The sequence below is a fragment of the Tursiops truncatus genome, chromosome 7 (genome assembly GCF_011762595.2).
Source record: "Tursiops truncatus isolate mTurTru1 chromosome 7, mTurTru1.mat.Y, whole genome shotgun sequence".
NCBI classification, from domain to species: Eukaryota; Metazoa; Chordata; class Mammalia; order Artiodactyla; family Delphinidae; genus Tursiops; species Tursiops truncatus.
The window spans coordinates 30,015,629-30,159,329 of NC_047040.1; the positions used below are offsets into that span (position 1 = coordinate 30,015,629).

The 143,701-nt window shown below is 47.8% G+C and overlaps 1 protein-coding gene and 1 long non-coding RNA gene across 10 annotated transcripts; one reads left to right on the forward strand and one right to left on the reverse strand.

The window, feature by feature from the left end:
- Nucleotides 1–3,396: 3,396 nt before the first annotated feature.
- NRP2 (neuropilin 2) lies at nucleotides 3,397–119,060 on the reverse strand. Of its 9 annotated transcripts, none has more exons than XM_019939069.3 (17): nucleotides 118,116–119,060; nucleotides 104,250–104,427; nucleotides 83,899–84,080; nucleotides 77,866–78,096; nucleotides 76,640–76,795; nucleotides 74,608–74,777; nucleotides 72,596–72,751; nucleotides 58,937–59,081; nucleotides 57,459–57,808; nucleotides 55,217–55,361; nucleotides 51,367–51,483; nucleotides 48,319–48,459; nucleotides 36,729–36,991; nucleotides 35,064–35,160; nucleotides 33,927–33,947; nucleotides 8,933–8,983; nucleotides 3,397–6,918 (listed from the first exon to the last, which is right to left on the reverse strand). In XM_019939069.3, the coding sequence occupies exons 1-17, from the start codon at nucleotides 118,186–118,188 to the stop codon at nucleotides 6,614–6,616; spliced, it is 2,781 nt and encodes a 926-aa protein (XP_019794628.1). In that variant the 5' UTR covers nucleotides 118,189–119,060; the 3' UTR covers nucleotides 3,397–6,613. The 9 variants fall into 9 exon arrangements, with proteins under 9 accessions (XP_019794628.1, XP_019794627.1, XP_019794630.1 ...); XM_019939068.3 differs by having other exon boundaries at nucleotides 33,912–33,947; XM_019939071.3 differs by lacking the exons at nucleotides 3,397–6,918; nucleotides 8,933–8,983 and adding an exon at nucleotides 21,111–24,575.
- Nucleotides 115,522–118,570, forward strand: LOC109550554 (uncharacterized). Its single transcript, XR_002177088.3, has 2 exons — nucleotides 115,522–116,123; nucleotides 117,475–118,570. It is a non-coding gene; the product is annotated as an uncharacterized lncRNA (long non-coding RNA).
- Nucleotides 119,061–143,701: the final 24,641 nt, after the last annotated feature.

Consider the following 143,701-nt stretch of genomic DNA (forward strand, 5'->3'; position numbering starts at 1 on the left):
TCTTGCGTCTCCCTACCACCCTCCCTATCCCACCCCTCTAGGTGGACACAAAGCCCCGAGCTGATCTCCCTGTGCTCTGCAGCAGCTTCCCACTAGCCATCCATTTTACTTTTGATAGTATATATAGGTCATCACACCTGGAAAACGCCAGATGTGCATGACTTTCCCAAGGTCACAGAGCTAGAGGCAGAACTGAGAACCCTGGGTGCCAAGCTCTGGGACCAGTGTTCTCCCACCTCCTCAGCATGTCCAAGTTCAAGGGGCGAGGAGCACCGGTGGATTGCAAAACCCTCTAAAGGTTTCTCTGAACTCCCATAGGTTCTAAAATCAGTTGACTGGAAATAGAAATGTGAATGCTCAAGTAGAGGTGAGATGAGGGAGTGGAGGAGGGAGAAAGGTGAAGAAAAAAGGCAAATCCAGAAAGGCCGCCTGCCAGGGCCCTGGAGTCAAGGCTTGGCAATGCAGCAGGGCTGCCGGGGGGCGCTCGGAAAGGCTGGGCTTCAGCTCCCAGTGGAGGCAGTCAAGGGCTTGGGGATGAAGATTTATTAGCAGAGCTGTGCTCCAAACTACGGCAACCTGGCTTTTGACGGTTCTGAGAGGCCTGGGCAGCCGCGGAGGCTGCAGCCAGCCCTTTGCAAACAGAACTGCCCGGGTTTCCAGGGGAGGTTTGTTTGAATTAGGGTAGAGGAGGGGCCACGCCTGACCACAGCTGCCTGGGCCTGCTGGTTTGGCAAGGGGCCTGGGCTTTACCTCTCTGCTGGTGCAGGACTTTTCCGGGCACCTCTGTGTGCACGTGGGCGAGGCTGACTCGGGCGGTACCTCTGTGGAGAGAGGGGCCCTGCTCACCTGGCACCAGTGTGCAGGAGGAGGGATGCGGAACCGCTCACCTGCGGCCAAGGGTCTCTTTCTCTGGCTGCACTTGGAAGCCGGCTGTGACCGAAACAGCGCTCCCCGCACACAAAATTGCCCTATGGGGTTTTCTGGCTGGGAAGAGAGGGGACACAGGCATCATTCTCTGGATAAACTGCAGAAACATTTCCTTAGGAGTTTTGTTTAGCTCAGCCTGCGACTGGATGCTGAAGCCTGTGAGGACTGGAATGGACTCATCTTTTCATGTCTTCTTCACGCCCCGCTCCCCACCTCCGTCACCACCACTAACGCTGCAGGGGCAAAAGCGCGTCGGCATCCAGATGGGTCCTGTTTCCCTCAAGGATGGGCCTGTTCCAGCTTCATTTCACTGCCTTTCCTGAGGATTCTATAAACATTTCCAGAAGGATGCAGATAAGGGGGGGGGAAAAAAGATCGTATGTAAACCTTAGATGGCTAGAGACCAGGAGATCTTAGATTATGAGGGCTTTAAAAATATCCACAAACTCAACTAAAGGAAAGTAGGAATTTGCTTTCATTTTCACCTCTGTAATTGTCGTGAGGGTCAGTAAAACGATAGAAGCAGGCAACTCAGGAGACACGTGATAGCATAAAGATCACAAGAGGGGCTGAGAGGGAAGCCCCATATGAATGGGGTGACCTTACTGGCCAGTGAGGAATGGGGACGGGGTGCACTTGAGGGCTGCCTTTTCTGTAAATTAAGGAAGGCCAACGAGTGATGCAAGGTAGCACGTCCTCACTGCCTTAGAGAATCTTACCTGCCTCTCCGATCTCGACACCCTTCCCCCACCCCCCGCTGTTGATCATGCTTCCTCTTTCATTGCTCTCCTTTGTGGTCATAGGGACACCGCAGACTCTTTCCCAAAGCGGGATCTCTATATGCTGTCCCTTCAATTGGGAAAAGTTGTCCCAGCTACTTTGCTTAGCTGACTTCCTTATCTTTGCAGGTTTTAGCTTAAACATCACCTACTCAGGGAGGTCTTCCTTGATCAATCGTTTACAGGGAGTGACCCTGGTAATTCTTTTTAAAAAAAAAAATATATATATATCCAAGAGATATATTGTATTGATATTATATCAGATTCATTAGGTTTCATTATGATAAGTGTTGTCGACTATAAAACGGGTAAGTTGTATTTAATTTATTAACCCAAATCCTGTAACATCAGTAATAAATAGCCATGTTTTGCAAATATGAACTCAAGTGACACAAATATTATACCTTTAATATCTAGTAATTCTTTGTCAGAGCTACGTGTTTATTGCCTTCATTGAATTTACCATAAGCAATCCTTACCTTTTGTGCTTGGCTGTCTGCTTTCCGTCCACTTCACTGGAGTATAAGCTCCAAGAGCTTACAAAATCGGGAAGTGCTCAAAAACATTTTTTGAATACACGATTGAACCAAATGTGAACAGAACTTCCGGATGGGGGCGAATTCGGCTCTGGTTCACAGCTTTGAGTCTCCCGTGTGTGGGGTAGTGGGAAGTTCATAGTAAGGCTTTTCCTTCCTCATCCTCTGGAAACTTGTACGACCTAAGAGTGTACTTGACCTCCTTTAGTTTTCTCTGGCCAAAGTCTAGTTTGTTTTGCATTCAACAACCCATAGGTGAGAAGGTCCCTAATCATTTTGTGAAGCCAGGCTACTTCTCCTTTCTCCTAGACCAGAGGTTCTTAAACTTGAAGGTGCATAAGAACCCCCTTGGAGGGCTTGTTAAAATGTAAATGTCTAGGTCCTCCTCCCAGAGTCTTTGATTCAGTAGATGTGGAGTCCGAGAATGTACACCTCTGACAAGTTCCCAAGTGAGGTTGATGCTGCAAGTCCAGGGACCACACTTTGAGAAGCAATGTTATAGACCTTGAAATTACCAGAGATATTGACAAGCAAACGTTTGAGCAGGAAGGCAGCAGGAGAGTCAAAAATTGCAAGGGACTGGCGATGTCTAAGGAGGAGGAATGTTTGTAGGGATCACAGTCTCGGAAACCTACCAGGCAAGGCTTTGAGCTAAAGTAGCCCACCTGGCCAGGTAGTCCGTTACCCATCTACATCATATTTTCACCTTATAAAAAGCCACTAGGGCTTCGCTGGTGGCGCAGTGGTTGAGAGTCCGCCTGCCGATGCAGGGGACACAGGTTCGTGCCCCGGTCCGGGAAGATCCCACATGCCGCGGAGCGGCTGGGCCCGTGAGCCATGGCCGCTGAGCCTGCGCGTCCGGAGCCTGTGCTCCGCAACGGGAGAGGTCACGGCGGTGAGAGGCCCGCGTACCGCAAAAAAAAAAAAAAAAAAAAAAGCCAGCTAGCCAATCTACCTACTAACTTCACATAAAAGTGCTGAGAAACATTGTCCCAAGAGAATGACCAACCATCCTGATATGGCTGGGACTGAGGGGTTTCCCGGGACACGGGACTTTCAGTGCTAAAACCCAGGAACGTCTCAGGCAAACTGGGATGATTTGGTCACCCAGAACCCAAGTCTCTTTGTCTCCAATAAAGAAACAAGCAGAAAAATATCTCTGGTATAATGTTTATTTAAATAGTAATCTTAAAAAGGCTTTATACAAATCATATAAACACAGTTTGACATGGTTGTTTATTTCTTACATTGACGAATCACAGTAGAAGCTCTCAAGTTCCCTTGGTCTGGCTCAGCCAGCGAACGGTCAAATACCTTTAACTGCAGACCTTGGAAAAGTTAACCTTCTGTGTGACAGTTTAACTTTTTCCCTTGTTTTCTTGCCATTCATGCTCATTCCTCGGACTCTCATCCCTGTCAACTCCCCACTTCCACCTAAGAGAGGAAGCAGCCCTGTGGCCCTGCTGACTGCCTAGTCCGGAAGAGCGTGGAGGTAATGTGTCATTCAGTACAAGGCAAAAAAGGAGATCAGTACTGTGAGTAGGTTTCCCAAAGGGAAGGACTCAAGGAGAGGGGTCAGCTAGCCTACTTGCAGATAGAGACAACAAATGCACCGGGGTGTCCCCTGGTCAGGTTATAATCAGGCCCCACTGTCCTTCTGTCTTCCAGCAGACCAGCCTCCAGTGCTGGTGAGGTATCTACACGTAGCCCTGGATGCCCTGCTTTTGTTCAGCATTTAGAGCCCACGCGGGGCCTCAAACCAGCCAATGGTGAGTATGGAGACAGGACTTTAGACGAGTGCAGGTCGAGTTGTACATAACTTACAGGTGAACTGCAGGCCAGAGGCGGGGCTGGTCTTTGGGGAGTTGTACAATGGCCCAAGGGACATGAGAGGGCCAGGACCTCCGGCGTCGGCTTTGTGTGTGTGTATGTGTGTGTGTGTGTGTGCGTGCGTGTGTGTGTGTGTGTGACTGCTCCACGCCACATGTGGGATCTGAGTTCCCCGACCAGGGGTTGAATCCGCGCCCCCTGCTGTGGAAGTGCCGAGTCTTAACCACTGGACCACAAGGGAAGTACCCCTCACCCCACCCCGTGTTAGCTTTTGAACTCTCTTCTTCTGCAGGCTAACTCCGGAACCCCCTGGGCTTGCTAGCTTCCTGAACACTGAGTTACACGGAAAGCCGAAGAGGAAGGTGGGCTAATTAAGAACTTGCTTCTGCCGCACGCCCAGCTCAGGGGGGCCCTGAAGCTAAGTCCTTGGGCTTGACAGCTTTACTTTTCACCTCTAACTACCACTGTGCCAATGAGTGCCGAGATCAGCGGTGACTCTCGGGCCCTAGGTCAATGTCACAACAACATCACTGAGTCCCACGTGACCATTCACATACACAGTAGATACAGAGAACTCAAGGGCTGGCAAAGACACACACACATATGAATAAATAGCTGTCGGCATGAACTCTCCCTCTCTGCATACAGAACACTGTGACATTACCACCTGAACTAGCATTTCCATAAGTTATCATGTAAAGGAACCAGCCAGGTGAACCTTCCCCTTTCACCCGGGTATGAGACAAATGAAATTGTGGGTGACCATAGCAGCAAAAATGGTCCGACAGTTTAACCACTGATAAGCAATAGGCTGGGCACACTGTCTGGGTTTCAAATGTATTTCCAGCACGCAGGCAATCCTTAGGCGTTACTACAAAGTCAAGATTTGGATCCTGACATGGATAATCTTATCCTTCACACGGTTTCATGCAATTCCGGATGCCTCCCCTTCTAGAGCAGTTGAGAGTCATCTAGGGCTATGACTAGCACTCGGGTGGCAGGGCTTACTCCATCAGGAGGATCAGCTATGCGGGGGAAACTGGGCATGGAGCCGCTGGGTCAGGGAGGAGGAACAGAGGAATGCCTTAGCTTGTATGGTATTCACTGATTTCTACGTAGAAGGAAAATACGTTTTCTTCATTTTCTTTCAAGGCACTTAATAAAAAAATACATAAATGTGTGTGTGTGTGTGTGTGTGTGTGTGTGTGTGTGTGTGTGTGTGTAAGAACATAGGTCTCTCTGGGGTTGAAGCAGAATTAGCATTTTGGTCCGTAGTGCTTGCAGACTTCTGGTCACAACCAGCTCACGGACATCCTAGTTCTGATGCTTCTGAAAGGTTGAGGTGGTGGCTGTCATCCCAAGGAGAAGTCAGTGTTTACCAGCCTGTCGGAGAGACGGATTTATCACAACGTCTCTTACGGTCCTCTCAGCCTTTGCATAATCCCAGAGGATGGACTTGTTTTGCTCTTTCCACTGTTCTCCTTTCCGGCCAGTGGTCGCCAGTTACATCTCACTGATGGAGAAACATACTAGTAGCCTATATTTCCCCAGCCCCATCTCAGAGAATATCAGATAATGCTGTTTCCTGGGGCTTAGAGACCTGACACACGAGTGCATGTGTGTATATGTGTGCGTGCTTGTGTGTGTGTGCGTATGGTGCATGTGTGTATGTGTGCATGTGTGTATGTTTAGAAGAACAAGGAGGAAGGAAAAGGAAAAGCAAAACCACCCCCAGAGGCCCCACAAAGTAGCCTCACAGCCACAAATTCTGGGTCTAGATTGAATGAATGGCTCCTATTCACAAAGCACGTTAAGGCTTGTCCGCTTCTAACACAGAGGCGCGTCTATGGATTTTGACGTGTGAAGTTTCCTTTCTGGTTTGTTTTAAATCTCATGTAAGAAAGAGCTGTTCATGCTGACCCTCAAATGGCAATTTTCCCCTGGATAAAAAAAGTTAAAGGCAACAACATCCTACTGAAATGCTAGGACTGGAAACGGCAGCTTGTCAAGTTGGCTGGCAGAAGCTATACCACAGCAAATCCCGGAAGTCATAAGACGATCAGAGGATGGGCTAAACTGAACGGCTTTGTTTTGGAATTTGTTTTTCTAGAGATGGAAAGTCTGAAAAGACCCTTTGCTTTCCAAGTGTTGATTAGAAAGAGAAAGCAGAGACTACTGATCCCTGCTCTGCTCTATACCGGAAAAGTCATTCTCTTCTGCCTCTTGAGTTGCTCATAGACCAAAGAAATATAATAATAACAAACTCACAAACAAAATAGAACTGTGACCCCCAAAGAGATGAGCTCCTGTCTTTATCCCAGCAATGATTCAGCCACGTGGTCCTAGGTGGGTCACAACCCCCTGAAAGGCTGCATCTCCCCTCCTCCCTCGACTTGCCTGTCTGTTCTGTCCACACCTTCAGTATTCTGGATCGGTTGGATCAAGATTATGGCATTCAGTTTCCAAAGGAAAAAAAATTGTCATCTTCACTAGCCCCTCTTGCTGGAATGAGACGTCAGATGCGATTTGGGTGCAAATCCGTCAGGCCTCTGAGCAGCATTTCTGGTGGTTCATCTTGACCTTGTGCTTGAGGCCATCGTAGAGCTCAAAGTTGTAGTTCTCCAGCGTGGTGCAGCTGCGGGAGCTCAGGCCGGAATAGGAACACGTGCAGTAGAGCAGCAGCCCTGCACACGTGGCCCCCAGGAGGACGCCCAGCGAACTCATGGCGATGATGGTAATGAGGATGGGATCCAGGGTGTAGAGCCAGCTCTTTTCTTTGTCAGCCAGAGGAGCCCCAGACCCGGAGGTAGGGGAAGAAGAGTTGCTCCAGTCCACCTCGTACTCATCTAGGACATAAAGGACACGAGAGACTGCATGCACTGCTTCTTTCAGGGTGAAATAACTGAGGCTCCCCCAGCCTGGCTCAGAGGTTCTTCAGAGCCCAGGACTAAGCTGTAGACTCTTGGAGCGACATGGCTTGGCTTCAAAGCCCAGGCCTGCCTCATCCTAGCTCTGTAACCTTGGGCAAGTTATTTAACTTCTCTTTGCCTCAGTTCTCTCGTCTGTGAAATAGCGTTACTAATAACCTCACTGGCTTGTTAGGAGGTTTAAATGAATTAATATTTGCAAAGTGCTCGGTGACCAGCACATAGTAAGTATGGTCTAAGGATTAGATACTTAAAGAATCTGATTCACATTAGGTAAGCTCAGATTTTCACAGAAGCTTCAGGGAGCCTTGGAGCGCCTGGGGCGGCCCTGTGTTCTGGGCACCCTTCTTTCTCTGCCTCCTCGTCCCGACTTCCAACTGCTTCAGTTTAAATCAAAGAACAGGCTGGGGCTATTTTCACACAGTGAGTTTCCCAAGCTAGCATTCCTGGCCATCCAAGCAGCAGATTTTTTTGAGCCACCAGACCTCTCGACCTAAATCTTAACCTTACTGCTATGTACCTACCCCCACCCCAGAATCAGATGTGGAATTCTAACCCCTTACTTCAGAATGTGACCTTATTTGGAGACAGGGGTTTTATGGAAGGAATCAAGTTAAAATGAGATCCTTAGCGTGGGCCCTAATCCAGTATGACTGGTAAAAAAGGGAAATTTGGAGACATAGATTTCTGTTGTTGAAGTCACCCAGTTTGTGGTACTTTGTTATGGCCACCCCAGCAAACTAATATACTTATATTTCTATAGTGTGGCCAAGGCATGACCATATTCATGGAGAATTTTGTGGGATTTCCTAATAATCCCATGAAGAAGGCAGGGTGATATTATAATTTTAAAAAATAGATGAGGAAACAGAGGTTTTAAGAGATGAAGTGAGTAGGTACCACGAGTTCCCAGAGTTAACGAGCAGTTAAACTAGGAGTATAAATCAGGCTTTCTCCATCCACATCCTTCACTCTTTCCACCCCATCTTAGGGCTTCTGCTGCTTGATCTATTGCAGCCTCTCTGTGAAGGCCAGTTGTGCAGTTTTGCCCATAATAGGAACGTTGGACTGGGCTTTGCAGGGAGAGTCTGCAATCAGTTAACAAGGTGCTGTTTGGGTTAGTCACTCTGTTTCTATAGCTACACTTGAAGTGTTTGATTAAGGTCAGGTTTAAAACAGCTGCTCTATAAACTGCCCTTCTTAAAGGCATCAATCTTGGTCTAAAGCTGTTCTTTGAGGGGAACCTTGGTGATCTCTCTTGGGGATCAACTCTGGCACTCAGAGACTCCCAGAGAGACCTGCGTTGCTCTGAGTCGAGGGAAGGTATCACATCTGCGTGTTTGCTCAGTGCCCTTCCAGTCAGGACTCTTGCTTCAGCCTTATGAAGTACGTGTATTTGAAGTAGGAAAATCGAGCTTGGAATAAATATGATAACATGAGACGGGCAGTGTGGACAAGAAACCTAAATCCTGCAACAAGCCCCAACTCGGAGTCATGGAGAGTGTGAGAAGGGTTCCTGAAAGCCATGGAATTGGAAACCACAGCAGGCCTGAGAGAATATTCACAGTGACGCTCATTCACTCGGCCCTTTTTGGAAAGAGGTCAGTGGGTTCAAGCAGAGACATGTGTAGAGAAGCCCGGCTTTCACTTCTAAAGGGCTTATTCAGATTTGAAGCTCATCAGTGTCGAAAGTTGCCCAAAGTAGGAGACCTGTTTCCGATTGGGCAGAGGGAACTCAATAAACTTTCTAAATCGCTAAATTTGACCTTGAGAGAGCAATTGATAGTTTCTTCACTCCTCTCTGGATTCATTTTCACTTATATTCCTGGCTGATAGTTCTAAATTCTGGCCCTCCAATACCCCGGACATTATTTTTGTTTTTATAGCCAAACTTGACTGTCATGATTATCTTCTAAATTACAGCAGTACTCACCATCAATTTCATCCTCATAGCCCTCCCTCCCATGTATTTCCGGGATGTCCACTATAAGAGAAGAGAAAACAAAACAAATCAAGTTATAACAAGTTCTATCGCCGTGGCTAAAAGGCAGAGATGTTACCTTGCTGAGATGACTCCCCAGCACTGCAGGCAGCTAGAGTCACTTTCTGCTTCCAGGTCAGTTATCATGTACATTACTGGATTCTTTCCCCTTCAAATGATTTGTCTTTACTTCCAACGATAACCAGAAGAACAGAAACAGTAAGAAAGGCCTCTAGCGCCAAGTAAATGCTCCCGTGTGTCTTTATAGTGACTGTTGTTTACAACCGACGTAGGTCTGAGTTTTATCTAAGGGACCTTCAGTGGCCTCTCATGTCCGTCATCAGTTGCCATGACTGCGACGTTCATCTGAGAAGCAAACTGCCCCTCCTCATATGCGTGCATCTAAGCGGGCACAAAGTATGAGTCTTTCTCCTCTGGATTTCAAATAAATGTAAAGTAACTTAAGGAAATCACATTTCATCATTACATGCTTTAATGTAGAACTAGAACTGGAAAGAATCTTGTAACGCCTGTCCACCTCCACGTCTGTGCTAATATCCCTTCTCTTTTCTCCCCAGTCTATTTTTCCCATTGGCTTTCTTCACGGTGTAGAATAGATCAAACATGGGCATCCAATCTGACTCGCCCAGGCTTGAACAGAGCTAAGTTAATTTACTCTGAATTTTCTCCAGTATTATCACTGTCTATCTTTTTCTTTTTTTATGATAATCTTTTGGGGAATGGGGAGGATAATTCAGGTCTCTACTCACCATGTTGTCCACCTTACAGAAATCAGAGCCAATGGAAACTACCTGCCTAAAATGGTAAAACACTAAAAAAGAAAATCAAATATGTGGTGAAGAAAAGGGTCTTATCATTTCTTCCTGTCTCACAAGTTAATTATACCTGTGTCTGCTGTCAGGTCAAAATGGCTCCAGTGAATGTATGTGGCCCTTCAGGAGTTTCAACCCCAAGTCAGGTGAACTACCTCAATGTCAGCACTATAAATTTATATTAAAAAAATCAAGGCTTAACACAAACCTCAAATTCCAAACAGCTAGAGTATCAAACAAGAGGAATACAAGAACTTCAGACCAGCCTGAACTTCTCCCTCGTCTGCACAACACCTCGGGGAAGATCTACTTGACTATGACCTGAACTGAGGACCAATCCATCACTGCCATACCTGACATCCAGTCTTGCCCTGCAGACAGTGGTTTTCATCATGTTCGAAGTCTTCTTCATTCCTGGCCAAAGTGCTAAAGCACATTCTCATCCTTTTGGTCGCCAGTAAGGGATGCGGAAAACCACTTGCTAAGACCCTACTTGAAAAGATGGTTGCCACGTGGCACCAATCCTCCAAAAATCCAGCCTGTTCCTGGCATGTTTATAGCACAACAACTGGTACCTGCAGGCCATGACAGCTTCCCCACCTCAATGCCCAGCCCCTGTGTTATTCTCCAGGACTCTACAACGCAGGCTGTGTCCTTGGAATGAAGATGTAAAAATGAATCAAGAGGCAGGTGGTGTCTGTCATAGGGATCAAATCTGGCTTGTGGAAATCAACCTGGAGTTGTTTTTTTTTTTTAACCTTATGACAAAAAAAAAAACACACAGAAGAAAACCATCACATTTCCAACAATTAATCATTTTTATGGGATGCTCATATGTCAACAGCTTCACGGTTAAAAGATGCAGAACATTGGATAAGAATATGTGGATTAGCCCAGGACGAAAACTGCGGGGCTCCTGCCAGTGACTTTTGGGCCTAATCCTGTTCTTGCTTTTAGGGATTCAGTCTTTGCCAAGGATGTGACAAATTCTTGGAGGCTAGAACGCCACCTTGCTCCATCTCACACCCTCAGGGAAGAACTCTTAAGACACTATTGATCATGGGCTGGAAAGGAGTAGATGTGGCATTGATCTCAGTGGAAAACGGGTAAGAGGATGGTAATGACTATGAGAACATTTTGTCCCAGGAGACCACAGCCTCTTGGCTCTGTGAGCAGAGGACTGGATGAGATGACCTCCCAAGAATAGGTCCATTTTTAAGGTTCTATGAAATTGATGGCCCAGATGTGGCTGAGATTTCTGCCCCTGGAGGATCAAAGCCTACTTCAGGTGAAGAACACTTTAGAGGCTCGACTTGGCTTTTTGCATAATCACTGCTCCCAGGAGTTTGGGTGAGTGGGAAGGGATCAAAAAAAGGATAAGTTAATCAACATTTTCAAAAGAGCATCTGTTCACGAAGCCTTAAAGAAAGAATGACACACTGGGGAAAACCCCAGTAAAGGGAACATTTGTACAAAAAGCAATTTACTTTGATAGCAATTTTCTCTAGTCCCCTTGCTAATATTCTTGATATCTGTGTTTGATTAAGAGCTTTCTTTCTCAGAAGCCTCTTTGCCCTGCACGGGTCACTTTCCTTTTCTGTTGAGCCCAGGAGGTAAGGCTCAGCCTGTTTCCTCAGGATGCTGGCAGGGAGGGTGGATGTCCACCGGGTCCCTGTAGTTCTAGTGAAAAAAAGGCAAGGGCGGGTTGGACGGAGAAGGGGTGACCCAGGAGCTCAAGGCAAAGAGTGAAGGAGGCAGCACCTCCCTGGGAAGGGGACATGACAGCCACAGGATGGAGACCTGGCTGGGGAAGTGAGGTAGATGGCAAAAGACTGTGGAGACCAGGGACGTGGAATTAAATTTTTTTTTTTTAATAAGGAAAAACTTGGAGAGGACCTTCCAGGACTCTGTTTTAGTAGGTGGGTGTGTTTGTGAATGGGAGACGGATGAGGGAGAATGGAAGGAGCCCCACCTTTAAGAGAACACAGATCAGGAACATGGATCTTCCCACCCACACAGACTTCCACTTTCAACCTTTGTCCTCACATGACCCTGTTTCCTTCTGGGCACCTGTTCGGATTTAAACTCAGATCAGTCTGACTCCAAAATCTGAATTCCGACACTCAGTATTGTATTAGGGCCAGAGGACACCCTCTCCCCTCCGACTCCCGCAGGTGTGCACTCAGGCAAACCCCCATTATCATCCCTAACCCACCCCAAGGGTGCGCCCTGTCTCCATCCTAGTGGGCTGGATACACAGCCCCTGGCTGTTTGCCTGCGTTGCTGGCTCACCACTTGGATGGGAACTCACGGAGACTTCTCATGAACGTGAGGATGCCGTGATCTGAAATTTGGGACTTCACATTTTCCCATGGTCCCCAGACAGGGAAGGCTGATTTACATTGTTCTCCAAACGGCAGTTTTCACTTACTGACTAACCAACCGATCAACCAACCCTCACTTATTAAGAGGGTTGACTACGTGCCCGGGAACCACACGGAGGAGTTTGGGAAAGGAAGATGTACGGGACCCGGTGTCTACGATCGAGGCCCTTCAGTGTGATTGGGAAGCAAGGACTCACCCGTGCCAAAATAGCATAAAAGAAAGTGGGGGTGGGGCTTCCCTGGTGGCGCAGTGGTTGAGAGTCCGCCTGCCGATGCAGGGGACACGGGTTCGTGCCCCGGTCCGGGAAGATCCCACATGCCGCGGAGCGGCTGGGCCTGTGAGCCATGGCCGCTGAGCCTGCGTGTCTGGAGCCTGTGCTCCGCAACGGGAGAGGCCACAACAGTGAGAGGCCCGCGTACCGCAAAAAAAAAAAAAAAAAAAAAACAAGCGGGATGCTGTGGAGGGGACTCTAAGTGCTGACGAATCTGGGGCAGGGATTGGGCAGATGAGGCTGTGCCAAGGCAGGGAAAAAATGTGGGAGGGAGGAGGAGGGAATGGAGGCTGCTGCGAGGGATGGCGATGGCCTCAAGCCCGGCACCCGAGCCTGTTTACTCGCACACTGATCTCTTGGTTTGGGGCTTGTATTCATTTTTATCAGATCCACTGAGGCACTCAGAGATTGCCCTGCCCGCTCACAAGTCAAACATTCTCCAGCACCCTTGTCAGTACATTGCAACCCTACAGCACAAATGGGGAACAGCCACACACAGCCGTGAGCTCTGCCTCCTCTACAAAGATGTGATTCTCCCAGAGGGTCTGGAGCACTGCCTGGCACTGTAAGATCACACATGCCATGCAAGACAAATGCCCCAGACACTCCAACCTGTAAACGGAAAATTCCCCCTGAGTGTGGTTGAGGTCTAAAACAAGAATGCCCTCTCTCATTTAGAGTTTCCTTCCCACCCTCTCTCTCTCTTTACACACACACACACACACACACACACACACTTTATCTTTTCTCTCTCCCTTATTTTCTTCTTTTTTTTTCTCTTAAATTAGGGTCCTTTGGGGTTAGTTTGCTTTTCTGCAGTTACAGAAAAATTTCGACCTTCCCTTTCACCACATCTCCTATGCCGTGGCTGCTGTGAGTACATTTTCATTGACATTGTTCTGTTTACTTTCTACATCAAAAAAAAAAAAAAAAGAGCCTCACAAGATAGTTAAGAGAGTGAGGAGTGTACCCCAAACCACTGGCTACTTTTAGATAAATGATTTAAGACCATCCGTCCCTGGATCACTGGCACACCCATCAGGACACCAACGCATGCTGGCTTTCTCTGAAGAGTCCCTTCCAGACCAACTCCGAGCAGTGGCTTAAGAGGCCCGGTGGAAGCTGATGACAGGCTGGCCATCCAGAATGTGTAGCGGACACACTCTAAGGCCAGTACCCGAAGGGGAGCAGCACGGAATATGGAGGCGCGCTAGACTGGGAGCAGGCTTCCTCCTTCTCCCCTGAGCTCTGCCACTTCGCCCAGGTGTGAGAGCCGGGACGAGTCTCTGACCCTCCCTGGGTCTCAGCTTGCTCCTCTGTAAAGTAAGCACTGATGTTCCTTCCTGCTTGAGAACTCATCTTTACAGGAAGAAAATGAGAAAGCTCTGATGGCCTTTCTGCTGAGGCTTCCCTGAAAAGGGCGGCTGGCTGTAGACAAGGCAACTTCAACAGAAAAGGGCTCGCCACCCGTCTTCACCCCGGGTCTGTCCTCTCCTGGAGGTGGTCACACCTGAAGGCATCCACCTTAAGGTGCCCGTGGAAGGAGAAGACCATGCAAAAGACAGGTGAAGGGAAGCCATGAGGTTCCATGTTTTCCATACTTGCTCGTTTAGCTTAGGAACCAGTCCTGCTAAGGGGCAACTGAGGAACTGACAGAGCTAGTAAATGGTTCCCCAAGTTTGAAGCCTCCACCTTAGCTGAGGCAGGGCTGACAAGACCTGGTGAGAAGCCAGTTAACCCACACGTCCACTCAACCCACCAAACTGCAACCAGCCTTTAAAGCAAGGATTGAAGAGATGCCTACAGAGGAAATCACTGAAACCATTCGCTTTCAAGGATACCAGGGGTCATCGCGTCTTCTTCAAGGACGAAGAAATTGAGGAAGGAGGGTAGAAAAATGCAGTAAGTCATTGAAGAGCTCGGCAGTAGAACTGAGAGTCAGCCACCTTTTCGACACCTTGTTCGGGGCTGTGATTTATTTGGGATTAGCTCTTGGCCACTTAGAGCCCTTGTTGAGTTTGATTCCAAGTTCCCGAACCCCCCGAGCCAACTAAATCACACTGGACCTCTCAGAGGGGAGCAGCCTTCAGAAAATTCTCTCAGTCACTTTGTTCTGATCCCAGCAGGAGACACAACACTGTGATCTCAATAAGTGAGAACTCATGAAGGACTAGCAGATATTTCTTGGCCCTTCAACGTGTTTAATTCAGTGTAATATTTAGTATTGGCTGAAGGTTCCTACTCCCTACCACACTTAATTTCCCTAATTCAGTTTGTTCATCCCCTGTTGCTAGAAGGAGCCAAAAGTTCAGATGTAGATCGAACGTTTGCCAAAGTTCCTCCATTAGAGTCAGGCTACATGAGAGCCATTCATCCCGTGCTGGGTTTGGCTTGAGTTTAGAAACACCACCAGAAGATCCTTTATCGTGGGTTTTTAATCTCTTGGGCTATAGCCAAATCTATGCAAAGTCATGGAAAAAAGTATATATTTTTTTAAGTTTTCAAACGGTTTCAAGCTGGAAAAGAAAAGGGGGCTCGGTTTGTGATACCAGAAGACTTTGAACGTGATTTTCTATTATTTTTAGTTGAATAATCACGAGGAAACACTAAAACGAATTGGAAATACTGACTGCAAATGAGAAGGCCGTGAAATGACCTAATAATACTTCCAAGTGCAGAGGCAGATGAGCAGCTGAGGCCAGAATGGCTCCACTGAGCCCCAACGATGGCGTGAAAATAAGAAAAAGGAGACGCCACAGAAGTGTGTAGTTATAAACATAGGCTTCATGATTGTGCAGGCTGGAAAAAACCAGTAAGGCTGAGGGAGGAAAATTCTGGAATCTTTGCTTTGCTCTAGGTCTTTGAGAAATCAGAGATAGTCTCCATTACTGTAAGTGGGTATGTCCACAAGAAAGAGGGCCTTCTTTTGTTGGCTACCTTCTCTGAGGGTATGAAGGTGGGAAAAAGAAAAGTTCGGAGGAAAGTGTCCCCCTTCCACTGCGTTCTTGATGTTTTTCCTGAGATGTTAGGAAAAAAGTCTCCTATCTTCACATTTCAGGGAGTTTGCCAATAGGCGTTCACATTTCTCCTCTCCTCCAGTCCCAAGGTTCAAGAAGTGCATAAATGGAAACACTGCACAGGTGGAGAGGTTTGGTATTACCTGGGACAAGTGAAAGGATGGAGAAGAAACAAAACTGCATGCACTTCCAATGTGAAAAGCAATGTCTTCTTAAAGATTGTCCCTCTCTGTTGTAGGTCTTTGGGAAAAAACTCTCTACACACATGTATCTCACCAAGAGAGTTTGCTTTACTTAAAAGTTGGGCTCTTCTGAACACAAGGATCCATGACCTTGTGATAAGATTTTAGGGCTTCCAAAGAGGTACCTCTCTCTGCCCATTCAAGAGATGATTTCCCCCAAAAGTTTGCTGGTGGCTGAGAACTGCGGTTATAACACAAGAGAGTAATTCCTCCGACCTTAGGTTTGGTCTCCTGTAAAAATGCAGCTACTTGGAGGAAGCAAGCAATGAAGCCTCTGTGTTGGGAATCTGACGGGCTCTTCTGGCAGGAGGCCGTGGTGCAGGGAGGTGGAGAAAGTGCAGGAATGCCAGAGAGAAGAAAAGGAGCCACCGAGAGAGGGGGCAGCTGCAGAAAGGGGAGGGTCGAGGTTGAAGATGAACCACACCCGACCCAGAGGTAGACAGGTAGGTGGAAACAGGTCCTTCTTGGGGAAAGAGGAGGGGACGGTGGCCCTGTGAAGAGTTCAGAGCCCGGAAATGATGACGGCGGTGAGAGCTCAGGGCTTCCCGTGGACGCCATTCCCGAGCTCGCGATCCTGGTGTGCAGTTGGCCGAGGTGATGAGGCACCTTGGGGGCTCCTTTGACGACCCACGTCAGCCCCAGTCTCCGTCCTAGTGACTATCTTCCCACCTCGGTACCAGCTGTCGGAAGTGGCCCAGAGAAGCGATACGGAAGACCACACGGCCCTCGGGGTCCTTGTATCCCTTCTCCCAGCCCCTTGGTGGCAGCAGGGAGATGCAAAGAGAGGAAAAGATTCGTAACAGACTGTGCTGAAAGGAGCCTCAGTAACCAGCAGGCCGACTGAGAATAGGACTTCGGTCAAGGCCACCTCAGGCTCAAAGCGTTCTCCGCATTCCCTTCATTACTGGAGTTGGCTGCTCTCTAGCGAGTTCCGAAATCCAGTCCAGCATCCGGTTAATGAGTCCTGACGCCTGAGAAAGAAACTGCTGCTGCTGAAAGCCAAGACGTGGTCCCTACCATTCCCGTTCTGGATCAGAGCCTTTGCCTTTGGGTGTGTCAGTCAATGATACTAAAAGGGTTCAATTTTGCACAATTACACATAGAAGAAAAAACAAGCTTGTGTGTGTGTGCACGCCCGTGTCTCTCACCCACACCTCACTCTTGTGCTACTTTTTCCCCTGAGCCACCAAGAGTTATACCCAAGTCTCAAGCCCTAGAGGCAGCAGTCCTGGATTTCTGGCAGGTTGGAGAAAGCTGGCAAAGCTCATATATGGCCGTCACACTATCCACTACGCTCAGCGTCAAAGTCACACTACTTTGACCCCTTGGTCTAAACGCACAGTAGAAACAAGGGTAGCAACTCTTAGAAGAAACGGTGTTTTGAACTAATGGCTCCCTTGGCTTCTCTTCTACTTGTCCTTCCTCTCTGGAGCCACTTGGGGCTAGCAGCTTTGCCTGCACATCGAAACCTCCCGCTGGAAAGCCACCGCACTTCCTACTACCCTTCCTCAGGTCGCATTAGCCCTGACCCTCCTCAGAAAGAAGCTGGGTGCCTCCTTTCAGCCAGGAAGGCCTGCTCTTCTCAGGGCCGTTATGGGGCCCTTGGGCACAAGGCCACAGGATTAGGGACTTTCTGTTGGCACGTGGGCCTACTTGCGGCTGTTGGAATATTTTTGTCTGCAGCACAATAACGTGCACTGACCTTAAAGGATGTTTTTGACACGAATTTTTTAGTAGAAAACATAAATAAATAACAGCAAGGCACAGCACAGTCACTCTTTGAAGAAACCAAGTGGAACTCATTAATCATGGAGAACAGGGCTCTGCCTGCTGAACCAGGGATAGAATTAACTCCCGGGCTACGGTGGCCACAGTTCCAGCGAGCTGCATCTTATAGCCAGGCTCACATTCTCCGCAAATCAGCATTAAAAAAATTCCCTGTGATTAAAATTCCCTTCAACTAAAATTGTCCTCAGTCTTCCCTTGCAAGCACTCCGCCCACTTTAGAGAAACAGAGAGAGATAGTCACAGAGATTATGTGGCTTCTGCACATGACAGGGGATATAATGCAGGGTGTCCGCTGGTTTGTTACCCTCTCAAATGGGGGCAGGTTCATTTTAAAGGTAAAACTCAGCCACCTGAAGCATCTATTAAAATGTAAACAGGCACACCATTTTACCCAGATATTCTATCCCAGAGAAACTTGCACAAAGAGGCAACCTCAAGGATGTTCACTGCAGTATTGTTTATCATAGAAAGAAAACCTAGACACAACCTGAATGACCACCAGTAGGGGAGCAGTTAATAAACTGCGGTACAGCGACATGATACGAAATGCTAGACAATATCTGAAAAGGATGGGGTAAACCTGTCGGTGTGCAACAAAGTATCCTCAAGGCTTTATCAAATGGAAAGAAGCAGGTTATCCAGCACGTGAGCAAATGTTGATACTATTTACACAAAACCAAACTAACCCCAACGAAAGCAAACTGCGTAATTAAACATGAACATATACATTTGTAAAGGTATAAAAGAAGGCCTGGAAATACATACCTCGAACAATTTCTCATGGTTCCCTCTGGGGAGGGGGTTGGGACTGGTTAGCAGTGAAATGAGCTTCTTTTTAGAAAAATTATTTGCACTTTTTGAGGATATAGTCACGTATAACTTGTAAGTTAAAAAGAAATGAAAAGAAACCTAACCAGAGACCATCTTAAACTTTTCCCCAACGGCCTTTTTCAGTATCATAATGACTCCAGTCATGAGCCTCCAAGAATAGGTGTTTTCCCCACCCAGGGCCAGTCTTGCCTCCAGCACGTCTGCTGCTGACTCTTCAAATGGCCTTTCCTATTTCTTGGTCCGATGCCGTGGGACTTCAGTTTTATTGGGAGCTTGGAAGTCAGTGACAGCAAAGCCCAAGAACAATTACTTTACTGGAAAGAGAACAGAAGGATTCTGGGGGTCCTGTCCACTGGGTTGGGGCAAGAATGGTTTCTGCTGTCTGCCCTGAAACACCAAGATTCTGCCCTGTGCCATGCAGAAACCATGCTAAAAGGGGGTTTTCTGTTTGGCAAGTCCCCAAATCTTGCACCTCTTCCATGCTTAAGTTTGGGGCCAAAAGGAACTCCTCCACACAGTGCAAATGTCGTCTGGCTGAGGCCTGTGGCCTGACGCTTTCTAAAGGCGCAGGTTTCTGATTATATCGAACCTCGAGACATACTCCAGTGCACCTGATCTGTGTCAGGCTTCATTAAATCCTACACTGTTCCTAGCTGTTAATTTATTTATATAAGCCGATCTTTCCCCTGCTGATTATAAGACCATTGGCTGGTGTTTCCCTCTCCCCTCCTTTTCCTCTGGTTGGATTTCTTTTGTGTTTTCTTTGGGCCGTCATTGAAGTGGATGAAAGGCAAATTACAGCTGCAAGAGCCCCAGCGATGCACACAATCAAAGAGAGAAAACAAGCCGCACCTACAGATCTGCAGTTCGGCTCAGATGTGGAGCCCATAACACGGACAAATTAAAATTTAAAAATGAAGCTTTTTTCATCAGAGATTACAGAAAGGCCAACAATGTTCGTGCAAAACAACTGCAGAGTCAGTGAAGAGAGGTGATGAAAACAAACACAGGGCCACAGCCGATTGGCCAGGCTGCGGGTATCTGGGCTTAGGAGGGCAGAGTCTTGCTTCACCCGCAAGAACGCACATTTAAACTATCATAAGGCCAGGCAGGAGCCAAGACAGACGATCCTGGGCCTTGACATCTGGTGTTTATGACCCATGGAAATACAGTTTCTGTAACATTTATGCTTGGGTTAGGTCTGAAATACCATACTGATAACAGTGCTGTGTTTGACACCTAAGATCAGAATCGTAACAGTCTGCTATTTTGGGGAAGAGAGAGTGCACGTAGAATAAGCCTTGGGACCAGAACCAAGGTGGGAAAAGCATGATGAAATTCTCAAAGGTGGCTCCCAAGGCAGTATTGCTAACGAAGCATAAGCGATGGCTAATCTCATTCACTCGGGCAAGTTTGGTCCCAGGACAGCTCATGAAAATGTTGACTGAGCCTGGCTCTTTGCTGGAAATAAATGCTTCTGAGATGCTTTCATTTCATCTTTTGCTAATGGGAACAAATGGCTTTAAGAATGGCCAAATGTTATGCAGACAAAATGGGTAATGACGCTTGTCATTAGAGGAACAAACAATGCTCTAAACATGGACATTCTGCTCTTTTCTCCTGCAGAGGACAGACAGTGACATCTAGACTGAGCCATCTGTACTTACAACACTTCCTGTAAGATCTGAAAACCCAGAAGCCTGTTTCCTTTACCACCACTTGGGCAGGTTTATAGCTGTAAGAAGTACTCCTTCCTGGATCTAGGTTTAGAAAGGAAGAAAAGCAGGATTCTGACAGAAATAGGATCTCCTGGACAAGCCCTTTTTCTTGGGACCTTTAGGGATGTTCTCAGACTCCGAGGAAGGCTCCTGGGTTGATGGAATGCTTCTAATACACCCCACGAATAGGGAGTGATGGAAAATTCTTCCACCACCTCTTTTGACCACCATCTAGAAACACTGAATAGCTGGGAGGCTGTCTTTCCTAGATTTTTTGCCCCTAATACCCCTCAGAGAGAACTATTTTATATAACTATATCACTAACTACTCAAGAAAGAGACCGAAAAGAAAAATACTCGTCAGTAAGCTCTGGCTTTTGAGTAAGTTTCCCCAAGTCCCCCTCCTCAAAGTTGTCATAGAATTGTTCCTTTTATAAAATGTTCCTCCATGATATTTCCAGGTTCACAGTAATCATATTATTATCTTCCTTACTTGCTCCAAAGTCTGGAATATCTTCGAGCCTGAACATGCTACAAGTTCCCATTTTGTCTGGGAAAGTGCTCATAAATTGGACATCGACGTCCCCGTGGAAGTAATCATCTGGTAGGCAAGGCGTGAGACGTCACTACTTCTTCTCCAAAGGAAGCTATCTGTCTCTGCAGAGATGAGTACATGATTCAGCTTCTCTCATCCCACCTGCCCCCCCGGGGGCCCTTTGAAAGTAGAGTCCAATCTCCGGGGATTTACCATCAAGAGAAATTTTGTGGAATCACATTGAGTAATTTAGCACTTAGCAACTTTTGCAAAATCCCACACCAATCATAAAAATTGGCTCAGCTGCACAAATTGGATAAAACTCCTAACAAGCAGTAATAAAAAATAAAAGAAGGAGAAGCTGGCATTCAGCCTCAAGGAGAACCTACCTCCCATAGAAATGCCCTGTGGCTCAGAAGGCGATGTATAAACTGTGGAAACATCAGTGCTTTCACAGCCTACATTTCAACTTTGTTCTCTCAAGCCAAGGTGAAAAAAAAAACCCAGATGTTTGTATAAAAATATCATCACTTTATTACATTCCACACAATACACATTCAAATAGTTTCCAACGTCCACAAGTTATTTTGACACACAGGCAACTGAGCAATGCAAGAGATGTCACAGTTATAGGGCGAGGGGATAAGAATAGGAAGTAAAAATCTTTAAGTTTTCTTGTTTTGTTGTTGTTCTTTGGTAATTTTCGATTATTCAGGTGTTTACTTGCCTGCTAGTTTCATTTTTAAAGACAGGGTCTTCTTAAAGATGGGGTATCAACCTCAGAAATATTACTGGATTTCCTATCCTATCCTGGCTTTAATCCCAAAAATGTGGGACAAAGGAAAAGACAATTTATTTTCAGCATTCTGTTTTGTCAATGGCAATGCTAAGATCCTTTTTATTCTTTCTTCTGCCTTCACTGGCAATTAGGGGATAGCAATTGCTAGCGTAATACCAAGGAAGGGATTTTTAACCCAGAGGTAAGGGTTTCCCCTCCTGGAGCTGTTAACATGAAAGCTCTACTAAGGCAAATACTGTACCAGCCTGAGCTAGACCTTCAATTCATTCATTCAGTAATTTTTAAATAGTTGCCATCACCTCTTTGTCTTCTGAGAAGCAGCTCTAAACATGCATGCATGCATTCACCTGTCCGGTCTATTTTTCTTGGAAGAGAGGGACCCTTCCCTCCCTCCATGAAATACAGATTTTGCTTTTTAAAGCTGCAAGGCATGACATTTAATAGAAGAGCTTCCCTTTTAGCATAGTACCTGGATAATACTATGAAAGTCACTTGGGCTGCAAGAGCAGAGAGAGGGAGAGACAGAGAGAGAAGTGTAACATCCCCAGCTGAAGTGCATCATGGGAGTCACAGAGATTTGAGCAGTCTCGTATTCTCAACGACAGCATGTACATAAAGATGATGCCACATGGGGCATCAGATAAAGATACAGCAAATTTCACAAAGTTGTTGTCATCTTCTTTTAAAGAAGGGAAATCCTCAAGGGTGTATGGTAACTCAGACAGTTCCTACACTGGCTAGACTTTCCAGGTGTAATTTCGGAATATCCTGACACCACGCCTCCATGGGGTGCCTATAGGGATGTCAATCATTTCAAGGGATGCCTGACCCCAAATGCATCACTGGATACAGATACCTGAGACAAAAAGCCCTTAGTGATTGGCATGGAAGTCATCACAAGGTATCCATGGTATCCTGCCACCCCTCCTCCCTCACTCCGTCTTTCTTTCTCCATCTTCAGCTGGGGTAAGACACTTCTTGAAATCTCAAGGTAGCTCATGCTCTAGCCTTTCATCTTTTTTCCTGGCAGGGCTGCTGTGGTTGAGACAGACCAGCTCTTTGAAATAGAATAAGAGTGGGAGAGCACCATTCTTTCAGGAGGATGAAACAAAGCAGATGCAAAAGTGAGTGTGTGTGTGTTGGAGGGATCTATGTGGATATTCCGAAAGAATGCTAAGAGTCTCTCTCTCCCAAGCAGCCCAAAAAAAAAAAATAATAATCATTAGTATTTTGTTCTCAGAAGGTACCTGGAGGCTTTCAGCCCAGGCAACCATCTTTGGAGAGAATCTTACACTTCCTCAGTGGATTCCTAGCAGGAAGGTGAGAAATAAACACCCCCAAGGCTGAGCCCAGTACACTGAGAATCTCGTTAAAATACGCATTTTCTATCAATGAAATTGACTTCATTATCGAATCTATCCTTCGTAAATATCACTAGGCAATTTATCTCTAATATCCCTCTCCCTGCGCTGTTTAGAGAGGACGAATGGGCAGCAAAGGATTTATCTTCATTATACCTTCTCCTGATGATGCAGCAACATCTGGAAATGCCAGGCCAGCCTCTAAGGGTGTATTTGCCAGATGCCATGAACGCTTTAAGGGGTAGTACACTGGTACATTTTAGAAAACTGATAACTTTTTATTCTCTCATAATATTCAAATAAGTCAGGTGAACAGCCATATATTTTAGTGGCTATACATTCAGGCACCCATTTACACCATGAAAGGAAAGCAAATGACCCCTTTCCCCCCACATTTTACAAACGCTATTACAATGATCAATAAGACACCAAAGAATACGTTTTTTAACCTTCTTACTCTATCCCATCCTAAGCAGGGCACAATGAATGCCCAGGGGTGAGGACGTTTTTTAAAGACAACATTTCATCCTTCCTTCTCCCCCATCTCCTCGTGCTCTCAACAGGCTACTGCTTTTCCTACATCAGCCTCAGATTTGTTATTCTCTATGACTTATTCCAAGATTGGACTTAACCAATAAAAGCTAAACATTCATTATGAGCTTCTCTTTTATAAGGCAACATGAGACAGATTTGCTTCAGTGCTGGAAGTAGAGATGGTTCCACACGCACCCAATGGCTGTTGTCATGTGACTTCAAAGACGCCCGAGACAGGACAAGGGGTCATGTCTGAGTGCAGTGGGGGAACCTTCCTCTTGGGTCAGGTGGGTTGGGCATGGGGATAGGAATGAGAAGGGCCACACTTCTTTTCACATGGCCTCTAGTTTTTTAGGTACCTGGAGATGATAATGGTAGCCAACAGAAACCCAGCCAGAGCTAGATAAGGCAACAAAAAGCTTCAATCTCTTCTCCAAGTAAACAAAACTAGTTCAGTATATTATTTTCTGGAACATGTACCCCCGGAGAAGTAACACAAGAGTTAATGGGGGCCCTCTCTGAACACACCCACACACTCCCCACCTGCAATGAGCCAGTCTCTCTCTCACACCCATGCACACACAGAGCTAGTCACACGCGCAAATGTATACCATGTACAAACACACAGATCCGGGTCTCCCCTCAAGTCTCCTGGCAGACTGACTGCCCACTGAGAGGAGGGATGGGATAAGGCAAGGGGAAGAAACAGGGAACCAGTCTCTGGAAGGAAACCAGCTGAGCCTTGAGTGGTGAAGTGCTTAGGGGTGGATCTCTTCTCGTATTCCAAGATGCAGCATTGGAATCAACAAAAGGAAAACAAACAAACAAAAGAACCCAAGGAGAATGGTCGGGATGGATACGAGCGCACAGGGTTTGGGCCCCGAGAGAGAGATGTCTGAGCGTTCACACAGAGACTAGGCGAGGAGAAAAAAGTGCAAAATCGAGGCAACGTGTTTGCAGTCTTTCTTGTTTGTTTTGGGTGCCGTCCTTGCTTCGGCCCTCAGCAGTGCGAGCTGCGGTCTTGCTCTAGTTTAATGGTTAGGGTGGGCTCCACCGCCAGAGGGGCCCCGTTGGTGTAGTGGGAGGTTTTGTAGGTGATGGAGTGATCGGTCTTCTTGGCCGCATAGCGGAACCGGTGGTAGTGGAGCACCAGGGCCAGCGCGACGGAGACCAGCACCAGCACGGCGCCCCCGGCGGCCATAACGTAATACCAGTAGGCTGGGATGGGCTGCACGGGCACCGTGTCCACTGTGGGCTCGGTCCCCGGTAGGAGGGTGCCCCCTGGTGGAGAGACACAGAGAGTGTTGCTAGGCTGAGAGCATGCAGACTAATCCAAATTTAATTAAAAAAAAGAAAAGAAAAGAAAAGAAACACACACATGCTTTGGAGTGGAGAGGGAAGGGGACAGGGGAATAAGATGGTCCTGAGTAGTGTGTGCCAAGCACTTTTCAATGATTGATATTATTTCCTACTTACAACCCTATGAGGTAGGTACTGTCAGACCCATTTTACAGGTGAGGAAATAGAGGCTCAGAGAGGTTAAATGAATGGTTATACAGCAAGTAAGTGGGAAGTTCGATATTCAACCAAGAGCTGTGTGATTCCAAAACTCTTTTCTTCTTTCTGTTAAACCACAATTACTGTATAATATATAGAAGCATTACGATTCACACACATGCGCGCATGCACGCACACACACACACACGCACACGCACACACACACAGAGGAATACATGCAAGTAAGTGATGCTGATATGACTTCTGGGATTCCATAGCACTGATTCTCCGAATGCACGGAAATACAATATTTGGTCTGGCTGGCCAGCATTCTCAAACAATGTATTAATTAGGCTGGCTAGACTTGAAGGCGAATTCCACTTTGGTTTGCCAAGGCTTCCATGCCCACTGAAAATCAGCCTGGTCTTGTCTAAACAGGTCAATTACCACTGTCAAGCAATGAGTAGTGCATCTTCATTTTTTTAATTGAATGGAGGATTTAAAAAACTGATTGGAAGGAAGTTGCAACGAAGAAATGTGAATGCAAAATGATAGTAGGTATGTGAGAGCGAGAGTAAGTGAGAGCACATTCTAATCACGGAAAAGACAGAAGACGGAAGAGAAGCTAGCCGAGGATTTAGAAGGCAACCACATTCACTGGCTAGCCTCTGGTTGCCATGGAGATGACGTTGTAGATTTAAGCCCAGGGTAACTCTGCGGAACGACTGGCTAGAGTCCCATTTGATGTAAAACGGTGCTACAGCTTGATTCCCCCAACCAGTCACATCAGATGAGAATCTGGCCCAGAGTGGGACCAGGAGATTTTGAGCTTGCCAAAACCAGACATGATCCTTACTTCTGAAAAATGGTGTATGCTTAACCTATGAAACATTCCTCCTAGCTGCCTCCGTCAAGTAGGGGTCCAGAAAGATGTATCGCCTCCATCCCTGTGATACCCCAGGTGGGAGCCACGGGCGGGAGCTGCTGCTGCCCTCTCCGTGCGCCGTTGGTCCTACTCTGTGGGTGGATCTCTGCTCAAGATGCAGACAAGCCTCATTTATATTTTCACGCCCCCCTCACGAGACGCGGAGCTCTCAAGCAGAAGAACTCGCTCTCATCTTGGTTTCTACCTCAGGGTATGCACCAAGAAGGCTCTCTATAACTGCTCGTGAGGAAAAGACTGAACTGAGGTGAAGATTCCTATTTCTCTCTTTTTTTGCGGTACGCGGGCCTCTCACTGTTGTGGCCTCTCCCCTTGCGGAGCACAGGGTCCGGACGCGCAGGCTCAGCGGCCATGGCTCACGGGCCCAGCCGCTCCGCGGCATGTGGGATCTTCCCGGACCGGGACACGAACCTGCGTCCCCTGCATCGGCAGGTGGACTCTCAACCACTGCGCCACCAGGGAAGCCCTCCATCTTTTAATCATTTCATTACTGTAGCTTCGAAAGCTCCCTTCCTCCTTTCCTCCTTCCCTCTCTCTCTGTGACCATATTGAAAATTATGCACAGAAACTGAAAGAGAAAGCAAGGCACTGAAAATGGCTCCTTGAAATGGCCAGCTCGTGAGTCACAAGGAACTGTTGTCAACTCATTATTCAGGTCACCAAGAGTATTTGCTGCCTGGCAACCATCCTGCCATTGGATTTTCACGTGGGCTCAGAAGAATGCACGAGCAACAGCAAAGTGTGCAGGGATGGGCTCCAAGTTCCTCTGTGCCACCGCCTCTCCACGGTGAAACCCATTCTCTAATGAGGCTGCAGCTCACCGTGAGGGGAAAGGAAGGCGGTAAATCCGCAGGGATTAACTTTCCCCTCAGAAGCGCCTGACTAGACCACAAAGCAGGAGCACAAATTTTTGTCAAGCAGAAAACTGTCACAACTGCTCACGTTCCCACCAACACCGCATAGTCTCGGTTCAAAGGTTTGCTTTCCCTCAGCCAAAATGCTGGTTCTCAACATTAAATACATCCCCTAGGGCTCAACGCGCCGGGGCTGGGGCCTTCACGTGACTCCTAAAGTGTGGCTTATGAAGAGACGAAGTTGGGGCACGGTGGGGAGGATCTAGGGGACCCGCTGGAGAAGAAGAAATCGCATTCTGTGGATTACAGATTCAGAATCAGAGATAGACCCCTCGCCTCAAGTTCTGCTCTCCTTTGGAAGACAAACCCCACTTTATTATAAAGCCCTCTTCCCCTTTCCCGCTAACACTCCCCTCCCCAGAAATGATTGCCATGTTGAAAATTTTAGAGACAAAAGCCATTTGGTGGATGTCACATTGGTTCCTTAAACTTTTTCCTTGGACAGTTGTTTGGAGAAATGAGAAAACATACTATATGAATTTGTGCTTTTATTGTTAAAGGAGTCAGAAAAGAGAGGATACACCTAACAGCCCTCCTCTCACCCCCCTCAGGCAATTTTTGATGACCTGCAGTTCGGGGCCAGAGTTTCTTAGGACATTCTCCAGCTAAAGAGACTCAGCTCCCACAGGTTGGTGGTTCGCTGGTTTGGAACCTGGCTCTGTGGCAGTCTTCAGGGGCTGTGTGCTAACGAGGCTGTGGTTTGCTAGCCAGAGAAAAGGAAGGTGATAGATCAATAGGGGTTAAATCCCCTTTCAAAGCACCTTTGCAGATAACAGCAGCAATCCCAGGAATGTCTGATGGGTGGATGGATGGATGGATGGATGGATGGATGGGTGGATGGATGGATGGATGGATGGATGGATGGATGGGTGGATGGGTGGATGGATGGATGGATGGATGGATGGGTGGATGGGTGGATGGGTGGATGGGTGGATGGATGGATGGATGGACGGATGGGTGGATGGGTGGACGGGTGGGTGATTAGATGAATGAGTGGACAGATGAATGGAGGAATGAACTTTGGACCTACATTCAGACTCCCTGGAAAAAATGTTGATGACCTAATGGTACTTCATAGAATAGTTATTCTTGGAAAGTGTTAGATCCTGTTAGTTCATACCATGCCTCTGTGTCAAATTGCAAAAAGGTGCCCCCTTTGGGCAGATGCTGCCTGCACCAGGTACCCAGGTTGGTGAGTGGCTGCATTTTAGCCCCACTTGCCCCCCTCAGCCCTATGGGATGGCTGGGCCTTTGCTTCACAACACAGGAGCCAGGGCCACGTCCCCCAGGATGGCAGAAAGAATGCAGGTGACTTCAACCTTGCCCAGCACTGGTGACGTGTGGAGCTGAACGTCCCCTCTGATTGTTCTAACATCCCCCACTTACTCACATACCTTGTTTTCCCCCCAACTGAAAACTGCTTTCAACGCCTCTTCTATTTTCCATTAATTTCTACCTTCTAATTTTCCATGAAGTTTTCTCATCGTGTGAGATAATGAGAAGCAGAATTTAAATAGTCAGTAACTCCAAGTGTATTTGCAAGGTTGAGCAGGCTTCCACCTGCAAAGTTCTGAGCCACCTGGAGAAAGCGGTAATGTGAAGGTGGAGAATTTGAAGTTTGAGAAACAAATTCTAAGAAGCCATGCATGGAAGGAAAATATGGGGAAAAAATGACACTGTCGGTAGCTTTCTTCCACTCCTATTGTGCAAATAGGGTTACAGAATGAATAAGCAATTGGGAAATGTGACCATAACTACAGCTATAATGAACGGACACTTCCGGGGTGCCGGGCATTGGGCTATACGGTGAATCATCTTTATTCTTCATGACTTTCAGATGGGAGAGCTGAGAACCTGAGAGGATAAGTGATTTTTCTCCCAGTTCTACCTGTAGGAAAACTGAGGGGGGGGGGGGCGGGCAGCACACAGTGAAACCCTAGAGATGGCCCAGAGCCCTCAGAGGAAGCTCACACCGCTAGGAAGTGGCAGGGTCAGGACGGGAAGCACGTGGACCAAATCCTCCGCCCGTGCTGGAGCCCAGAGGTCAGATAACCAAATCTGGCTCACTGCCTATTTCCGCACGTCTTGGAACACGGCCACCCTCATTACATATGGCTTCTGGCTGCTTCTGTGCTACAGTGGCAGCGACTAGTGGTGACACAGAGTGTCATAAAGCCCAACATATTCACGATCTGTCCTTTTACAGAAAAAGTGTGCAGACCCCTGTTCTAACCACGTAGGGATGGAACACGAAGCAGCCCTCCCCCTTTCTGCCTCTTACGTCTGTTGGAAGCTGTCTGAGGACTGTCTCAGTCGAGTTCTCACTGAATCACCGGAAAGAGACAACATCTCCTACAGCTAAGTTTATGACATGTCCTCCGGACCCGGAGGAGTCACCCAAGTTTCCAAAAGAAATGTTTTGAAAGACACCAAAGGTAAATCATCTCTCTCAGAGGGGAACAAACAAAAAGGCTCGTTGCAAATCGGAACTGTTTCAGGCCTGGCCTGTCTGCGGTCTTTTATGCATAGGTTGAAAACGAAGAGCTGGTGAAGGGGCATTTCAGATGAAAGACTTATGTAATTTGTGAGATTAAACAAACAAAAGAGAAGGCTGGCTTCTCTAGAAAAGTTTACAGAAGAGAGTCGAAGAATGTGGTCACGCCCACTGATCTGTTGGCAAGAAGAACGCAGAGTGCAAAATACCCCTGTGAAATGACCCTTCTGGGTTGCCTTGCACTCGGTGTGTGTGGGGATCGCCGGAAGGTTTCCACTCGGTTAGCAGGAGACCTGGTGGTCTCCCACATCTGTCTAACCCCCTGAACTCAGATCCGTGGCTGGCTGAAGTCTCAGACGCTTGTCCTCTCTTTGGTGGCACTTAGGCTACTTCTTTTATTTATTTATTTTTAACATCTTTATTGGAGTAGAATCGCTTTACAATGGTGTGTTAGTTTCTGCTGTATAACGAAGTGAATCAGCTATACGTATACATACGCCCCCATATCCCCTCCCTCTTGCGGCTCCCTCCCACCCTCCCTATCCCACCCTCTAGGTGGTCACAAAGCACCGAGCTGATCTCCCTGCGCTGTGCCTAGGCTACTTCTTTTAAACTAAGGCTTGTCCTTCCGGCTCCTGGAGAGAGGAAAAGCCAGCGAAAAGAAATTCCTTCTCCCCTTAGAGAAACTGACGTTATGGCTGTTTAGATGAATGGTAAACGTGCGGGGGGAGGAAGCGCGTCAGGCCTCTGTGCCTTGAACCTCACAGAGGATGCCTCGGCGTCCCCTCAGGCGGGCAGCCACAGCTAGGCAGTGAGCGGGTCCCACACTTCTCATCTCCAGGCTTCCCGGCTCAGCAATACCCAGCCCTGATCTGGCAGCTGGGCGCATCAGGGGGAGGGGGCCAAGGAGAAGGAGTCACACCCCACAGCTGCCTATCTGGAGCCCTGGCAGGGTTTAGGAATACTCCGCCTCTCATCAGAGGATTACTGCAGGAACGCCATTAACCCTCAATGTGTTTCGCAACTGCTTCTAGTGGAGAGAGCCGTGGGAGGGAGGGACGCCACAGAAAGAGGGAATTTGAGGCCAACCCCACGTCCTGTACCCTGGGATGTGGCTCATCACACTGGGGGACAAAGCCTCGGGAGGCAGCTGACTGGTAGATTGACCGGGGATGAGGGTGGGGACAGAGAGATGGGGGTGGGAAATGGCGGAGATGGGCTGGTTGGTACCAAGTAAACAGAACTGAAAACCTGATGCATAGGGTCAACCCCAAGCCAGCTCTGTCATTAGCTCAAAATGGGCCCCCTCTATGCCCAGGAGATAGCCTGTGCTGTCCACTTTCTCCTGGTTTTATCTGGTTGAAAACTGCCGAGGACTGCACAAGGTGAGACCCAAGAGATGGGCCCGACAGCCCTCAGAGCTGGTCTGAGGCATAAAACCCCTGTTCACAGGCTTGAACAGGAGCTACTGATGTTCCTTTTAGCATCTATCAGTGGTAGACGCAGCACTTCTGAATCCTTCACTCTCACTGCCGCTGCCCCCCCCCCCCCACCCGGGGACTGGGATTTCCATGGGTCTCTGACGGGTAGGGTACCAGGCTCTGTCTCTTTGCTCCTGCTTTGTTCAAAGCCCACAGCCTCTAACATGAATAAGAACTCTTGCTTCCACTGCGACCTGCTAAAAATAACTGGCTAGTTAACAACGACAGAACTCTGATTATGGGCTTTATATATTTTTACTGGCTTCCTCATTACTCTTTTTACTTTTATTGAAAGAAGAAAGTGTTGGTTAAGAAAAAATAATCCATCACCTTAATTACACCCCTTTTTGGTTTTCCCCCATCCCCCGACCCTTACACACAGTTTTTCATTTGTAAAAGCTCAAATTCTAGAACAAGATACATGACGGCACTTTGTCTATAGTCAGAGATTTAAAAGAGGAAAGAAAGAAAAAAGAAAAGCACACCCAGGCTACATTGTTTAGAACAGCAGCAACAAAAACGTCTCTTTAGACATCACATGACAACACAGCTTATTCACTCTCTCCTCCTCGCCCCTTCTCTACATGGCTCTCTTTTTCTCCGTGGCTTGTTTCTCCTCACTACTGACTCATACCTCAGTATGCAATCAAAGTATACACCCCAAGCAGAAGACACAAGGCGATTTGAATTAAAAGAAAATGTTCTATGGCAAGAAATGAGTAAGAGGCAGAAAATGAAAGACACTTCAAGATATAAAAGATTAAGACTATCTAATAAGCCCCGGTCCAGAGGCCACTTTTGTTGCATTTCCTTAAAGATTTACCTGGTACACATAGATCTCTCCTAAAGAATACGATTGCTTCTGTCTCGTGGTTAATATATAATGGAAAAGAAAAACAACTCCAATTCAAAAAAACATACTAACAATGTATACGCCTGTTGATAATATTGTTTCACCATCAACTTTCCATATCCTGCTTGCCCAAACCTGATTTCTCTGTTTCTCTTTTTGAGTGAAAGCCTGGTTTAAGCCCCAAGGAATCCACACCCCCCGCAAGAGAGGGCTGCTGCTGCCCTGACCAGGAGAGGTGAGTAGGTTAGATAGAGCGAATGGTCCGCTTTCCTCGCCCAAATGGAAGGCTTCGCTCAAGTCAAAATCCAGAGGTGTCTGCTGAGGTCAGAGGTGCCTCAACCCAATAGAATCCTCCCTGGCCCTGGGTTCATCTGGCTACCGAGTCAGAGTTCCACGTAAAACTTGCCGATGTAATTGAAACTGTCCATCGTCCACTCCTATCCTGCTCTTGACTCCTTAGCCGAGTCTCTGCTCCCCACAGCTTGGTTTCCTCCTTCCAAAGATGTTCGTTATTTCTCAAGACAACAGCCGTGGGCCAATCCATGCCACTCGTGGGCTGCCTTTGCTTAACCCCCAAAGCAGCCCATCGGGAGTGCACTGGAAATTCTTACCTTCGAGTCCCTAAGCCCTGTGTTTATTTTGGCTAAATGAGCACTGCGGCTCTGAGGCTGTTTTATTTATATATATATATTTTTTACAAGAGAACATGACTGGCCTGTGACGCACATGGTAAACACAGCCTCTGGGACAGCACATGTGCCCTGGTTTGTTTATTCTTTTACAGAAGCAAAGTGCTTAGCCACCGTACGTGTCATTCACGGACCCAGACATGTGTGCTCACACAGCACAGTGTCTGCAGCACGGGCTATAAGTCTGTAACCAGCCTTTCCTGGGAGCTTTGAGTCTCAACAGTCAGTCAAAGTCATGTGAAACAACATAAGCAAGTTTCACTGCCCGAGCGTCCATGTTACCTTGGGTCCCGAAAGTTAGAACTTGAATTCAACTGTACTCCAAGCCGTTCAGTTTTGATCTCAGCTTTCCTTCCAATACTTTTAGATTCACATTAACATAAATCTCACACCCAAGGAGCACCAACAAATGCACATGAATACTCTTAATACTTTAAAATGTGTACCGGGGGGAGTGAGGATGGGGTTTAGGAGGCAAGGGAAGGTGAAAAGGAAAGAAAAGATATTCTACATAGGTAGGTCTGCCGTTCCCCGTGCTGCTGCCCTCTTCCTCAGCTGCTGTCTCAGGGCTGTGGCTGAGGAGTGGCAAACTGGGTGAGATGATCTGGAGTCACAGAGCACATCTAGGTGGCAACCCAGGAAGTCATCTCTCTCCAGCCAGGAGCTGGACAGGTTACTGAGAGTGAAGATAATGAGTCTGGACTTCAGACACGAAAATGACCTCCCTTACCTGTGAAATGCTGTCACCTGTGGGGTTAAGGCCAGCCAATACAAACAGGGCACCGAAACCCTCACAATGATTTGCATAAAACGGGTTCCGTCCTTAGGTGAGGGTGAGTGTCTCTGAGTGCGCTTTCCCCCGCAGCCAACTCAAGGGAAGCATTTATAGAGTGGCTTCTAAATGCTTCGCATTGGAACCCGGGTGGAAACGCTAGCAGTGTCAACCAGGAGGACTGCAAAGAGGGCGAAATGTGAAATGCACTGCAGTAAGCAGCACAGACATTAGCATTCCCAAGTTTGGAGGTCTTTCTTCCCTCCCTGGATAAGGCAAGCATCCCACATTCCTCTTTCTTTGCCCTGCTCTCTATTTACCTTATTAGGGATAAAATGCCCTTTTCTGTTCTTCCGTCTTGTATTTCAAGTGCTCTAACTCCAGTCACCGAATGAGAGTGCTTCTTCCCTTAATCAGACACCAGCTCCTGAGTTTTGCAACTTTCCCTCCTTTGGATTATCATTCCTTGTGTGTTTCCCCTAGCTTTCTTCCCTCACAAAACTGCCCACCAGTGTACCTCACTGAGGGTTAATTGAGACCGCTGCCTTGGTACCCTGTGACTGGAAAGAAACCATCTTCAGGCGAAAATAAATCATGGCCACCTCATTTCACTTTTAATTTACTACTGACTTTTTTTGTTGTTCAGTCTCCCCACAGCCTCTCGTTTCTCACCACTCATGCATGTTCAGCCTCATTGCTCTCTGTTGGACAGTGCAAGGCTGAAAGGTTTATCTGTAACCTATTTGTCTCTATTACAGGTTTCTAAACTTTAATTAAAGAAGAGACAGTGAGGAGCTCAATCCCCCTTTCCCTGCATCTACAGGTGTTGTTGGCGCCACCTAGCGGTGAGAAGGTGTGACATCTATTTTCTCTTGTGAGCGTTGTCAAATTTGGAGGCTTATTGCCTCCACCAAATTCGTATCACATGGGGGGAAGGAAAAGGCATGCAGAAATTTAAAAAGAACTTTTTTTACCTTTAAAATTCTCACCTGCAAAAGCTGAGATGGGTTCTGGAAAAAAAACAGAAAAAAGTTTGAGTTAGATAAGGGGAAGAAATAGGGTGAACAAAGGGTATGATGAAGATGAATTTCATCAAGGTCTTTATACTATCCCACGGAAAGTATCCCATGTCCTCCACATGCTCTAGCCCATGTCTAACACATCATCATCATGGGGGCCGGGTAGGTGGGGAAAAGATTCTCAAAGTTGCTTTGGAACAAAAAGTCCTTTATAGAGTAATGGGTCCCTGAAGCATTGTAATCAGTCACTTACCACAGATTACTTTCTCAGAGCCTGGATTACTTTTAGATGCCTGGGGCCCCGAGAATTGCCTGAAGAGACTAGGGTGGTCCCAGGTGCTCTGACATCATCAGGCACACACACACCTGGGACCCACGTGCCAAGAAAAGCACTTGGTGAGTTATTATATTTACTCTGCAGACCGAAAGTAGGTCTCGTTCCTTGTCAGGATTTCCTCTTGCTTTGGGGAATGTCCATGGCTCTGAGATGCACACATTTTACTAGGTGTGCTCAGCACTTCTGTCCAAGGTGACAGTGTCCTTCCTATGCTGGTCACCTGGCATGCAATGTTTAAACTTACAACTTTGGCATCTTAAGCATTAGAGATATTAGCCTCAAAGCAAAATCTAAACTCTTACTCCACATGCCATACCTTGCCCTGAAATTCATTCATGTAAAAGAGCTACTTGGGTAATTGTGTTATCACTCTGATATAACATATGCACTATTTTCACTCACCAGTGAAGGCTTCCATTAAATCCATCAAACCTTTCCATCATGTAATTCTGACTGACAGTTGCTCTCGCCCTCTAGCATTTTCTTTGCTAAAAGCTGGAGTCTGATGATGGGGTCTTGGCACCCTGAATCTTCATATACTTAGTGCGTGTCTATTTCTGAATGGGAATGGGGATATAAGACTTCACCTCATCTCACCCCTCTCCCGTCCTGAACGCAGCCCAAGCTATAACTGCACTCACACCTCGCCTCCCGCACAGACTGGAGCTGCCCCACCCACTGGGTAAGAGCTGTGTTTGAAAACGATGTGCTGTCTCTTCTTGTACATCCCAGCCCTTGGAAGAGCCACAAAGAGACAGATATTCACGTACCCATACAGTTCTCCAGCGGGACATCGGTGCTTATCCGAATGTCATCAATGGCAATTTCTCCCGAACGTCCTTTTCCTATAACTCCCTCGAACACGATCTAGAAGCCGGAAGAAAAAGAGCCACGGTTAACTGAGCTTCCTTGTCCAAACAGTGCAAAGATTTCCAATTTTCTGTTAACTGCAGCTTAAAATGTATGTGTGTGTGCGTGTGCGTGTGCGTTACTGCACCTGGTACACATCTGTTGACCACATGGCTATGGTGCTTGAAATCTTAATTTAAAAAGAGTTGGTTCAAATCAAATGCATATTTGAGGTGATTAAAGAATACATATATAACAAAGTGATGGATATTGTTGTCCAGTAACCAGAATGTACTGACTAAAAGGACCACAATCAGAGCACGTTTAATGGAGAATCGAACTTTCCCTAGCCATTTTTGATATTTTTTCTCATAAATCTTTCAAATGCCCAATCCAGGTATTTGGAAACTCAGAGGACACGAGCAGGTGGGGGTAAGGTGAGAAATGTAGTATACAGGTTTGTGTCGCCTTGGGGTAACACTGTCATTTGGCTCCATTATTACAAGAGTAGGGAAGTGATTTTCCTTCACCACTAGTTTACTGAGCACCTACTACGTGCCAGGCACCATGACAGTTACAAAGCCTAATAAGAGAAGACCCTCTGATCAGGAAATCTCACCGTTTAGTGGGCGAGACAAAAATGCCAACAGGTACTCGCAACACCGTGCACTGAGGGTTTATAAGTGGGAAGGCAGGTGCGGGGGGGGGGGGGGGCGGGGGGGAGGGACTCAGGCTGCCTAACAAGCTCGAGAGTGACTGCAGGCAGCACACAGGAGCCCCTCTGCTCTGTGGTCTCCATGCCGCCCGCCCTCATTCTCGCCCTCCCCAGGTTCTCTCTGCAAACGAGCACATGTCCTCTGGCAAGCTGAGCGAGCAGTTGGCTGCCTCACCAGCCATCTGTTGCTGTTTCTCGTCTGGGGAGGAGCAGGTTAACGCTATGGCTGGTTCTCAGTCACCTCTTCCACAGTATGCCTACTCCTACCCAAGTTTCAGCCCCAGCTGTGCATACCCATCTGTGCCTCGGCGCTTGCTCTGTGGGGCAGAGATAACAGAACTCAACTCCGGGAGCTGCTGGGAGAGATACCACTCACTTCGGAGTCTCTCTGGTCTGCTGGCCACTAAGCACCAACAGCGACCCTCCCCTTCCCGTGTTCACACTTGCTGGGACAGGGGTGGGAGGCTGTTTCCCTCTCCTCCTCGGAGTCTGAGGGGCTCCACAGGCTTCTTTCCCTTGTGTGTGGAGGGTTTGTTTGTGTTTATTTCCCTGGCTTCTGTGTCCCTTTGTCAGCCTACCTGATAGCAATCTAAAATAAAATGGAGAGAAGAAACATTTGTCGGAGAAGGTTTCAGCAATATAAAAGGCGATAGGAGGAACAAAGAACCAAGTCTGGGTGTAGAGATAGGCACATTCTGAATAACAAATAAGAGTGTCATTTAGTTGCCATGGCAACGTGAGAAACACAATGAAAACAGCGGCGCTTAACCGCGTTCCCTAAAGATGAATGGGCACGGCCCTTTGAAATATTGAAACACAGATCACAACGATTCCCTCGGATCTCCGCAACGGTCTCTCGTCGCCACCCCACCTGGTACTCCATGTCATAGCTGGGCAAGATGATCCGCCCGTGTTTCCACTCGCCGCCCTGGTCCTCGCGGATGACCCAGAGGAGCTTGCTCTCCTGGCTGGCTTCGCGCACTACCTGCAGCGCCACCCCGCGGCCTCCCGTGGCTTGGTACTGGAACTCCATGCACACGGGGCTCCGCGGCAGGTGGACGGGTGGGCTGATGAGCCGCGCGTACTGGCCCTCTCTCCCGCCATCACTCTGCAGCCGCAAGAAACTCCTGTCATCTGGGGGGAAACAAACCCAAACAGGGGTTCCCGGTAAATCATTGGGAAAGACACCAGTTGGCAGTTGTGGTCCCTCCGGGGGGAAGCTGGGGCAGAGTTTGGGTGTCTTTTATTTATGAACTAGTTCTCCAGGCCCTGTGTCCCTTTCTTAGGGCTCTGGAACCCGGACTCAAATGCTGCATCCTCTTGAAGCCCTTTCTTGGGTCTTTCCGTCAAGAAGGTCCCTCCTGCCTATTTCCCTGCATCACTTCTTTTGTGCCTTTTACATACGGCGCCCGGCTCCGCTGGCCGTAGGTCTTGGCTGGTTGTATCTGTACTTGTCTTTCCCCCCCTAGATTCCGAGAGGCCAGACCTACGTTTTACGCATCATCGGCTTACCCAAAGGGCCAGTGCACTCTAATGAACTGGATAATAAAGTGGTGACATGGCTGCTAGACTAGAGGATGTTTCTGGCCAGGTGGTTTATAATTCAAGCCTTTATCATCTTGGCTGGGCACCGTCCAAATGGAAGACATTTAAAAGCTTCTGTCTCCGACGGTGCTACTGGATGGTGCCTGGGCTCTAGTAACTGCAACTCGGAAGACTCACATCCCTGTTTAAGCAGAACAGGAAATGGTGGCAGCACAGGGGTGATTCAGGAGGCCTGAGACCCCGATCCCTTCCCTGACCAGCCTGGGGAGGCCTGAACTTGGCCTTCCTTAGAGAGCCAGGCAAACGCAGCCCCAATGAAAACAAGTGCTGTCATCATCACTAACAAAGGCTAAGTGTTTAGCAGAGAACATACACATATTGGGAAATGAAGGTTTCACCCATCCAAATGTTTGAAGAGCGTGTCTTTTGGCCGATTAGCTTTTAGATACATCAGGCACTGTGTGGGAGGCCGAGTTCCCGTTCCTGCTGGCAGGCCCCATGCCTTGCAGACACAGGTCTGGGGACCCGCACCAGCAAATCCAGCTTGTGGAGGAGCTTTCCGGCCACTTGCACGGAGAACAGGATGGCATCTGAGAAGAAAGCCTCACGGCCTCCTTTGGGCCCTGAAACATCTTATGCTGAACACTTCTGCAAGACGGCGGGGGCACTTTTGCACCACATACCCAGCACATCAGACACCTCAGGATCAGGTTAATCTGAGACTCGGGCACAGAGCTCTCTTACTCAACAGGGACTGTGAACCTCCCGGGCTTATCAGGGGAGGACAGGCGGGCACTCCAGAGCCCTGAATCAACAGGGTGCTCCTGGACCACCGGTTTGCTGTTGCTCTTCCTGCTGACATCATCTTTCTAGTGAGAGCGGAGCCTGTGACAGTCATCAGTGGCCCAGAAACAGCTCTTTCAACTCTCCTCCTCCTGGCCACGTCTCTCCCTCCTCCCTGTCTCCCCTAAGTCCCTTCTGGTTAGATTCTCCAGGGTTATTGCTCTAGAAGCTACCCTCCCCTGAAGTCAAATTAGACCAGCTTAGGATGCAGAGTCGGGATTCCAGTTTGGGACTCCTTAACCATCCAGAACCACGCTGGTCTAATATTCCACAACACGGGACCTCTTCAAGGCCAAAGTCAGCACAGATGAGTAGGCAGCTGTCTGGAGCAGAGCATTTTAATGATGGTGATCTGCTGAGGGAGGAGACACTGGTGCCACAAGCAGACACGCAAAGAACTCCTGAACCTACGCTTCTCCTATCAGATCTCATTACTGCCACTATTAAGGGTAATAATTCTAAGTCCTATCTGCATAATGCTTTACAGGTTACAAAGCACGCTAATATGCATTCATAATTTAATCACTGCTATATGCTTGCGAGCTAGGTCTTACTAATCTTATTTTGCACAAGATGTAGAAACTGAGGCTCAGAAAGGCTCAAGTGACTTTCCAAGGGAGAGAAGCTAGTGAGTAGCACAGCTGGATTGACTCCAGGTTTCCCCACATTCATGCAGTAGGCCCCTCACTTCAGCTGTGACCCCAGTACCTTGTCCCAAGTCCGTGTAATCAATCACATGCTATTCAAGGCAAACTGGCTTCTCTGCTGAGCGCTGTTGCCTTTTCTCCATTTACCTGTAATTCTCTGCTCCCCGACCCCCATCCCACCCCTTTCGCCAGTTCTTCTCCTAACCATTCTGGCACATTTCAACATTAATTCCTCTCTTCTCTCAACAACTCGAGCATCTACTGACCACACCACTGATTTTACCTTGCTTTAAAAAAGACTGGAGACCATTTTTCATGTGTTTCAGCAGGTAAACACCCACTGCCTTGTATGTAATTTAACTGTTTGGTGTGTGTCTTTCCTATCGCCCTGGTTAGATGTAAGGTCCTGGCCTTACCCACAGAAGGGTTAATAATGCTTCTTCTTCCTGCCCCTAGACAGTGACAAATATGTGCCACCACTCAGGAAAATTTTGTTCCCATGAATGAATGAATGACAAACACATGGATTAAGAATGCAGTGAGGCTGCCCATTGGAAACAAGAACAGAGGGGGAACCACCTGGCCTCTGGTAAGCCCTCAGGTTCATATAATCTTCTCTCACAGTTCCCTCCCAGTCTACTGAGCCAACAGCCTTTTTCAAAGGTGAGGGGATGTTTTTTTGAGATGCTCTGCTTCTTATTACGGAACATTTATACTGCAGTATGAGTATGTATAAAGAAAAAGGTACAATAGCTTTTGCAAAGTGAATATACCTACAGTCAATAGGTAGATCCCAAAACAGGGTGACCTGTGGAAGCATCCAGTCCACTGAGCTACCAGCGCGAACCCCCCAAACGCTCCCACGCTCCAGTCATTTCCAAGCCTTTACTGTTTCCACTCGTATATAAAGGAAACCAGATTTCAGAGACTTATCATTCAGCCTTCTTCCTTCACAGTTTCACAAATAAGACCCACTGGCTGCCTGAAAATTGCTTTGGCAGAAATACTGTCACTTGTGTGAATTTACATTCCTAAGCAGCAGGGGAATCATAGCATAATGGTTAGAATTTAGTAAGTAAAATGTGTGTGGAGGTGTAAAGAGCTGGGCTGGCTGGGTTTTATCCGGTCTGTTTTATTTACCCATCCTGTTGCTAAAACTTCAGGCACGATGAGGCCAAAGGTTTCACAGACTGCCTCTCCCGGGGACCTGAGCTGGCCCCCTCCTCTCTCCCTCCCTTTCCTCTCCTCTCTTCTCTCTCTCTCTCACAATAGGATGATAATCACTGTGCATGATTTAAAGGACCACTGGAAGACCAGGGAGTTAATGCTGGTGGCATGCTAAGCACGAGCAGCTGAAGGATCATAATTCAGTGCTGACATCTGAGCTAATCCACTAGTTTGCAGAATCTCAAGACAAGCAGGCCTCTGAATTTCACTTAGTGAAATCATTTGTTCCCCACTTGTCTGTTAAGTGCTATGAGCTCGAGGGAAGAAAGATGATATGTAAATTTAAGGAATTAGCAGCAGACATCAGTCAGAGGGACGCTGAGCTGCAAAACGTCCCTGTCTGTCACTGACAGGGGACTGATTAGAAGCAGGACATCATGAAGGAATGGCTTCGGCCAGGAAAAGCCCAGAGACGGGGAGAGGAAGAGTAGGGGCAAGAGAATTGTTGTGACCTGAGCACCTCTGTGTGCCAGATATCACACGGGTGGCTTTGTTGCCTTCTGTAATCTTCCCTGTGAATTAAGTATTACGTTCTCCATTTTTACCAACAAGGAAACAGAGGCTCAGAGAATTGAAGTCATGTGTCCCAGACCACTGCTAGAGAGTGATGGAAGTAAGATCTGAGCCCTGACTGGACTGAGAAAAATCGCCAGAAACTCGCCTCTCATCTGGGCTGGAATCCTAATGTTCGCTAGTCTTTTAAAGCCTCAGTCTTCCCATCTGTGAAATGGGTATAAGAACAGCAATACTGCATAGGGTCGTGAGGAGGAGGAAATGGAAAGAGCCTTGTAAGGTGCTTTGCACACGAACAACGTTCCATAAATGCTCTGTTCTTCACTTCCACTGCCATCACTAAACCCACTGCCTCCTGTCCTGGCCTTTTTGTTTCTTTTAGAAAGAAAAAGGGTCCAAAGAGCACCCATAACCTGGGAAGACCGATATCCAAGACTCAAAGGAAGTAAGATTTGGCTCAAGGACAGTAAAGATATTCTCTGGAATAAGATGGTTCCCAGATCCATCCTAACTCCAGAAACCAGCCAGCCTCAAGTTGTACATCAGACACTGTTTACCACATGCTTTTGGGTCAATCTACAGTAGATGAAATAAAATAATACATGATTCTGGAATGAGAGTGGGACCTCAAAAGACCATTTAGATGGGGCCAGTCCTGCTGCCCAGAGGAACCATGCTGAAAACATCCACAGAACAGCTGTCCACCCTTCGCTTTAAATTCTCCAGAGGAGGAGTTTCCATAGGCCATGCTGGCAATGTGTCTTCTGGGTCACAGCCCTAACTGTCAGAAACTTCTTAACTTCATTTTTAAGTTTTCCTACTGTCATTTAGACACATGTCCTCCTTCTATTCCCGACGGAGCGCAGCCAATTTCTGTCCTCTGACTTAGAAACATTTTCACTCGCGAAGAATTAAGACCCTGGTCTTCACTTCCTCAGGAAACACAACCCTTGCCTCTTTAAATGGCCGCTATCCAGGGCTTTGGTTGTGGCAGGTCTCCACGTTGACCCTTCGCCAAGCTAAGTGCTTCAGTTCTTTGAAGTTATGGCACCCATATATGTGCTGTGAGCGAAGCACGTGTGCTATCAGTGGAGTTTGTTCTTCTAGAACATTCTAATGTATGGCTTACCACTGCCAAACACAGAGGAAGTTTTAACAGACAGTGGCTGTTGGTGACTTGATAGAGCAAAGGGTTGGCCTGGCATGGGTGGGCTACTTTATTGATTTACTTAGACTTTAGGGGAAAAGCCCTTTGGATTGTTAAGAGGTCCCCAAACATGGCCAGCTAAGAGTCAGCTCTCCCTGCCGGAGGCTGTCTTCTTGTTTCTGTAGCTGATGGCAGTGATGTCGGCAATGGATAGCTTCCAACAGGAAACAATGCAGAGGAGATACATTTAGCAGCAGAAAGAGAATGAAGAAAAAATGTTCCAGAGATACAATCCGTCTCCCCCCCAGACCTGACATGTTTGGGAGGCGTTTTGCTAGGTTCTTGACTCAAAACATCTGTTGTTGTCCATGACGCAGGGAAAACAATCACATGGGAATGAACAACAGTTCAAAAGGGCAGAGAGGAAGTGCAGAGGACAAGGTCATTCAGCGTCTTAACCTGCTGCTGTCTCTAGAAAGGGTCTCCTGACATTTCACCTGGCGATTTATGACCACATCTGGCTTCAGCGGATCACGTGACCACTTCTGGCCCCACAGCCATGGAATCAGTGGTGCCGACACCTTACCAAAGCCTGAGATAAATCACCAGTCTGATCCTCCAGGCTATCGCAAAGCCAAACACACCATCTGTCCAACACACGCATCTCCTGGCTAGCATCTTGCCCTCCTACTAGAACAACCATCTGAAAGAATATTTAGTGCTGCAGGAGATGGAGTCTCTTTGTATAGGTCATGCTTAAGACATGAGTCAGCCCCTCAGCTGGCCTCCCGAGGTCAGACCATCTCTGCTAAGGTCCTCAAATTAACAACCGGCTAAGGGAAACACTGGCTTTGGATGAACTCGGCAGGATGTGCTCAAGGTTTGCGACTGACCATCTTGTGGACATTTGAGGTTTCAGGCCTGGGCTTTGCAGGAGTCTATCTTGAGCTGCTTTTTTGGTATGTCGGCTTTCATGAAGGTTTGCAATCAACTCAGTCTTCTTATCACTCTGCCCCTTCATTATCAATTTTACACACTCAACCAATCATGACTTTCAGAATAAAAGGAAGAGCTTCTCCTCTCTACTGCTGTCTTTTCTACAAAGTCAGAGATGTCTTCCTTCCTATGCTCCTTAAAGAAGGGCCTCTATGCTTTCCTTTTCCAGTTGAAGTTATTCCTTAAATATGGCTTTCTTTTAGCCCAGCTGTTCCTGGTCTTTAATTATCTAGCCTGCTCTAAGCCCGAGAAGTTCCCGTCTCCCTGTCTGTAGTGGCTGTGCCCCAGACACGCCACAGCACCCTCTTTCTGAAGGCAGTTCAAGCTGATGCCAATCCCGTGTCTGGATTGTTTGCTGCCATCGGTCCCACCTATGAGGAAGGTCTTTTGAGTTAAGAGAGTTGCTTTTTAATTCACAGAGTCCCTGCTAACTCACCGCCCAAAATCAAGCCCACTGTAAGCAAGTTGACTCATGAGTCACTTTGACTGATTTCTTTGTGACTGTCTACTGACCATACCCACTCACACTTAATCCTTTTGTGTGTATGTCCCATAGTGAACCACAGTTCTGGCCCTCCACTCTCATGGGGTTTATTCAGTGGCCCAATCTGCATCAAAACAGCCCTACGAAAAGTCAACAGGACTACCACTTACATCTGATGGAAGAGCCGCCATTTGTAAAATTTGAATATTCCAGAACCTTGTATTCTTGACTTACTCTCACTTGTTTTTGAACCCAGAGTAAAGGTTCTGGTCTCTCAATCCAATAAGCATATAAATGCTAGGTAGCCAAAGCTCTGTCCTTTTATAAAGGCATACTATTCCAAATAGCCTTTGCCTGTTTTCTTTATGTCACTTCCATGATTTGAAGTTACTGAAATGAAGTAATATTGTAGTCATACTTCGTTAGGTCAACAAATATATAAAAGAACGCACATTTAGGGTGACCACACACTTGAGGATTCTGAAGCTGACCTGGAACAGTACCCTTTATCCCTAGTCTTGTCTCTTTCCTGAAGATAACAACAACAACAAGAACAACAAAAAGAACAACAATAAAAATAGAACAATTATTACTATTATTGCTATTACTTAGTATTTACTCTTTTTTTTTTTTTTTGAGGTATACAGGCCTCTCACTGCTGTGGCCTCTCCCGTTGCGGAGCACAGGCTCTGGACGCGCAGGCTCAGCGGCCATGGCTCACAGGCCCAGCCGCTCCGCGGCATGTGGGATCTTCCCGGACCGGGGCACGAACCCATGCCCCCTGCATCGGCAGGTGGACTCTCAACCACTGCGCCACCAGGGAAGCCCCGTATTTACTCTTTTTGATTGAATGAAATAGTTCCTATACTGTCTAATAGGATGTTACTTTATGATGTTACTCACTGACGTACAATGACAGTGACAAAAAATGCCAGGCACTGAACACTCCCACCAAGGGATCATGGAGAAGGCACATCTCCCTAATTATTTTCTCTTGGTTTACACCAAACCAAGGAGCAACAGAGTCAGCAAGCACCCTGGAAGTTATTCTTCACGCCAAAAGGTGCTCCAGCTGTGCTGACCAAGACAGCATCCTGTGATGATGGACGTGTTCTCTATCTGCACCGTCCCACACAGAGTGGGTACTGAGCTCTCGAAATGTGGCTGATGTGATGGAGGAACTGAAGTTTTATCTGTATTTAATTTTAATTAAAATTAAAGTAGTCACGTGTGGCTAGCAGCTACCGTATTACACAGGGCAGGTCTAGACACACGGGCTCACCATAGCATCTCAAGGCATTTTTGCCTTGTTCCTTAAAGAGCTGAATCTGATCTTCCTCAAAATTCTGTTTCTGATCAATGCACTTACGAATATCTGTGGGAGATACAGCTGCTTCCACTAGGGGAGACAGTTTCTGTGTCATTGTAGTTACAGTGCAAAGGCAAAGTGCTTTCTCAGAGAACAAGGTACTAGCTCCTCTGCAACCACCAGGGGTCACTGAATTCGGAACAGGGTCCCCAGGGGCTGGTATGAACACACTCCAGGCTTCTAAGCCACAAGCAAAGAGCTAAAAAAAGAAATTCTGAATGTCTTGAAAGACTATCTTGAAAAACAAAAACAGTGGAATAAAACCAGTAGGTGTCTTGTCAGCCTTAAGCAACTATTACCACTAGCCAAAAGAACAGAACTAATTGCTTACTTAAAAGGAAAAGAAACAAAACAAAACAAAACATGAGAAAAGAACTAAATCAGAAAACATCTAAGGAATGTAAGTAGTTTCCACAGACACTTCTAATCAAGTAGTCTGTGTATGATATTTCAACATGGCTGTTGCCTGTTTTCCTCCCTTCTCCCTCTGCACTGGGTGAGGACACCTCCTTTCTTATGTAATTACTTTTGTTTACCTATCTAACAAGGAGATAAAACACATGGCACACTTTTCTTAAAGAGTGGAGTGGTCTCCTCTTTGTGGAGGGGCGAAGTGCGGGTGACACAGCACTTTCAGGCTTGACTTGGAAGGTCCCGGGACTCTGAACCCGTTAGCATTTGCCCTGCCCCTAACCAAGCACAGCTGTTTCCTTTCTCCCAACTGCTCTCCTCGGGGCTCCAATTTTTTTTTGAAGAAGAAAGGACCACCCTGAACAGAAAGGGCTCTCTATCTTCTCCTGCTTAGAGTCCAGTATCATGTTTTGTAAGGGGAAGGACAATGGGAAATACAGCAAATGATTTTTAAATCATCAGAGGATGGACAGAAGGACTCTGAAGACAACATTATGATTCTGTTTTCTGGAGGCAACATCCAAGGGCCACTTTTCCTAACTTCAGGGATTCCTTTGGAACAGGAAAGTAATTATTTTCTTTTTCGATTTCTTAAGGGAGAAACAACATTAGATCTAGCAGTTCCTTATGGCCCTAATTTTCTTTCTGTCCCCAGCCAGCCAGCTAAAGGTTGGACTTCTGCCCGCTCTACAAGATTGCTCTGAAGAGCCTTCCCAAACCGCAGGGTGTAATGAATCAAGTGGAACGCGGGCAGGACGAGGATTCCCAGCCAGTAGCCGGGGTCAACCCACGGGGCATCAGGTGAGGGTGAGGGCTGGGCGAAGAGGGGGCAGAGGGGAACCGCGTCAAATGGAGAGTAGCTTAAGCTCTCCCCGAAGTGTCACTTGCTAACTGGTGGCCTTGGAGTCTGGACAGGGCTGACCTCAGGCATTCTGAGAGAAAATCTGCTCAGAAGAGTGCAAGGGAGGAAGTGGAATAATTAGAAAGAACCTGAGGATGGATGATGAATAAGAGCCAGTAAATCTCCCCTTGCTGTATCACCTGCATCCCTTTATTCAACGTGCCTTTGCCAAGCTGCCCCCTTATACAAACACCTCACACACTCACACACGCATATAAACCACAGACACACTCAAACATAAATGTACAGACACACACATACACGTGCATATAAACCACAGACACACTCAAACATAAACATACAGACACACACACAGATTCATACATGCACACAAACTAAACGCATGCATATACATATTTACAAACACACAAGATCTACACATAAAAACAACATATGCACGTACACACAAAACCCACAAATACCTTGAGAAAGAAAGACATACATACAGCGCACAAATGCACACGCATAAACATCACACGTACACACAGCGCACAAATGCACACGCATAAACATCACACGTACACACACAGCGCACAAATGCACACGTATAAACATCACACGCACACACACAGCACACAAATGCACACGTATAAACATCACACGCACACACACAGCACACAAATGCACACACATAAACATCACACGTACACCACCCCACCCCCACGGCAAATTTTCTTTACGTTTGGATAAAAAGTGGAGGTTGGGAAAACAACCAATTAATTGGGCCAAGTCTCAAAGGAGAGGAAATGAAATGAAAAATCCAGGCTGGGTTATAAAAATAAGTATTTTTTTTCCAACGTGCAGGAGGCTCATTATATTAATTAAACATTATTGCAGTGAGCGAGGGGGGGAGGGTGATTAACGCTGGGATGAGGGTAAGTGTTCTCTCCTGTTGCCTGAGGCCGTGGTGATCTTCAGATATTAATCTCTCTGAGCACTCAAATCCTGAAGAGATAAACACTTGAAATATGAAAATGTTTTTCTCCGGAGCAGATGCTGTGACCCTCCGGGTAAGCAAGCGCAGGAGGCAGCCCGCGGAGAGCGTCCATCCCACTGCCGTCCCTGGAGACAGGGGACACGGCCAGTCCTTGGGGTGAGGGGCAGCAGAGCGGCTCTGGGGGACTCTGAAGAAGGGGAGGTCCCTCCCCCCTTTCATTCTCTAGGCAGGCAACATATGATCTACTAATTTCCAGAATTAAGCCCTTCCCTCTCAAACGCTTACAGGGGGCCCAAGATCCAGGAACACTGAAAGCTAACACGTGACATGCTAGAGCAACGTATGCTACGTACTGGCTTGTGAGAGCCGATTGTGGAGTTTTCTGGAAGTTTGCAAGCCTACTGTGAAATTCAAGCATTGTTAACAATTGAATTCTATAAAGTTGCAATGAAATAAAGTATATTAAAAAAGAAAGGAAATAAATTCTCAAAATGCAATACTTCCTAATTATTTTAATACATTTTACTGGTATGCATGATTCAGAAGTTATTTATATCTCTGTTATCTGTGTGAGGGAAAAAAACTATCTAAGGCTGTGCTGCTGTACTTCTCAACTCCACCTCCGATGATGTCATGTTGGTAGCTTGCATTCAACCACAGTGGGAGGATTTACACCACGGACAGTGGCGAACATTAATTACAAAGCAGATTTTTTTTTTTAAACCTGGAGAGCCGGTCGTGAAACATTTACCAGAACATCACTGTAAAAGCATGCCACAATGGAAAGAGTGGACAACTCCTGCTTAGAAGGGCTAAAGGCAGCCCCTCTCTACCAACAGTGCCAGGAGAGCCTCTGAAATCGGGCTCTCTGACACCAAGAGGGCGGCTTCACAATATTCCAACGACTGGCAGCAACACTCTTCAGGAGGCCAAGTGCCAGGCAGCTCTGCTAGACACCCATGGGTGTGGCAGCATTTCAGGCCCTCGACTTGGTTTTCAACAGAAGTGATGATACCCTCCAGAAAGTATCAGTCAGACTTGGGGCCAGGAGTTTCCCAATGAGCCATTTTAGGAACAGTGTCCGGCTTGGAGTCACAAGGGGCTCTGTGATGGTGGCATCGAGAGCTGGCTACGGCAACAAAGGGACATTGACTCATCCCCTCTCCTAGGACCTCCTAATTGCTCTTTCTTTCCTCTTCTTTGATCTTGGCCTCTCTCGCTCCCTCCCAGCTTCCAGGCTGCTCTGTGATCACAAGAGAGGGCCAGGAACCGCCAGCCAGCTATTCTGTCGGGTGACACTGTCAGTAAAGGCCGGTGGTTTGCAGGCAAAGAGCAGAGGATTGTTCTGTGAAGTTATGAAGCCTGTCAGGGAATGTGGAGCTGAAAAACATGGCGCAGGCTGGCCTTAACTCTCTCATCGCTTAACTCGAGGCTGGCTTACCTGGAAACGTCCGGTCGCTGGGGCCGGAGCTGCCGGTCCAGGTGCTTTGGAGCCACTTGGCACGGTCGTACATCCAACCACAGGGCTCCTCGGGGAAATCAAAGTTGCAGTTGAATCCTGAAGGGAGCTGCAAATCTTTGTCTAAAAGGGAAAACAAAACCCCCGAAACAAGGCAAATGAAATGGGTTCGGAGAACAGCCACCGTGGTGCTATTTAAACGGCTGGCAGGGCCTAAGGGGAGGGCAGAGAAAGAAGAGGCTCCCTTTGCTTATTCATTTAACTCATCTTGGCGATGGCTGGCTTTAGGGTCAGCCTTTGGTCTCATCCTTCCCAGGCATGAAAGCCAAGGCTGCCAGCGGTTCCCATAGTAAGCGATTATAAATGAGGCCACCAAACGGCTTCAGGCTCTAATCGGCCTCTTCTGTCCACTCTGGAGAGCAGACAAATGTGGAAACTGCTGTTCCCTAAAATGCCAGAGAAGAATGTCTCCCCATTGCCTCAGTGGAAGGCAGGATCCTGCCAACCTGGCTGTCAGCAGTGAGGGACAGCCCGTTGGCATCCGGAGAGGCTGAAATTCAACATGCGGGAGGTGCTGGCCAGGGAGGAGAAAGTGATCTTGGAAACAAGGGAGGCTTGTTTGCCCTTCACCTCCCTGTGCCAGGCCTCTTGTTTCAGAAGACCGGGTCAGTTCAGCATCGCCGGGGGAGGCACTGCCAGGCGGGCGATTTGGCATGTTAGGGCAAATTGAGGGCACCAGACCAGCCTGCCGCCCAGCTCAGCGCTGACCAGGAGGAAAAATAATTTTACATGGCTCCGAGTGCCTGAACGCCAGGATTCCAGGGACGGCAGAGAATGGAAATCTAAGAGACCACACAATGGCTCGCCCCCGTCTGCCCGGCTGTTCACCTCTAAGCGAACAGACCGAACCCAAAGTGTTTCTTTGGAGGTTCCACTCAGCTCTACAAATCCAGTCTGAGCTGGTGCCGAACACGTGATTAAGTCGGGGGTGGGGTGGAGGTGGGGAAAGAGAGGAAACGGGAACCCAGATTTGGACTCTTGTCCTCAGTAGCTGCGGAGACAGCGGAAAAGTGTTGGCTAACGCTGGTAGGAGGGAGGAAGTGGGGTCTTTGGCCTTTTCACTTCCCTTCTCAGGGTTCCCAGAGAGGAATTTCCGTGGGGAAGGCAGGTTAGGAAGTCTAAAGGGAACAGTCGACTGGTGGAAACACACTGCTCCCGCCCCGGGGGGCGAGGACGGATCACCTCTGAGGGGAAGGGCACTGCTGGCCGTGGCAGCAGGTTGCCACCGGGTCCTGCTTGTGTCTCCCCTTCCCAAGAAAGAATATTTAATACTTGCCCACCCTTGGCCAAAGTCAGCTTGAGCTGAGAAGAAACACATGGAATCTATTACAGAAGCATCAACCTGTGGCTTGGAAAAGTCAGCCCTTAGCCCTCCCCATCCCCTTTTCCCGACAACTTCTAAGTTTCTATTTTTCCGTTCAAAAATATGGAGTAATTCAATATACCATAATTCCTCTCTAATGTTTATACGCATACTGTATCTCAGGAACCCAATTCCACAAAGAGATCTTTGGCAAAAAAAAAAAAAAAAAAAAAAGCGAGAGGGGAGGAACCACCAAAGAAACCCCAAATGAAACAAACCACTATAGAAGGGAAAATTATATTAAACTTCTGAAAGTCCTTACATTTTCCTTTGGATTGCCATTTAGACAAAACCCCCTCCTTTTGCCCTGCACCGAGCAAACCCTGCTGATCCAACAGCACACAGTAAATGAGAGCGCCCCACTTTTGGCTCTCCAACTCTTTCCAACATGTCTTGGAAGATTCTCCAAGTCTCTTTCTCCTCTTCATAAAACAAAAACAAGTTCATTAAAATGTCAGAATTCTGTATTCAACTATCCCTGACCAAGAGTGTCCCCCGGCCCACGCAATGTACAAGAGCACATTCCTGAGAGCATATGCATTAAATTACCATTTTGCAGTCACACAACTTCAGCATTTACTTTTGGCTCCCCTCCCATTCTTCTTTGTAGCCATGTTGGGGAGACGTCCACTGCATCCTTGCAGTTTCTCATACTGTCAAGTGGCTAAGGGTGCGGACCCACAGATTTCACCATCTACCTACCGACTCGGCGCTACGTCTTTATGTCTCCATCACTTCCCAAGCCTCTTCACCAATCTTCCCTCATTTGGTTTAATGAACGTTTAATAACGATCGGTAATTTACTGTAAATTGAGGCTGTCAAGCATTAAATTCTAGCCCCAAATGCCAGGTGTTACAAACTTTGTAGTTTGTTAAGGAATGTCCTCATATTCTGCGACCTTAGCAGGAAGATTGAAAATGTGATGTCCTTTTGGGCTCTTCCAATTATTATTTTTCTCTAACTTGGATATGCTTAGAAGATAAAATGAAAACGCAGTCGATTTCCCATGTGAAGAGACTAATCGCAAATAGGTGGCCCTGAGTTTTGAGGAAGGGGTGAGGTGCCTTTTCATACTTCTGTCTTTGTCATGACCTGCGCTCGCCTCGTGGAGGAGGCGGTGCCCTATTTTATAATCCTAATTGTCAGGCTTTCTCAACCGGTGGTGGTAAAAGACACAGGGCAACGCAATTAAATCATGGTTAACTGCTGAGTTAACCTATCGCGCTCCACTGACCAAGTCACCCAGATGACGGCCGGATCTTCCCTTGACTGTGCCCCGGAGACAAGCTTAGCAGGAGGGGCGATCACAGTTGTGCATTCTAAAGATACGAAGTGAGGGCTAGGAAAGGAGACTACTCAAGGGAGCCATCCTCTTTGGATGGCCCCTTACCTCAGCTGATGTAGGGCTGTACTGGTTGTGCCAATATCTGAATGCTTCTAGATTGGTTGGAAATAGCCACTGCCCCAAGCCCCTAAGTACCACACTTCCCTGACCTCTGACCTAGGGGACCCCCAGGTCCCGGACCCAGCCATGGGCCAGCCTCCACTGCGACTGGTCGGCACCCATACCATCCTGGATGAAATACGGCTCTGGCCCCATCCTCACCATCCTCAAAGCTGCAGTTCTCCCCGCACTCCGTGGCCTCCTCGTCAATGGGGTACGGGGTGGTGGTCTCTTCGCCCTTCACGGTGGGTCCCAGTGTCTCAACCGTTGGCTTTGAGTCTGCAGAAAGGCAAAGGAAGGGGAGTGAAGACCACATGCAGCAGCCTGTGTCAAAACCCAGCAGGAGGATGCCAAATACTAAGTCTCCTCTCCAAGGGTGGGCCTTTCAAGAAGAAAGAAAAAAGGAAATCCAAGATGGACACACACACACCCATGACGTCACTTCTGTGTGCTGTGATGATGTCAGGACCATGGCCTGTGTTAAGGAGAACGGTCCCAAGCTGTAGAAATAGCCGTAATGGAGGCAAGAACACAAACCCACACTCTACTCCACAGCAGAGGCCCTGAGGCCGGCTCAAAAGGCCATGCGCACCAGGCAGTAATGAATGTGGGCGACACTGACCACAGGCAGGGCTCAACGTGCTCTGGGTGTTCTGTTTCAGACACAGATGTGGGTGACACACACACATAAGCAATGAAGGACACCCATCAAAAATGGTCTGAAAACAATCGGGGTTAATGCAGTGAGCTTCCGTCCTGTGGAAAACACCTGTCTGAGCACAGCCCCTTGGGTGACTGCTGTCGCGTCTCGGGCTCAGCCCTGTTTGTGTGTGGAACGGGCCCTGTTTGCGCGTGGCACGGGCCTTCTCTTTGCCTTCTCTGAGTCAGACGGAACCAAAGCTAACCCGACCTGGGGGCCCACCTATTACAAGATAACCAGAAGCACAACGGCTGAAGTCATGGCCAAGCCAGACAGCCTGGGAGGTGCGACCCCAGACATCGTCGTTCGCGTTTGCCCAAAACCGGATGGAAAAGAATATGGGCTCAAAGTGACTCAGACTCCATTCAGTGGAAATAATTTGGGGCTGTGCCTTTAGGTCAGGGTGTGGCAAATTCAAATGCTTCTAGGAGGCTAACTGCTACTGTAAGGGAGGATGGCCTGCTGGGGGCTGGGAGAGTAAAGGCTGGGACAGGAGATGGCAGAAGGGTCCTGCACACCTGGTTTAAAGGAGGCCACCACGTGACTGGTTCCAGCAGGTTGAGGATCCGAGGCGAGGTGGCCCAGTGTGGCCAGATCTTGCAAAAAGATCTTTTTTTTCCCCTCGCATGAAACAAACAAAGAAACAAAATCTCCAGGGAAAATCTCCAGCCCTGTCAATGTTGGCAACTTATTCAAAATACAAGTAGCAGGTGACCAAACGTGGCTGGGCAAATAACCTCAAAGCGTCCTAACTTGTAAGTTCATATTTGTTACTGTGCCACAGAATCTCAAACTCCGTTGTAAAGCAAACCGTGGTCAGCAAGGCAAGAAGTCATCATTTGAAATCCAAACAAATGAACAGGTGAAGCAGCCCTGTCAAATTATTTAGCTGCAGTAACTCAACCCAGCCCATTATTTTCCCTGTTATCCTTTTGGGGTAGGAATGAAGGGAACAAGGAGGAGTCACAGAAATGAATGGAAATTTGACAAGCAGAAAGCCACGTGGCCTGGGAGAGAGGTTCCTGGAAACGTTAGGTAGCGGAGTGGGTGAGCTGGGTGGCAGAGAGATAACGTTCAATCCAGGGGCACAGGGGGTGGGTGAGGCAATGAGAGGGCAGGCCGTGTGAATGAGTGAGGAAACGGTAGCCGGCCTCTGTGTCCACTGTGTTTGTACTGGACACTTAGAGCTAACTGCCCATCAAACTACGCTCCCTGGCAATTGAAAACAGATGTCAGAGACTTCAAAGGGAAGGAGGCTGGGCGGAGGGTATCGAGCCCCTACTCTGATCTTCCAAGGAACAGCCAGGAGGACTTTGAAATGAGAAACCTGTTGCTGACCATCACCGGTGTAATTTGGGCCAGCTTGGCAGGGGGCAATAGGAGGAAAAGGCCAATAGCAATTGTCCAGCCGGTCATAAAGCAGGGCCAGCCTGGGAAGAGGCGTGGCACAGAGGACCATGGACAGGGGGGAAGTATGAGTCAGTAGCTGGTCAGCCTCCGGCAAGTGGCTGCTCTCTCTGGGACTCAGTTTCCCTCTCTGTGAAGGAGGCATTGGCCTAGATCGGTGATTTTTTTTTCAAACTGTATGTCACCCTTGTCAACAGGTTGTAGATCAATTTCACGAGTCAGGACTAGCGTTTTAAAATAGGGGCTATAATATTTCAGAGTATACTCACGCGGCAAGGATGAGCACCGCTTTGGGAACCTTTTGTTTCAGTCACACTTACTTACTGTAACAAGTTTATTAGGTGCCAAGCAGCAGGCTAAGTATTTTATATCCATTATTTGACTGAATCCTCATGATAACCCTGGGGGGTGTAGATATGCTATGGTCACCCCCCCCTTCTTCAGCTAGGATAACCGAGATCGGCAGAGGCAGAACTTGAACTTGGCGATCTGTCCCCCGAGTCCAGGTGCTTCATGATACACTATATCCCATAAGCACACACGTGTGTGTGTGCTTGTGTGCACGCATGCTTGTAAGTCGAGTGGCTCGTGATATAAATTTATTTTAAATTGTGGATGGTGGTCAGAAACGTTTGAAAACCACTGGCCTAGAAGCCCTCGGGGCCCCTGCATCTCTAAGCCTCTGATTCTGGCCAGAAGAAGCCAGCTTGTGTCACTGTTGGAGGGCAGTTTTCAGCGCCTGCGAGAGGACAGGTGAGGAACACTCAGCGGGCTGCAGGGAACCTTGCCTCACTCCGTGATGGCGAGTAAAGTGTCTTCCCACTAAAATATGTTCACTGGGGCTGCCTTCCATTGAAAGGTGAGAAAGGCTAATTTGGGCCCGATTCCCAGCCTCCGTGCCTCAACGGGACACTTCCTCGGCGCCATCATAACGGCACACAGGCAGCACTTTTCTCCCCGGGAGCCGAAAGCACTTCTCCGACATGCTCTTACTAATCCTCCACGATCCCCTGCTGGGTGAGCTGCTGACAGGTACGGCACAGACAGGAAAATGGAGATACCTGGGGCCGGGGTCCTGCCTGCTGCCTCACCCCACCCCACCCCCAGCTCCGTTTGGCAGGCAGCGAGCGAGCTCCGGCTCCGGCTTGAGCTGGGATCTGTCCCAGCCCTGCCCCGGGGAGGAGGGCGGGGCCTGGAGGGGAGGCGGACCCGACTCGGAAGGGTGGATGGGGTGCTTCCCGGGAAACCTGGAGGGTGGCCATGATCAGCGGGCCTCATCTTCGTCCAGGAGACTCGGAGGTGCTCCCAGGGCCTGCGACGCAGGGTGGAGCCCAGCGAGCCTCCTGCGGCACACGGGGAAGAAGTCGGGCTCTCGGCAGCTCCCCTGCAACAGGGTCCCTCCTGAGCAAATAAATGCCTTTTACAGATGTGGCTTCGAAATGAAAATGAAGTCTCTTAGCCACAGACATCTGGAGGCCAGATTCAGACATAAACCGATTACTTTATTATCATGAGCATTTTTTTTTCTTCCCTAAATCAACAGCCACAGCCCTCTGGCCTGAAGAGTCAGGGTCTAATTGAATTTGGGTGGGCAGTGTGTGGTTATGATTTGTTTTTGAGAGACTGGGGTTGGAGGACTGAAATGATCCTTTAAAAATGACAAAGCACATCCCTTGAGGAGCTGTCCTGAGTCCAGAGGCCGCAGTGCCGGTGGTTTGAGGCAGAACAAAGTGCAGCCCAGGGCAGGCAGGAGGCAGCAGGGTTTTGAACTGATGGGGCTTCACCCCAGGGATGGCTGCCCCTCTGCCCCATCCCTGTCGTGGTCTGACCTCCTCCCAGGCCATCCCAGGAAGCCGGGGTCATGAGACCATGTGAGTGAGACCCACAGTGGAAAGAGGGCCTTACCTGTCCAGTCACAGCCCAGCACCTCCAGCCGCATCCCAATGCCCGCAGGGGACCACCTCTCAGGGTACACCCGCACGTACTGCGCCAGGACAGGGTCAAACCTCCGGATGTCAGGGGTGTCGTAGTGCATGTTCCCTTCAAACAGCTGCAGGGGAGACAGGCTGCTCAGCCCTTCTTAGGTGGGAGCCCTCCTCACTCCTCCCTTCTGCTCCTTCCTCCCCCCTTCCCACCTCACCCCTCACATCCAACCGGAAGGCAGCTTCAAGTTAATTCATGGTCACTGCCCGTTTTGGTCCGTGGGAGCCCCATTCTCAGACCAAGGTTTTTATTCATTTGGGAGAAACACGGCAGATGGGGAGCAGATGAAAGTGGCAATTGCTGGGTTCTGTTCTCTATCCTTGGAGTGAAACTGAGGACTCAGAATTCGGCTCTGCGTGAGTCTTAAGCTGGATTTGGCTGGAGAGGAGTGAAGGGCATTTAGGCTGTCTTGCCTGTTCTGAAGTTCTCGGTTTACTAGAAAAAGAAGTTCTTTCCCAGATGCTTAAAAGTCTAGATTTAGAAAGTCCCAGCTTGAAAGTCTAGGTTTAGAAAATGCCAGGTCACTGAGAGGCTGAAGGGAGAGTGACCATCCCTTTTCTAGGCTAATGACAATTTCCACTGGTCACACCCTGATAATCTAAGACTGTGTTCCCCCAACCTTTGTTTTAGTGGAAGAAATTCTGTCAAAAGAAACCTCACCTAAAGCCACACCTCATAAAATGGATGACAGTGGGGCTGCCCTGGCTGAAGCCGGGTGGGGGACCCAACCCAGAGCGTACCTGTGAACCAGTGACTTAGGGGACTGTTGGTGTGCAGGTGTGCCAGGGGCTGTAGCTGATTAGCATCTAGGAATGAGGCAGAGCCAACTCATTTTGCAGGATGCCCACAATTCCAAAAGGGGGGCACTGTCACGGGGAGGGCAGGCTCTGAGCCTGGCTAAGATCATCTCCTTTCCAAGGCCCCCAGAATAGTCAAGAAGAGCCAGGGTGGGGCTTCCCTGGTGGCACAGTGGTTGAGAGTCCGCCTGCCGACGCAGGGGACACGGGTTCGTGGAAGATCCCATGGTCCAGGGGGATCCCACATGCCGCGGATCAGCTGGGCCTGTGAGCCATGGCCGCTGAGCCTGCGCGTCCGGAGCCTGTGCTTTGCGACGGGAGAGGCCACAACAGGGAGAGGCCCGCGTACCGAAAAAAAAAAAAAAAAAAAAAAAAGCCAGGGTCAGCTGTCCCTGGGGGAGCCAGTGGTCCGACTTCTGCTCCATCCACTGAAGGTTCCAGTTACCAAGCACTGAGCCTTTCCAAGCCGCTGGAATTATGAGCTGGGAGTTTACATCAGCACTGCAAAACCTCCAACCCAGACCTTGCCTCTGCATTAAGAGTGGAAAACATTTGCTAAACAGAGACATGTGATACCCCTTCCTTATTAGGGGCCCTGCTCTTCTGAGGAAAATGAGGGGTAACTTAGCAATGAGGATCGGAACACCTGGCTGACTGGGCGATTAACCTGGAGAGGGACAGGGCTGTGATGTCCTCTCCCTTTCCTGGGGCTCCTCGGTGCCCCTCGTTGAGGGCTGACCTTCACTCCTCCGAGGGCAGAAGCGGGTGTTACACTGGCCTGCGCTTCTGGACTGGAGTTAGTTTCTCTTGCCTCTTCCCAGCCTCCATGTGAGAGGCAAGAAAGATCTAAGTAGTCAAGCCTAGGAAAATACAAAGGAGTGCAGCAACACTCAGAAAAACACAGTTGTTTTTGGAAGTAATTCACTAGTTTCTACAGTTGAGCCTCCAAAAACCACATCCCCTTTGGATGTCTGGCCAGTTCCAAGGACACTTTATCTGAAACAGGGTAGAAAGAGTGTCCAAGACAGTAGAAAGGCAGTGTTGAGCAGTGGTTAGGCATTTGGGCTCTGGAGTGAGACTTGGGTCTGAATCATGGCTCTACCACAGGTACTGTACGACCCTGGCATGACATCAAGCCTCAGTTTTGTTACCTCTAAAATGGGAGGGACGAAAGGACCTACCTTCTAGAGATGTTGTAAAGGCTAAAATAAGGCATTTAGCAGAGGGCTTGGCACAAAGTAATCTCTCAGTTAATATTTGTTTGACGGGCAGGGGTTGGTGATGACCATCTAGATGGGAAATCAACATCCCCCAAATCAACCTCCCTGTTTGGGGCAAGGTTAGGGAGTCCTCCGGGAACACCCTACCTTCGGCTGCTGGGTCCTGGGGTCCTGGATGTGCTCCCAGTCTTTGCCGTTTAGGCTGTAGGCGACTTTGAACTTGCGCACAAACGCCCTGGCTTCCACGGCAGTGATGCTGTCTCCTCCGCGGGCTCCCTGGATGATGACGCCTTTCACGGTCTTGGGCGCTCCCAGGTCTACCTGGAGCCACTCCTCGCCCGGCTGGGCCTGAGGGATCCGAGGGAACCAGCCTGAGCGGCTGCTGACCAGGCGGGCAGCACTGGGGCTCCAGAGGTACTCGCGGGTGGAGGAAGCAGAGATCTGGGAGTCGGCAATGAGGCCCGAGAGCATGCCCAGCATGTCGGAGCAGGGGGCGTCTGCGGAGAGGGAGGAAGGTACAAGAGGTCATGCTGGTACCCTGCTAACTGGAACCACCCCCAACCAGTAGGGAAGTGTCGAAGAACCTGACTGTCAAACACTTTGAAGTCAGCACTGATTTCTTTGCATTTCAAGGTGGGATAGCGCTGTGGTTAAGAGCTCAGCTGGGTTAGCTGGATTCACATTTGCTTTGTCACTTACTAGCTGCTTGACTTTGGGAAAATAATCGAAGTGCTCTGTGCCTCAGTTTCCCCAGGCCTAAAGGAGGGCTAACAGCAGTACTTACCTCTTGGGAGTTGTTGCATGGATTCTGTTAGTTACAATATAAAAGATCTCAGCGTGGTGCCTGGCATGGCCGAGTGTCTCATGTTGTTAGCCAAGGACTCTCACATCCTTGGTGACACAGTCCCTACTGACCCTCCTAGGGGCAGTGAGTGCAGGGGAGCTCAGCTGAGCATTGAATTGTTACCCAGGGGATTATTTCCCGAACTAGATGGAACCGTTCCTGGGACCAGATCTTAATTTCACATGTGTTACCACAGCTCTTTACTGCCTTGCATCCTGCCAGCATCCTGGAACATGCTGTTCCCTCTACCCAAAATGCTCTTCCCCTCAGTCACCATCAGACTACTCTTTACTCATCCCCGAGTTTAAGTGTCACATCCTCAGAAAGGCTGTCCCCAAACTTTCAATCGACACTCAGTGAGGTCCCCTCACTCACTCTCAGAGCATCCTGTCCTTTTCCTTCACACATGCATCTTAGTGTATAATTACCCCTGTACTTACATTTGTTTATTATCTATCTTGCCTACCCGCCTGAAAGTTCCAGCATGTCAGAGACCCCATCTGCTCGTTCCCTCCTCTTATTCACTTCCAGCTCCCAATGTGTGGCCTGGCACACAGTGGGCCTTCCATAAGTATTTGTGCAGCGAATGAGTGAGTGGAGTGTGCGTGAAGAAATGGTAGCCGGCAAGGCAGGGTCTAGAGTCAGTGTGCATTCAATACCCATACAGGGAGTTACAGGTAAGAGCCAGCCTTCTGCTAAGGTCACGTGGTACAATCAAGCCGTTTGCAGAGTGCTGGGAGGGGGCGCAGAGCCCCCCGACCTCACAGGAGCCCCACTTCACCTGTGACCCGGCAGCCGAAGAGCTCCAGGCGGAGGGCGATGCCCGAGTGCCAGGTCTGTGGACGGACCCTGACGAAGCGTGTCAGCAGCGGTGAGTGCAGCTTGTTCAGAACCACCTCCGTGGCATCGTTGTTGGCTTGGAAGACCTGTAACATCACACACGAATCCATGTTATAGCAAAATCCCCGTATGCAGGTGAGCCACGCAGCCTCTGACGGAGAGGGAAAGGTCTGTTCAATTTTATTTCCCTTAAGCTTAGAAATAATCAGTGGGTTTGTTGTTTGGTGCTGTTTTAGAAACACCATGAAAAAAATGTAATTTCTCACACTGCTCTAAGTTGAAAGCAATACATGGTCTTCACAAAAACTTTTGGAGGGAAGGAAAATTTTGCCTCTGGGCCTGAGGGCCAGCAGAGGAAGGCACCATGAAAGGAAAACACTTTCAGAAGTCGAGAGAGAGAGAGAGAGAGAGAGAGAGAGAGAGAGAGAGAGAGAGAGAGAGAGACAGAGACAGAGAGAGAGAGACAGAGAGACAGAGAGAGAGAGGGAGGGAGGGAGGGAGGGAGGGAGGGGAAAAAGAAAGTAGAATATCCTTTAAAAATGGAGCGACAGGGCTTCCCTGGTGGCGCATTGGTTGAGAGTCCGCCTGCCGACGCAGGGGACACGGGTTCGTGCCCCGGTCCGGGAAGATCCCACATGCCGCGGAGCAGCTGGGCCCCTGAGCCGTGGCTGCTGAGCCTGCGCGTCCAGAGCCTGTGCTCCGCAACGGGAGAGGCCACAACAGTGAGAGGCCCGCGTACCGCAGAACAAAAAACAAACAAAAAATGGAGCGACAATGTCATCTTTTAGGGTTGTGGACCTCTCTCACTAGCTTGAACTTGACTCTCCCTTTTCCTCAGGTTTCAGGCCTAGAGGAAGAGTGCCGGGTATTTTATAATCAGAAAGTGCTTCACAGTTGTTTCTGTTAGTTCCCTAGAGGTCTCCCTGCTCCGTGGAGGGGTGAGAGGGTGGGAGCTGTCCACCCCCGGTGCCCCCGTGTCAGTCAACACTTGCTTGGTTCTTTCTGGTCTTTGTTGTAGGGTCAGGGTTGCAGACAGGCCGCTGGAGCCCTGCTCTGGCTTTCTCTCACTGTAGACCCTGCCCTGTAATGAAATCCATCCCTGTCCCCATCTGACCACTGCACCTCTTATGGGAGGAAAGGCTTTCCAGAGTAGCTTCTAATCCAACATGGTAGGAGCAAGTCCTAGCTTACCAGATGGCCCAAATCAATAACGGCCTTGGGTTTTTTTGTGTTCTCCATTAAAAAAGGAAAGAGTAGCTGCAACAAGTATATGTAAGTTTCTCTTGGTTTCCCTGGATAAGCGTGAAGGGAAAGACCAACTAACCATCGCTTCTAGATCATACCTGTCATAGCTCTAACAACCATGTGACCGTAAGTCCACTCACAGGCAACTCTGCAACAACTAGCAATTTCTCCTGGGTAGGGGGACAAGCTCCTTCAGCTCCTGGCACCTATAACATGCGAGCTGTTTAGGCACTGACAGACCTGGGATAAGGGGAATGGGGAAAATGGTATATTGGAATCTCATTGAGCCAGACACTGTGTAAACATAATTAGGCCTACAACATTCTGGGAAGTAAGTACTATTATTTCCACTTTATTGATGAAAAAACTGAGGCTCAGAGATGTCTGTCCAGATCTCAAGCCCTTGCCACATTTTTAGATTTCAGGCTTGTGGTTTTCTCCCTTGACTCTCGTCTCGTCTACATCTGCAGCGTTTATGTTGGTGGCTAGGAGTCGTCCCCAAGCATGGGTGGAATGGAAGTAGAGTTGCTGTTCAGTCATGTGCTTGCTCCCAGGGTGTTCATAATCCCAGCGTAGAATGACCCGAGTAACAGCAAAGAGCAGCACAGAAGCTTAGAGCTAATGAACAACGTGGTCCTTGCTTCCTCAGGAACTGTAACCAGGAACTCTGCCATTTGGCAACCTTGAATCTTCTATATTTCCCACTTATGAAGGTCAAAAGTTAGAGCTGTTAAGAGCCCCCACTGACGGTGGGGGTGAAGGCTCAGAGCCATCATAGCTTTTGCCAAATGAGGGGAAGTGGCCTGTTTAAGAGAAACAGAGGGAAGGAGAGGAGGAAACAAGTTTTCCCTGGACCACGGTATTCAGTTGCAACCCCTCGTTCCTGGTGTTGAGCCCATTGATTCCAGGGGACCTCCCGCACCAGCCTTGCCGCTCCTTCTCCTCCCCTGGGGAGCCTCTGCCCTGGTCCCAGTCCACCAGTTTCCTCCTCTGCTCCCTGCAGACCGCACGGAGAACCAAGGCGGGACTGTGTGCCCACCTATCCCTCCCAGCTTCGGTCTGGCTGCTTCCTGCATAGTGATTGAGGACACAGAGGGGCGAGAAGACAAAGCAGAGGAAGAAGAAGGGCCACGAAAGCAGAAGGAAAGAGGGTTAGTTCCAGACACCTGGGAGAAGGCCTAGGGGAAGAGAGAGGCGCCTGAACCTCTGTGATCTAATCTGGGGAGGGGCCACCGGCAGGAGGGCCCAGGGCCCAGCACGATCTCAGCCTCGCCATGCCCGTTCCTTGGCTTCCTCTGAAGCTCTGAGGAGAGGGATGGAGGAACTGAATCCAAGGGAAGGAGATTAATCAGTTCTGCGGGAATTCAGCGTGAGGCAGAGGCTCTTTGCTTTGTTTTGTTTTGTTTTGCTTTGGCAGGGAAGAAGCAAATGCAGCCCTCTGCTCATTTCAGACGGCTGCTGTGAGCAGTGGTGGGTCCCCACTGGCCTACTCCCTGAGGATGGTGACGGTGGCTGTGTGTGACCTCCAACAGGAGATGCTGAGGCGTCCGTAAGCGAGGGGGCAGAGGCGGGGGCTTGGTTTCCCACGTGAATATATAATTGGAGTGTTGAGTGGCTCTGAACTTTAACACAGCTGCTAATCCACAGCGTACACACCACGCCGGTGCCGTTTAGAAACACAGCACGTCTCGTGTTTTTAATATCCAGTTTTATCTTATCTGACCCCTTCATTTCTCAGCCTTGGCGGACAACACCAAGAAACCTTTCCTCTCCTGCCTCAGTAAGGAAACGACTTTGTGGACTGCCTTGGGAAGGCCGGCTGCCCGTGGGCACGGGGGGCACACACGTGTGGGTACACACCTGGGGAGGGGCTGGTGTTCCCATGGATGCGTGTGGCCACAGGCTTGGGTGAGCCCCTGGATCTCTGTCTACAGTGGCCTCAGCCAGAAAGGGAGGCAGGCACGTGGTTGACGTCCCTGAGGACATCCACCTGGTGCTCAAATTGACCTTCATTCTGCTATTCAGTTTTGCTCACTCTTCTCCCACCCCTGGAACCCAACGAAGCCTCTTTCAATGTGACCTCAAATTATCCTTCCCGTTTCCAAGCCTAGGTCCTTCTTGGTGTCTTGTTTGCTCTTGACCTTGGGCTCATATCTGCCTTCTGCTCTCTGGACCCTTGGCTGAAGGAATACCATCTTATTTTAATAAACTTTTTGTATACCTCTCACTCTGAGGTGGGTGTAGTGGGAAAAAAAAGTCCAAACACCACTGAACCAGGAACCAGACTCTGCTGTTAATTAGCTCCTAGGTGTGGGCAAATATCTGTACCTCCCCCAGGCCCCAATTTCCTCCTCCATTAAATGAGGGGATTGCATGAGCTGATTTGCAAGGTCCGCTCTGGCCCCCAGACTCTAAGGCTTTCTTCACAAGAGTTTCTCATTTAGAACTGCCCCGGAAGTGTCCACTTTCTAGCATGGCATTTTAGTTACCATTGTCCCTTGTAGCCTAAGTGCTTTTGTGGACAAGTGAAGTGGATTTTCATATACTTCAAACAGTGCCCAAAACACATGGTGACTGCCCCACTCAGAGGGAGAAAATATCTTGTTGATGTTTTAGTTCAATAACAGTCCAAATGATTAATAACGAAGAGTCATACATAACAACACCTTAGTTCTTACATATCGTCTTTCGCCCAAAGATATCAAAGTGCAATTTAAGAAGATCCATTTTTAATGAAATATTAAGCAGTTTCTATTTCTCCTGACCCAATGGATTTCCAAGGTCTCTATTTTTTCTCCTTGCACTGCCCTATTTATAGCTGGTAAATGCTATCATACATTATACATCTTTATGACTTTTTCAATGCTTCTGTGGTTTCAGAATCACCCTTCATATATTTTCTGATCAAATTCTCTGAGATGGAACCTTGACTTCCAGTCCTGCCATTGCAAGGTAAGGGGTTGTGTGCTTGGGAGATGATGCCAGGGAATTGGTTTTACTCCCTATTCCCTTCCGACTCACTGAATCACTATAGGCCAATCAATAAACCTTAGATACCTTGATTTCTCCTTCAGGAAAATAAAGTCGATAACACACTTGCAGGTAGACATTAAACTCTACCAGCCCTCCCTGCTGGCTCCAGGGCCTGCACGATACCAAGGACAGATATTGGACTGGAAGCCACGTCACAAGCAATAAATAGGTCTTTGTTCAACTGGGGAAGTTCAAGTTCTGAAAGCCACTGACTCTCAAGTCCCACCTCGAGGCCAGGAATTTTCAGGCCATGACTTTGCAGTGAGGAGTCCATATTGCTGAGAAAACTCAGCGGCCTGTCAGCGTATGGCGTCCCCAGATAGACGTATATCAAACGTGGTGATCACATTTTAACATCTGCTTTAAAAGCTGGATGTCACACATGGTATACAGTTTTGTTAACTTTAAAAGAGAAATGTTAATATGGTTGCTTTCCTGCCCAAAGGAAAACCAGAGGTGTGTTCAAAGTGACCCTAACCTTCTTAAGAGGTGGGGATAGCGTTGATAATGTTGTAATGACTTATATATATATATATATATATATATATATATATATATATATATATATATATATGAAGCTATGTTGAACATAAAGATTTCTTCAAGTACACTTCTATAAACCAAGTTTAAAAAACAATTCAGGACAAGAAGTGGTTTGGATAATCCATTTGGTGCCTTGCTGAATTCTGAACATAATCCAACACTTTCCAATTGATTTCTGAGACCTTTGGTTTATTTTCAGTAAGACAGAATCAGAAACCAGCAGCACGTCATGCATTTTCTGATTTGCACCTCAGGGGGGAGGGGGGCATCTGCCAGTTAAATTGGCTGCTTTCCAATATCCCAATTTGGTTATTATCTACAACTTCACCCCCCTCCGCCATCTTCTCCCCCCAGGAAAAGAAAATCAACATGTTGTGACCACTCCTGTGAGCTCGTAAGGCATGGACTCTAATACTATGTAAAAAACACATTAAAGAAAATAATATATAAACTTTGAGAAGAAACATCTAGCCAGAAAGCATCACTGAGGTCATCTTTTCTCTTTCACCCCATTTCTAGTCCACCACCTCTCCCTGCTGACCCCTTCCAAAGTCCTCTTTGAAGAGTATGCAGTGACGCAGGCACTGCTGAGAACAGTGAGTGTTTCACGGCCTACCTTGGAGGCCGCTATGTGGGGGGATTCTCTGCCAGCCCTACATCCCTCTCCCATACACCGTTCATCTCTGCCATCAACATCCGGGTGCCCAGGCCGGTATAGATGCTCCATGTCCGTCAGTCTTTGAGCTCCTTGGCGGAAGGACACGGTGCAGCCGCACAGTGTTCCTGGCTGTTTAACCTCCCGCCACGAGGCAGGCCCTCATTCTGTGCACAGCCTCCCTCCTGATAGGGCTTCAGTACTGCACCTGCGCATGCCTGTCTCTTCATTCCCTATGCTGTGACCTATAGTTTATTTCTATTTTGCTGTAAATATCTGAACATGGCCAGCTCCAGGGATTGCAGAGAAGCAGGAAATTTTTCAAAGACAACATAGTGTTGGAGCCCTGAGGTAGAAATTGTGCAGGAGACCTTCTTCTTCCTTTTTTAAAGAATAAATATTTCTCTCCACTAATACATGTTGCGTCGCATCCAAAGTTCTCCTTTTCAATCTCCCTGGCACAGACACTGAAGGAGGAGAACAAAGCAGGCAGAGAAGAGAGATGACAGGAGTCGAGGGCAGAGACGGGGGAAACCAGGAGCGCATTTAAAAAATCTGTCTCAGAAACAATGGTACCGACTCATCCTCACTGCAGAACCTAGTCCCAGCCCTCCCACTCCCACCTCCTCCCCTTGTATTTTCTCTAAAGCTAGCCATTGGGGCTACACGTAGAAATAAATTGTTAATCAATGAATGCCATCCTGTTTAATTAATTTGTTGCACCAAACAGGTGTGGGTGAGGGTGAATGCTGCACTCGGGAAATGATGCTAAGGTAATGGACCTTTTTTTTCCTGTTTGTAAATCATGGTCCTGACATTTCTCTCTTAAAACTCTTCCTTAAAGACTATAAAAATTTTTTAAAGCTGCTCTTATTCTAGTGAATGTGGGAACTTAGCCAGATACAGAATCAGAAAGGATGTCTCTCTCATGTATGTGTGTGTGTATATATATATATATATATATATATATATATATATATATATACACACATATGAGAGACAGAGAGAGAGAGAATTTAAGGGAGGGAAGGGATGCGGGTAGGGCAGAGAAATTCCCTAGCCACCAAATGCTCGTTTATGACCATGATGCCCTCCTGTCTCCTCCTCCTTCACTTCAGGGCTGCTTTCGTCATCAAGCAGTTTTGCTGATGTGAGGGAGGAGATAGAGAAGCAAGCAGGAGCTGGTCGGGGGCTGTAGGGCAGGGAGACCGCTTTCTTTCTGGGGGTGGGGGCTGAGGTGCTGGGATGTGCACATCCCCCTCTGTGTGTGCCTGGCGGGGCCCGTTAGATTTACTGCGGGATTACGTTACCCCCACGAGACACTGAGCCCTGGAACACAGCATACTAACAGGATCAGGGTTTCAGGATTTGAGACAGGAAAGCATGAGGGAGGAGAGGCGAGGAGGGCAGCTCAGGGATTTGGGGCTGGAGGAGAGATGGTATGGGGGAGAGTGGAGCATCAGAGCAACGAGGGGCCGGAAGTCCTCCTGTGAAGGTGGGGCAGAAACACACATTCTACCTGGGTGGGAAGGGCCTCCACACTGAAAACCTCCTACAAAGACACCGCCACATTATTTAAGGAGGCACCTTTAACTTCCAGGTGGGGAAAAGAGAGCAGAAAAGCTACGGGGAATGAGGTTGCTGAGTCTACCTGCCACCTGCACTCCTTTTCCGGGTGAAATCTCAGGAAAGCACAGAGCAGGGAACCGGTGATGGCAAAGAACCTGACAATCCACCTGCAGAGGTGTTCACCCCACTGCTCATCTAGGGATGCTGAGGTTAGGGCAAAGCGCGTGTTTTCACAGCCCAAGCAAAATCACGGCGCCATTCCACATCCCCTGCTATCTGCTCTGCCCCACTGGCCCCTACGTGCAGTGGGGCCTGGGAAGCACGAGGAATTTAGCATCAAGGCTGTAAGCACCAGGGAGGCTGGCCTCAGCTCCCGGAGACGATTCAGCACCCATGGGAGTTGGGTGAAGCCAGCCATGGGGGCCTGATGGAGAAAAGGTTCCAAGCTTGTGTATAATGAAAATTTCCCTGGAGCTTCCTAAGTGGAAAGGCTAAAGGTCTGAGCTCATCCCATGGCAAATGGATAAGGGACAAACTTAATTACCGAGGGCCCTGGATTATTCTTGGTTATAACTGAGGGGAACAGATAAACTGGGGGGACTTGAATTTGAAAAGGTCATCGGCCCTCTTCTAAACATATATAACCCTAGACGATGCAATCACATCCATGACTTCTAAAGTCTGATGCCCAGTGCTAGCTGATGGTTTGAGTCATTGTCTTAATCTTATAGACAGTAAACAAAATTATTACAATAAAAAGGAAAAGGGGGCTTCTCTGGTGGCGCAGTGGTTGAGTCCGTCTGCCGACGCAGGGGACACGGGTTCGTGCCCCGATCCAGGAAGATCCCACATGCCGCAGAGCGGCTGGGCCCGTGAGCCATGGCCGCTGAGCCTGCGCGTTCGGAGCCTGTGCTCCGCAACGGGAGAGGCCACAACAGTGGCCCACATATCGCAAAAAAAAAAAAAAAAAAAAAGGAAAAGGAAAAGGAAAAACCAGTCATCCACCAGGAAGCTTAAAAAAAAGGTATTTTTTGAAAACCTAAAAATTTTCATTGGAGGAATAATTGCACTCCTAACTGAAGAATGAGGGGTACCGTTAATCTGAGGCAGCCCAAGCACAGGCCCCATCAGATGCAGGGAGAAGTCTGGATGACTCACCAGGTTCTTTCCAGACCTATGACTTTAAAGGAGGCAGTAAATATCCCATGGGAGATCCCTTGTTACTTTTTAAATTGATAACTTCCTTCTGTTCAAGAAGAGCTCTGCGGGTCTAATACATTAGTTATATCTGCAGAGAGCCTTCCAGCCATGGATCCCAAAGTGCTCTGCCAACAGTAGCTACAGCACCATTCCATTAGGGCAGGCGGAAACACTGAGGCACGGAGCTGGGAAGAGAAATTTCCAAGGTCGCGTAGTGCGTCATCCTGGAAGGTCTGGCCACGTGGCTCTAACTGTTAGCCGACTGGTTTGGGGGTGTGGTTTTATGACACCACTCTCTCTCCTCTTAAGTCTCTGATCATTTCACAGAGGGTTTTAAATTCTCAAATGGCTTTCACAACAATTCATTTTAATTTGGAAAATAAATGTAGTACAGAGGATTTTTGAAGCGGGGGTTTATTTGTTCTGGAGGGACGTGGCCAAATCAAACGCAAAGCAGCTTCGTTCAACGCTACATCTCAGGATTCTATGATGGGGCCCCAAATCCAAAATGCTGAGCCCGTGCTAGGAGCCATGCCCACCAAACCGACTTGACTTCAGATCTCCATGAATAGGCACACCTCTCGACCTGTGGACGGAACATGGAGGAAGCCAATTTCCCTCTGGAGGCAAGATGGTGAGCCAGACCTGGATCAGATTATGGAAACACCGGTCTGAAGTCAAAGCCTGGTGACCGGTGCCTTCCAAGGGACTCCACGGTTCCCCATGTCCCTGGGGCAAATTACTTTGCCTTGAGAGCTTCAATTCCACAGTCTGAAACACTGTTAAACTCTGAAGCAAATGGGCCAGTGCCTGAGGGTTCTCCAAGCCCCTTGGAAGTCATCATTACATTAAAATGATGACCTTAGTGCATTTCTGCTACTCATTACAGGGTAATTCTGAAAACTCTTGGACCCAAACCTTACCTGATCTCCGTCCTCACCCTCCCATCCTCAATCTGGCCATCAGGACACAGGTAGCATCCGACAGACCCTTTCTTTTAGCCGGGATTTCTTCCAAATACGTCAGAACAGCCTAGCAACACTGTGACTAAGAGCAAGGTGACCAGAGCAGTGTCAGCAAGAAAGATGCCCATGCCTACCGAATAAAGGAGAACCGAAATCAAGGGCTTTTGCTTAGACATATAAGGGCATGGCCTCTATCCTCCTGCCCTGACACCAGCCTCAGTCTCACTGCCTCCAGTGCAGACTCACGGAAGCAGCATCTCAGAGGTGAGCAGGACCTCGGCCAAGGCCTCCTGCCTTCCAGCTCCGCCCATCTTTCTCCACACCCCTCCGTTGGTCCGTGTGTTCATAATTGTGCCTGTAATTACAGACACACACACGAACCTTCTACTACTGTATTTACAACACTATGTCTATGTTTGGGGTGTTATTAATACAGCTGGCGAAACCAAAGTAGTAGTTTATGCTTGTGGTTTCTGAAGAAATATATGTGAAGCAATTTGTATAATGTAAGGGGGCACGTGGACTGGACATGGGCTCTAACAGGCAGAAGAGCTCTCTGCCTGTGTTTACTCCATAAATACGTGTAAGGAGGGTCCCCCCAAATGAAAATCATAGGTTCCTTTTTTTTTTTTTTTTTTTTTGCGGTACGCGGGCCTCTCACTGCTGTGGCCTCTCCCGTTGCGGAGCACAGGCTCCGGACACGCAGGCTGAGCGGCCATGGCTCACGGGCCCAGCCGCTCCGCGGCATGTGGGATCTTCCCGGACCGGGGCACGAACCCGTGTCCCCTGCATCGGCAGGCGGACTCTCAACCACTGCGCCACCAGGGAAGCCCATAGGTTCTGTTTTCTATGGCATGTGGAGTTGGATGAGGATTTGGAGATGTGCTGTACATGTGGCCTGCGTAACTGGGCTGTGTTTTGCCAGGAGGACATCTGCAACACTCCCGGCCACAGCGTAATGCCTTTCTCATCGGCAGCCTCATCATTACCTGTTGGATGGAAAGAGACTAAGAAGAGGCTGCTCACAGGCTGTGGGAGGCTGCAAAAGAGTTCCTCGGTCATCCTTGCTTCCCGGCCACGAGGAAGTCTTCCCCCCATAGGCTCAGGCCTTGCCTCAGCCCAGTCTGGGTCCAAACTGTAAATACTGTTTTGCAAGGGAATAGCACAGCCATCCTCCACTACCCTGAGTGCTCATTAATCGTGTTTTTCTCTGACTTCCCCAATTCCCTGGTCTTTGGTATACTGCACTGGTGTTGACAGTGACCAGGGGATTGAAATCAAGTTCCGACATTTCTGCCCCAAACATCACCATCCCCTCCTCACGCCCTGTGCCCTGGTTCGTGTCTGCAAACCCTCCCCCTGCCCCACGGAGTAGAGCAGCCTGTTGCCTCCACCTCTGCTGGGCTTTGCTCACAGGTCCTGCTGGCTGAATTCTGCTTTCAAGCCCACCACTGAGCACCACGAGCACAGCGCCCACCATCCCGCAGCTACAAAGAGAAGCTCAGTGGTAGCGCCCGGGGCGCAGACGAAGCCTCTCCCCGCACTGCCCCCAAGTCCCGTCCTCACCCCGCCTCCCGTTCATGGCATCGAATCAAACTGCAACAGACTTGACAAATCTATTTGGCACGGTTCACTCAACTATTTCAACCCGAACAGCCAGAGAGCCGCGCTGACGCGCCATGAACGGTGCGGAATCTGCACATGAAATACAGTCGGCTGGGAGTAGATCTGCTAATGAAGGAGCAGCAGAGATCACCCCCGGAGGCGAGGCGAGAACCTGGCAGGTCTCCTAGCTCGCCTGCCACACCCGAGGGAGGACGAGGGAGCATGTGGGGCTGGAGGGGGGGAGCGGGGGCGATGCTTAATTGTCAGGCTTTCCATTCTCCTGCCTGCTTCTAGAGACCAAGAGAATGAATTTCTAATGGGGACAGAAAGGGCTTTTCCTCTGCCCAGGCATCCTTTATGTGCACAGGACTGATTCGCTAAAAAGCCAAAGAACAAGAACAACAAAATAAAAATGAAATTACCCCTTGGCTCCTAGGGAAAGAAATGTAGCCACGGGTGAGAAGAGGAGGCAAAGGGGAGAGAGAGAGAGAGAGAGAGAGAGAGAGAGAGAGAGAGAGAGAGAGAGAGAGGGAAAGGGAGGGAGAGGGAGGGAGAGGGAGGGAGAGGGAGGGAGAGAGAGGGAGAGAGAGGGAGAGGGAGGGAGAGGGAGAGAGAGGGAGAGAGAGGGAGAGAGAGGGAGAGAGAGGGAGAGAGAGGGAGAGAGAGGGAGAGAGAGGGAGAGAGAGAGAGAGAGAGAGAGAGAAAATAGAGAGGGGGACTTCCCTGGTGGTCCAGTGGTTAAGAATCCACCTTCCAATGCAGGGACTTGGGTTCGATCCCTGGTAAGGGAACTAAGATCCCACATACCGCAACTAAGACCCGACGCAGCCAAAAATATAAATAAATTAATTTAATTTAATTAAAAAATAAAATATGTAACATGTATTTTAAAAAAAAAAGAGAGAGAGAGGAGGATGTATCTGATATGAAGAAGTTGAGAAGAATGGTTCTAAAGGAGCCCAGAGAGCTAAATTCCATCCTCAGGGATGTCTTCCCTGCAGAACGAATACCAGGGATAAAGCCAGGGAGGACAGCATTCTATCCAAATGTGCAGTGCTAAGGTATTTCCAAAAGCAGATTTCCAGCAAATGGTGTTTTAAATAGCATCCCGGTCCATCTGCACGCTTTTAAAATTGGCTTATGCTACAGTATCCCTCCGGCCAGTGGTGCTTAGTCATTGAGCCTAGACAGGGAGACGGTTGGGGGAATCTCTTCCCCCTCCCCCGTACCCACCCCGACCCAGCTGCTGGCCCTCGCCCGCCTGGCTGACCTTCTGGGTTCTACCAGTTTCTTACTGAAAAGGGAGGCTGGAGAGAAAGGGTATGAAACAGAGCAGGCTGGGATGAGGACTCAGTCCAGGGTGCTCCCAGCAGCCCATGCCAGACTCTGGCCTGCCATGTCCAAGTGACATTTGGTAACTCTTCCTGAAACAAAGGCAGGCAATGAGAAACCAGCCCTGGCTCAACTCGTCAAGATGGGGAAGTCTTTCAATTGCTAAGTCTCTCACTTTATCTGTGAAATGGGATGTGTGTGTGTGTGTGTGTGTGAGAGAGAGAGAGAGAGAGAGAGAGAGAGAGAGAGAGAAAGAGAGAGAGAGACACACCTGGTAATATCTAGAAGCCATGATTTCAGATGAATTGTGCCATGTTACTATGGCGATCTTAATTTTTTAAAATCCACTCCTTTAAAAACTCAAATTTCCCAAGTGAAACAGTGCCAACGTTATAGTTTAGGATTTTCTGGGTCCAAAGTTTCCAGTTACACCAGCAAGAGCAAGCTGCCTTGGGGCAGTGACAGGAGCCAAGGGGGCCCTGTTTGGAAAAGATCTTTGGCTTCTCCAGGTTGGACCACCTGTGTCGCCTTTTGATAATTCACACCTGACCGACCAGGGGGCTGCTGGGACTGTGGCAGTAAGAGGAGAGACCCTTTCCCTCAGTTCCCGATTCCACTGGGAAGGATGAGCGCTCTCCTTTGAGACCCGAGAGCCAACCCACAACGAACGGAGTTCTTGCCCTGCCCACGTGAGACAACCAGCCGTTTCCAATAAGCCCCCCATATGCTGAGTCTAACACCCAGTATGCACCTCGCGGGCGCCAGCTGCGGGCCTGATCACCGCCAGAGTGCCACGTGTCCTAGGAAAGCGGAGTGCCAGACATTCGTCCACATGTACAACAAAAGCCCCACATCGCCCGTGCGGACACACCTCCGAGAGCCCCAGACACTGAAGGCACCAGCCGAGCGAACTCAATGCCTCGCTGCCACACGACTGCCACTTCAGATCCCATCCCCGACACACCGAATTTCTCCTCATTACTTATTATCCTCTTTCTTCTTCGGGACATTGTGATTCCCTCTCAGGATCTGTGCCCTTTTACTCCCAGACCTCGGTAACTCCCGAACGGCAGTCTCATGACGTTTTGTGATTCTTAACCCAGCACGTGGAAGGGACTCAGGCCATAAATGCTCAATGAATCCTGTATGGGGAGACTCAGACGGGGAACACATTTTCTCCTTCATTTGCAGTCAGAGAGCACCCTGCAAGCTCTCTTTCTCTCTCTGCTGTGCCATGTGACAGCAGCCAGGCTGTCGGAGAGACAAAGGTGTTTTCCAATCACTTTAGCATAAGAAAGAATATTTGCAGGGCCAGCATTCTGATGCCTCCATCAATTACTGGAGCCTCAGGGAACAAGGCCTCCTTGGCCATGTGCGGTGGCTCTGCAGCCCTTCTTGTGCCAGCCCGCCTGCCCCACCCCGGCGTGCCCAGGCAGCGGGGAAACGGGTTTACCTTGTGGTTCTTGCCGTGCCGGTACACCATCCAGTCTTCACCATTAGTGCTCACCTCCAGCTTGTAGGATTTGACATAGTAGCCATTCTGGGTTTCCCTGGAAATCGCTCCCTGCGTCGCAATGGCCGTGAGCACGGTTAGAAAACGTAGGTCCACCTGAGGAAGACAGGCGGAGAAGGAAGGGGGCCTTGACTCTCTTGACACAGGGCTGCATCTGGCTTTTTCTTCAAAGGACACACGTGTAATCCTCAGCTCACAACCCGTGTCTGTGATTCGCTCACAGGTGTTGGTGATCAGTATCTGTTTGCGTCCCCTGGACAGTTGAACTCAATATATTTGAACTACATTGGACACCTTTAGAAATTGGAACTTGATTTTTTTTCTTCTTTTCTCTTTTTTTTTGCAAATCTGAACAGACAGGATTATGTTTATCTTAAAGGAATGACTGAACATCTAGAACCACGACCCCTTCTTACTCAACCACGACCTGCCTCGGATAGTGAAAGTGGATGCTGGTTTAAAGGAACAACGGCTAAATCCAATCCAATCCACTCCGCTCTGCTCCAGTCCAATTCAAGCCAATTCACTTTCGATGCCCTAGTTGCCAAAGTCTCAGCTCGGAGCTGTTTCCCCTCCCCTCAGTTCCTCACTCCATTGTGTATTTAGTGGTTCAGGTCACCAAGGGGTCAGAGGGCATGCAGAGTCTGCCCAAGCAATTAAGCTTATGCACCGCGTCCTGACCTTTTGCCCGATGAGGAGGGCCAACATTTTGAGGCACTTCCCCTCCCACCACACCAAGCACATTTGGAAATTGCTGGATGTTATTCCTTTGCTGACCACAGTGTTTCTTAGTGGCAATCTCTGCGTGATCAAAATTTAGCCAGCACACACCGGTAAAATTTGATTCAGTAAGCATTTATTGGCTACTTAGTAAGTGCTCAGCACCATTAAGCATTCGAAAGGAGTACACAATGCTGTGTATGTGTATCATAAACAGGTGGAGAGCAATCAGAGAAAGTATATGATTAGGACCCAAAACGAGGACTACAATCAACAGGATGCGGGCTAGAAGGGAGAACTTTCTGGAAGCTCTGCAAGGTGAGAAGCATTATTGGAGAAGCAGAGGAGAGATAGTGACAGATGGCCTTAGGGTTGGGCGTTAGAACCTCTGTGGACTCCCTGGAAGTTTCTAAGTGGTCATTCTCCCTTTCCTGTTGTCTGCTCTGTGACGTCCTTCTCAGAGCAGAGGTCGCCGTGTCGCATCAGAGCTAGGACAGGCTTGTCAGTGGGTCACGAGGCTGTCTGCCGTGTGTCATGAAAGCAGTCATTGCTCTAGCATGGAACTAGCAGCTTGCTCTTCCCTGGGGATGAGAGCTGGACCAGTGTGTAGTGCAAGGGAGGATTACTCAACAGGAGCTGCAAGTCTTGAAAGAAGGAAAGCAAACAATAGTCTGAAAAGATGCTGCAGGGCATCGGAGCAACTGGAGTTTCACTCCTGGCAGTGACATTTTCCCGTGTGTTCTCCTGATAGCTATAGGCAAAACCTTCCTGGGAGGGCTCCCTCCGAACAGCAAAGATCATGAGAAGCTGCCGTGCTTCTCATGCCTGCCCTTAGGAAAAATGCCCCCTAAGTCTCTGATGCCTCCCTATGCTGAGAATGAGGACGCTCTGTAACTGTTTATGGAAGTTCCTTGGATAACTATAGTGACAGTGCAAACAGCTTCCCAGCCAAGCAACTTCTCCAAGGCCTGGTAATCTTCACAAGGGCAGAGGCAGTGTCCATCTGACTTGCTATTTTATCCCAGCACTTAGCACAGTGCCTGGTATAGTCTATTTGTGGCTGGAATATGGATTTCTTTGGATGGATGGATGGATGGATGGGTGGATGGATGGATGGATGAAAGAAGTTCTCAAGTATGTTGTGTTTCTTTGTCCACTCTAGCGAAGGAGCCAGCCCCCTTGCCCACCAATGCACACACACTCTGCACACCCTCTGGTATCTGAGTCAGTACCTGGAGATACTCCTTGCTGGAATCCAAGTTGGGTGTCCAGCCGTTGTCATCGCCATGGAGCCGGCTTTGGTGAGGTGTCCACCTCCCATCAGAGTAGGTAGACGAGGCACTGATCTGTTCATTAGCAATCCGGCCAGACTCCATTCCCAGAGGGACATTGCACTGAAAGTCTGGGGGATGGAAATGGTCAAGGGCAGAGTTAGGTCTCTCCATCTTAAACCCCTGGGACCCCCAGAACGCTGCTCCCTTCTAGGGATGAGTCCTTGCAGGCACTCCCTCATCTTAAAGACCTAATTATACACTCACATTTTAAAAACAACTACGCCAAGTCACAGAGATTGACACCCCCTCTGGGTCTGAAAGGAACTAAATTTGACCTAAAAGAAATCAGGCTCTGGATAAATAAGAATCATCATACAAATTAAAAATACAAACTAAAGCACAAGAACTGTTAGTGCTACAGGCTACGGATGCTCACAGTTTCCAGATGCACTCTTATTGAAATACAGGTAAACGCGTGATAGACTTGGGTGGGCTGATACATCGTGGGAAGCCTGCTTTATTAATAAACACCCAAGAGGCACTTTTGTTTCTTTCTTTGTTTCACTCAACTGTCTCATGAGTTCTGGCACAGAAGACAGACGTTACAAAGCAATAAATACCTGTCTTTGGGAGACCTCTCTGTAAGCAGAAGTGTGTCACTCTGTATTATCCTGCACCACCTGTCTGGGCAAATGGACCCAGGAGTCACTTCCCCTGGGCTTGCGCTGTCAGTTTAATTGCTGTCCTTCCTATGGATTCCACGGACACTGGTCAATATTTGTGTGTGCATGTGTCAGATAAGGACCAGCAATCTTTTTCAGGTATCAAACCTACTCTGTAGCTCTGTGACCACACGGGCCATTTGCAGAACTTGGTGCAACTCACAATACTGTTTTCTTGTCACTCAATCTTCATGAGCTCTTTGAGGAAAAAAACAAAAGCAAAACTCAGAACAAAACCCATCAGTCGGCCAGGCTGCCGTGTCTGCAGGTATGCATGTGGTAAGCTGTCTACAGCCATAGCAGGATTTGCCCAGCTCCAATCATCCTGAAAGTGTTCCTTTAGTCCTTCAAGTTATCATCTGGGCTGCTTGGTGAAAATGGCAGTACATCTTAAGCACATATCCAAGAGGAGCTGATTTAAAGACGTAGCTCAGGGCAAGAGAGTGATGGTCTGGGTTCAAAGACAGCAGGTTCCATGACCACTGGGGTCAGGGCTATACTTTCTCTGTTTGCACATAGTAGAAGCTCAAAAAACTGTGTTTATTAGAAGAATGAACTGAAAGTCCAAGCAGTGTACCAGCCTAGTGAGAGAAACTCTAGCCAGGGTGAGAGATGTTTACTGTCAAAACATACGTATATAGAGAGAGGTTGAAAATTGCTCAGTTTTTTGACAATGGTCACTGAGGCTTGAAGAGGGAAGAAAATGGCCCCAGACTCAAAAAATGTTAGCACAGGAGGGGACTCGATATAAATATCCTAACTAACCTCCCTTTCATTCTGAACCTTGAGATGGTCCTGCGACATTCCACGGGAATAACTGATTCTTGGTATACATGCTTTTTCTTTTCTTTTTTTTTTCTTCGGTATGCGGGCCCCCCACTGCTGTGGCCTCTCCCGTTGCGGAGCACAGGCTCCAGACGCGCAGGCCCAGCGGCCATGGCTCACGGGCCCAGCCGCTCTGCGGCACGTGGGATCCTCCCGGACCGGGGCATGAACCCACGTCCCCTGCATCAGCAGGCGGACTCTCAACCACTGCGCCACCAGGGAAGTCCCCATACCTTTTCTTTAAAGAAATGAGTAGCCAGATTGACATTTATCCTATTTTCATTAATCTCTGCCTAGCAAGAGGACACAGCTCCCATCCCCTGAGCTCAGATGTCACTGCAAATTCTGGAGAATTCCCATCTCCTTCTCTTGCAGGTCAGCCTCTCTTCCCCACACACCCTCACAGCCCTGATAGGAGGACAGGACAGAGGTTCCCAACTCACTCTCTAGCGGCTCTTGGTGAACCAGGTAGTAACGTGCAGAGAAGCCATCCTTGGCCACTGCCATGTCCGTGTGAAAGGTCAGAGAGAGGATCCCAGTGGCCGAACGGAGTTCAGAAGGTGTTTTGGTCCCACAGTACTTGCCAATCAGGGGTCCGACTGGACATGCAGGACAAAGAGAGGTCACAGAAATGGACATGCCAAACCCCATTGGCCATACATTCTCCCTTCCCACAATCACAAGTCATTCAATGGAGCACCACTTTGGATGCCTTGGCATAAAAGAGCAACCAGAGATTTGTTTTAAGAGCAATGGCTAATGTTTTTCCTGCACATTAGAAAGTATTTTCACTGACCTGGCCTCATTCTGTTTTCACAGCCCTGGGAGATGGACTGGAAAGGTATCATTATAATGCCTGTTCTACAGAAGAAGAAATTGAGGTTTGGAGAGGGCACGTGACTTTTCTTTGTTCATACAGCTAGGGAATAGCAGAGCTGGGACTCCAACCCAAGTTTCCTGACTAAATCTTATGATTTTCTCAGGAAATGAAATTGCTTAGCCATCAAGTCTTCCTTACAGTGCAAAATACTTAGAAAGACTACGAAAGTGAAAGATTGGTTTCCTTGCTGATCCCAAATATACCCCAGACTTATGCTGGTCTCCACCTGAGAAGTACAGGTTCCTCTTGGCCTTGGGGGATGCACCTTTTATGCATCTATGACTATATAAATGATAATAAAATGACAGTAATTACAGTGATGATAATAGCAGCTTATTTATACAGATAAGACACAGAGAGGTTAAGGAACTTGCCCAAGGTTGCAGAGCTGCTAATATCAGAGCCAGGATTCAAACTTAGTCAGTCTGGCTCTAGAGTCCTATTTGGGCATAGAGGGTGGTCACTGAGTCACTCTCTATGGCAAGCCTGATGACTCGGAGCAGAAAAGAACATTACCTATAGGTTTTCTCATCCTCATCCAAGTATCTACTCAGTCTCCTCCTATCCTTCTCCAAAGAAATATCTCCAAGAGAGAAAACTGTCTCTCTACAATGTCTCTGAAGTCATCCTTGGCGAAGGATAAGAAGAGAAAGTCATCATGGGTCATAGATAAACCCTGAGGAACTTTAAAGTCTTTGTTCTCTCTCTCTTTTTTTTATTGCTCCTAAAGCAATTAGCAGGCAAAGGCGAAGCCACTGAGAAATGCCTGGTGACGGCGCCATCACTCACCATGGGGGATGCCATCCCAGATGTCCAGCCAATCGTATTTGCAGTCTCCCTCTCCCACCTGCAAAGGGTCGTGCTCCAGGTCAAAGGTCAGGAACTGCAGGATGATCTCCATCTTGGGTTTGGCCAGGATGGTGAAGGTGCAGTCCAAGTTGTGTGGGTACTTCTCGGGAAACCCGGGGGACTCGATGGTCCCGTTGGGGCTGGTGAAGTTCTTTGAGCAATCTTCGGAGCCTGTATGTAAATGAGAACGATAGCGTTAAGAGAGTGGAAGAGGATGCCTTTCTCTGTGGCCTCTGTCACGTGGGTTATTTAAATGTTTGGGCCCAAATCTCCCTCCTCACAAAGTTTTTGTTTCCACTGGAGTGGCCCTTGAAGCAACATACTTTTCACATCAACGTTTCAAGCCATAAAGCCTAGACCATCTTTAGGAGAGAAATTAGGGAGTAGAGCAGGTTTGCTCTGCATATTAGAGTAACAGCAGCAGTGGAGGATTTGGGAGGGGGGCGGTGTAGAAAGAAGTGTGTGTGAGATACAGGGAGGGAGAGAGAGAGAGATGGATTCTCTTGAAAAGAGGAACAGAGTCTTCTTTCTCAATTACTCAGCTGCTTGCTCCAGAAATGTAAGTTATTTCAATCCTCAAGGAAGGCTTGCTGATTGCCAGCAGGGAAAACAATGTTACCCCTTATTTATTGCTGACCTCAACACTGGCCCCCATTGTACCAGAGCCAACTTGGTGCCCCCAACTCCCTCCAAGATCCAAGGTGCCTCAGGGGAGGGGCAAAGGGGAGCTCGGGTCTCATTCATGTCATGACTATATTAAAACTAGCGGCTCTGTAGCGGCCAGACAATTAACAATTGAGGTTTGTAGCTGGTGGATCACAGCAGGGTTTGGGGATGTTAAAGGCCGCTCCAGCAGCAAGTTTGGAAAAAATGTGGCAGTGCATTGACATTTGGAAGGCTTCTGGTTCTTCTGTGGTGGGGACGGCCGTTTTTCTCTCCTAAGCTCTTGTGTCTGCTTTCTCGGGGCTCACGGAGGCGTCTTATTAAACGCTGCGAACGTTCGCATCCTGGTGCAGGCTTGGACCGCAGCGGGAGGGAGCTCGTAAAAGGATTACAGCCACTGTCTCCCCTAATGCCTCAAGGTGGAGTCACATTAAAAGGGCCCTCGTGTGCTGTAACCCAGCCACCATTTGCCAGGGTCGCCTGGGACGGTCCCAGGACACTGCAGCCCAGACCACGGGCCCAGGGAACTGCACGGAGCCAGAAGTTTTGCAAGTTATCGCGATGAATGTAAATGCTGCCCAATTAGCATTGATCTCGCTACGTTCTGATTTTAAAATTGAAAAAGGGAGCAGGATTTATGAGCGGAATAATAGGCACGCTAAGCATGAAGAAAAAACACAGAAATACTAGATAAACTAGGTGTTTACTGGCAGGAAGTGTCCTCTGGGGATCCCACTGAAATATAACTGCGTGATGTCAATACAGTGATCTTAGCCCGCAGCAATGTCTTTATCCGTGGCTCCCGCAGCAGCCCCTGGACGGGTCTCTTTATTGATGATGGCTTTCTGGAAAGTGGCAAATGTCTGACTTGGAAAAGGTGCCATGCAAATAAGTGGGGGAGGGGATGGAAACTTTTTTTTAGCATCAGACAGGAAGTTCCAATATCCCTGCTCACCCTTCCATCACCTCCGCCCTTCCAGCCAGCAGAGCCTTGGCAGGGTGGGAACCTGGGACACCTGGGGCGAGAGCTAATCTTTTCAGGATTCTTCTTCAGAGGTTCTCTAATGCTGCATCCCAGAGGCTCTGCGTTCCATCATTCTGAGGCCAGGTGGCCCAGTGGGCAGCCAGGCCTGGAGGCAGGAGATGAGATGACCTCTCCCCCAGTTTGTTTTTACTATCAGAACCCCAGCTTCTGAAAGCCTCCTCCATGGTCCAGGATGAGGCAGTTTAGCAAAGCCAAGCCAGCTGGCAGGTCTTCAGGTGGCTGAGAGGGATTTTGAAAAGGTTAGCATTTATGGCTGCCCGGCCACTTTGCCAGAGGAAATTAACCCTATTCACAAGTTGCTTCTAGAAAAGGCATCCTGACACTCCCTCCTAGCGTTTGCCCTATTGTCATTCCTTTCCAAGGCAAGGGGAATCACCCCCCACCCTCACCCCCCCGGAGTGGGGAATTTATAGTGGAATCTTTCTTTAGTCCTTGTCATCCATGGGGGACAGGCGCTTCCGCAAAGACACTTAGAAAGCCCAAGAGAGGCCTGGAGAATGTGAGATTCTAAAGTACCCACAGTTTCCAAGGTTCTGTGGTCCTGTAATGGACTGGAGAGACTTTTTTCAATCTGACGTCCTTAAGGCAAAAAGAAAAAAAAAAGTGTGTATCTATCTTCTGACATATGGCTATACACGGGTGTATCCTGTGGCTTATTTTGAATGAAGTAGAAAAACAGTTTTATCCTTTTCATGCAGAAAAGTCAAGCCTGTCCATTACAATCGTGCATCCATCTATAATTGCACCATCTTGCTGTTTGGACTATGGTCAGTGTCAGAAGGCAGGCAGCTGAATATCAAATGTGGAGAAGAGATCTCAGGAAAGGGTGACCATCCCTGGGACAAGGGTTGAGTCTTGCAGTTATCTACCTAATCCAAGAGGCTTTTCTGCAATGTGTTAAAAGGATTAAAGGTTAAAAAAATAGCTCAGTCAATAAATACTCAAGTTTATGCAATGCTAAAATTGTCCATAGAAGCTGGGGGATTTTGGCTGCAGTGAATGATTTCATACCAAAGGACTCTGGTATGAAAAATGCCCACTCCGTGGTTTTTCACTGTAAATTGTATGATAACTCTGCAAGCAGAAGGAGAATCTGCACACATAAGGCTATTGAAAACATGGTGGATTTATCCAAAGATGAGTTGAGGCTGACCACAAGGGTAAATCCAGTTCTTCAATTTAGGAAGTGGGAGTAGGGGGCACCCCAGGTTTTCTCTGTCTGTGAAGAACCCGAGATTTCAGTTTCCAAAATGTCACTGGGCACCACAAAAGAAAACTTGATCTTGAACTTTGGTCAGAAGACAGGAAACAAACACACAAAACCCCCCACATTTTCCAGTGATTCAGTTTCAATGTTACTTTTTAAGTTATTTTAAAATTCCTTTCTCTGTTCTGCTTATGATTTGTGACTTGGGATCACTTAAGTCAGCGAGTTGTTTGGTTTACCCTTTTCTATGTGGACCGTCTGGTCATACACAGACTCTTTCATAAACCACTTCATTCAGGGCAGACACGAACCTCCCTCTCCAGCCACTCACCCCCATCTGTACTGAATTGTGAGTTTATTTCTGTCAGTATAACTCTGCAGCAGAGCCCCGCCTGGGCGATGTGCTGTCCAAGGCTTCCAGAGTCCTCTGTACAGTTGTGTATCTGTTTACAGTTCCCCCTTCTCTCTCTTTATGAATCTGACTAGCAAACACAACTGTGTGCTGTTTAGATTTCTTCAGGATGTTCATGCGTTTCTTTCATGTTCTGTGGATGACATAACTTGGCGTGTTTTCTCTCAGGGCTCCAACAGTGGAGATCTGGGTGTGGGACGTGGCACCTGGAAGAATACTCATCTTCCTAAACTTCTCAGTTTTGAACTTGGCACACCCCGCCCCCTGCACATACACGTGCTTTACGAGGGTTGACTTTCAGGCTGAGAGCTATTCTTTCCAATGGGCATGATGGCATGTGTGAACAGCGCCGAGGCCACTGGGCTCTCACCTCTTTCTTACATTCCCCAGAAGAATGGCTGTTGTCGGCGGTCTGTTACCTCCCACTGCTGCAGTAATCTTTTTCTTCCTTCTGTAGGCAATCCCAGGCCTTAAAGTAGACTGCCCCACTTCTCCATGCCCAAGCCACCTTCCTTGGCTGGCTCCTTTGTTTCTAGGCTTGCTGCCTCATTCAAAATCCTACGTCAGCCTGTCCTCAAAAGAGCAATGCTGAGTTATGATACCTTCTGTGTGTTTTGGCTTTTAAGATCGACTCTTCACATTTGCGTGATGGATAGAGCTAACATTCACGTTTTTGTGTCGATTTCTGGAGGATGTGGCACCATCCTTTGTGAAATACTAAGTTGGGAAACATGAAACAGAGATGAGCTGGAATGGTCCTCCGCACCCTTGTTCTGACTTCCGGCGGCTAGCTCCCTGGATGCCCTTGCTTGGAGCTGTTTTCCTTTCGTGGTCAGCACAGTGGAGCCGAACGGCAGCTTCAGCACTGGGGACCTAGCTACCTAATGGACTTCCCAGGTAACCTACCGGCAAGCCACTCAGCAGCTCCCTCATTTTCACATCCACAGCATGTCAATCATACCTTCACAGTTATTCACTCTGCCTCATATTGTAACAATAGTTTACCTTGCAAGTTACCTATCAATTTACACATTCATCCAATAACATAGACTGTGCATCTGTTCTGTGCTGTGGGTTTACACACTGTCTCCCCAATCAGAAGAGGGCAAACGCCCCGTTTCCTTCCTTCTCTCTTCTCTCTCCCCACTAGTCCCCAGCAGAGGATGGCATAATGAGGGGTCCATCAGTGCCAGTGGCACTGACTGATCTGAATCTCACACAGGACTCAGGGGAATGTGGATGAGGCGATTTGGGTGCCTCACACCAGCCCGAGCCACTGGACACACAGACTGTCAGTCCCTGTGACCTCATGTAGTCAGCTGCATGACGACCCGGGGCAGACGGTCTTTCCTGGGACTCGTGCCCTGGGACGCTCCCGGCTCCCACTCTGGCTCCAACCTTTCACTGGATTCTACGATCTTGTTCTCAGGCAGACAAATCTGGCAAATATTTAGACAGAGTGGATATAAAAAGTGCTTTCAGCAGCTACCACTTCCTTTCAAGAATTGTTTGGCGAAAAAGAAAATATATATGAATAGTTCCCCTCACACTGAACTCAACAGGCGCCGGACTTGGGCCCCTTGATGACAAGGCTGACAGCCTCCCCTTTCAGCAGACTCTGTCCATGAGTTGTAAAACTTGGGCTGCTGGCGAGGGAAACACAGTCGTAGATGGGGTGGGAGCCCCTGAGGTGGGGGGATGGGCAGGGGTGAAGGGAACTGGAGGATAAACTTCACTTAGCCTCAAGATAATGAGCTCACACATGGGAGGGAAGGGCACGCTGCTTGGAGTGCTTCCATGGAGATGCTGAACCAGCGACTTGTGAATCAAAGTTGTCTCTACCCAGTTATGGATATTAAGCATTGGCCCATATTCTCAGGATCTAAAGTAATCTAAGGGGGACCTAATGGAAAGCAAGTGGTCAACTTAAAAGAAAGGCAATGTGCTTCTCCTCTCTTTCTGCTATCTTTATCAGGGTGTTGGCTTCGTCGGCATTTAGGAAGTGTGGGTTCAATGGGTAGACGTGATGCAGTGGAACAGCAGCAGGAATTCCTAGGAGCCATATTTGGGTGTAAAAGCAACTGTGTGACTTTGTTGGTGGTAGTGGTGGTGGTGGGTCATAGTAAGATTTTTAGAGACTCCTAACACTGAAAAGATGATGTCCTTCCGTCCCATGTAATTCCAAAGAAAGGCTGTGTTAAATCATGAAGTAATTAGGAGGACGTTTAACCAAGTTTTGTTTTTACCATGAAGATTATTGTGATTTTTTAAAAAAGACACACGAAAATCAAATTCTTTCCAAAAGTGTTTTTCTATGTAACAGGTTCTCCTATTCTTTCGTTGCCACAAACAATGTTTATCTGCCCAACATGCTGCACCCAAGCACTAACCTGGCAGCTCGCCCTCTTAAACTGGCTGGTAACTTAAACTGGCTTTTCATCTCAGGCTGTCTCCAGGTTCACCTTGAGCCTCTCTTCCCTCCATCAACTTACTTAGGCTGGATAAAATTAGAACCCTTACCACCTGTGTCAACCCACTGGGCTCCATCTATGAGCACATAACTATTACGTAGTTCCCGCACACAGCGCCCCGTAGCCAGACACAGAGGGCGGAGTCCCATCTTCTCTCCACCATGACCACACTGACCTGTCTTGAAGATCTCATAGCGGAGGGAGAAGCCTGCGCCCTGCCGGGCGTAGTCGGAGGTGAACTTGATGTAGAGGACCGAGCCCGAAGAGATAATGGTGGGTGGGGCGATGTTCCCACAGTGTTTTCCCAGGAGGTCTGCGGATTCGCTGTCCCCGTCCCGAATCTCAATGAAGTCATACCTAGGTACGGATGGCACAAAGGGGCACATATGAGAAAAGACCAGTTTTAGGAGATGAAAAGGACTATTTTCTCCCTCCAGCTCAGGTACCTCCATCCACTTCTAGACATTCAGGTGTTTCGTATTCATCAAAGGGCACTTACGTTTGCTTGTAGAGACTGGCAAACATAGATATAGGAAGTTGCATTGCTTTCTGAAAGCCACACAGAACGAGCACCTCAGTGGATGGCTAGACTTTAAGGCCTTGTCTCTTGCTTACATAAGAGCAGTAGCGTCATTCTATCAAATGTCTCAAATATTTTTTTCTTTGTGCCGTAGCACCACTTTTATTTCCATTATGATCTCTCTGAATCTTAGTCTTTTCTTCTTAGCTCTGTGTCTCTGCATGTTACTTAACCCCTTTGAGCGTCAATTTCTTCATCTGTAAGATGAGGATAAAAATATCCACTTCAGGGGATTGGGATGGAGATGGAATGAAAAAACGTAAGGAAGGTGCTAGGCACCGAGTCAGGCACATGGGGGCTGTTTCAGAGAGATTTGTTTATTTTCCTGCCTCTTCCCCAAGTTCAGTTCTCTCCTGGGTCATTTGCTCTTCTCTTTAACGTTTAGTGACAAAGACTCCCCAACCGTGGGCCACCTGCCTCCCTGAGATGACTCTGCAAAGTTCACAACAGCAGTGTCTATCTAGTTAACAACATGTTTTTAAAAGGAGTCAGCACCACATTAGATAAGGCAATAAAAACCTTTCTCCAGGGGCTTCCCTGGTGGCACAGTGGTTATGAATCCGCCTGCCAGTGCAGAGGACACAGGTTCCAGCCCTGGCCCGGGAAGATCCCACATGCTGTGGAGCAACTAAGCCCGTGAGCCACAACTACTGAGCCTGAGCTCTAGGGCCTGTGAGCCACAACTACTGAGCCCATGTGCCACAACTACTGAAGCCCGTGCACCTAGAGCCCGTGCTCCACAACACGAGAAGCCACCGCAATGAGAAGCCTGCGCACCGCAACGAAGACTAGCCCCCGCTCCCCGCAAGTAGAGAAAGCCCGTGCGCAGCAACGAAGACCCAAATGCAGCCAAAAATAAATAAATAAATAAAAATTTTAAAAAACCTTTTTCCAAAAGCAGGGGGTGAGTCCCTGGGGACCCAGCATCTCTGAGCATATAACTATTAGCCTCAGCAAGAGGCAGAGCGGGCTGCCTTCCCCACCCTGAGGCCTGAGTTCATTTCAAAGAGAACCAAACTGGCCCGGGTTGGGGAAGACACCTCAAAGACACCCTTGGCTAGGTCCACGGGACGGCGCACCTACTGTGCCATTTCATCAGTACAGAGGCACATTTTCAGCTTCAATGTGTGGTCTGGCAATCCTCACTGTCCGGCGTCTGTGCTCCTTGTCTGGGCTCCCAGGGAGTACTCCTGTCACAACTGCTGACGTGGAACATTTCTTCCCCACCAGCTCCCTCAAATTGCTGGCCACTGTACCATTATTTACTGAAAACCATCCATCTACCTCTCTCTCCCTGTTTATTTATTTTGCATCAACCTGTTAAAACAACATGTCGGAAATCTCTTCTTTTGGGGTAAAGAGAGGGACCGGGAAGGCTACCCTCCCTGGGATGTGCCACACACACAGGGTCTGTGGGAGCCGGCGGTCTGCAGAAGTGGCTTGTTTGAGCTGGAGTGGCCTGAGGCCTCACCACCGCCCCTGGGAGCCATGTTTCAGATGGCTCAGCCACTTCCCGATAAATAGGCCTTCGAAGGGAGTATATGGAGCAGACCAGGGTTAGTTCATTCTTAAACCCCAGAGGGCTGGAATCCTACAGTCCAAAGAATCGCAGAAGCTGGTTAGAGTCCAGAGAAGAGGAGATGGCAGGGTTTTCCCCCAGGAGCTCTGAAGAGATGGACACAGATTGGGAAAGGCGGGGGTGGGTGGGGGAATCTGTTTAGGTCTTGTGATTTCAGTGTGGGAGATGGTGCTGACTTTGAAAGTGTGCTTCCTCACTTTCAAAACAACAGTGAAAAGACACTTAGCTTGTTCTCAAAGGAAATTCCCCCAAACCTTCTGGAAAACCCCTCCTTTGTATTTCCACGATGAGGTAAGAACTGTTGGACAGTCACTCTCAGCTGAGTATTGGTGATGCCTTCTTCACCAGGGTGCACAACGGTGGAGAAGCACCTATATCCATGGAGCAGACATTACCCAGCTTGCCTGGAGGAGCCAGTGTCCCTCTAGCCCACCCTCATCCCTGAATTAGACAGAACAGGGTTTGGATCCCAGCTCAGACTTATTAGCTGGGTCCCCTCAGGCAAGTCACTCAACCTTTCTGAGCCTCAGAAATGGGGAAAATAAGAGCAAAATAGGGCTACTAGAATTTTTCTCCTAGGGTTTTTTCTGAAATTTAAGTGACCCACATCATCTATATAAAGTGTCCCAGCACGTGCCTCATGAGTGTTCATGGGAATTTCTTGTATTTTCACATTTCAGAGGACAAGCAGCTGAGCCGTAGTGCAGAAGCGACTTTCTCTAAGAGACAGAGCAAGTGAGCAGAGATGCAGTATAAGAGGGAATGTACATCTGTTCAAACATTTTGGAAGGCATTTTGGCAAAAATGTGAAAAGAGTTAATATGTACACATCCTTTGATCCTAGCAATCCCACTGCTAGGATTTTTCCTAGGAAAATAATCAGACAATTGTGCAAAGATGTATATGCATCTTTGTGTGTATATATTTTAAAAAGCATGTGAAAACGGGCTTCCCTGGTGGCACAGGGGTTGAGAGTCCGCCTGCCGATGCAGGGGACGCGGGTTCGTGCCCCGGTCTGGGAAGATCCCACATGCCGCGGAGCGGCTGGGCCCGTGAACCATGGCCGCTGAGCCTGCGCGTCCGGAGCCTGTGCTCCGCAACGGGAGAGGTCACGGCGGTGAGAGGCCCGCGTACCGCAAAAAAAAAAAAAAAAGCATGTGAAAAGTGAAAAGATGCTCTGTTTATACACAGCATTGTGTCTAAATGTCCAACAGCAGTGGTGGGTAGATGAATTTTGGATATTTATAAAATGGAACACTCCACTGCTATAGTAAAAGTGCTATAGGTCTAGTTTTTTTTTTTTTTTTTTGCTTTTAAGGAAAAATGTCCACGATATATTGTTACATTGAAAAAAAGCAGGTTTTTTAAAAAGTATGCTTTAAAATATATATAGGTATATATATTTCCTTGCATATACATACAGAAAAAGTCTGAAAGCATATAGACTAAACTAGGGACTTCCCTGGTGGCGCAGTGGTTAGGAATCCACCTGTCAATGCAGGGGACACGGGTTTGAGCCCTGGTCCAGGAAGATCCCACATGCCGCGGAGCAACTAAGCCCGTGAGCCACAACTACTGAGCCTGTGTGCCTAGAGCCCGTGCTCCGCAACAAGAGAAGCCACCGCAACGAGAAGCCCGCACACCGCAAGGAAGAGCAGGCCCCGCTCGCCACAACTAGAGAAAGCCTGCGTGCAGCAACGAAGACCCAACGCAGCCAAAAAGAAAGAAAGAAATTGAAAAAAAAGAATATAGACTAAAATATTAACAGTGGTGAAATATATATATGGATGGTGGGATAATCTGTAATTTTTACTTTCTTCTATTATCTGAATTGTTTACAGCGAGCCTGCATTTCTTTAAAATATGTAAAATAACGATACTTCCATAAAGAATTTTTTCCAAAGTAGAAGAGCTGAGAAAAATAATCCAGCTCTCAAAATTTTGCAGACAAAAAATGCCATCATCATCATGACAATCATCACCCATCTCACAGAATCACCGTAAGGACTAAATAAGACATAGCTTGTTGGAGCACCTAGAATAATACCAGGGACATGGCCCACACTCAGTGAATACTTTAAAAAAATGTTTTTACAGACTACCAGATAGCTCCAGTGTTTGTGTTGCCAATTTCTATAGGAAGGACAAAAAAAGGCCCTGACATCCCACTGGCTTGTTCATCAGAAGCGGAGGGTTTTATCTGGTTGCCTAAACACCTGTGGAGTAATCTAGGGGATTAACAGAATCAGAGATGAAGCAAGGCTACCCAGCACATGTCATAGCTGTAAACTTGCCTCAATTTACTCAACGGATATACCACCCAAATCCTTTTGGGTAATGCGGCCAGCTGCAAATACATCCCTACATAACTACGTACACATATAGTGAAGAGAGGCATTTTTGGAAAAGGTTTATATAAATTAATCATATCATACAGTTTCTCTCTGAGCTTGTTTTTTTTTTTTTTTTTTTTCGGTATGCGGGCCTCTCACTGTTGTGGCCTCTCCCATTAGCGGAGCACAGGCTCCGGACGCTCAGGCTCAGTGGCCATGGCTCACGGGCCCAGCCGCTTCGCAGCATGTGGGATCCTCCCAGACCGGGGCACGAACCCATGTCCCCTGCATCGGCAGGCGGACTCTCAACCACTGTGCCACCAGGGAAGCCCTCTGAGCTTGTTATTTAAAGGACCCCTCTGGTGAGTCCTTTTGTGAAGTAAATAATCAGTCCTTACTTCAACTTCTTAGAAAAGCTGGATTTTCCTATCCAGTTTGCTTGAGGGGAAAGCGACCAGTCACAGTTAGGCAGCTAACACCCGCCCTTCCCTTCAGTGTCGGGGTTCTGCCCTGTAGACAAGCCCCAGCTAACCACCAGGTCTTCTGGCTGGGGTTTTTGTATGAAGGGCATATTCCAACTGACATGCTGACTCCACACAGAATGTCTCATTTACCTCCTGTGTGACTGACTCATTTGGGGAAATTTTTTCTTATCGGGGATTTGCTACAGCTGGAGTAAATCTCCTTAGAAATTTCAGTGTTGTCAGGTTCATTTGTGAAGACCTAGCGGAGACTTAGGAACTTTGTGGCCTTGGAATAGATCTGACTTTGCATCTAGCATCTAATAACCAGCATTTGTTTGGTAAAGGAATCTGGGCTGCAAACTCAGAGCTCACCCCAACGATAGTCATGTAGGATAACCTGAAAAGCCATTCCTCTTATTCATCTTCTGGAAGGAGACAGAAACCAGCTAACAGACATATTAACTATTGTGTTTGCATTTCATTGTTCCTAATCTCCCTCAGATGAAAAAATTCCTTTCAAAGCTTTAACACTACCTTTTCTTATTTTATTTATTTACTTTCCTAAGCTGAAGTAGCCATCTCTACTCCAGTTCTTTTTTTCTCTCTAAAATGGTTCCCCAAGTACCTTTTTACTTTTCACAGATTCCGACACCTGTATGTTGAGCATTTGTCTAATGAATGCTTTCTGTACTTTCTTTCTTGACTTCAAAGTCTTAATTTCTCTCCCCAAATCCACATTTTGGGCGTGGGAATCTTGATGGTGGAATTAATTATAAGAGTCCACAGGAGAGATATGAAAAAGCAACAGTCTCATCTCTTCTTCTCATCACTAGGCAGACATGAAAAGAAGCTTTCTACTTTCCATAACTCTACCCACACTTGATGCTGCCCAGCAGGCCACCAAAGGCTGGGTCAGCCAACCGAGGCTGTGCTGGAAGATTTACCACGTGGAGGCCCCTTCTCCCAGGGCTGGATAATGTCTAGCCCCATCCAGAGTCTACCTTTATGGATGTCACACAGAACTGCTTGTGAGGGGATTTCTATATCGTAGGCAGAGTACTTAGCTGCTCCAAGGAAGAACGCTGTGCCCATTTTTTGGGATTTCTCTACACATCTAAGCACCTCTGCAACCAAGTCCTGAAGCCATAAACTTTGCCAGCCAGGCAATACCTCCTCTCATGCTACTTGCATCATGAATGTTTAAGCCATCACGTTCTGGACATGGCAAGTTCTTTCCAGCCCCTGGGCTTTGCACTTTCTCTTCCCTCTGCCTGCAATACTCTTTGTTAGCCTTTGCTCTGTCTGGTAACTTCTCATTCTTCTGAGTGCGAATGTCACCTCCGCTGAGAAGCCTGCCCTAGTTACCTCATTTCATCTGGCATGCCCTTATTTTCTACCTCACCACCCTCTCATTGCCTTTCTGGCTGTTACCATAATTTGTAAGGTTTTGTCAATATACTTTCTTTGTTTAGAATCTGTGTCCTCCACTAGACAATAAGCACCACGAGGGTAAGAACCTCACCTTTTCACGGATGAATTTATAATACTTGCACGGTGCCCAGCACATAGGAGGGCTCACTAACTTTTTGTTGAGTGAATAAATGATTGAGGGACCTGAGGTTGACGTTACATGTTAAGAAGAACGAACTCTGCTTTTGAGGGGTTCGGTCCATTTTACACTCTGCATTTGGGCACCAACACACTCACTCAGCTATTCTGGTTGTATCTGGAAACCAAAATGTTGCCTTGTGACTTGAAAACATGAAATATAACATTTTGAGTGGAAGAAATATCTCAAATCATGCTGACAGCGTTTTCTCTATTAGCGGCAAACAAATCAACTATAATTAAAATGCTGTCAAAGTGATTTGAGATTTTTCTCACACTTTCAAAGTTCCATATTTCATGAGTAGATTATCCAGGCCAGAGAATTTACCACCTCCTGGAGTGCCTTTCTTACAGGAATCTCAAAGACATCTACAAACACTGTCTTATTAATCCTTGCATTAAAACCTGCAGGGACAACAGGAGGAAAAAACAACACTGTCATGCACAACTTTCTCCACAAAGAAGCTGCCTGAGAGCCTAAGAGGCTGTGAGGTAGGTCTGCATGATGCCGAAGTTTCTGGTCCATTCAGGCCCAAAGCCAGGTCGCCTGGTCTCCAGCTTAGCAGGGACATCCAGCTCTTATGGAGAAATCAGCTAGCTGTCAGGTCGGGTTTTTTAAGAAGCCATTTTTATAGCCTTGAATTTTTCCCTTTCACTGGTACCACTTTTATAAGAAGCTGGTATATCAATGAGAAGAGCTCCCATTTACTGAGCCTTCACAGTGGGCTAGATCCTCACTCCATGTAGACAGTATTTCATTCAATCCTCACTTAATACACACCAGGCCCTGATATGATTACCATCCATTTGCAGATGTAGAGGCTGAGGCTCAGGGAGATTAAGCGACCTGCCCAAAGTCACACGACAAGGAAAGGCCAGAGGCAGGCTCTGCCCAGGCGGTTTCACTCCAGGGCACACGGACCTCGCCTCTGTCCTCTGGCCTCGTTGTTGCATGAAGATTGGAGAGCAGTGGGAATGCCAGATTGCCAGAACACTGTAACATTAGAAGGTGCCAGGTGCAAAGACACCTCTCCGTCTCAGTTAGAGACTTAACAGAATCTCACTCGTTTTATCTAGCTGTTTTGTTTAAACAAAGCCTGTAGGACTCGCCAAATTTAATAGACAAATCACCCATAGATGCAGTGAACAGATTTGGAATTCACGGTTTCAAGACTCATCCAGTAGAAATCCAGCTTGTAAGTGTTCAGATGGGATAACATATTAATTTTTGTAACTGAAGTATTTTTATAAGTACATATATACCCATAGGCGAACATATGGTCCATTGGGTGAGAAAACAGTATCCTGTGTGTTTATACGCTCTTATAGTATCATCTAGAGCAGATATTTTTCAGCCCATGGATTTCCAGTAGGGTCCACAGATGAGTCTCAGTAGGTTGGGGAACCCCTACAATCCTATGCAGAAATTTTGTGTGTTTGTGTGTACACACATTTTCCTAGGGAAGGGGTCTGGGACCCAAAAAAAATTTTTTTTAATTGCACAGAAACATATCTGTCTACAGGGCTGTGCGTACTCTGGGAAATGCAGTGCATGGGTTTTGTGGACAGACCCAGCTGGTTCCTGGCACATGCTAGTGGTATGATTTCAGGCAAGGCATGGATCTTCTCTGAGCCTCAGTTTCTTCATCTATAAAATGGAAATAATACGCCCCACCTTGTGGGATTGCTGAAAGGTTCGTGAAGGTATATACAGGCCCAGCACAGCACTGGGTGCCTTAGAGAGTGCCTGCAAGGCACTGGCCATTTTGATTCTTACCTGGGTTCTACAAAATAGGATGGCAGACTTGGGGGAGAGAAGAGTTACATACACACGATGCTTTGGAAACTGAACAGGTGAAGATGAAATGAAAAGTAATAAATTTACAGACAGTCTCAGTGTTCCCCAACCTCAGTGCTATAGAGGGTGGTTTCGAAAAATCCTCCTCCTGTACAAACCCATCAACAGTGCTTCATCACTTGAGTTTTTGAGAATTCGTTTCAGTCTCATGTTTCCGAACCCAGGCTATGGAACCAGCCAGCCAGGCTGGGTTCAAAACCACCTCCACTCCCATTTGCTGGGTCTTGAAGAGCTAGGCACTCAACCTCCCTAGATTTGGTGAGTTAATGCATGTCAACAGCTCAGCACGGGGCCAGGCACATAGTAAATGCTCAATAAATAAATGTTAGTTGTTATTGCTGCTGCTGCTATCATCATTTGTTGTGTTGTCTGACTCCATATCATTATTATGTCTTACCTAACTTATTACCATTATTTGCTCTCTAACTCCAAGGACTCACACACCGCATCGGTCTGTGTATTTGCGTGGTGCCGAGTGCCTTTTTAATAGCAGCTGTTAGCACTTTCATTTTCCTCCTTTACTTCTTCCCATCCCGAATCTCTGATATTTTGAGCTTATTAGCAATCCCCTCACAGCCAGGGTCACCAGGGCTCTTTAGAAGGGAGGAAATCTGACCACCCAGCAAAGGAAGTATGCAAAGAGAACAACCCAAAACAAACTGAAGGAGTTATTCCAAAAAACCTTGAAGGCAAGAAAATGGAAACTACAAACAACATCTATTTATAATTGCTGGTGGTTTTTCCGCAGAAGCCCTGGGATGATGGAGAGGGCCCGCCGGTCTCATTGTTCCTGCGGAGCAGGCTGCCAAGAACGCCTCGCAATGTGAGGAAGGAGGCCGCTCCAGACACCGCGTCTGATAAGTCTCACTGTAGATGAACTTTCAGAGAATCAAGGGCACACAGCAAGGCCGGCGTCACTTCTCCCTGACCCTCTGGCCAAACACCACTCCCTCCACTGACCGGCTCCCCAGCAAGCACGTTCCTCAGGTCCTGTGGCCACAGACCTCCTCTGCTCCTGCAGACAGGCTTGGATGGGACGTATTTGCTTATGCAAGGAAGGATTTTCGAAGCAACCGGTGCTAATGTGAAGTTTAAGGCTTTTGGGCAGGCTGTTGTCAGCAGGACTGTTGAGTGTTGCTTTCTGTCTGCTCTGTGCATCTATAAAATCCTCACCCTCTGCAGTCAGCTCAGAGGACCCCATGCTAGCATTCTGTAACAATATAGGGTAGAAAGCAGACAAGAGTAGCCCACAATTTGTGTCCCTTCACCACTAGGCTGGTGCTCAGATGGGAAGGTGAACTGCAGCAGGGCCAGAGACTTGCTGAATTGTTCTAAGCTGGCCTGGGTCAATCGAACATGCCTCAGTTTGCCTCGTCTCATAAATGGCTACAGGGACCACGCCTCTGTGCCTCTCAGGGCTGATGGGTAAGCCACTGAGGGGAAATCAGAGTACACCATTCCTCGGCCTGGTGTGCCGGCAGCGTCCCTGAACTTGGCCAGGTGAACAGTTCCCTCTGGGACAGGTGCTCACCAACCCTGGCTCCCAGAGGGTCTGATTGTGGGAGTGAATCATAACCTCTCCATCTGTCTGAAAAATGGGAGCCTGCTGGGAACGAGGTGTGCTGGGCACTAGGGAATCAATCACAGCATCGAAAAAGTCTTCTATGTGTTTTCCTGGGATCAAGGCTCCCAGTCGTTTTTCTATCCCCCTTTGCTGGCATCCAGCCTCCATAACAAAAGTCAGAAAGTACAAAACTTGTCTGAAAAATGTGCCATGCGGAAATGCAAGCAGGGGACAGCTTGGGGAGCAGGTGGCAGGTGTGACGGGCCCTGTCCTTGCATTTCATTCACCCTGAGCTTCAGGTTACAGAGCTCAGAGGTTCGCCCCGGCTCCAGGGGCAAACTTGTCACTACTGTGCAAATGCAGAAAGCACGGTGGTGTGGAAATGATGGGTCTGCACTAACATCCAAGCAGGAAGGGGCTGCTGCCACGCCAGGGTGGAGACTGAGGCCAGTGCTCGCGGGCCAGACAGCTGGGACTGCTTCCACCTCTCCAAACGGCCGCTTGGTAAGCTTTCGCTGATGGCTGTGTTCTGAAGGCCCCGGGGCTGTCAGAGCAAAAGCAGGCCTGTCCACGCAGGGCGCATGAAAGCGCTCGCCTCTCCCCACCATGGAAACGCCCCTCTGTTCCGAAAGAAGCAGCTGCCGTTTGGTGGGGTGGAGTAGAAGCTGTGAAGGTGCAGAATGTTGGATACTCTTGGCTGAAGGCTCAGTCAGACCAGAAAGAAAGATGCCTAGAAAGGAACCAGCTCCTGCAGGAAAGGGAACCAGATTGCAGGAAGTCTCCTCACGGGATGGGAACGGTGTGAGTCAGACCTTAAAGCACTTCTATTTATCCCACAGCCAGAGCACGCTCTTTGCTCTGCGTGCAGAGCCGTTGGCTGGCGCGAAGGCCACCTCCTTGCGGTGGCCGGCAGGGTCCTCACAGCGTGGGGAGGCAGCATCAGCGCCAGGGAAGAGCTCTGGGGGCTGCACAAGAAGAGCCCTTGCGGGCAGTAGGGCAGTAGAGACCGACCCCCTACCCACCCCAGAAGAGGAGTCAGTACCCCGACGTTTAACCCAGCGGCCTGCCCGGGGGCTGGGACTAAATCCTGTATCTGCTTGGACCTCAGTTTCCCAGCAGATAAGACCAAAACAATAACGATACTTTCTTACCCTCCTACTGCTCTCAAAGGGATGACACAGGGATAAGTCACTTTGAACATTTAGATGAAAGGTGCTCTATAAACCCGAGGTCTCATCAACTGTAATTGTTACGGTAATTATTTTAATGATAATAATGATGATAACGGGGCGGAGGGGGTATGGGGCGGGAACAAAACCTCCTACCTTGAGACCAAGAAAAATCCTCCCGTTAAAACCCGCCGCACGGATTCCCTCCGCTCCTCGGTCTCAACCATCTCTTTCAAACTACCAGTTCCTGGGCTGAAGTATTATTGACTCCTTTCCTTTCCAACGAAACAATGATTTGTTCCACCGTTTTCCCTCTCACTCACTCCCCAGTGTGTCTGGCTTCACCCTGACAGCTCAGCCGTGGGCTGTTTACAGGCTTCACTCACCCTCCACGACTCCGGTGCAGCTCCACTGACACTAAAGGCAGGAGAATTCTCTCTGTGTGAGGAATCAATTACTTCCGCTGACACTCTATTACTAGCCCTCACATCTTCGGATTCCAGACGGAGAGTGAGGTGATGGGGGAATGACAGGGAATTTGAAGAAGACGGCGAGGGGGGCTGTGCGGGACAGGGGCGGAGGTGGATGACAGAGAGGCAGAAAGAGACAACTGACTGAGAGGAAGGCCTCCAGCTCGCATTTAAAGACACAGAAAGCTCTCTCTCCCTCCTTGACTGCCCTGTCGGCACCCGGAGGTGACCACGTGGCAGGAAGAGGTAAAGAAAAGGAAGAAAGAGAAAAGGAAAAGAAAAGACTTGTCAAGTATATCTAAGGAAATCAGAGAGGCCCCAAATACCTAAGCCTTGGGACAGCAGATGACAGCTCTAGGCACAAGGACACAGGTATACGAAGGCAGCTTTGGGCAGCAGGCTTCAAATCCCAGCCCTACCATTATTATCTGTGTGATTTCTCTGGGCCTCAGTGTCCCCATCTGTTAAATGGGAATAACAGCAGTACCAGCCCCAAAGCATTGTTATAAGAGTAACACATGGAAAGTTCTTGGTGTAGTAGCACCTGACACCTGTCAGTAGCTGAATAAATATTTGCTATTATTGTCCAACTGACAATCCCTCCATACCACCTACAAACATACGATGGAGCCCCTAATGGGGCAGAGCAGAAACATTTATAGAGACTGCCAAGATGCTTGGCTACAAAGCCAGGGAAAAAGCATAAAAAATCATGCGAATTTTCCTTTATCACGTGGAGTTTTTTGCTGCCCTCCTAAACCTAAGCCCAACTCACACTTCTTCTTTCTTCTCCTTTTTCAAGTTTTACTTTGAACCAGCTAACATTTTTCACGGATTTTCCTTCTAGGAAAAAAAGGTTTGATTATGTAAATTAAATACAACCATCTACTCTGCAATCAGCTGAGATGAGGTGTGAGGCGCAGGTCTCATAATGAAGGACGATTATGGAAGATCTTTTCTAGAAGGAAAGACAAGGGCAGCTAATTTTTTTTTTTTTTCTGGGATGATTTATCCAGGCAAAAGTAGAAGAATGGAATTAAATATTCTGTTGAGTTTCTCTTGATCCAAAGGTTTCAACTGCCCCGCCACTAAAAAGGACAAAACAAAGAGAATACTTTTTTTTTCTAAACGACTCATGACTACCAGAAAACACACAAATCCCTTTTTAGAAAAATCTAATTTCTCTACTTCATCTATTTCCTTCTCCTGTCTACCCCTCCACACCCAGAGCTCCCAATGAATTTCTTAAGACAGACTCTCACCCGGTGTAATTAGATGGGAGAATTACATGGAGCTACATGGGGTGAGATGCTGGGCTTCTGGGACCTCTGGGTTCAGAGAAGGTGCCAGGCTTGAGAGCCAGAACAGTGGGATTGTGTACTAGAAAACCTCAAGTCATTTTCTCAATGAGAAGATAAAAATGCATTGTTAGGAAGGACATCCACAGTGAAGCTTGCATTTGGAGAGTTGCGATTGCAACACAGCATATTTAAAAACAAACTGCCAAAAATAACCGTTGTCCCAACTGCTCTTTAACCTTGGTAGGCGGAGAACAATCTGCGGTGTTTTCCCCCACTTCTTCAGCGAGCTAAGCTGCTGGGTGGAGTCCCTGGTCAAGGCTGGTGAGTGTGGGGTTGGCTGCCAGCTGAGCTCGAGGCGGCAGGAGTGTTCCCGTTTATTGCACCGCGTACCTGGAGGGGATCTGTTTCTGTCATTAGCAGGGTTGCTGTGATACAGAAAAGTATTGCTGCTCATTGGTTCCTTGGGGGAATCAGAATAGTTCTGTGGCTGAGCGGGCAGTAAATCTGTAACAATGTCATGAGTAATCAACCTAGGATCTCTCCCGAGTGCAAGACACCCTCTTGAACCACAGAGAACTCTCACTCTGCTCTGAGTTCCAGAGACCAGCTGAAGCCACGCGTCTAATTGGGCATTGTGCCCTCCTGCCCTCTATTCGTAGGAAAGAGATGTGTGTACACAGGGAGTCTTGTGTAGGAGTAAACTGACGAGCGGAGCTTAATGCAGAGTGTTACCCAGACTTTCCCAGGCCATACCCCACTTTTAGGCATTAAATTGCAGGGGGGGATGGTCCCTGGATATAGGGTATGAAACTGCAGAAACTCTCTGACCAGGGAGAGCGGGACAGCAGAGAGTCCCCATCGTCTCACTCTTTCCTGCTTCCTGACCACAGCCCCTCGCTGAGATACTGGAAGTTGTCTGGCCAGGCAATAAAATTAAATAGCATTGCCCAGTCATCTCTTCACCGAGAAGGGGGTTTGTATCAACAAGCCACTAGGATGGCCCTACATTACTGTGGTTCCTGAAGACATCAAAGTCTCTCCCCTTCTTGCCTTTGACATGATGCTCTCTGCCTGGGCCACCAGCGCTACCGCCATCCCCTTTGCCTGGCTAACTTCTTCAGGATCAGTGTAGGCATCGCCTCCTCCAGGGAGCCTTCCCTGATCTCCTCAGCCAAGGGTAGATCCCAGGGCTCATATCACGTCCCCGGTCAGAATGCATGGTGTTGGCGGAGGCAATAGAGCATGAGAGTAAAGAGCTCAGGTTGCAAAGTAGTGTGTTCTGGTTTCAAATCCCTTCTCTGCACTTTTTTTTTTAACATCTTTATTGGAGTATAATTGCTTTACAATGGTGTGTTAGTTTCTGCTTTATAACAGAGTGAATCAGCTATACATATACATATATCCCCATATCTCCTCCCTCTTGCATCTCCCTCCACCCTCCCTATCCCACCCCTTTAGGTGGTCACAAAGCACCGAGCTGATCTCCCTGTGCTATGAGGCTGCTTCCCACTAGCTATCTGTTTTACATTTGGTAGTTTATATATGTCCATGCCACTCTCTCACTTCGTCCCATTCTCTGCCACCTTCAAGAGTGCAACTCGGGCCAGTTGCTTACCTTCTTTGAGCCCAAGGTTCTTCATTTGTAAAATGGGAAGAGTAACAACCACTTCCCATTTCACGATTTGTTGCAAGGATCGAATGAGATGATGTATGTAAAGCACTTGGCAGTGTCAGGCTCACATGTGGCAACTTTATCATCAGTAACCACGTATTTTTTTACTTGCTTCCTCCTTCCAAACTCTAAATTTCATAGGGTCAAAGAGTACAATTTACTTACTCATCACTGAATTCCCAAGGCTATCATCATGCTTGGCACACAGCAGATGTTTAATAACTAGGAACGAATGAAAGGTCTATTGCCACTTTGCCGATGAAAGACCAAGTCACAGAGAGCTTAGTGACTTCTGTGATCCCGTGTCTTACCTTCCTGCTGTCATTATGTCACATCACAAGATGGACGACTAGGGAAGACACCTCTGTTGACCTTCCAATGCGGGTTCATGCCATGCTGACTTACATCCTGGCAACCCAGATGTAAAAATCTCACTGACACAATCATCTGCATGTCCCTGCTCAGCCCCCTCTAGGACTAGGCACCTTAGAGGGTAGAGGTGAGACACACGTGGCCCGTGCCCTTAGAGAACTTACGTGCTCAGAACACAGGATGACCACGCACGAACAAACAGCAAGCGAATCAGGGCAATAGGCAACGCTTGGGGAGTTCCGAGTAGGGGGCCCTGAAAGAGAGCTGGAGGAATCAAGGACTCCAAGGGGGAATGGAGGGGAGCGTGCCGTGGGGCACTGGAGGGGCGAGGGAGGAGAGTCTGACCCCTGGCCCTCACAGGGTCTCCTGCAGATGTAGTAAGGTTGTATGTGGTTGTATGTGGAGGACGTTTATTGAGCACAGGGAATCTTCGCTGGCCCGCTGGGGAAGGGCCAGATTACCGAGGTCTGGTATGTTCCCTCTGTTGCCCGTAGTCAACTTATCAACCTGGGAAAGTGCCCCCTTCCTAAGATAGCATCCCCTACTTTGGGAGAAGCACACGCATCTTCTAAGATTTAGAGAGCTCCTCTGGCCGTAAATAAACACAAGGGCACTTTGTTTATCCAGCACACTTAGCTAGAGGCCCAATATCCCCCCAAACCTCAAATATCCAGAATGTGGGTGGGGCAGGGTGGAGGGATAGTTTCAGAAGAAAAGATGGTGAGCAGCTCAACTAATGCCGAGGACTCCATGCACTGATGCTCTCACACTCTGTCCCCGGGAGACCACCCTAGTACGCACTCTGCTATGAGCGTGGCTGACTAAAGCAAACCAGACATGCTGGCCCTGGGACTGCACTGGCCTGGGACAATAGCTTAGACCCCAGACTAAACACTTCCCAACAGACACCGAAACCTCCTGAAGCAAAATCCATACCCACAATAAAAGGGTAAAAAGAGGTCAGAGGGGTATACTCATAACAGAAGATGACAGCAAGAGTATCGATAGAAAAAAGTCACACATTCCCCCAACGTACAAAGACGCTAACCCAGTTGCGAATTTATTGTGTATCTACGTAAACAAGAGACTGAAATCTTGCAAAGTAGTTACCATTGTCAAAGTTTTGCAGATGACGACACTGAGGCCTGGGAAGTTTAAAATGTCAACAAAAACTCATATCTAGATCTATCTGACCCAAACATGAAATTACCCAGCCTCTGTCAAGTTTAGAATTAGAAGCCTGAATCATTGAGGAAAAGTTGACTCACCTTAGCATTAATTTTGTTGAAGAAGACAAGGAAGCACGGCACATGACTTAGAATGTTCTTAATCAGAAGTCTTTCTAAAGAGGAACTTTTGCAACTTTAGAGGAGTATGTTTTAGATCTGGAAATTTCAATGAGGCATGGTAAATGAGATTCGTTGTGCTGAACATACACATCAAATTATCAGTATAGGTCTCTGTGTGGGTTTTTCAGCCTAAGAAATGTTCTGTCAAGTCTTCCTAGTGGTTTTCGCACTTTCTGAAGCATGTTTTTCAAGATATCCATCTGGAAATAACCAGTTCTTAAAAGGACCTAGACTCTTGATTCTGGTTTTCTTTGGGCCTCCGGGATGGGCTGGGATGCTAGGCTTGTGCGAGGGCTCGTGAATAAGCTGTGTATCCTACACAGGTGGGTGTTTTCAAGAATACATATACTTTAGATCTCAGAAAGGGAAAAAAGAATACTCAGGTTTGCATGCATGTGCTTCTAAAGCCCTAAGGTTCAGGCACTTGTCTGATGACTCAAGTGAAAGGCAGTAGCACGGTCCTCCTGCCCACCACGGGGAATGAAGTGGCTTCTCCCTGTTTGCTCAGATGGCCCTGAGTCCTGCCCTTTTGTCCACAGGGGTTTCTGGATTCTGCCTGCAGTCGGTGACTAGGCCTCAGAGCAGCCTGTGGGTGCTGGGGCTTGGATTCCTGCGGACGGCCAGAGGGAGGAGTTGGGAGCTCACTGCAGATGGTGGCCTCGGACTGTACTGACTCAGGCAAAACCGGGGCTGGTGAGTGAAAGTTTCCAAGCAGACGGCAGACTTAAATGGAACAAAATTAGCAAGCGACGGTTAGGGGAAAAGGTCTGTCTGTCTGGGGTTTATTCACCCACGGGCTCCACCTTTAGGATGTGGATTTCGAGGGACAAGCCGCCAAAGGCTTAGGGGCCACCAGCCAGGCTAATCCTCTCATAGCAGGGCCCATGCCCAGGTCATGGGGCCATCTTTGCAGTTAATCCTGCACAAAGGAAGAAGAGGGGAAAACAGAAAAGGGCAGGCATGCTGACCACTGCCCTTTTTGCACAGCGGGGCTGGTTGTTTTTTTTTTCCCTGACGTTCTTACTCATATTTCGTTTTGCAGGGAATGTTGCTGCTGCATGCTCTCCTCGGAAGGCCCTTTGGGCCGTTTTCTCTTGGTACGTGTCTACCCTGCGGGCCTTGAGAGCCAAACCCAATTGGAAACATGCACCGAAACGAAAAGAGAAAGGATGCTAATTTCCTCTGATAGTAAGTGCTTTCCAACCCGGGAGCTCCCTTGGAAGGAAAATGAGAGCGGGAGAGAAGAGAAACAGGACAGAATCTTCAGGACTGTCCCCTTCACAAGAAAGTGAAACAAGGCAGTGGGGGAGGAGGAACCCATTTAACCCTGAACGCAGGTGGCAGTGAAGACTGTTAAAAATACCTTGCGGGCTTCCCTGGTGGCGCAGTGGTTGGGAGTCTGCCTGCCGGTGCAGGGGACGCGGGTTTGAGCCCTGGTCTGGGAAGATCTCACGTGCCGTGGAGCGGCTGGCCCCGTGAGCCATGGTTACTGAGCCTGCGCGTCTGGAGCCTGTGCTCCGCAGCGGGAGGGGCCGCGATAGTGAGAGGCCCGCGCACCGCGATGAGGAGTGGCCCCCACTTGCTGCAACTGGAGAAAGCCTCGCACAGAAACGAAGAGCCAACACAGCCATAAATAAATAAATAAAAAATAAAATTTAAAAAAAAAAAAAAAATACCTTGCAGGGTGAGAGATGGAGAGAACCGGATGTGTCTTTCTAAGTAGAGAAATTAATGAGGATGAGAGAGAAATGGGGAGTGGAGGAGAAATGGGGGAGGCTAAGAGAACTAAGGATGAGGTTAAGTAGCAGAGGCGTGACCCCAACAGCGTCTTGCTGACACTTTGGCACTGGGGCAAGGAGACTCCAGAAGGATCTTTTTCTGACCTCCCTGAACTTTTCAGTTCACGCTGGAAGCATGGAATTGGGGGAGTGGGGAGAAAAACAGGAAGCTTCTTGGTACTGACGGTAAGCACCAGAAGCTTCAGCATAACCTTGTACCTTACCTGCTTCCCCTACTCCAACTCCAGCCAGAGGCAACGTCTTGGTTCCTCTGTTCCCAGTGGCTTCACAGACCTTGTGCTCGCTCCATCCCTGGGGCTGAGTCCTGAGGGCAAGGGGTACGCCACAGCCCCAAACTGGGCAGGAACATGCTTCCCTGGCCTTGTGTGCTTCCAACATGTTTTAAGTCATGCTCACCAGTTCCTGAGTTTTCCCTTCCCAAAGCCATGCCTTCTCTCTCTGCCACTATGAATATACATGAGATGACCTCCCAGCAATTTTCCTGGGAGATTTGCTGGCATAAGCATAACAGATTTTGGCCCTCTGTTGAGACAGGTGATTAGTCAAAGTTCTCTGAGCTCAGACCCAAGCTCTCAGTACATCACGCTTCAGTCTGTGCCAACCTTCTGTAACCCAGCCAGAGGCACCAGAAGCCTTATACCTTATAAAGAAGCTCTTCTAACAGAAATTTTTGGTCAAGTTCACTGGCAGGGAATTGGCAGCCTTGAGGTGCTGTGCAAATATACACAGGCTGTGCATTTCACTTAGACAAAGAGGAACTGATTAGTTACCCTATGTCATCCATGGAGTCAAGAGTGGATCTGGGATTATAACTCCGTCTTATGACTCTTTGTCACATGAGGCGTCCACCCGGGAAACCCTTCGGTTTTCAACAAAGACTACCTCTTGTTAGGAAAAAAACCATTATGAAGGTGCAAAGGAGTCCTAGGAGGATAACAATGACATCGATTCACTGTGCCTCCCGATCGAACTCTGGTTAAAGAGGAGCCTTGTTCTCCTCCACAAGGTAGCCAGGCCCAGACCTAGACCTGCTCCCTTGTACGTCTCCTGCTAGCTGATTCCTTTATTAATTTTTCAGCCTTCACAATGCATTGCTCACAAGGAATGCTCAGACTATTTATTCATCATAAGGGGCCACTGAACACCCATCAGAGCAGTGGCATGTTCTAGGCACTCGTCTGGAGCAGGACACGATCGTTGGCACATTCTATCCTGTATAGAAAACTCTCACTTTGGTTTCAGCGAGGAAAGACTTTAAGGTGGAGCCCACTAGACAGTACAAAGGGCATTCACACTCTTGACATTGCAATGCTGCTTCCTCCCTCACCTTAACTTATAGGGACCTTGGTGTTAATATGGTGTTTCTTTTACCTTCCTTTTTTTTTTTTTTAAATTATTTATTTATTTATTTATTTGGCCGTGCTGGGTCTTCGTGGCGGCATGTAAACCCTTAGTTGTGGCCTGTGGGATCTAGTTCCCTGACCAGGGATGGAACACGGGTTCCCTGAATTGGGAGCGCAGAGTCTTCGCCACTGGACCACCAGGGAAGTCGCAACATGGCATTTTTAAAGCACTCACAGATGTCTAAACGTCTGCTTGGTCTCTCCCAAGCCACACATTTCCAAGATGGCAGGACCAATGTTGTGAGCCCAGCTGAGTCACCTCGGGTGACTTAACTTCTCTGGGCTTTGGTTTTCTCATCTGCAAAATGGAGGCACCAACTTCCCAGGGCCATTGTGAGAACTGAATGTATTGATATTTACAAAGCAATTAGAAAAGTGTTTGTTAAATAAATCCGTAACACCTGCTTTGAGACTCTAACCTGTACAGCACGGATACCAAGAATCAATGCCAATCTCAGACCTACCAGTATAGACTCAGCTGTTTAGCTCTCTCTCTATAAGGAAACCTGCCACTGCTTCCTAAAATAACAGCCTGATTCTCCACGGTTGGATACACAGGAAGTCTCCACTTGGGGAATCTGGCTACTGTTTTATTGAAGGAAGCTGCTGGGGTTCCTACATGTGGGAGAGGCAGTGGAAATGGGGAGATCTCCAAGGGGAAAGTCAATCTTAAAGTCAAGAGCTGGCGTTGTGTACTCCACCACCCCCCCCCCCCCCCGCCCCTACGTGGAATTCTCCTCCACTGCCAGCCTTTGAATTTAGGGTGTATTCTTTACACTCTTCACTCAGGAAGGCGCTTTCCTCCATACTATGGGATCAACTAGGCTTTTATTTCCACTGAAAGAAATAAATCTCTTGAGGTTTCCCTCTGGGGCCAGGATCACCACTGTTCAGCAGGTCCTAGGGCCAGGGGAGCTGCCACGAGGCGGCAGGTATGGCAGAAGCCTGGGGAGCGGGTGGGGGGTGTGTGTCTCGTGGATGTACATGGCACAGGATGGTGCTTACTTGCAGTCGTGCTTCTCGATTTCGAAGTGAGGGTTGAAGTTGAGGACAATCTTCTGGTTGGGTTCGGGGGCATAAACAATCCACTCACAGTTCTGGTGGGATGGATAATCCTGGGGGTACCCCGGGGAGGTGATATAGCCAGCGTCTTTGGAATTCAAACGACCTCCACAGGGTTGGTCTGGAAGAGAAGACACACGAAGCAAAGAACTTCAAATATGTTACAGTCTGTTTTTTTTTTTTTCCTTTCCTTGTTTCTCCTCTCTACCAGTGGCTGATTAAAACAGTTTTACAGACCTTTTATGGCAGTCCAGAAGAATAACCTACTTACTCATTCAGTGGAAGAGATTATTTCAGCTCATCCTACCCCCACTCACCCAACCACACACACGCGCGCGCACGCACACACACTCTTGCCAAACGAAAATATTCCAGAAAATGCTCATAAATATTCCCAATTACATGGTCTGAGATTTTTAAAAAAACAACAAAACTGAAAACTTAACGTGCCTCCCTGCCTGTTCCTGTCTCCCCTGCTTGGCCCATCTTCTCCTCATTCAAACCTCGCATCTCTATCTTTATCTCATAAATCCTTCATGTTATTTGGTGTTCCCCAGCCCAGCCCAGGGAGCCAGAAGTAAAGACTCCGGGAACTGACAATAGTGGTTTTGTGGTGCCGACCCACAAGTGAGCCTGGTAACAATTATATGTGATGCGGAGGAAGCATTTTCAGTTTTGGGCCAGAACAGACCCTGGAGGGTGATTTCAGCTTTTTTTTTTTTTTTTAAGAAAGAAAAAGCAAAAGCCCCCAAACACTTAATTCCAAATACACCACAAATTTGATTTATTATTTCATTATACACTGAGTGGAAAAATCTGCATTAGAGAATCCACTGGCTCTGACCTCAGAGTTTTGACAAAAGTGCTTTGTGTTGAGTGGACGCCTGTGTTTTCTGCAAGCTTTTTGCCGCTGTCCCTCCTGCCTGGTCACCACCACCAGAGTGTGCTGCTGCTTTGTCCAGTGGTGACCAGCCTTGGAAAGGAGGCTGCAGGGGAGTAGCTGCTCCCCTCCCCCTCAGCAGTGCCCAGCTGGAGGTAAACAGCTTCATGTGGGCCAGGAGGGAAGGGGGCGATCTTCAAAGGCAGAAGAGGTGGGTGATGACATTTGAAGCATCTCATATTTGGGAGTGAAGCTCTGTCATCCCCAGGAGGGGTTCCTGGGAAATGGAGGGGTTTGGCTCAATACCACGGTAGAACAGAAGATGGGAAGGCACAAGAGACCTGGAAATATTCAGAAGCCTCTAGGAGAACTTCCTAAGATGTGTGCCTCTCTTAGCATCAATCACGATTTAATATCGCCATCTGCATGGAGCAGCACGGGGTCCGTGAATTATGCATTCGGGCTCAGCAGCTACCCTACAGGACGGGGCTTTCTCCTGTGCTCGCTCTTTGAGGGAAAGGGTCATGCATTTTTTAACTCTACAGGTGCACTCTCCTATTCCCCGTGTCTGTTGGCATTACTGTCGTCCAGACCTCTGCTTTAGATTACCAGCCTGACAGGCTTTAAACGCATAAAAGATGGGCACACTGCGCAGTGATGGTTGGGACACACAAATCCACACAAGTAGCCTTTTAGGCATCACGCCTCTAAGAGCTCAAACTGTGCCGCGTTGAACTGCCCAGAATCTAATGGATTCAGGTTCCATTTCCTACTGGGTGGAAAACAAAAGCAGGCCATTTCCTCTGGTTTGCAGAGACCACATCATCCTCTAACTAATGACCCCGCACCCTCCCCAGTCCAGGAGGACAATGGGCCCAGCCTCCCCGCCCAGACAGAGATGAGGCCAGCAGTTGAGCCGGGTGCCGCCCGTTCCTCTGCGGCTAGTCCCGCAGTCTTTCCAGGTGTCCACACCACTCCACCATGCTGGGCACCCAACGACTTCCAGCAAGTCAAACTGTGGCCCGTTGCTCCTGGTTCGTGGGCGCGAAATAGGGCTGAGAGTGGTGGCCCTCTGAAAAGGTGGAGGTGTGGGGATCACCCCTCCCCATCACCAGCTGCTCGGACCAAGCTAACGGGAGAGGAAACTTTCTGCTGGGTACAGCTCCTCTGCCAGCCGTTTTGCTGAAAACTGCAGCCTTGCCACCAACTCACCCCAAACCACATTTTTCACCTTGGAACTCAGCAGATGGAATCTGAGCTGAGCTCCTGTCTTGTAACCAAGTCATCCAAACTCCTTCCCTCCTTCTTTATCCCTTCCCTGCTTCCCTCCAATTACTCTTGAAAGAACTTCTCTCCCTCAGTTCCCTGCCCCCTCCACCCCACCCCCCCAAGTTTAAGCTTTTAGTCATTAGACCAGGCACACATAATCAGCAATAAAGACAGGAAACTTCCTCATAGGAAGGTTTCATTTCTCACCCACACCAGGAGTCATCATTTCCTCACTTAAAAAAAAATTAAACTATATATATCCCATAGCGGACAGTCTGCATTTTCGGCTGTTAAAACTCACTTAGCCAAAGGAAAAAGGAGTAACCCCTTTCTTTTTTCCTGCTCTTTCTTTATCTGAAGAAAATCAAGGCACTTATTAAAATATTTAAAAACTCATTAAAACATCTGCTTTGCTTGCGTGTTGTTAACCTTTTCAATATCCAAACATTTATAAACTCACACTCGTGTTTGGATGGCACTCACACTCAGAAACACACACAAACATAGATATCGAGCATATATCCGGTACGTATACATATTAGAAATTCACACTTTAGTCCTGTACACACTTTCACACCCTCTCATAAAATATCACACATCATTTGCACAGACATATATCCACCAAGATAAATACTAGAATTTCTGTCTCTATTTTGCTTGGAGAGAACTGAATTCTTGAAATCTCTCATCAGTAAAAATTGTAAGGAAAACACGCTTAATCCTTCTACACTTCCTCTTAATCACTGATCTTTCATTTCCAGGTTTGGGAACCCTTCCATTTCTGAAATACAAACACGCTCCCAATAGAAATGAGCTAGACTTTTTTCTGAAGAGCTACACCATCCAGGGCTTGGGAGGTCTCTGTCGCATTCCAAAAGGAACAGCATAAGTGCTCTCTATCGTGTTTCAGAGGAGTCCAGCCCAGCCAAAAGGGGGCTGAACTCAAGGGCAAACGCCTTTAGGCCAATCTCCACGCACAGAAGGGAAGCTGACCCTGTTGAATTTTTAGCTACTGAGCCTGTTTGGCAAGTTGACAAGGGACTGACTTCTTTCTCTATTTTGTGAAAGCCTTTCACCTGGGGCAAATTCACTTCCCAAAGAGAAGTAGGCAAACCCAGGCCTGGACGGTTCAGAGCGGGTTTTCTCCTACATCTGGGAAGGAAACGTAAGGGATGGGCCAGGTCAGGTCAGATAAAGAGGCCCACGGATGAAAGGATTCAAGTGACACCTCTAGACATAATTTGAAATCAAGGGGATGCTAAGTTCTAAAGTCACAAAGGTTTGATTTTTCCCCCATAATGACTACTTAGGTGTTTTAATTTGACATATAAAAGGTCAGATTATTTCTGACCTTCCTATCTTCTCTTTTTTTGTTTGTATTTCTCACATGCCCTTGTTTGCTGGTGAGCTACGCACCATCTGATGCTGCCTAGGGGTAACCTGGCCCGGGATCAGGTAAAGGGATTCAGGACCCATCCACTTACAATTCTAAGGCCAGTTTCAGAAAGAACTCACCCGCCCACAGAACCCAATTTAAGACGAAGCACTGGTTCCTTCGTAATATATGATATTTGGGAAGTAGTTATTAAGAAGGAGTAACAGATCTTCTTTAAAAATCTGGTCTGCCTCCTAAGGAAATTCAGCTGGAGTTGTTTTAAAGAAACACTGGATGGCCAGGACTTGAAAATAAACAGATTACAATGGCTTACTTCGCCATGGCCAGAGACACCAGGTGACACCAGGCAACAGGCTGTGGACTGTCCCACAGTAGAAGAATCAGATCACTCATTTTAGCTGAACTGAAAGTAAAAGTCCTTGGCAAAAACAGGAAACTTAGGCTGGCTGGATAGGGGACTGGAGAGTCAGGTGATGTCAAAGGTGGGTCTGGGGTAAGGGGACCAGATTACTAGGAGGGGAGGGGGGCTGACATTAGCAAGAAGAGGGGATGCAGCACGTGGACTCTCAACTCCCTGTGACCTTCCTGTGTCTCAGCTTCCTAAACTGTAATTCATTGAGAGGATTGAATTAAGTGTGTAGTTTTCAAAGTTATTTTTAGAAGTGTTTGTGTTTTCCTTGATCAGAACTCTATCCAGAACTCCAATGGGCAAAGCAGCTAAAAGTGGAGCTCTTCTTGGGTGTGGGGACGAAGGGTGACCAGAATCAGTGCAGTATCCCCGCCATGAAGTCCCTCCCCTCCTCTCTGATGGGGCTTCTCTGTAAGAACATCAGGACTTCCTGGAAGTGGGTTTGAAACCCACTAAATCTCAGTTCCCTTGTTACTTTAAAATGCCATATAAAAGAGAAAGAGTAGAAGGATTAGAAGACATCAATTTCATACATATACCTGAGGGCACTTGGTGGAGAAAAGCAGTCTCATTTCCCCCCAAAATAATACGCTTTATTTACTTTATAATTTATCCTTTGTTCACAACACAATCCCATCCTGTTCTTATTTCCACAGCATTGTTTTTATTTAATTATTGGTAGCAAGGAAAAGAAGAAGCTCTTTCTATGATTTCAAAAGAGAAGTCTTGCCACTTAACTAATAAGAAGCCTTGCTATTCAAGTATGGTCTCCCCACTGGCAAGCTGTGTGACCTTGGGTAAGTTAGTAAACAACTCTGAGCCTTTGTCTTCTCATCTATAAACGGAGGGGAGTAGTTCTAAAGGTCAGCTGCAGTTCTAAAGTTCAAAGCCTGTATAATGAGGAGGGGGCAAAAATCCTGTAACCCATAGATGAACCCGAAATTTAAAAGATTCTCTACCTTCCTAGACAATAAGATATTTATGCAAGGTGTTAATTTCTGTTTCATTTGCTTAGTAAGCCTGAAACAAAACTCCAGGGTTCTTCAGATGAAAGTATCTGTCCTGCATTATGGAGAGTTCAAATGTCTCTTTCAATCACATTAGCTCTACCTACGTGGGTTTCTTTTCTTAACTGAGGCTGTGGCTGTATATTTATAAATATTAGGGATACACAGTTCTGTGTGTGAGCATCTCAACAACAGTGATGCATGAAAAGAAAGACAGAAAAAAAGAGTTTCTTCCAATCTCTCACTCAAATCATCTAAGTCCTGTGCTCAGGGTTTGAACCAAATTTTGCTCACTAACCTTGGATAAGCTGCTTTTAAAGAGTGATTTCTGTGGGCTGAGGCTGGATTTTGTTTTATTCAAAGCGACTTCAGCCTGTCACAAGACAGTCTCATAAAATCTGTATCTTGGCTTAAGCTGGGAAGAAATGAGCCAATCCATCAGCCCAGGAATGCGGCTGTTTGACCACTTCCTAAGGCAACTGGGAAGGGATGCAATCTATTCAATTTATGGGGCTGGGTGGCAGTGAGCGATCCACTCCTGAAGGCGCAGCAAATGCAAATCCCTATGAACTTCTGCAATGATAAGGTTCAAAATCTGAATAAAAGAAGCGTCCGGGAGGGCAGGATGGAGGGAATCAGAGAGGGGGACAGGAAGCCAGCAGATGAGCATGGAAAAAGAAGTGAGGAATGAGGCAAACTTCCTCTTCTGAAACACTTCCGATGAATTCACCAAGGAGAGAACTGGAAGTTGGGTCTGGAAATAGGGCCTTTGGGAAGTCTCCTCCCCTCAGTCTGGATGCGAAAAATGAACCTTCATTTAATCGTTAAAATGTAGTTTGAGGCGATTACCTTCCCTGACCTCAAATCATGCCACCTGTGGTAACCTCGTTATTTGTCATCTTATATCATAAGCAAACACAATTCCAATAGGGCAGCCAATATAATATCATTAGTTTATATTTATGTCCACTCTTTCCCAGCCCTCATTGCAAATGCAATTTTGATGCCAATCATGAGAGATCTGGGATTACAATTCCTGACCCTTTCAACAGACATTTGGGGAAGGAAATAGAAGAAGAATAATTTTAGGGCCTCTCCAAAAGGTAATATAATTTTTTTCATTTATTTTGATTAACTAAAGGCTTCTGTTGAAACTTTCATGGCTCCCCATTGGTTAGTAAATGAAATCCAACCCCCCTGGCCCAGCAATTTGGGCCTTGCATTTGGCACAAGCTACTATATCCAACCTGATTTGCAATTATTTACCTCCACACCGTCTTATCTGCAGTTTCTGAGTATTCCCCAGACAAGAAGTGTTCCCTTCTCTGCTCCCAGTTCCCCTTCCCCTGGTATGCCTTTCCCAGCTCTAAATCGTCTATCCTCTCAATCCAGGCTCCCACGGCACCTCTGCCCTCCCTGATCTCCCCACACCACGAGTGACCTTTCCCAACCTCTGAGGTTGAAGCTCTTCAGCATCTTCTAAGGTGTGAGAGAGCCTTATCCATGCTGCTGGACCACCTGTTCATCTTTGGCAAACCACACAGCATCAAATCCAGAGTCTTTCCCAAAAGTCAGACTCAGTGAGGCTTGATGAATTAATAACTGACTGGCGTAACACCAAAAGTATCCGTAGGTATCACAAATTCTAAGAAAGCCTCGTCACAAATTGTTCTGCTTATCCAGCTACTCCCCTTCCTTCCCGACCCACAGCTCCTAGTAAATGCAAATGTTTTTTAATTGGTGAACCGAGAGTTTAGAGGACTTGCCTGGGATAATACCTAGTCACAGAGTAGAGCTAGTGTGAACTATATCTCATAGGACACAATAACCTCAGATAATAATGATGAAATTCAAAAGAGATTACATTTTAATTCTAATGATGGTAAAATTAATTTATCTGAGGGTTTTCTTGCCCCCTCACTCCATCCCCTACCCTCCCAAAGGCAAGCTCTAGATATTTGTTTTCAGTAGTGCCAAGAAGATTCAAACTACTGCTTCCTCACTAGACTCTTGCTGGGTGTCAGTTTAGTTCTCTACCCATCCCTCCCCGGCTCCCTTCCCCTCCCTGGCCCCCAATATGCCTTTTAGGCACATCTGTTTTATTTTTCCCCTTTATCAAAACAATTATTATTGCCGCTTGGTCCAGTAATTTGCAATTCCCTTTATCTTCTTCGCTGAAAGATTGGCCAGAACCCGGATCCCTGGCTATCACGGGATCTCGAGAGGCGGTGAGCAGGGTATCACTGGCTGTGTGCATTCAGCTGGCCAGCAGCCCTACCCACTGCACGCCTTCCTTTTGTTATTCCCAGCCTCCTCCCTTTTCTTTCTGGATTAGATCATGACTCCTTTATGAAGACCCAGAGGGAAATGGGATTATCAAGAATCTTGCTGGGTAAAAGCTATTTTGTCTTTATGATGACTTTTTTGAGTTCAGCTGGTGAGGGGCCTTAATGCCAGAGTAGAAGTTATTACACATTCAGGGAGCCCCTTCCACGCAGCACTCCCTGCTGAGCACCTTTTCAGGGATGAAGAATGGAAGAGGAGGGAAGGGAAAGAGAGAGATTTAAAAAATCAGTAGAGGTGAGAACACTGAAAGTAGAAAACCCAGGTGAGAAAAAAAAAATGCAAAGAACAGACATAAATCTAAGATGAGAACCCAGCAGAGAACATCCGTCTCTGAAGAACAGTGTGCCGAGAGATCATCTGACGCTTATAAAACCAGACAAAGGTTTAGTGGGGTAAGAGCTGAGAATGCGTAAATTATCTATTTATTAAAAAAAAAAACTCATAAAAGTAACATCCACTTACCACATGGGTGTTAGTGTCCTTTCTATCTTTCTATGATCACCAGATACTGCTAACCCCACTGAAGCTGTTTTGAAGATTAAATGACTTCTGCATAGACAGCTTAACATGTATTAAACAGTACTCTATGTAATCTGACATAGCCCAACAGCCCTAGAAATCAGCTATTATTATCAAATACATTTTACAGATGAAGACACTGAAGTACAGAGAGATTAAGGATTCTGGATCACCGAGCTGTCAAGTGGCTGAGCTGGATTTTAATCCAGGTGGTCTGGCTCTGATGCTTCAGAAGCTGGGAAGTCCGATGAAGGTCTCCCCAAAACATTTCAGTGACAAACTTATTTAGTGGCATTTAGGGCAAGAAAAATGTTCTGCCTGTTTGAAAACTCCTTTTTCTCCCCTGTGCCAGGAATCTGTGTGTGAACAATGAGAGATGTGTCTGAGGCTGGGGTGTGAGTGAGCTGCAAGCACTTAACAGTTTCCACTCCCTGCACCTCAGGCGCTTGTCATCCTGGCCCTCTTTCCTGGGTCCTGGAAACCAGGGTGTGTGTCTGGGGGGAGGGTGTGGTAGGGGTGTGACTAGATGGCTCAAGTCTGAAACTATGTGTCACAACATCAGAGGGTTTTTTCCTCCGCAGCTGCCATTTCTCTCCTGTCTCCTCAACCCCATTCTTCCCCATCCTAAATGCCACGTTGGTATTGTTCTACTTGAGAGGAGCAGCGTTTTCAAAGATGGGGGATTTATTTTTACCGCACAGCTGGTCTGCCAAAGGTCACATAATTTGGCAATGTTCCCAGTGGTTAAAAATTAATTTCTCCTTATTAATACAACCAAGGTCCCCTAGGATCAGAGCTCAGCCTTATCTAAACTTGACAGCTTCCTAAACCTTTAGAAGATGCTTTCTCCTGGAGGGCCAGCCATGCTACAAGGCCACTGTGTCCTGGAATCCAACCCCACTGAATCCTGTTAGGTAATGAGACCATTAAGCCTTCAGCCATTTCTCATCGAAGCAGATAAAGCTTTGGAAAAGGCTGTAGGCTCTCTAGGACAAACTTCCGCAATACCACGAATGGGTTAATTATAAAAAAAAAAAGTGAATGCCTTACCTGGAAGGAACCATACAAAGACTAACTTCCAGGGATCAAACACAAATCTGACACTCAAAGAGGGTGCCTCACAGCTTATCCAGTGGCAAATGATGGTCACATGATAAAATACCTCAAATATGTTAATGATACTACAAACTAATACCCAGATGTCACTTTTCAAGTCTTTTCTCATCAGTGCAAGAAATTAAAAAGATATTATGCTTCTGCTCCTAAAGTCTTCCCAAACTGGACTTTGGGGAATATATTCTGAAAACTCTTTACCGATGAACCTGGCTCTGAATTGTGTCAACGCAGAACTGTCTCACACTTGGGTCACCCAAAGTCAGCTCCTTCAATAAGCAGTTGAGTCAAATGAAAAACACCAGACAGGGTCCTCAGGACCATCCAGTCTATGGTGTCTCTCCCCACTGATCCCCGGGGGCCTCTCCCCAGCTGTTATTTGCTTTCATGCCTCATTGCATATGAACTGGCATTTCGACCCCTAGACTCGACTACACTGTGAAGATAGGAACTGACCTTTGGGGTGCAGCATATGAACTATACATTCAACAGCAGGAGATGAGAGCCATTTAGTAGACAGCAGGAGTCCTGTCTGGATAGCCTGGGGTTCTCAGTCACTGCAGCCTTCCAACATTTCATTTTGCCAGTTGGGTGCTCTGTGGCTTAATCTGAGGGCTCCACGGCATGACATGAAAAGTCCAGACCTGCGGTGCTGCCTGGGCATACACAATTCTACCAGGCACAACTTGGACAAGAAGGAGCTTGCCCTGGAGCCCTCATGGGGAGCTCTTCTCTTTCCACTGTTTTGCACTGTGTGCTCTGTTGGCAACTGGCGCTAGTTTCACTACCTCCAGTGGCTGCTTATGGGATAAAGTTGACCGCGTACCTACTGAATGCGGGCACGGGACCAGTCCCCAGAGCCTAGAGCAGGCTGTCTGTGCCGAATCCAGGAGTTTATAGATCTGCTGGCAAATTTTTATGCCTGCCCACAGCCATCCCGCCATTCGTGGAGACAGGCTAAAAAGGGAACCCTCTTCAAACTCCTATCCGGAGCCTAGACTGCCGTTGCTTCTCTTTCAGCATTTGTTTGAACCAGACCTGTCTCCCACAGCTAATTTACACCTCTTATCTGATCATCCAGTCCAGACGGAAGGTTGAATTGACTGCGTTTGCCAGTGTCCGTGGCAATGGTGTTAAACTCAAGCACAGATCAAAGCTCTCCAGGCAAGGGGCGGGCGGGGGGGCGGGTAAGGGAGGGGCGGTTTTTGGTTACAGGGTCCGGGCTCTTTTGGCCCCAAGCAGTGTGTCCCGGAGGTGCGGAAACGTTAGGGCTGGGAGTTGCCACTATCTGAAGAAACCCATTGTCAGGGCCTGATGATTTCCTGAGCAAAAGCCCGTCCCCCCGCTGACCACGAGATTAAGTCCAGCAAAGGGGAGTTTCGCGGCCAGGCTCTGACCGGGGAATGGCTAGCGCCAGGGGGCTCTCCTCTCCGTCTGAAACCGAAAGGAAGGGAGGTGGTGGGAGGGAGGCGAGTGGTGAGCACACGCCAGTAAACCAGAGCGCCGATCTCCTCCCATTCCAGAGAAATTCAACCGGAGCCGCAGAAGCGGTGACACGGTTGAGCCAGATCCCCTAAGCTTGGCCCGGAAAGCTGATTCCCACCCCCATACCGCAGAGGTTCCCGGAGGGGCGAGCGGTTCATGCCACCCCACCACCCCCGCCAGCCCCTGGACATTAGCTTTGTGGATGCCCCCCCATCCAGCCGCCGGGGACCTGGTGGGAAAAACGGAGGTGCGCTAGCCCGAGGCGAAGGCTGGAGGCAGCCGTTTAATCACAGCTCGCCCCGCCTCCATTAACTTCTGTTGATATTAAAGAGAAATCAATCAGTGAAAATGAAGCACTGGCCGTGAATACTTCTTTTTCCCTAGCGGAAAAGCAAAGAGCGAGATGGTGGGGGAGGGGAGGCAGAACTCGCCGGCGACTGCAGAGGTTTCTCCCAGGCGGAGAACCGCAGCGGCGACTTAACTTTCTGGCAATGGGCAGCGTTAAGGAAATGCCGCAAGCTTCTCCCTGGAGGTGTCCTTAGTCAGGAGGGGGAGGGGACAAGGCTGCAGGAGCTGGAGGCGGCCCACTTAGCCCAGGCTTGAGCTTCGGTTTTGCTTTCGCTGGGAATATTTTTGCCTAATAGAATGTTTATGGATCGCTCGACTCTGTTTCTGCTGCGTAGCCCAAACAAATCGATGCGGCGTTAGAGACAGCGCGGGGTAGGGGGGAGGCTGGGGGGCCACCACGTCCCCACCACGTGGAATGCCCGCGCGCCGCGTGCGCTTCACCTGTTCGCGCGCACCCGCGGGCGCCCGGCGCGCAGCGCTACTAGAGGCCGCGCAAGTTGCTCTCATTCCCGCGGCTCAAGCTGCCTCCTTTGCGCCTCCAACCTCCGCTCCGAATCCCACCCAGTCTTCCCGCCACCCAGCTCGTCCAGCGCTCGGGCCCCCAGCCCCTCAAAGCCGGCTCTCTGGGGGCAGCAGGGGTAATGCAGCGCAAAGTGGAGTGCGCGAGGCAGGAGGGGGTGCTCCGGGCAGGGCCCTCCGAGCGGTCCCAAGTCCCCGAGCCCCCGAGCCGGGGCGGGAGGGAGACAGGCGGGCGGCGGCGCTGCGAGCTGGCAAGGCGGTCGGTGTGGCAAGGACGGGGGAGCCTGGTGCGCGACGCCCACTGGGCCTCCCAGCCGCCCGCCAGTGCAAGAGGCTGCCCGCCTTGGCCACGAGGTTATTTGCTCACTTGCTCCCCAGCACGGCCCCCTCCCGGCCGGCGCGCACCGGGTGAGTCAGAGGTCTAGCTGGGCCTCGCCCTTTGCCACCCGCTGCCGGCTCCCCCGGTGCCAGTCCGCTGCTCCGACGAAAAGCCGGAACGGCCCGCGGCTTGCGATCGCCTTTTCGGGTGAGAATACCCACCCCGGGCGGGTCCCAGCTCCGCGTCCCATCAGGAGGTCCCACCCTGGGTCCGAGGCTGCCTGAGGCCTCACAGAGGGCGACCAGCCCTGTGCTCCGCGCCTCTGGGCTTCTCTAGAAGTGACGCAGCGCGGCCCGGGGCTGCGGTGGGAGGGGGCTCTGCAGAGAGCGCGGAAGGCAGGTGGCAGAGCGGGAGTGGGTTTGAGCGGACGTCGCACACACACGTACACACTCCGCGCAGTGCTCGGGGACAGATGTCAGAACATCTGGGGTAGGAGATGGCCCCCGAGGCTTTACTACCCCTCCCGCCCCTCAGAGCACACGGAACCTGAAGTTGTGTGTGTGTGTGCGCGCGCGCGCCCGCGCTCGCGCGCCGGGGCCTACCAGAGTCCGTGCCTGAATACATAATGTACCGTGGGCATCCTCACCGCGCGCGCGCGCGCGCGGGCACACACACGCACACACACACACACACATATATACACACAGCGAATCACACAAACATACATAATTTATGCAGCTTTCAGGTCTGTGGGAGGTAATTTAATTTCGCTTCAAGCTGGGAACTTAGAATTAAGGCAACAGGGAATGGGGAGCCACAGGAAATCTCCCCAAGTGGGACCTGCACCCATCTCTTTGATACGATTTTCAACTGCTTTGAAGACCAGTTATGGCCGAGAAGACGCAGCAAACGTGTGGATTTGGATAACAAGGGCATTCGCGAATCTTTCTCCCCCTCAAATAATCACCCAAGCTTCGAGTGGGGTGCGTGCCAGTGCTGGGGAGTGAGAATCAGAGTCCCGGGCCCCCACAGCGGGCTCCCACTAGCCCGCTGTGATGGGGGAGGGCCCGGGAGGCTGCAAGGGGTTAGTGCTATCGCTGCAGTGGCAGACTTCGAAGTGCCTGCGGGTAAGGGCACTTCAGGAAGGCTTTTTCTCCTCTCTTTCTTTTCCCCATTTCCTCCCGGCATGGTTTCCCCACTCTCAATCACCTGTAGCAGCTTTTAAGAGTTTTGTCAGACTGCGACACTGTTGTCAGAGGGGAGAGAGGCTCACCCGGGAGAGTGGTATGCGGAAGCAAGAACATGCCCCACTGGATTCCCTGGAACCAGCCCTTCTCCGAGAGTGTGCCCCTAGCTCACAAGTACTGGCCCCACACTGTTCTGGGCCTTGCAGTACTTATCTCTGCAGTCTGTCCACGCACCCTTTTTGGCAGTGGTTGAGAACAAATTCCACTCAAAAGTTTCTGACCACTTCACAAGAATGAGAGACCTTTGAGGGCAACATACTTTGTGTTATCTAATAATAATTTTTAAAAGAACACATGATTTTCTTCCCCAGAAAATACAGCAGGAAAGAGAGCTGAATGACCAAACGCCTCGGTTGCCAGAAGCGCCCAGCCCCAAGCCCCGAGCTCAGCCACAAGACCACTTGCTCCATCAGCCTCAGCCCAGTGATCCTGAGACCCATCCACACGTTCTGCAAACAAGCTACAGCACTGGAAAACCCAAACTAGACTCTTGCAGTTCCCAAGCCCTTCAGTTAACATTGCTCAATGTGGCTAAGGGGAGGGAACGCAAATGATTTATATTTCACTGGCTAGGTTGAAGAAACTCAAGGGAGATGTGTTCTGCTTCAAGACAGGGGGAAAAAATTCCCCAAAACTGTAATGCAAAAGCTTTGTAGTATTTTTAAACCTTTGATTCAGTCCATATGTGACATCTGAACACCGCCAAATTCTGTCTATGTTTCAAAACACACACACACACTCACACACTCCTAGCAGGAGAGAAAAGTTGGGTTTTAGCGGCGGTGGTGGTGTAGGGAGGGCCGGCTGGGATCTCTCTCTAAATTATTCAGTATTGAGAGATCTTCCTTCTTTGCCATTGCGTGTGGCCCCCTGCATTAGCAGTTGCTTTTAAAGGTAAAGGCATATTGAAATGAATAGAAAAAACAAAAAACAACAACTTTCAGGGGCTTACCTGGTTGGCCTCTCACTTCATGTCCTGAAAAGTAGAGAGCTAAGAAAATCCAGGTGAGAGGAAACATATCCATTTTGGAGAAGGAAGCTTTCTCCAGAGCTGTTTTTGTAGATTTCTTGTTTAATTACAAGTCTTTGTATTTTTCTCTCTCTTATGTTCTTCCTTACAGTGTCCTCTGCAAAGGTTTCTACTGGTCAGTGTTTCCCTCCTGGGTCCTGGCGGCCCGTCTTCACCTTTATCCTTGCTGGATCCCCACCTCACCAGGAGGAGGGTAGCTCTTCAAATCAGCAAAGAGGGAGCAAGCCGGGAAGAGAGGACGGGTTTCCTCTCTTAAAAACAACGCATCTATGCCCTCTCCAGTTCCTCAAAGTATCATTTCCTTTATCCTACAACATCACGAGTATTTTCCGTAAGCCAAGCGTAAAAAAAAAAAGGAAAATATAATAAAAATAAAAGCCAAGACTTGCCTTGGGCATCACACGGCCCCCAGGCAGCTGTGTGATCTCAGAGGCGTAAACTGACACACATCCCCCGGCACTCGGGACCGACACGCTGGTGGAGGCACAGACCACCCGACGGCCCGAGCGGGAGGCGGCCGCCCAGCTCTTGCCCTCACCGGGTTCCTCTAGCGGGAGCCTCCCCCAAAGGCTACACCCGCTTGGCCAGCCTCAAGAGGGGAGTCTGAGGAAGGAAGCTGCTGCGGCGGCGGCGGCTGCTGCGGCGGCGGCGGCTGCTGCTGCGGCGGCAGCGGCGCCGGCTGGGATCGCCTGGGAGCGAGCGAGCCCCTCTCCGAGTTCGCTCGCGCCCGCCCTCACCTCCACCTCGCCTAGCGCCTTGCCGAGTGTCTGCGCGTCTGAGGATGTGCTGGGGGCGGGCTGCGGGCTGCTGCCTCGCTCGCGTTCTCTGCTTCCCCTCCGTCTCCCCCCTGCCTTTTCAGGCCGAGCAGCGGGTGGATGTCAGAGCCGCGGCAGAGCTATCCGATTACGCGCCGGCTCAGGGCCCGCCCCTTCTGTGTTCCTGATTAAAGAGGCAGCCGCGGAGACGCGCGGCGAAGAGCAGAGCGCGGCGGCACCCGGCTCGGGCGGGGCGGCGGCGGTTTCCCCGTCGGCCGCGGCCGGATCAAAGTTAAGGCAGCTCCCACCCGGCCACCACTCTCCCACCAGGCCACCACTCTCCCACCCTGGGCACCTCCGCGCCTGGCTGCGCCGGGCCGCCCGTGCGTAATGCCCTGGAGAAGGAGAGCCCCCGGGCACCTCCAGGGCGCGCTGCCTTTGGCCGCCTGGCCCCCGCCCGAGGAAGACTCCGCGGGAAACGGAGGAAATTCTTGTTCTCCCCCGATTCCCCGACTCCCGTGCCACACACGTAGAACCCAACACCATGCCACGCGCAATGGCGTTACAAGAGGAGTTGGGTGGCGTACGGTGTTTGGAGTAGGGAGCCAGGCGGCAGCTCAGCCATGCGTTCGCACAGGCAGCAGTGCGTGGCGGCGACACACACGGTCAGCCCCGGCTGAATAAAACCCCAAACACTCCCTGCGTTTACTACTCGGATCCTTTGTTGTGTCCCAAACATACTCCTCTCCTCTGGGTGAGGATGTAGTTTCCCCTGCGCTCCTAACTTGTAACTATCAGAAGAAGAGGAAAGACATTCTTCAAAGAAATTTTTCAGGTAAACAAATTGGATTCCCCCAACTCTCCAAAAAAAGTCCAGGTACATGAAGGTTTCTCGAAATGCTACTGTAACTACTTCTATTCACACTTCCCCACGGAGATGTGGACACAACGCCGAGAGAAGGAAAACAGCATTATGCCAACTATTTTTAAATGGAGGCGTGAAGCCTGTTTAGAGGGAGCCTCGAGCTAACAGTTGGGAAGACACTTGTATCTTTGTTTCTAGGGATGGCTTTGTGGATTCAAACCGTCTCGCTTCACTAGGCACCTATTACTACATTATCATACAGACTCTTAACAGGAACAGTCTAAATAACACTTTGCGGATACCTTTTCTGCCACTCTGCAGATTAAGAAAAATAAAGTTTCGGTGACAAGAAACACACACGCATCTGACTCTCCCATTTATTTCTTTGCTTGTGCTTGTGGATTCTTCTGGGTGGTTTTCCTCCTTATCTGGACTTGCCATTAGCTTTGTTTATCACTTTTAGTGTTTGAAAAATCTGTAACTCCCACTTAACTGTTATTTACACTGAGATAACCAAAACAAAATTGAATCAGAAGCCATTTGCAAATAGTTGAGCCAAGCCGTGCAAGGATTTTACAGTGCTGTGTACATCCACTGGCTGCATATCACACTGTTAATCTTAGATGCCTGGTTTTAAAGGGCATTTAACTGAGGCCTGGTGAGTTTTTCCAGTGAGCATGTTCCCTGGCAGGCCTAAAGACTACCTCTCACTCCTTTCATTTTCTCTCTCTCTCTCCTGTCCTTCTTTCCCCCCTTCCTTCCTGGCCTTGAGAGCACATCCGTATTATTAAAAACTCCAAGTTTACTTTTTTTCCTGTTTAAATGTCAGTTGTAAAGAAAGACCACTGCTCCCTAATATTTAATGGAGTAAAGAGGCAGTCTGGATTTTGAAACTTACATGGTGATCTCGGCTTCTATCATCGCCAAGGTACTAACTTAAGGACAAATAACATTATCTACAGTGACACAGGTTTCATAAAGAGAGTCATTTAGGATCACCTCCCCACCACCAACCCATCTAGCAAGTGCCGAACATGGAAGAATTCTGTTTCTGAGAACATTATAGTCAGAGTTCAGGTGAAGGGGAGACAAAGAAAAAGTAAACTGAAGCCCATTGGGAAACCATAAGAAGGAAACTCTGGACTTCTGCCCTCAGGTTCTCAGGGTTGGAGGTGCCTATCAGGATGCTTCGAGGGTCTTTGGTCTGGTAGGGAGAAGGGTCAGTCTCAGTGTTCCGTTCCTGGACCTGATTCCCAGCATCATGGATTTTAATTTTTCAGAGGAGTCATTAAGAAGGAGCTAACTTACTTCCTGGGAGTCCTCAGTAGGACTGTTGCAAGAGTTCTAATCAGTCCACTTGAGTCAAGTCCTGATTTCCTGCAGTTGGGTAGAGGGTGAGTCTTTGGTTCAGAGCCCTGGGGACTCCCAGCGGCCAGACCATTTTGAATCCTCTAGGGGGCAGCACTCAATAAATAATGGTAACAGTACCTGCAGTAGCACTTCTGGCGTTGATTTTACTTCCAGGAGCTCACAGCCCTTTAAGACCAGACCAGGGAAGATTTAGACTGAGACCAGATCTCCCCCAGCCCACTCTGAACAAGAGCCCATGGACTCAGGGGGACTTAGAATTGCTTTAATTCAGGACTTCCAAGAACTCTGGGGACTAAACGCAAATCCCACCTGTGCCCTATGGAAAACGAATCTTTAGGGAAATTCTCCAGAATGGGACTGACTCAGACCTGCCAGCCCCAGTTTTTGTCTAGACTGGAATCTCAGGGGTTTGCCTACAATTGGTTTGGTTTCGACCAGAGGTGCAGGGGTGAGGAGCCAGGCACCGTACTTTTCATTATTTTGTGAGTCCATATTTTTCACTCGTGTGAGTCCCATGGAGAAGCCTGCCTACTAAAGACTAGTAGCATTGACAGAAACAATGGGCTAGTTGACAGAAACACTGAACTGACTAGAAAACAGCTAACTAGTGAAGTCGAGATTCCTGGCAGAATCACTGACTCACCTAGGACGTTTTACGTCATTATCCTTCATTGTGAAATAATAATAGATAATCCCATCCTACATTCCATTCCTTTGACAAGAAGGGATGTGGGGAACATAAAACGGGTTTGTAAAAGATGCTAAGAGAAAGCTGTAGCCTAGCCACACCCCAGTGGAAAGATGGGCATTTCCAGCTCGACAGTCCCAACCCAAGGTTACATCAGAATCACCTAGGGAAAGTGGTAAAAATTCAGATCCCTGGGCAGCATCCTCCTGCAGATCAGATTCCTTGGGTTTGGGAATCTGTATTTTTAACACATGTTTTAGGTGATTCTGATGTAAATGCTCATCAGGCCAGAATTGAGAACCTCTGTTCTGAGACACTGTGTTTTCACATAACCTTTGATATACGCCCTTCCATTGAAGGACCCCTGGACAAGTATTTCTTCACTTTTCCACTCCAGGAACTTTTCAGATAGGGAGCAGATGTTTCAAGTATCTGGGAAAAGCCCCTAAGAACATGTCGCTTAAAATGCCAGAGCGGTGGTGTTTCCAGGTTTACCTTGTAACATTTATTTAGAAGTGACAGCAAAGAGCCTTTTGAAAACACCAAGAACCTCACCTCATGGGTGTGAGAGGTTTGCAAAAACATGTTCAAATTACCAACTGGCGGGGTTTATGGAGCCGGATCCAGCCCTTTCACCACCCACCCACTCAACCATTGGTTGTTACTAGAGGTTTGTTTCAGGTGTGGTTTTCCATCTGTGTTTATTGCAGTGTGCTTATTAAATGCTCGTGGAAGCATGACTATGCAGGAGGTATGCAAGCAAGTAAGACATTGGGGTCTTGCCTCCTGGGAACACAAGATCTAAGAGTTCCAGAAGTTTCATGCTTCTACAATAGATACCACCTGTCACATGGTGCTTCCCCTTATCTGAGCCCTGACATTGACAAGCTCTCACCCCGAAAGAGGGAGATAAGAGACATAATTGCATCGTAATCTATAATTCACTACACTGCCCTAGTTAATGTTTAGCTGCATCTGTCTCAGAGGCAAAGCTTCAGTTAAAATGTAATAGGTCTTCATTTTTTATTCTCTTTTGTTTGAAGCTGAAGACCAGGTTTCTGGTCAATAGGCTTTTTTCCTACTCACTCTTTAAACGATCAACACCACCTCATAGTTTCTATTAGATATTATTTTTGGTGGGTTTCCAGAATCCTCACAGATTTCCATAAAGTACTGAGATCTCCTTCACTCTAAACTGTGTGTGTCTCTCATCTCTTTCTCAGACATAGACGCTAGATCAGGTAGAAGGGAGACTTGTGAATGAAAAAAGAAGGAAAAAACCCCAAAACGAGTGAAACGTGCAAAATTCATTCAAACGTCCCTGAAATCCTTGGCAAAGAAAACTATAGAAGTCATAATGCTCTCGCTACTCTGTTTGGTTTAAGCATGAGGCAGCTCTTCCTCTGCTACACTCATTTTTATACAATTTGAGGCACCAGTGCTTTAAAATGGAGCCTGTCAACCCTTCACTTTATTACTCTTTTTGTGGTACACGGGCCTCTCACTGTTGTGGTCTCTCCCGTTGCGGAGCACAGGCTCTGGACGCGCAGGCTCAGCGGCCATGGCTCACGGGCCCAGCCGCTCCGCGGCCTGTGGGATCTTCCCGGACCGGGGCACGAACCTGCGTCCCCTGCATCGGCAGGCGGACTCTCAACCACTGCGCCACCAGGGAAGCCCCCACCCTTCACTTTAAAGCAGCATTCTCCAGTACAACTTTCTGCAATGAAGGAGGTATCTGTGCTCTTCGCCTGGCTATTAGGCATTTGAAATATGCCTGGTGTGACTGATAACTGAATTTTAAATTGTATTTAATTTTATTAAACAATTTTAATTTCCTAGCCTCTCAAAAAAAAAAAAAAAAAGAGGATTCCACATGAGTTTAAGGGCTATTGAATGTATTGGACAGCTCGGGTTTAGATAATCAAAAGACCAGAGCAGGAGATTACCCATAGAAGCCCTAGAATTTCATACCCTTGTTAGTCTCTGAGACTACCTCACTTGTTCACCCAAAAGGGAACCCCAGTATTAGCAGACGTATCATTTGAAAATGTATGGTGTCTGTTTGGTGTGGAAGAGAAGGGCTGGCTTGTATTATACGCGCCCCTTCTCTGCTCTCTTGGACAGCTTTTCCGGAGCACTCACCAGGGATCAGCGCCTTCACGGTGTTCCAGGCTCTTGGCCTCAGCTCCAGCCCACAGTGGAGAGAAGCAGGTTGGGGCAGCAGAAACCTGAGGTCAGGGCAGATGGGCCTTAGTTCTCCCTCACCCTTGAAAAATCTGATAACCAGTTTGGAACCAGTTTCCTCATGTGTGGAATGGAAGGGTTGGTTTGAATGACTTCCACCCCTTTTCAGTTTTGTATTTTGGCTTGGGACCTTCCTGCACTTCATCCTCATTCATGAATTTAAAGCTAGTTTTAGTCTTAATTTCATAGACAGAACAGTAGTTGAAACTGATAACCTTTTTTCCCCCAAGAAGATGTAAATGCATGGATGGGGCTTAACTGGATATTCCGTTTTCATAGTATTTATATTGGGTATCTTTTCACAAAGAGAAAGTAAGTATGTTACGCATCTTGGCAGGGTTTTCAGAGGAGATATTTTTGGATTTTTGGACAAAGGCCTTTCCTAACCCCTAAAAACATACAGATTCTTCTTGACAATCACAAACACAGGCCAATAACTTATTTGTAACTTCGTGGCATTTATAGGTGATAGGATGGGAAATTTTAGGGTTATGATCTGAAATGTGTTACCAGTAAGGAAAATCATATTTTGAGCTGAGGATTCCCATTCTCTCACTAAATTCATAGACGAAAATTCCTGGAAACGTGCATCCTGCCTCCATGAGTGTGCATTCCTTTTCCTTCCTTCACATGCATACCTACACTCTTAAAGTCCCACTGATTTGTAAGGTGTTTTGGGTGTTTTTGGTTTTGGTTTTTTGGTTATTGCTGTTTTCAGATTTGTAAGCTTGTGACTTAAGGTGCCTTAATTAGACATCTACATGTCAGGTGATTGTTACATTATGATGGCAATAGTTGCTAATTTGAGCATGAAAGTCCTGACAGAAAGGCAAGTGTCAGGGAGCTGACCTTTTGCTATTGAGGATACTCCAGGGTGGGTTAATTCACACCCACCATAGTCATTAGTTCCCACTCTCCTACTTCATATTTACTCTTATGCAGTTTACTGAGCTGCCAATCAACTCTTAGTTTCCGGATGAGATCCCTGATGGGGAGGGGGATTGGAATGATGCTTGCTTTCTGCAGGGACCAAGAAATGATTTGTAGAGGCGGTCTCCGTTTCCATCTCCAGACTTGGATTCTATTTATTTTCTAAACTTAAAAAAGAGAATAATTAATACATGTACGTCATTTAAAAATTTTCAAGGGCTTCCCTGGTGGCGCAGTGGTTGAGAGTCCGCCTGACGATGCAGGGGATACAGGTTCGTGCCCCGGTCCGGGAGGATCCCACATGCCGCGGAGCGGCTGGGCCCGTGAGCCATGGCTGCTGAGCTTGCGCGTCCGGAGCCTGTGCTCCACAACGGGAGAGGCCACAACAGTGAGAGGCCCGCATATCGCAAAAAAAAAAAAAAAAGTTAAAACCAAATGTATTCAGTGAAAACTTAAACTTTCTTCCCACCCTGTCTCTTGCAGGTGAACCTTGCAGTTCACCTCTACAGTTCACCTCCCCATTGATACAGGTTTGGGGGATCCTTCCAGAGATACCGAGACTACATTCCAAGTTAAAAGCAAAAGCACATTTTATATTTTTCCCCAGCTTCCCTTCTCCAGCCCAAACCATTAGGGGGCAGCTGTGACCAGAAAAGAAAACAATAGGAGCATATGCAGAGCTAAAATCCAAGAGGAAGAGATGTGAAAGGAAAGGAATTTAGGAGAGAGACCAGCAGAAGAGAAAAATGGAAAAGAAAGCCGAACTGAACAAATGCAACACATCACAAAATAAAAGGAAATGGAGCAGGAAGTTGTAATATTAAAAAGCTAAGGGGAGTTTATGTGTTAAGAGAGGGGAAATTTATAAAGGCTAGGGATTATTTGAATTTTTTTTTTAAGCCAACCCGTAGAACCTGAATTGGCTCAATGTTAGCAGAAAGTGGGAGGTTATTTTCTTCTGAACCGGAAGGCATTTATCATGCTGGACTTTACATTCTTAGGACCTGTTCCAAACTGAGGGGTTCAGAGCACCCTCTGTCCATTTGGGCTTGTGATGACGTGGACGGTGGGGACAGAGGACCAGCCCCCATCCCTTCCATCCTCAGAATGCTTAAGAATGCTTTTGGCCCTCAGCAAGGCAGCGAAATTAGCCTGAACATAAAGGTGCAATTCTATTTCTCAGTGCAGCAGAGCTCAGAAATGAGGGACCACGTTTCTTTTGAAGCCGATGCCATAATCAAAGTGCTTTCAGGTGTTGTTCAGGCAAACCTCCCCTGGTTTCAGCAGGTTAACTTCATTAAAACTCCTAGCTACCGCTTTAATGTTTTCTAGGCTTTCCCCCTGGGTACATTAGTCAGAAACCAGCCCTCTTGGGAGCTCTGTACCCTGATGTTTTTCATTGTGAATGGAATGCAGGGGCCACATTTATGCTGGGATAATATGAAATGGAAAATTGCTTCTAGAGCACAATTAATATGATCACTTTTCATTTAGTCTCCAAACTTCCCCTCCCCAACTTTGAAATAGGCAACAAAAACTTGAGGAAACCCTGGTCTAGGGTCACTGTATAAAACATGACATGCCTGGCATCTTGTATTTATTATTTTCTGAGTCTGATTCAGAAGACAGAATATTCCCAGCCTGTCCCAAACCCTACACCCAATGTCACTCATCAAAATCCAGTGGAAACTTTCCTTTTAGGATCAAAGGCACTTGTTCTCAATCACTCGCCTCTGATGTTAGACTCATTGAATTACTGAAGACCCAGGATGGGCAGGGGACGCTTTGGGCTTGCTGGGGTTACTCAGAAAAAGCCTGGGGTGCACTTGCCATGAGGAGCCCTTTAACCCTATGCCAGATGAAGCTGGGTTTTCTCAAGTGGGCACTGGAGGTTTGGTGAGTTGGGGTAAGTTGCCGTATGAGTTATTTCAAAAGTGGTCGTTTGGCAGAATTTGGGCTTTCATCTGTAGCCTAAAGTCAGACTCTCCAACCCTCTCTCTCTCTCTCTCTCATTCTCTTTTTCTTTGACATGGAGTCCTGGAGTTTAGTTTCTAACAAGTTTTAAAAGTCATACTGGAAACTTGGCTAAACAAAAACCTCTCTGACCAGAAGCAATTTACTTCCCTTTAAACAAGCCCCCAAAGTTAAATTACAAAGCAAGTTTGTCTCTTTGTTAGAATTTGACTAGGATCTAGGATGTAAAAACACTTCCCATTTGATTTCCCATTTGAGTTGATCATAATTTAGAAGAAGGAAATGTAATTTTTGACCTTTCAACACATTTGGAAGCATGTTTTCATGTTGCTATACCCTATACACAGGCCTCATCTTCTCTGACACTGAGCTACCCTAGCCCTTGGAAAATAGAAAAGTTGCGCTTTGGGGGTGAGGAGTATTCTAGGGCAAGTCAGACTAATAACATTAATAATTGAATTAACAATGTAAGACGACAGACATGTCAGAGGAAACTCAGGGCTCTGAACTGGGTCAGGAGACCTAGTTTCTGGTTCTTGCTTTTCTGTTAATGCCATGTGTGTTTTATGTCAAATCGTTTCATTTCTCTGTGATTCTGTTTCCTTACTCATCAGAGCCATGTTGTTATTCCAAAGTAATGGCCTTATCAAACTATTCAGGTGAATCTAAAGCAGGGTCCAGTTTAGAGCTCTCAAAAAATATTTATGGAGCAGGTACTATATGCCAAGTTCTGCATGGGTGGAATAATGGTGAGCACCTCAGTGAAGATGACTGTTCTCAGGAGATTTACCTCCTAGTACGAGTGATAGATAACACCCAAGTCAACATGAGCTGGGTCATTTCAGATGGTGATAGTGAGTTCTAAGAGGAAAACAAAACAAGATAATGTGATAGAGACCAATAAACAGCAGACAGGGAATGTGGGTTAGTCTTTCCATTAACCAAGACTCTATAATAAGCAAGTAACCTAGCTCAGGCTTAATCTCTCATCTTTAAGATAAGGAGTTTTGTTACACTGGTGTTTTTCAAAGTCCAGTTTGAGATCCATCAGTGGGTTATGAAATCAACTTATAAATTTGTGATCAACACTTTTTAAAAAATGCAATAGATCAGAATGAAATAAGAGCATTTATTATTTCATGAAACCTGTTTCCATTTATATACATATATTTCATACACACATAAACACATGTGTTCTAGGTCACGTGTAAAATATATTTCTTTCTGTGGGTTGCAGTGGATTAGGTGATCTCTAAAATATTTTCAAGCCCTCAAATTCTGTGATTCTATTCAATTTTTAGAGCGGGGGCCCAATGGAGCATAGTTGTTGCTTGATTTTACTTTTTATCAAATAAATAGTAGTATTGCTCATCAGAGAATCCCAGGGTTTAACCCAGTTTCAGGCACATGATTGGTGCTGGGTAAATGCTTTTTGAATGAATGGAAACATGATATTTATGCACTAGGTCTTAAAATAACTACAGCAACATGAATTACCAAATAACTTACCAGAGTATCAACATAATTTATTATATTTTTCCAAAATGTCAACCTTGTAAACCAAATTCAAACTTATATTGCCCTTACAGTGTTAGGAATTGCTTTTTCTTAGAATTCTCGGAAACTCTGTTACAATTTAAAAAAAAAAAAAGCTTAACATGTTCTTCTTCCAAGTAGGGCAAACTGCCTTCTTTCAACTTATAACTGTAATTCAATAAACCTTTAGGATGTTTACAGAAAGAAAAGAATTAGTGGGGAAATTTTTCTATTTTTTGTCCCTGGGGATCCAGATAATTCTGGCTTCCTAAAACTAGTCTTGTGAGTTTTCATTTAAGTCACATTTTTCTAAGCAGCAGTAATCTTACTTTTACACACATTATTTTTTCCTTAGTTGTGGCTTAAGTAGTAGGCTTCTCTGTCTCAGAATAATTTTTTAAAATTATGCATTTGATTGGAAATAGATGACCCAAGTCTTCCATCCTTCTTTGCCTGGAACCCAAGTTGACATCCTTTGAGATGGGAGAACCAGACCGAGGCGATCCCATTGAGGAATCAATGACACATCATCCTTAAGAAAGGCAAGCGCCAGTGGACCCGCACAGGGCCCATTGCACATGCCCATGAGTTAATTTTCAAGTCCATTTACTTAATTGCCTGAAAATCCGTGGCCAGGCAAGCTGACTCAGAGTTTAGGATCGCTATACCCAACCTTTTGTGTCCATCCCCTCCCGCCTTCCCAAAGCAGAGCAGACACACATATACCAAGAAGAAACATCAGCGCCCAGACATCCCAGTCACATTTCAGCTGCTTACCCAGGGCAGCCCAATGCAACGGCCATGGGGTTGTGTTTCTATCATGGGGTACCTTGCCTCATGCAAAAACGTGCTCTTGAGCTAGAACATAGGAGATCACATTTTTGTGAATCGAAGTATATTATAAATAATCTAAAAGAAGACACTGTTTGAAGGGAGTCCATATTTTTTAAGTGAGTAAGGACCCCAGTGCAATAAGTATAGATTGACCTGGAACTATTTGCTTGGAATCAGCTCCGAAACTACTACTGTTTAGATCAAAAGGTGTAAAAATCATGAAGGGCTTTTGCGTCACGTTATGGCAATCTTTATTTGTATTGTTATTGTTGTTATTACCCCCATTATGAATGACAGATTTTTCCCAGGTCGGGAAAATTCAATGTATTCATGTTTCTTGTTTTTGCCAAATATAAGTCATATCAAATGCAAACCCATCCCATACATTTCTCTATGTAATTCCGGTTTTTGCAGATCTTTTCCTTGTGGAATCTTTCGTAGGATCATTTTAACAATGACAGTCTCGCGTAAATATGCTAAGACTCATATATATATATTTTTTGGTAACTGAAGTTAACTGTTCTCATCATTTTGAGATGCAACACCCAACCAACACTGAGAAATGGCAGCTTTCAGTTAAACGAATGCAAAGCTGTATTTAAACTCTTTTGCAACATTGTGATGGGAAGAATCAAAGCCTCTTCTGCTACTTTTTTTTTTTTTTTTTTTTTGTGGTACGCGGGCTTCTCACTGTTGTGGCCTCTCCCGTTGCGGAGCACAGGCTCCGGACGCGCAGGCTCAGTGGCCATGGCTCACAGGCCCAGCCGCTCTGCGGCATGTAGGGATCTTCCTGGACTGGGGCACGAACCCGTGTCCCCTGCCTCGGCAGGCGGACTCTCAACCACTGCACCACCAGGAAAGCCCTCTGCTACTATTTTTAAAATACTCACCCGGGCAATTCCATCAGAAATACGGTTATCATCGCTTTTGTATTTTGATCCTTTCTGTTCAAGGGGAACATGTTCAGAGAAAACCCAGATCCAATGAAAACAATTTTAAAAAGTCAATGTGTGTAAACGCTGCTGTGATATTCGTTAGAGATGATTAAAAAAAAAAATTCTAAGGCTCTCTTAAAATGTGGTGGCGGGAGGGTTGTTTAAAGAGGAAGACAATGCTTACAGTCAGTGGAAGGAGTGTCAAGTCTGGGATCCTTACTAAATGTTTCAGACAAGACTCTTTACCTTTCGCTAATTGCAAAATCAACAGATCCCCCTGCTCCAGAGCTGTGTAGACAGTCTTTCTGCCTGCCTATGGGTACAGGACGCCAGTCTATTTATCACACAAAGACTTATTGGCTGAGCAGGAAATTAAGCTCTAAACTTCTGACACCGAGTTCTGTACTTTCACCACAGCGCAACACTCAGAGTCCAAGCTCCGGCTCCCCCCATCTCTCTCCACGTGGTCTGTTTACCCACACGCCTGCAAAAGAACTTGGGGACAGATGCCAAAAGAAATCTTGCAACATACCGCAAATCAGCATCAGCTGGCCAAACGGGGTCTGTCACCAGGATGTTGATTTTTTTAAAAAGACAGTATCACCACTGTCGTAAAAAATGTGTTGCCAAGCAATAGCATTTACTAAGCACCTAATTGCTCCCTGGCTGGGGCCATGCTAAGAGACGGCTTGTCCTTCAGGGTATCCGTGACACAGAGTTAGATTGAGCAAGACGGAGAAAGACCCAGGCCTGCCAGATAGTAAGATACACACGCCTACCCGAGTGATAACTTGCCTACTGTTGGTGCGGCAGATCTCTCCAGGAACAAGCAGATAGGGTGTGCTTGGGTGAGGGGAACCACTGAATGTCTTTTTCTACTAGCTCCATTGGGAACTAGGTTAAATAAACCGACTCCTATCTAAATGGGGACAAGTTGCCATTATTTATCACGTAACAGTCTCAGAAATAGAAATATCTCAAATATCTTTTTGTTGGTTTCCTGTTGCTGAAAAAAATTACTGGAAAAAATTAGCCCAAGGAGGAGGCATGGTAAAGCAGAAAGTGTTGCTTTAAGGGATGAGAAGTCTTTCTGTCATTCATCAGCCTTGCAAGCAGAGTTTTACTCAATGCTTTATCTGTGCATCTGTATCTGTATCTTCCTCTATAAAATGAGGGGATTGGAATAGACTGGTCTCCCTAGAAGATTCGCCTTCCTTCTCCTCCATGAGTCTATAAAGCGTGAGCCCAATGGACATTTGTGTAAACAGCCCTCTCTCCATGTGTGTTCTTTCACTAGGTGGTTGGCTTTACATTATTTCAAATCGTCGTTCATCCTTTAAAAGAAAAAGCCTGGCAATTCATAGGTTAGCACTCTTTGTCCCAAAGCAGCAGGATTAGACACAGGGGCAGGACTGCAAACATCATGAAGGTCAAAGATCATGATCTTTCTGGATGGAAACTGAGACAACTGCATACCTGAGTGGTTCTAGGGTCTTGATCTGGGCCAGTCTCAAGGTCCCTTTCCACTCCGGGTATAGAGGGCTCTGCACCAGGGGAGACTGGGTGGCGTAAGCAGTGTTCAGGCTGGAGTTCTTTACGTGACTTTAGAAATATAATTTGGCAGACTGAAAAGGGAAAGTCCTGGTGCACACATGCATTGTTTTGGAGATGATTTAGAAGTGTCAGAGGGTGGTAACAATCCCAGGCTATTTATTTGCCTAAACTATGTGGGGTCTTAACCAGTGATGTGAGGTCATGGTTGAATGACAGGGAACAGTGCAATGCTGTGAGAAGCACCCGTAGGCACAGGACTTTGAAGAGACTCACCTGTACCTGCACCTTCTGGGCAGGAGAAAGATCCTGAAGAGTATAAAGAAATAGTGGCACTGTTGGCAGAGAGGAGAAAATGTGATGGTGGTGGAGGGGTGAGACAGTTCAACGGATGTGGAAGAGTCCCTGCATTGGGCTCCCATTTGACCAAGAGGCAGAAAGGATTTCATTTACTGCTGAAAAAAAACGTACAAAGAGCAAAAAAAAAAAAAGGAACACATGCACATACACACACTGAGAAATCTTAAAAGTGCAACTACTGGGCACATCTCTCAAGGATAAATTAACAGAAAAGTAATTTCTATGTAACCAAAGTTGTGAAGGAGACAGGTATCCTTTTAGCCTAAGAAGGTACAAAAGCTTTGCTAGCAGGGAGAATATGAGTCTCATCTATAAACTCAGGGAAACCCTTTGGCAGAAGATAAAGTCTTGCAGCGGGAGATATCTGATTTATTTAAAAAGCGACCATAACCAAAGACATTCAGAGGGAGTGTGTGAAGGACAGCAAGCTGTCTAAGCTGTCTCCTAGAGTCCAGCTCACACTGTGTCCTTCCTTCCTTCACCAGAAGGACCTGAGGCTTTCTTCTTACCTCATCCAACAGAGGAAATGGGGCCAGGCAAGAGCATCTGTTCCTTGTACCCCTAAAGATTTCCAAGGCACAGGAGGAGGTTTGAGGAAGGACTAGATCCTGGGAATGAAGGGGAGGGAGCGTGTGTGTGTGTGTGTGTGTGTGTGTGTGTGTGTGTGTGGTGAGGAGGGAGGGAGCGAAGAGTGTGGCATAAAGAAGGGACAAGAAATTCTGTGGAGGACACGCGATGCTGCCTGAAGAAATAGCAGTGAGCTGATGCCCCCAAAAGCTAGACAGTGAAACTCCACGATACATTATAGTTGGAATAAACAAGTTAGCGCCCCTGTGGGAGCCTTCCCCAAGCTTTAATGTCACCAGCTGAGACATTATATTATTGGTCCCAATTATCCACCTCGTTTGCTACGAAAGGGTTACATCCCTCTTTGTTCTGTGGTGTGCAGTGCCGTCTCTAAGGTGTGGTTATGTCTCCGCCCCTTGGATATCAGACTCAGCCATGAATGTGCCTTGGCCATTGGAACAAGAGTGGAAGTGACCTATGTCACCTGCAAGCAGACACTTGGAGATCCATCGTGAGGTTCAGCCACTGCCCTTTGCCTCTGCCATGAGCAAGAATGGCATGTGTCGACGAAGGGCTGCCTGTTAGCCTGCATCCCAGCACGAAGAGGACGCAAGGAGCAGAGCTGAGCCGCAGGTGATATGAGCTGGCGCATGCTGTGAGCAGAACACAAACCTTTGCGCTGTAAGTCACGGAGATCTTGGGGTGACAACAGCATAATCTAGTGAACTCGGATTATATAAATCCACTGTACATTGTGAGGATGCCCCTGTGATCCTGGAACAACATGATAGGATGGGCTTTACTACAGTTCTGAGGGAGGATGTGTCCTTGCCAGAAGGAGGTGTCCTTGGCCCACAGAGCGGGCAGGGAAATCAGGAGGTGGTAAGAGAAGGACCTTATTCATAGTTACAAAGTCTTCAAATAACTGGGAGAATTGACCCAGAAAAGGGGAAGTTTTTGGGGCAGGGGGATTCTGTGGCCAGAGTCCAGGAAATTCTACTGAATCAGAGAGTGGGTGACAACGAGAGAAGCAGTTTTTGTCAGGCGTCAGGGGATGGTGGTGGAGCTGGGGTTCAGAGAGCAAAGATTTACTTTTCCAGGAAACTTTCTTAAAAGAAGGAAAACCTGAAAGAGGAGTTAGAAATGCCTCAGGTGTTGCTATCGAGAGAAATCAATGCTATATCGTCTGATAGTGGCAGTGGGAAATGATCTGGGTTATTTGTGACAGAGTCTTCCCAGATAGACTCAAACTTTTCTTCACTCACTAGGAAACCCACCAAGCTTCGTGTCCTAAATGAGGGCTTCTCATAGATCATTTCATTAGAAAAGTATTGTGCAGTTTCTTAGTCATCTGTTACAGAGTGTAGGTAGAAATATCTCCCCATTTCACTGGACAAGATATGGTAGGAGCTATATTGGGAGGGAGGAAGGGCCAGATAACCTCACAAACTCTTGCAACTCAAATAGATTAATATTTATTATTTAATGCTATAACTTGTGACATTAAAATGTCAAAATTGACTTAATTAGGGCAAACAAGTAGAAGTAAATCTGAAATGCAAACATACCATTTTATCATCTTTATCCCTGCAAGCCACCTCAAATTGTTTATAGGAATGAAGCAGGGTATAAATAAGTGAATGAATGAATAAAATCTTATGTTGCAGCCTAATGCCACATTCAGACTAATTTGAGCAAACAGTCCAAGTTTTGAGAGGTGCGAGAACATGGAAATGGGACCTTCAGTCATGGGGACAATTCTAATAGATTTGGGCGAGGCGGGAAAAAGATTGATGTGTGTGTGTGTGTGTGTGTGTGTGTGTGTGTGTGTGGTTCATGAGTTCCAACACTTCTACAACATGCTGGCAATGATTCAAAGGAACAGGGAACCATTAGGTGGTTCACAGCAGGCCCCAGTGCATTGCAACGAGAGACATGCCATTGCTGTGGCTTTACATGAATTTTTTTCACCCCCAAAGTTCATTTTAGTCTCCTGAGAGGGTTTTCCCCCCAGTGTGACAAATTTTCCAATTTTGTAATGGAAGCCGGGAGAAAATGGAATTCTCTTCATAGAAATCCATTTGGTAGCCAACTTTGTTGAGATGCATCTATCCCTGAAAGCAATTTCCCTCATCCAGTAGAGGCAGCTGAGGTGTTTAGGCCCAGCTAAGTGGATCGCTGATAATCGGCTCCTAGAGCTTACGGGAGATTTAACAGCAAGGCCTTGGAGGGAAATGCGGCAAGGGTCGTCCTCTCCAGGCCCTTCTCAAGCTGCACTGAGTTCTGTTTTCAGAGCAGAGATTTTCGCAAGGGAGAAGGCAGAATATGGGGCGGCGGGGCTGGAAGTCGCTTCCACACCCAAAGGCATCAGGTCAGTTACCCTTTGTATGTCTCCAGCTTGCTCTGGAATCTGGCTAGTAACACACACACCTCACCAGTGAGGTACATGGAAGACAAGTCAACAGACAAGAGTGGCATCAAGGTATGTCCCTATCACAGATCAGAATGGACCCTGAGCGTTGGCAGGAAAGTGGAAGGAGCTGTCTCTTTGGGAGCACATTAGTGATTATGCAATGGAGAAACAAAGCGCTTGGTAGTAAATGAACCAAGTTTTATCCTACGTGGGTGCCTTGCATGCAGTATATACCGCTAGGCTTTGACGCATGCGTTCCAATGTGGGAAATGTACTTGAAGCATAACAACTGGCTCTTCTTCATCTGTTCATGGTCCCCATTTGACTTATCCCTCCTCTGTAAATACTGTCTGACTTGTTAGCAAGCTGAACAAATTTCACAGCTCTGTGAATAGAGTGCACGGGGGTCAGAAGTTACCCTGTGGGAGGCCTCCGAGGACACATAAACTTTCCCTGTGAATCGTTTCGTCTGTTTGACACTCGTGAACAACTATGTTTCTCGTGCAAGCAAGGGGATGCGAATGCAGATCAGATGAGTGTTAGTGAGGAGGGAAACTGGCGAAAAAGTAAACGTGGTATGTCCCAAAACAGACAGTGAACACTTACCATTGGGACATGATAAAGAAAAATAAACGTTCACGAAGGGAACAAGCCAGAAAAACATTGACAAGCACGAAAAGAAGAGCTCTGTGATTCTTAACCGAAACCTGATGCGTCTCCTCTTGCTGGTTTTCAGAACCGCGTCTCAGACACCATCTGTGACTCGCTATGGTGGTGACACACCATTGTAGGCTGTCATGAGCCTGCCACCTGCTGCCCAACCCCACAGGACAGTGATTCAGTGTGGAGAAACAAGCACCTGATTTCACAGGCAAAGCAGTCACAAAAACTATTCAGTGCCCTCTATGTAGCAGTGAGGTGCTGATCGATTCTGTCTCTACACACCCTCCCACAGTTGAATGAGTATTACAGGCCAGATTGCACTCTTCATACTAGCTTACATTTATTAAATATTTGCTATGACCTGGCACTGTTCTGACTCCTTTACTGGTGCAAATCAATTTAATTTTCACAATAATGAGGTGGGTTTATTTTTTGCCTAGTTTTACAGATAAGGAGAGTGGGATGCAGAGAGGCAATAATTAGCCCTAAATGATACAGCGTGGCAGGATTCGAACTCAGGCCATCTGGAACCAGAGATGGAGCTTATAACCATGCACCCATGCAGTATACATATACCCCAATCCAGTCACCAAAAAGCCTGTGAGTTAAAACACACACACACACACACACACACACACACACACACTTCAGTTACCCTTAGATATCTTGACTGGTCTAACCAATCAGATTAATCTCAGAATAAACAAGTCATTCTTTTGTGCCTTAGCTTTCCCTTAAATCTAGTGAGCAGTATGTCACAGCCAATGTCAATTTAATAAATGCAAAATCCCACTACGTATCAGGCAGCATGGTATACTTTTAGGGGCTCCAACCTTGTTCCCAAAGAGCTTTCAATCTAGTCACGAGACAGCACCAAACCCTATTGAGAATTATATGATGCAAATTGCAGAACAGAGAGAACAAAGACTTCTGACGGGGTAAGAGCAGAAGAGACGGGGAGGCCCAAACAGAGGACCTAACATCAGGAGAATAGTTACTGGTTGACAATATGGCTTCAATTGCAAGAAGCAGGCGAAGAGAGTGGACCCCAAACTTCTCATGATGCGCAACTGACCTGTGAGGAGGTTAACTACCTTCTCTTAAATGAAAAGGTCATTTCAAATCGCTTTTCTATCTACTTTATAGCTACTGTGAAAAGATTCACAAAGCACCTGCTTCCACCAATCACAGAGGTTGGGGTTAGGAGGCTCACCTCCCTTCCAAGGGTGAACTGATAAATCTTGTCTATTCTTTTTTTTTTTTTTTTTTTTGCGGTAGGCGGGCCTCTCACTGTTGCGGCCTCTCCCGTTGCGGAGCACAGGCTCCGGACGCGCAGGCTCAGAGGCCATGGTTCACAGGCCCAGCCGCTCCGTGGCATGTGGGTTCTTCCTGGACCGGGGCACGAACCCGTGTCCCCTGCATCGGCAGGTGGGCTCTCAACCACTGTGCCACCAGGGAAGCCCTTGTCTGTTCTTCATTGGTAAGTTCACTCCAACCCAAACTAGCTCAAGTAAAATGGGAATTCGTTGGCTCATATAATCAGGAAACCAGGAGTCTCCCTGTGCATCTGGGCCAGGACCCAGCTAATGTGGTCAAGGCACTGTCATTGCCCCGCACGCAGTACACACGTGTACTATGTGTAACGTTCCTCTCTTGCCTCAGCTTGTTTCTGCTTGGTGACATTCCCAAACAGGCTTTGTTCAGGTGGCGGGCAACCCACATCCTTCCAGCTTTGCAATCTCAATGGAAATAGGACTTCTCTTTCCTAACAACTGAACACCAATCGTCGAAAAGGCTCTAATTAGCCATGCCTGAGTTGATGCTCATTTCTTAGGCCAGAGGATGGAGCATTCTGATTGGCCAGCCTGTGTCACGTGCTCACTCTCATAGGAGGGTGAGGATGAGACTCCATACATGAAAGCCCCACCATGACGACACAGTGCTGGGAAGGAATTCTCAACAGAATCAGGAGACTAGGAGATGAGGGCGGTTGGTGTGGGGTAGCAGGAAAGAAGCTAGATCAACAGAACCATAACTGCTACGATCCATCTGACAATGCCTGAGGATTTCAAGTCTTAGAGCTCTTCCATTTCCCTTATCAGGGCTGCTTAGCATGGATAATAGTTAGTGTGCCACACCTGGAGATGGCTACCTCTGTGTGATTATGATGATGAACACGTTTGTCCTCATATAGCTGTGGGTTTCTTATGATGACGTGCTTTCCGCTCTTAGCAGCCACTTACGTTTGTGCAGTTTTCATGGTTTACAAAGCACTTCCCCATAAAAATGATCTCATCCACACAACAACATGAAAAGTACATAGAACGGCCATAATTATTCCCATTTTATAGATGAGGAAATGGGGCCTCAGGGAGGTTAGTGGCTTATCCAGAGTAACATACCTGGCAAGTGGTCAACTCATCTGAACACCCAGGTCTTACAGCTCCGAGATGAACATCAGAGAAATTGGGAGTTTTATGTGAGCTCAGGGAATGTTTCTGACATCACACAGTGACTCAACCCCTTAGAAAGGATTAGAGTTGGAAACCATGATTTTCCTCCCAGGTTTTCATGACTAGAACGTTGGTCTCCTGAGGAAATTCCTGACTTAAAACCTGTCCAGATCTGATGCCAGAAGTTCTGTTTCAAAACACATTTGGTGAGGACTCCGCAGGCTCATTTGTCTCCAGCACTCACTGGAATGCTACCCATGCTCACTTGATTTCCAGGCCCCTTTTAAAAGGAGCCAATACAAGAGATTTGTGCTTACGAATTACTGCACTTGTAATGAAGAAGGAATCACAGAACATGCTTGAGCTGCTCATATGTTAGACAAGCCTGCAGCTTCTAGATTGCTAACATGGCGTCTGACTGTCCATCCTGTTAATAATCCCATTAAATCTTTTGCAAAAGGTAAGTCAACTTCTGGGATATGCACGGTGAGAGACAGGTACAAACTGTTACTGGAATTACAGATGCTAAGGAACAGGGTTAGGTGGTATAGTCAGAACACTGTAACTCGTTACAGCTGCTAATTGGGCTCTCATCTGAAAAGCACCTTACTGCTTTACAGGGGAGGGAGAAAAAAATAAAACAAGCAGCCCAGACGATTAGGGACCAAATAAAATTAAACAAGTCTTTATGGCCATGAGAATCGGACGTAGTGCTTTGCCTTGCTTTGTTAGCAAGTCATGTATTATGAAGCACTTAGGGATGCTTGCTAATGGTCTCTCTCCCTCCTGGAGGGAGACTTGAACATTAGACTCTGTGACTCAGGTGCAGAAACTCTGCTGTATTAGCGAGGGCAGAAGGACGCTCTCCTTCCTCACAGGGGTGTAGCGAGGCTTAATTAATTGTTGGGGAAGCACTTCGAGATTCTGGGATGAAAGGCACTATAGAATGATAATAATCTGCAACGACAAGGTACATTTCTTCAGTGGAATTCCAGGCACTTTATAAACATTAATTAATTCTCATAACACCCTGGCGAGGTAGGCAAGTTTCCCCAGGATATACTAAACAAATCCACCGTGTTATAAGTGGGAAGGAGGCTACTGCTATGAGCTCACGTTATTATTTATTCTTGGTGAGAACTTCCAGAAAGGCTGATGAGGACCCTGCTTCCCATTAGTCCAAACGATTTGCCATTCGCTTTTGATTACCCACAAATATCGTATTCTGCCGGAGCACTAATCATTCTGCTTGGGGGACACGTGTCCTGAGCAAAGCGAGTCATAAACAGCTGTCATTCCAATGGATATTAATGCCTATTGTCTCCCATTCTGGAGCTCGGCATCTCCCTTACGCAGAGAGAATGGCAGAGGAGCGGGTGACATCTGTTTCAAAGGCAGTCTGCAGCCATACTGGAGAGGTGCACCTGGCTTCCACTTCCAAACCTGTGTAACCCGTGTCTTCTTGGCCTTTCTTTGTCACCAGCACATTTTCTATTCTGCATTCGGGGTTTTCATCTCCATGCAGCATGGGGAAATGGAATTGAGGGGGGTGGGCGGGGGATGGAATTCTGAGTTGCATGTAAACCGGGCAACCAGCGTTTCCAGAATCAAGCATCTGTTACAAATCAGCAGTGCAGAAGCAGCTCAAGTGTCAGGTCCCAAACAGCTCCCCCAAACCCCAACCATCCCGCCACTGAAGTAAACCTGAAGGGGGAAGACAGTCCTCCAGCTAGACAAATGATTTCAACATGCCGAGCTGTGGACTTGTCAGTCTTGAGTGGCTCTCTGATTATACCTCTGTTCCCGTACTCCTGGCTTTAATTCTGCACACATTCATTGACTGCAGCTTTTCAGATCGAAAAGGAAAAAGCAAAGAGCAAAGAAACTTGCTTGCTGTCATTCTGCACGGGCACCCACACTTTAAGACAGTTGTCTCTCAGCTGGCCTCCTGGGCTGCAAGGAGAGCGTGGGACTGAGGAATCGATGTGGTGAATCAGCCAGGGTGATGCAAGTCAGAGCCCCTGACAAGACATGGAAGCGTTGTTTCATGGCTGCCCTGGGATCAAAGGGAGGGTAAGCACCTCCTGGCTGGGGTTGGATTTGGACCAAGGGCAATCCCCAATACAGATCTGGCATACTCTTTGAGTGAGTCACCCCACTCCTGTAGCCTCAGTTTCCTCCTCTTTGAAATGAAGGAGTTAGAACAGATCATTTTCTTAGGTCCCCTTTTAGCTTGAATAGTCTGTGGTGGGATGACTGGGTAAAAATCCCCCTACTTCCTCTTCTCTGCAAAGCCTCCCAACCGGCATGCCTCGAAGGGGACGGAGTGTGGACAGGTACTCAGCCTATTGATCCCCTCAGCCCTTGAGAGAGTCGAAGCACCTGAGAAGGTCGCCTCCCCTTATTTGCTTACTGGTTCCTAGAGTTCCTGGGATGCTCTTACAAATATTTGTATTTTCTCTGTTTTCCATGACATGAAAAAAATTGGGAAGTGCTGCTCTACTTATTGGCCCACAGATGAATAAACTAAGGCAAGGAATGCTCAGGTGACTTGCCTGTTACTAAACAGCTAGTGAGTAATAATGTGGGTCTTTCTGATTCCAAAAACTGAGCTCTTAAGCAGGAATTCCAATCCTGGCTGCCCATTAATACCAGTGGAGGAATTTTAAAAAATACTCGCGCCTGGCCTCAGACTTTCTGATTTTCCTAGTCAGGGTGGGATCTGGGCATTGATACCTCCTTTAGTCTCTCCAAGTGATTCTATACGCAGCCAGCACTGAGAAACACTGAGCCAGACGATATTGCTCCTGCTATAGCAGTTTTAACCAAGGGGTTGTAGTCTGCCCTCGTAAAGTCCACGAGTAGCTACGAATCACCTACCTGATATGGTAGAGGCAGTCTTCTATTTTAATTCACATATAATGAGAACTGAAAATGTGTTTAAAAGGAAAATGTCCAAAAAGCAAGCCATAGGATTTCATATTATAATGTCCAGAGAGCTAAACAATTTTAAATCCTGAATTATGTCTGTAAATCTTTTGATCTCTGCATCAAATCTGAACAAGAGCCTTGCTGGGTAGAGTATTCTTGGCTGCAGGGTTTTCCACTTCATCACTTTAAATACGCTGTGCCACTCCCTTCTGACCTGTGGAGTTTCTGCTGAGAAATCAGCTGATAGCTTTATGGGAGCTCCCTTGTATGTTATTTGTTGCTTTTCCCTTGCTGCTTTTAATATTCTCTAATTTTTGTCATTTTAAAACTACAATGCATCGTGGTGTGTTCTTCTTCGGGTTAATCCTGTACGGGATTCTCTGTGCTTCCTGGACTTGGATGAATGTTTCCTTTCCCAGGTTAAGGGACATTTTCAGCTCTTATGTTTTCAAATATGGTCTCAGCCCCTTTCTCTCTCTCTCTTCTCCTTCTGGGACCCCTGTAATGCAAATATTAGTGCACTTGATGTTGTCCCAGAGGTATCAAATTGTCCTCGTTAAAAAAATTTTTTTTTCTTTTTCTGTTCTGTGGCATGATTTCTACCACTGTGTCTTCCAGCTCACCGATCCATTCCTCTGTATCATTTCATCTACTGTGGATTCCATCTAGTGTATTTTTCATTTCAGTTATTCTATTCTTCATCTTTGTTTGGTTATTTGTATTTTCTAACTCTTTGTTAAAAACTTCTAACTTCTCGCTCTGTGCATCCGTTCTCCTCCCGAGTTCTTTGATCATCTTTCTGATCATTAGTCTGAATCCTTTCTCAGGTAGATTGCCTATCTCCACTTCACTTAGTTCTCCTGGGGTTTTATCTTGTTGCTTCATCTGGAATGTGTTCCTCTGCTGCCTCATGTTGCCTAAGTTGCTATTTGTATTTTTATGTATGTGGTACGTTAGTTATGTTTCTCAACCTTGGAGAAGCGGCCTTCTGTAGGAGATGTGCTATGCATCCTAGCAGTGCCCTCCCCTCTCATCACTCAAGCTATGCGCTCTAGGGATTTCCCCTAAGAGGTCTGCGTGGCTCCTTCTGCTGTGGTGGGCTGACCATGTGGGTGGTCTGGTGGACTTGGTTGGCCCCTAGGGTGGTTGGTTGCCAGGCCCTGCCCTGTGTGGATGCTGCTGGCAGCTGTTTAGTGGGGCCTGATCACGAGGAGGCTGGTTGTAGAACCCTAGCGGGCCCGGGGGCTAGTGCTGGCTCACTGGTGGGTGGAGTCAGGGTCCCGAAGACTCTGGGGCTGTTGCCCCCTCCCTCCTGGGGTTGGTGCCGCACTACTGGCCGGCCAAGCTGGTTCCTGGAGTCTGGCTGCAGGGCCCAGGGATCCCAGAGCTGGTGTCAGATCGCTGGTGGTTGGGGAGCGGGGTGGGGGGGTGGAGTGGGGTGTGGTTCCTGACACATCTGGATACAGGGTTCACAGTGTCCTGAAGCTTGCGTTCGCCTGCCAGTGGGCAGGGCCGGGACGCAGGGGATTCTGGGACTGCTGCTGGCCCACGGGTGGGTGGAGCTGGGTCCTAGGCCCTCTCATTGGCAGGCCCATATCTAGAGGCGACTGTGGGCTCAGGAAGTCTTTAGGCAACCTGTCTGCAGGTGTCTGTGGCTGTTGCCCTACCCAGCTAGTTGTTTGGCCCGAGGCATCCCAGCACCTGCAGGCTGTTGAGCAGCGCCAGGTCTTGGCGTTAATTTGGTGTTAATGAGCGAGAAGGAGGAACCCACCTGGCTTGCGGCAGCATCCGCGTGGAAGAACGCGCTCCCAAATATGGCTGCCGCCAGGGCCCCCAGTGTGAACCACAGCCGCCCTTCCTCTCCGGGAGACTCTCCAAGACCAGCAGGTAGGTCTGGCTCCTGTCAAATTACTGTTTTCGTCCTGGGTCCCGGTACACATGAGATTGTGTGTGCACCCTTGAGAGTGAAGTCTCTGTTTCCCCAAGTCTCGTGGGGCTCCTGCAAGTAAGCCCTGCTGCTCTTCAAAGCCAAATGCTCTGGGGGCCCCCGTCTTCTCAGGGCAGGAGCCCTGGGCTGGGGAGTTCGATGTGGGGCTCAGAACTCTCCTGTGGGAGAACCTCTGCAATATATTATCCAGTTTGTGTGTCGCCCGCCCCAGGGGGTAAAGGGATTTGATTATGAGTCCACCCCTCCTGCCTGTCTCGTTGTGGTTTCTTCTTTATGTTTTTAGTTGTAGAAGATCTTTTCTGGTAGGCTCTGGTCTTTTTTTTTTTTTTTTTTTTTTGCAGTACGCGGGCCTCTCACTGCTGTGGCCTCTCCCGTTGCGGAGCACAGGCTCCGGACGCGCAGGCTCAACGGCCATGGCTCACGGGCCCAGCCGCTCCGCGGCATGTGGGATCTTCCCAGACCGGGGCACGAACCCGTGTCCCCTGCATCG

Bases quoted from the DNA above. Each gene is read 5' to 3' on its own strand.
- NRP2 (XM_019939068.3), bottom strand. From the start codon at position 118,188: ATGGATATGTTTCCTCTCACCTGGATTTTCTTAGCTCTCTACTTTTCA. The intron at 35,161-36,728 runs GTGGGGTGGCGA...TCCGGCTTCTAG, and splicing joins GCTATGACATGGAGTACCAG to ATCGTGTTCGAGGGAGTTAT. The intron at 8,984-33,911 runs GTAAAAAAAGTT...CTTCTCTTATAG, and splicing joins TGCAGGTGAGAATTTTAAAG to TGGACATCCCGGAAATACAT.